At 35.4% G+C, this 144179-nt stretch overlaps 2 protein-coding genes across 2 annotated transcripts; both read left to right on the top strand.

Moving 5' to 3' along the window:
- The first annotated feature begins 80905 nt into the window (after positions 1-80905).
- On the top strand, positions 80906-134609 carry Snapin (SNAP associated protein). Its single transcript, XM_081745499.1, has 3 exons — positions 80906-81078; positions 126104-126269; positions 134300-134609. The coding sequence occupies exons 1-3, from the start codon at positions 80927-80929 to the stop codon at positions 134447-134449; spliced, it is 468 nt and encodes a 155-aa protein (XP_081601625.1). The 5' UTR covers positions 80906-80926; the 3' UTR covers positions 134450-134609.
- Positions 134610-134823: 214 nt separating this feature from the next.
- HemK2 (HemK methyltransferase 2) lies at positions 134824-136474 on the top strand. The gene has a single exon (XM_081745492.1). The coding sequence runs from the start codon at positions 134887-134889 to the stop codon at positions 135532-135534; it is 648 nt and encodes a 215-aa protein (XP_081601618.1). The 5' UTR covers positions 134824-134886; the 3' UTR covers positions 135535-136474.
- The last annotated feature ends 7705 nt before the right edge of the window (positions 136475-144179 follow it).

The following is a 144179-nucleotide window of genomic DNA, read 5'->3' as shown; positions in this document are numbered from 1 at the left end:
AGAAAGACATCATCTTCAGCTTTGTTACTCTACTAAAACAGGAACTGGTAAAAGATTTATTTGTATTTCCGTTTTCAATGTTGATCGCCATCGAGCAAAAACTCTTTGAGATATCGAAAAGCGTTTAATTTTTTCGCATCGATTCAGCGCCTCAAGAACAAGTTCCATGTCCTTTGTTAATCCTCAAATCAAATCGAAATTGGTAGTAATAAATTATAAATGAATTCAATATTGATCACAATAGAACTAAAATGATAAGAGATGTCGAAAAACGTTTTCTTGGAATCGATTCAGCGTCTTAAGAATACAATTGAGATAAACGAAGAAATTGACTACTAAGGAGAGGGTTTAAGAATTTGTTTTAATGAAACTCACGATAAATAATTGTACTCATGTACAGATGAACTTTGCAAACCGCAAACAAGATTCTGATTACACGTAGGCAAATTGACACATTATTTAAAATTTCGTTAATTAGTTTAATAATATTTTTATGTTTCCTGTAACTTATTTTCCACAACTAATACAGTTTAACGTGTAACCAGAGGTAATCTCAATTTTTTTCAATCATGTAAAGTTTCATAGTTTTCACCCTATTAACTTAGCATAAATCTCAACGAACACGACAAATGTTCATGATTTTATATTATTCTTGATTTTATGTTGATTACTGATATGAGATAATGTGAACCCTTTCGGAAAAATCGACCAGCAATTCATTTGAACGCGCTATCTACCTTAGCCCAAAACATAATTAACATTCTGAGATTTTCATCGAACATATCAAAGAAAATAGCAAACAACACAATCCAAATATTTCAGTTACAGTTTCCTCTCGAAACCTGTACATACGAGGGGGTATCCAAAAGTTCTAATTATCATAGTAAAAAATCAGGATACAGGAATTATTGTGATTCGAAGTTGTTAACCCCTCTCTAAGTAGTCATCACTCAGATTTACACATTTCTCCTAGCGTTCCTTCACTTTAATAATACCGTCATTGTAGGAGTCTGCACATTGTGCTTTAAACCACTCTTTCACCTCATAAATGACGTCATCTTGTTGTCAAAATTTCGACCACGTAACGGATTCTTCATTTGGGGAAACAAGAAAAATCACTGGGTGCGAGGTCGATACAATAAGGCGGATACTGTAATACCTGGAAGCCGTACGCCCTCACTTTGTCGCCAGCAACTTGAGATGAATGAGCTGGTGGTTCTAAAAAGATGTCAGTAAACTAGGAACCCAGTGTACAGATGCCTTAGACAGGTGAAGTTCGTCAAGGATAATTTTCCACACACTACCATAACTGAGACCAGTCTCATTCATAATCGTTTGGATTGTTACACACCTTTCTTTGAGGATTAAACACTCTACTTTCTTCACCATGCCAAGATTATCCTTGACTGAGGGTCTTCCCGCTCGTGGATCGCCTGTGAGGGGCATGTGACCACTTTGGAAGTTTCGCTTCCACCTCACAACCATGTCATATAATGGGCTTTCATCCTCATAGAGAGCTTTCATTTCGTCGTGAATTTGGCGCGCGTTGTTGCTCTTCAAATGGAGAAACTTATGACACTTCGGGCTTCAATCTTGTTCATCATGCAGGTTGGTATCTTCTACAGGCTGTGGAAAGAAAAATACTTTAGACATATACAACGATACTTGTATTTTAACATCTTTATTATATCTTTATTTGTATTTATGGGCAAAATGTACTTTTAAAATATACACAAGCTGTTCAAAAAAGGAAGAAGAAGAATATGAAAAGAGAAATAGCAGTAATTTCTTTTCTGTTGTTATGCGATGATATTTTGTTATGATAGTGATTGGACGATGTGAGTTTAGTTGTCATAACAACGAAAAATAAATAATGCATAACAAAGGATCCATCTTGTGAAATCTATATGTACAATTTTTAAAGAGTGTAGGCCTACTTGTTTAACTTGTTTCGTACTACAATAAAAGGTAATATCAGGTATGCAGTGTGTAAAATGGATTTTGATATATCAGTAACCTTAGTTATATAAATGTACAAACTGAGGACCTTGCGTTACGTTATAAATTGGTAATTTACCGCCTCAGGATTTTAGGAGATTCGTGTGAAGTTAAGTAAACATTCTTCTAGATAATTAACTCCAGGATTGCAGATTGATTTTAAGGCTACGTACTGATTTTGCTAAAAAAAAAAAAAAAAATCAAAACGGAGAAAAGCTTTCAGAAATATCAAAATGAGTCTTCCTGCTGTTTGAAAATACAACTGAATCAAATGGTAATAGGGAGATGAACTCACTTGACCTAGCTGACCTAATTAAACAGCAGATTGGACAACTGAGGCAAGATTTTGGTGACCGAATGAATCAACAAACGGAACAAATGAATCAGCAGATGAGACAATTAAAGCAAGATTTTGGTGACCGAATGATTCAACAAATAAAACAAATGAATCAGAAGATGAGAGAATTAAAGCAAGATTTTGGTGAGTGAATGAATCAACAAATGGAACAAATGAATCAGCAGATGGGACAATTAAAGTAAGATCTTGGTGAACAGATGAAACAACTCGACAGTAAAATCGACAGTAACAGGCAACACTTATCAGAACAGATTAGTCAGACAAATCAACGAATTGAACAAAGTGACCTTAAAATGGAACAGATTATACGTAGATTTACCGAAGTGCAAAATCCCGTTGAAGTAATGGAAACTATAGTTAATGATCACACCACCCAAATAAGTGAACATAATAACCAGATTAGAGACTTGCAAGAAGAAGTAAATTCTATCAGATAAAGTCTTGTTGCTGCTAATGAGAATCATGTCAATGCTCATGCGAACGGTGATAGAGTTCTCACTGACATTATGCACGCATCGCAGTATCATCATCGAAGGAACGTGAAAGAAAGTGATTCATCTGAATCTTCAATAAGGAGTGATAGTGAGGTTAGTGTGGGCCAGCGTCGGAGAACCAATAGAGAAATTCGAAGATGAGTGTGATCTAATGGGGTGGATGAATCTAAATTCTTAAAAATTCTGCTACACGTTTTATTACCTTCCTGTTCAACTTGGTTTAAGGCTATCAAAGTTAACCTGTATAATTACTCTGATTTTAAGAATGCGTTATTATCCAACTTTGAAAATGACTTTATGTTAGCTAATAGGAATGCATTAATTCGTAATAGGCATTATCTTCCTAAACTGGACCGGAGTATTACTGACTTTGTAATATCAGCTTATAATGAGTTGAAATCAATTAATCCTTTTCAACCTGAATCTAAAATAATAGCATCTATACGTGTCTTATTACCCTTTAAGCTACAACAAATGTTAATTTCGGCTCAGTGCGTCAACTTCAACCATCTAATTATGATGTTCAGAATTTTGAAAGCCAATCTATGATGCAAAATAACAATAGAGGACAACTTAACCCTAATCGTAGCCACGTTAATTAGGCCTCTGTCCGTAATATCAATGTTCAAGAAGAGGGTATTTCAAATGTGCGAAATAAAAATAGATTTCATTCTAATGAAAGAACAAATGAACTAAATTTTACAGGTACTCGAACCGAACTTAATTACAGGAATAGCAATAGAAATAGTAATCGTAACACCTTTTCACGGAACAGATTTCCTAATAGGTTCACAGGTGGCAGGAATTCAAAATATAGAAATCGGAATACTGATGGAGTACGTAATAGACAAGACTGTACACAAGATTGCGCTACGCAAGTAGTTTAACTCAATCCTATGGTAATATAACGAAAGCTAATGTTGTGGCATCCGAAACAATATACAGTATGGCGCTAAATTCGTTGTACAAAAACAGAGGGATGATTCCTGAAAGTAAAACAAACAAAAAAGTTCTAATAAACATAGGTCAAAAACTGCGTCATTTACGTGTTATAGGCTGCCGAAAGCGTGGGAAAACAAACTTTAGACTTAAATATTTCACTAACTACTAAGCGTATACGTGATGCGACAAGATATCGTCAAAGGATCCTAACCTGATCTATCCAAATTTGCAGTTTTCAGATTTGTGCAGTGGCGGCGCAAGGGATTCTCCAAAGGACGTTAGAGATTCCCGGACATTTTATAACGTAACTTGAGTGGACAAGAACATGTAAAAGACGCCTCATTGACTAGAAATAATACTACGTGGCAGATCAGTATTCATACACGCAGATTAAAAGATGGCGGATGAGGTAATAATCACTGTGCGTGTTGCTTACCTCCTCAAAAAGTACTAGTAAAAACGTTGTACAGGAATTCACTGGAAACGTCACGTTGCTACAATGTATAAATGCGTACAACACGAGCCGATAGGTAACAGAAGATAAAGAAACTCCGATTGCTGATGTGCTTATATTAATGACATCACATTGCTTTTAATGACGATCTGTTACTAATGCTAATGTCGTTTTGTTTATTTGTGTTTCGCAATGTACATACTCGTCTGTCATTCTCCCCAGTATCTTTTCCAACCCCTTCGTGGCTAAGCGACGTTAGCGTATGCGACGTTTGCATGAAAGATCCGGGTTCGATTCCCAGCGGGAGGTCATGTGATTCGGATTCCATGTTGATCAGTTTGTCCAGTAGCTACGCGAAGGGCATGCTAATACACCTCGCTTCATGTCTCGTGTTCTCTTCACAAATGAAGCTACGTTTCCCGTGATGGAGTGTTCAATACTCACAATCAACATTTGTGATCTGAGACAAACCCACACGGAACGTCAGCTCTTGCCCATCAGGAACGGTGTTCTGTGAATGTTTGGGCAGGAATCGTTGATAACTATCTCATCGGACAGTATCTACTACCAAAAGGCTTGACCAGGTGGTAGTATCGCATATTTTTGAAAGAGGTTCTGCCTGAACTATTACGGATTGTGCCACTGGATGTTCATCGAAACATGCTTTTTTATGCACGACTATGCAAATCACATTTCGCTGCGGAGATGCTAAATTTTCTCAACCCATTCTTTCCGAACAAATGGATCGGCGTAGAACGACCGATGTCTTGGCCACCTCGCTCACCAGATCTTAACCCCTTTGATTTCCTTTTCTGGGGCCATATGAAACAACTAGTCTGTACAACCCCTGTACAATCAGAGTAGGATTTGCCTTCTCGAATTTTTGGTGCTGCTTGGAGCATTAGGGAAACGCCAGGAGTGTATCAACGCGTGTACGATGGAGTGTATTAACTTGTTTCGTACTACAATAAAAGGTAATATCAGGTATGCAGTGTGTAAAATGGATTTTGATATATCAGTAACCTTAGTTATATAAATGTACAAACTGAGGACCTTGCGTTACGTTATACATATATTTGCTATTTGCACAAGTATGCATAGAAATGACATTGATTATGCACAAAAACTTTCATATAAATATCTGTATAACTTCTTTATGATAATTAAGAGTTTTGTATACTCCCTCGTATTACATGAAACAACAATGTACATTTCATTGCCTTAAATATTTACAAGTTTTCAAACAACAATTTCAATTTCTTACTTCATTCCAGATTTAACGACTCATTAATTTCTCTTAAATCAGTTCAGACAATATGAACCAATGACTCTTAAGCTACATTTAGCTGTATGCCAAGAAATTTACATTAGCATTGTAAATTTTCTTAAGAAGGAACCCAGACTTTCTTTTTATCGACTTCCTAACATAGCTGCTTTCTTTTAGTTTTCGAGAATACATTACCAAAGAAGGAACGGTTTTTATTATGCCTCTGCTTAGAAGATATCAGAAACAGAAAATCAATACTTAACAAGTTAACTTATATTACTGGCGTGGGCTGTTATGAAACTCCACATCGTCAAAAATATGTATCTCCCCAGAGTGATTAAATTTAAATAAACACATGATAGTAATATTGTCTCTTCATTTACATCATATCTAAACACGAGTAGAAAAAAATTCTCTCCTGTCAACAAGAGAGAAACATTAATACCAATATTATGAATATTAAAATTAAATATATAAAGTACTAGCTGAACCTGCTCTCTCTACACAGCGCATCAGTCACATATGAGCATGAATCTCCTTGTCATTCCTCACAACATCTGTACATGTCCCTTTACAGACACAAGTGAAAGACGTTTTGATAACAATCGGCAAGGGGTACCATGAAGGGGAGATTTTTCGATTATTTTTTTTTTTAATGTCTCGCACCGTTTGCAAGATTTGAGCCTACTTCCGGTTGGAGTTTCTAATTCATGTATGATCAGTGTTTTCTGTCTTCTTGCGTGTATTATGTAATAAGCAAAAACATTACACACACAATTAATTATAATGTCAGTTATTTTTGGTGTTCGTATTGGGCAAAATACTCCAAACAATAAAGATTCATCTTACGTTAGACTCGAGAAATGACTATTCTTTTAGTCCGGCAGGACTAGGTCAGGACCGAGATTTGTCATCTATAGAATTCCTTTTTACATTTTTGTGTTGATGAAGTAATAAGATAACAGAAAGTGCCGAGTGACATCATGTCGCTGTTGGGCATTTGTTTCAAAAGTAGGGGATCAAACTTGCAAAAAAGTCACTGGGAATCAAATTTACAATGTTAAAAATTGTAAAGAATACTTTGTAAATATAAAAGGTATAGTTTTATTCCTCTCCTTACATCATAGATAGTCATAAGAAACCATAGAGAGGTGTATACTATCATATCAATCTATAACTTATATATCAGAACAGTGTATCCAACTTACAAGCAAAAAAATCCTGTCATGCCAAATGCGTTAAGAACACGCATGTAATTGTTTCTATTCCTTATTCAAATAAAGATACGGTGTTAAATAATAGGGAAATATGCTGACGTTATATGATTGTATCGTATCTTAAAACAGCAAGGTATCTAACTTACAAAAGAAAGAATCAATAACAATGGCATTAGAAATATCGCATATGATAGCTATGGTTTCTTTCCAGTATCCATTTCAAACATAGTGATGATATACCAGAGAAAAAGTAGGTCAGGACAAAGATTTAACCGTTTATTGATTTTTTCTTCCCTTTTGCGTTAATGAAGTGATAGTTAATACAAAATTAAGTGGTGACACGAGCTCATCCTTGGTCCCTAAAATGATGCTAGGTAAAAAAAAATATTCACAAAATATTCGGGCCCTGCGTCTACTGGCTGAAGAATTGTTAAGAAAAACACTTTCGGAATACCAGTATATAACAAACAAAAATTGTCTAATGAATTTGTTAGAAGAATTGGCATCAAACAGCAAAGCAACCAGACTGTGGGTAGATATGCTGATCAAACCTGTGTTTACTATAATGAAGTTTGCAAGAGCTGAAAAAGAAGGAGAATGGACTCTGCACCTTGATGCTGTGAGAGAAATGATACCATACTTTTTTGCTGCTGGACATGTGAATTATGCTCGATATGCAATATATTATCTTCGAGCAATGGAAACTCTCCCTCAACACATTCTGAAATACTTCATGGAGGGACAACACGTAATGAGACATAATGCTGGTATCTGGAATGGCATGTGGAGTGACATGCATATTGAGACAACTTTTATGAGATATTGACATGGAAAGAAAAGAATAATTGGTGTTACTTTGAAGCCTCAGACATTAAAAACATGGGCACTTAGTCTTCACATTGTTCCCAGATAGAGAATGATTTATTTGAAACGAGTGACAGTAAACAAGAAGTAATTCAAACGACACACAAAGAAAAAGGAGAGAGCAGAGTAGTTTCTGATGGCAAGGACCGCCGGGGGATTGGTGAGAAGTTAGATATATGCGTTGATCCTCTATATCCGCAACAACACCCAGAGGGAATAGTAAACGTAGTAACTGGAAGAGTTGCCAGCCCAGATGTCAATGTTCATTCATAATGCTTTAACAATAGAAAAGAAACAAAAGGAGGATTTTGAAAGCAACTGACCAGAGAGTTTTCATAAGACAATTTCAAAGAAAGTAACAACCATGACCGCGGAAAAAAAGACGTGAACATCGATGGAAAAAGAACTTTAGGTCGAAGCATAATCTACTCAAGAATCATCGGAATTCAGGCAAGTTCACGAGGTATAGACATTATTGATACCTTGACTCATGAGCTGACTCCCCTTCCTGCATCTATGTATGATGAGAATGGAAAAATGTGAATATCAAAAACAAAATAAATCCTTAAAAGACTTCTGCAAGTCACTACACCTGCAAGATTAACCCCTCAATCCATTGTGACCATCATTGATGGTGTTGCTCTTCTGTGTACTCTCCATTGGCTTAATCATGGAACAATGAAGGATTTAATATTAAATCTAAAACAACGCATAAAAACGAATAGGTGGTGTGTACCTAATTTTTGACAGATACCATGATTACAGTCCAAAATCTGCAGCAAGAAGAAGTAGATCAACCAGAACCAGGGTATATCAACTGCAACAAAATACACTAATTCCAGCACAGAAGATTGTAATGATAGAGACAAAAAACAAACAACTTATTGAAATTATCTGTAAAGATTTGTCAAATGATGAGTTCTTCTTTGAGGATGTATTAGGTGGCAAGAAAATTGTCATTACAGGTCCAGGTAGTATGCCCCTCAAAATAGCTTTAGGCAGTGCAATGAAACTTAGACAGGACATGGAAACAAACCATGAAGAAGCTGATATAAGCCTTGTAGAGCAAAAAAAAACAACGGAATACTATCACTGTAGTATCCAATGACACTGACATTTTCATACTACTTTTGTACTACTACTATAAGGAAAATATAACGAACTGTGTATGTACTAATGGAGTCTCCAGTTGCAGGCAGATTAATAGTTGATATTGGTAAGACAGTACAGAAACACACTGAAATCGTCTCAGAACTTCTACCAGCACATGCACTATCTGGATGCGACGCTGTAGCCTGTCTTTATAGCAGGAATGAAAATAAGCAACAAAACTTTACTCGTCCAAGAAAAGAGCTACTAGCCCTCATCCCACAATAGAAATAATTTACTTAGCTTCGGCGTGATATTAAATATAAATACTATCCCGCAACGATGAACCACTCGCCCTGGGCGAGTGGTTATTTGCATCCCTGCTTTATGGTATAGGTAAAGGTAAAATGTTAAGGGCAGTTCGCTCAGGATTGTCACTTACACTCCTAGGGGACGTGAATGTGCCATTCGACCAAGTTCTACAGCAGGCGACAAAATTTGTTTCTACATGCTACGGCCAACAGAAGAATAATACAATTTGTGATGTTCGTGTGAAAGTTAGGGAGAGCAAAACTAGCAAAGGGTTTGCCATTCCTCCAAGTCTATGTTCTCTTCCACCAACCAACGAATCATTTACTGAAAATGTTAAAAGAGCACATTACCAGGTGTATCTATGGAAATCAGCAGGAATAAGCAATCCAAAAAATCTCAATCCTGTGGATTATGGGTGAGTTAAGGACGAATTGAACAAATCACTGGCACCCATCACAATCTCTCCTGGAGTTCCGTATACCTTTGAATCAATTTTGAAATTAATAAAATGCGGTTGTTCCAAAGGGAATATGTGCCGATACTCGTCATGTTACTGGTTTGCTAAAAGAATACCTTGCACTTTATTCTGTAGTTGCAGTGATCTAGATTTAGAATGTTTGAATTTTCATTAATGGAAATTCATTCACTGAAACCTAGGACATTTCATGATTAATTATCACCAAAATTATTTCTTTTTTTAATACTGGTTTCTGAACAAGAATTCATATATGTGACATATGCATAAACATTTGTTTTAAAGAACCGAAATTACGGAATTGTAAATATATGTAACTTGCTTTTAATTTATACTATAGAATATCAATTGCTTTATACATATAACGTGTTCTTAATGGCATCACATAAGGGTATTTATTTTTATCGCCAGTTTGATTCTCTGTGTTTTAGGAAATTTTAAATACTGAAAGATATTTTAAATAAATTTACGCTTATCTTTAAAGTAAAAATTGAACAATTAATTTAGCTTTCTGCATTTATATTATTCATTATCTTGTTGTAAGTTTGATTTACATAACATGTACTTGTAGATTTGATACTTTTTTCACAAATACTGTGCATTGACAACAATTTGCCTGTTAGTTTCTAATACTTAACATCTGAGTTAAAAGTCAAAGAGAAAATAAATTATATCAAACTTTCTCAATTGTCAGTTTGATTTTTGTCCACTTGTAAGTTTCATACCCTGTTATCACAGTGAACGATACGTTATCATCCACTTTTTTCCCTGGTTTAACATCAATGTGTTCGAAGTGACTAGTGGAAATAACCAATAGCTATTATAATGTAATATTTGTAATAGTATTTGTATTAAGTTATTTTTTCTCTAGTGAGTTAGATACGATAAAATCACATGACGTCACCGTACTTCTCTAATGTTTAATACCATACCTTTACTCAAATAAGGAATAGAAACTATTACATAACGTGTTCCTAACGGGACACAGAGACAGAGGATTTTTTTTTGCTTGTAAGCTGGATACATTGTTCTCATGTATAAGTTATAGACTGATATGTAGTATACACCTTTCTGTATGATATACTATGACTATCCATGATGTAAAAGGAGGATTACAACTATGGCTTTCATATTTACAAAGTATTCTTTACAATTTTTAACATTGTAAATGTGATTCACAGTGATTTTTTTGCAAGTTTGATACCCTGCTTTTTTAACAAATGCTCAACAGTGACATGATGTCACCCGACATTTTTTGTCACCTTTTGACTCTAACTTTAAAGTGAAATGATAAAATAAACTATAGACAAAAAAAAACACCTAAGGAGAAAATGACGTTTATCTGCCGGACTATTCGTCTTTTATTATCATTTGGCCATGAAACAAACGCCTGAAAGATATGTGACTTCTGTACACTACTATGCAGTGTTGAAATGTATAACTCGCAGGATATGATGCTTTACTTTTTAAAATATTTCAGCCTACCAGTGAACCCCTAAAAATGTAATAAAGAAATAAAAACCATGTCTTTTAAATATTTAATTAGAACTGGGCAATACACAAAATTTGAAATCTACCAGTGAAACCGGCACGTTTCTAGCACTGTGGTTTTTGAGATCTCATTGTCGAAAGGATTGGAGACAAACATATAAACTTTTTCTTTGCAGACAAACATATAAACGTAGCATTTTAATATATAGATAAAAATGTAAGAATAGTCTTCTCTATTATCACATATAATAATATGAAACACTGTATAAATACGAAAAGATATATTCCTCTCAAAATAAATTATATGTTTTATTAACCTAGAATACAATATCTAAGCAAAGATTATGATTAAGGGCTTGAAAGACGTATGATTAGTGGAAAATACTCCATAAAGGCGTCATCCACTAGTTAAAAGATATAAGAGAAGCATACACCCTTCTTAATTAAATATGAAGAGCAGTCACCTACGTGAAATGGCGTTTCCTCCCTCTTTCTGGAATCTGAAATCCGAACCTAGTCCAACTCACCTACTTCTAGTCTATCGATTTTAAAATAGAATTATCAGCCAAAACTCAGGATAATGGTCAGTTATGACCAGGATATCGATACATTAGTGTCACAGATTGCAATTTTTCCTTTTGTGGCTGGCTAGAAAATTGCAACAAAGAATACCGGTACACTTGAAAGCAATATGCTTAAGCCTGAGACAGCAATATGTTTCAGCAAACTTTTATGATTGGATCAAAAATTTAAACAACTTATTGGGGTATTTAAAAAAGACATTTTACATTTAATTATAAAATGCCGCTTAAAAATCGGTTGATTTTTTACTCAAAATTTCCGGGTTTTCCCAGACCTTTACAACACTGTGCAGGAAACTGTTTGTCGGTATCTAATATCTTTTCGTAGGATGGCAATAAATATTGAAAGTAGCGTTGGATAATTCGAAAAATTTCCGGTTTGAATAGAGGGTTAACGGAGGAGATGGAAATATTCTTTGGACACTACATCAATTGCAAAAAGCCGAATCTCGAAATCACTTAACCGTTTTTGCTCTATGGAAATCAGTTTTGATACCAGAAACAGCGGTAAGTTTCGGTAGCGTGTTTGGGATAGTTACGATAAGTTGCTTAGAGACGATGACTTGTTTCCAAGAAATCGCTTCTCGCTATCAGTTGCGATTCTTCTCCATAAATGTTGAAACCAGAAATGGCTAATTTGAAGAACCACTTCCAGTTTGAAAGGAAAGTTAACGGAAAAGATGGAACCTATCCTTGGGACGAAGAATCGATTGCAAAAACCACATCTCGATATATCTTACCGTTAGGGTATCGAGAGATGGATGAAACGGACAAGCCGTTCTGTAAGACTTCAGACACTTATGCATAGCATAGAAGTCTAAAGGAGAGGAAGAAGAACGTCCTTATTCCATTAGGCATTTATCAACTTCTTCTAGGTAAATCCTCATGATAAATTTCATACAGGCAAGACATTCTTAGAAAGCGCGGAAAAAGTGCACACATTTTGTTCCCCTACCGAAATCCTCCCTCGAAAATCGAAAAACGGCTTTGTACGCGACATATTTGGGAAAGATTCATCTGTGTACAAGACTTGGTGTTTCTAAGTGACTTCTTCCTATGCGTAAAGCTGATGACAGACATACAATTATATTATTATTATTATTATTATTATTATTATTATTATTATTATTATTATTATTATTATTATTTTATTATTATTATTATTATTATTATTATTATTATTATTATTATTATTATTATTATTATTATTATTATTATTATTATTATTATTATTATTATTATATTTCCAATTTTAGACTGTCGAGAGCAGATCTGAGAACTATAAGCTGTAGGGAATTACTTTCACATTGACCCATTGCTCATTGCACATTGATGAAATATGCATTTTTAAATTCCGCATTTAAGACTTTTTTACTCTTATATGGACTGCTACTTCTCGGTTTCTCGAATTCAAAATATCTCATGTTGAAATTTAGCTTTTCCACGATTTTGGACAGCCCTGAAACTATGCATTTGGCTTGAAACTATGCACCTTTTTCCCACAGATTCATATATACTTTATTTCAGTTTGTCGGTATAATTCATTAACATCCTGTATATACAGGGTGGACCATTTATCTTGATACGCATTTATAATTTTTAAACTAATTGGCAAAAACTTTGAAACTTTATATCCTAAAAATATCGGGAAGAGGACATTGTTTAACATACTCTGCTGTATCAAAAATTTAACGGCATTGCCAACTGAACCTAAAGTTATATATATATATATATATATATATATATATATATATATATATATACAGGGTGGGCCATTTTAATTAATCCACGGAAATATCTGAAAAATGATAAAATATAGAAGAAATGTTTCAAGTACACGTTATATATTGCTAAGGGGGAAAACCAATTCCGCCAAAAGTACCCCTCCCCGTCCCCCCTAAATGGGGGTAACGGGGGGTAACTTTGAAATGTCAAATGGGAACATGGGTCGAGTAATACCTCGTTCGAAAGGTCTTGGAAAACTAAGTAACGCTGTACCAAAAGATGTTTCATATTGTGCACCGGTTTCAAAATGGCCGCCATAATATGGTTCGGAAACTCCAGTACCAGTAGTGTGAAAACCATGGAAGGTAAATGAATGGAACAAAATTGAGATACGTAAATATCATAGGGCGTATCGAACGGTGTGGTCCCTGTGATCCCAGTGGCCTCCCTAAAGGGGTCTTGTGGGCTAACTTCAAAATTTCAAATAGTAACATGAGTCGAGTGGTACCTCGTTCAATAAATCTTGCAAAATCTAACATATTGCAGGAGAAAACGATTGATGTGAAATGGCAGTGTTCTCAAAAGGTCGCCGAAACATAGTGTCCGTGTCAGAGAAAATGTTTAGTACCCGTAGTATGAAAGCGATTGGAGATAAATCAACAAAAGAAAAACTGGAGTAGCTAACTGACGTAAGGCACATCGAGAGGTGTTGTCGGGGTGACTCCAAGGGCCAACTGAAAGGTATCCGAAGCCAACTTGAAAATTTCAAATAGCAGCTTGAAGCGAGTAACATCACGTTACATAGACAAATTAATATCAAACAGCTTCCGTAAGAAAATTTTCGACATGAGACACCAATTTTCAAAATGATCGCAAAGACATGGTGACTGTGTCTAAGAAAACGTCTAGTGCCCATAGTATGAATACGGTTAGACATAAATGAAAATAACGAAAATTAAATAGGAAAACCACGGAGGCGTTCCAAGGCTCGAGAATAATACAACAGAGATAAAAATATTAGAGTAAAATTGCCATAATGTATAGAGAGAAATCCAAGTCCTGCAAAATAATCTCTCCCTGCGCTGTGTATGTGAGTGGGGTGGAAAGTAAAGTGAAAGTTCAAACGAGAACTCTACTTTAATTCGTAAATTAAGGCTAACCTTACAAATAGGTATGGTGTGGTTGAAACATTTGTTTGTAAGGATGACGCTGTAGTGACTAAAAAAAAGAGAAACTTTTATGCAATGAGTGCTGGTTATTCAGAAAGCATTTCGGGGATATACGTACACACCGTTTCGTCCCTCAAGCTCACAATATGACATGCATGCTAATAGTTAATCAAAATGTAACTGTGGCCATCCGCGTTAACTTAGTGCACCAATTCTCTATGCATGAAGTCTGCCTTCTAAACAGCATTGGGTAGATCAAGCGTACGCCCGAACCGTTGTCCGGTCGGACATTGAAATTTTGAAGTTAGCCCACAAGACTGGGAGGCCACTGGGATCACAGGGATTACATCATTCGATATGCCCTATGATATTTACGTATTTCAATTTTGTTCCATTCATTTACCTTCCATGGTTTTCATACTACGGGTACTGGAGTTTCCGAACCATATCATGGCGGCCATTTTGAAACTGGTGCACAATATGAAACATCTTTTGGTACAGCGTTACTTAGTTTTCCAAGACCTTTCGAACGAGGTATTACTCGACCCATGTTCCCATTTGACATTTCAAAGTTACCCCGCGTTACCCCCATTTAGGGGGGCGGGGAGGGGTACTTTTGGCGGAATTGGTTTTCCCCCTTAGCAATATATAACGTGTACTTAAAAAAATTTGTTCTATGTTTTATCATTTTTCAGATATTTCCGTGGATTAATTAAAATGGCCCACCCTGTATATATATATATATATATATATATATATATATATATATATATATATATATATATATATATATATATATATATATATATATATATACTTGTATATTCAAGCGGCACTACGTCAGGTTATTACATATTTCAAATCTACGTGTCAAACGAAAACTAAATATCACAGTTGTTATTCAGCATTACAAACTAAGGACTAGACAAGTCACAAACATCTACATTTTGGTATCCTCTATAATTGCAGCAATAACGCTAGTGAAACGAACGTGGATACATTCGAAGTACTTTAGTTATTGAGTTGATTTTAGTTTACCGTCCCTTTCAGCAGCGAGGCTATATGAGACGTGGACCTACTGATTAACATGGAATCCGAACCACATGAGCTCCCGCCGGGAATCGAACCCGGGTCTCCCACGCCAAAGGCGCGTACGCTAACCACTTAGCCACGGAGGAGCTCCTCGAAGTACTTTAGTGTCAAATACTGTGGACATGATATGACGGATTTCGATAGGAACAAAGATACAACGGGTTAAAAATTTTACTTTCTTTTAAAAGCCTTTATTTCGAAAAACTATGTAAGGAAGTACCTTATCCAATTGTACAGATGGTTTTCGATGTGAAGATTATAATGCAGTTTATAGCAATTATGTTGTGAAAATCCTCGTGCAAAGCTTCCATAAAAAAATGAAAAGCTAAAAATTGCTACTGTATGATAAGCACGATAACTAGTAAGATGAAATTGATACGGAAGTATAGTCTCATCATCTGCGTTCACTATGGCACTACACAGTACATTGCACACAGTATGGTTAATGAAACATAACTCGAATTAACAATTAACTGGAAAACTTTAATTGTCGTTAGTTGTTGTTTATTAATAACTTTTATATTGGGAAAAGATTAAGCATATGAATCGATAGATGAGATCGAGCTGAATAAAATGACGCACTTCAAGATATATTCTCAATGCGTAGTTATCGAGAATATCAAGAAAAACAAATTTTATGACATCAAAAAGTGTGTCAGTCATAACAATTTAATAAATTTTATTCTGCCGAAATATGTTTTTTTTCTTACTTACAGTGTTTACTTACTGTGTATGTAAAACTAATTAATTATTTAGCACGAAATTGTATCTATTATTATCTTCTCCTAACAGTAAACATATACTCGTAAGGCAATATTACTACAGTGACACATATTGATTGATTGATTATAGTTAATAGAGATGTCAGATGTATTATTTCTAATAATGACAATATTAATTCATACACAAAAGTACTTCCTTGTTTTTCTTTCTTCAATTCGTCGGACAATGATAACTTTTTTTAAATCACATACTGGATAATTAAGTCTAATTGTTCTTCTCCATAGTCAGAGGCGGAGGTGAAAACTAAGGGAGGGGGCAGCCAGAATCCAGGCTATGTTGGATATATCATGAGATTACTAAAAATCCAAAACTATATAAGCAATACCTTAAATTATTTTTGTCATTAAAAACTGTGGTCCTAGGTCCCCTGACCCCGAGCTAGATCCGCCATTGTCCATAGTGTTCACGTGTTACATATATATAAAATATAAGGTAATCGTAACATATGCAGGTGAACTCTTACTACTGATATTTGATGACGGAACCAATCATACACAGTGATAAGGAACGAAGCAAGTATGAGTTAAAAAGTGATTCTAATGATAGTAGACGTTAAAACGCAGTTGCAGTACATTTATTTATTTATTTATTTTTCAGAAATAATACGCGCTTCAGTTGATTAGGCTTCTTGAATTATCTCTTTAACAGTCGTACCTCTTTGTTACAGGTTTCTCATTTAAAGAATCTACATTTGTTACGTTCAAGCACATATTCACTGGTGCAAAAATATAAAAAAAAAGTAATCTCTTAAAAAATATGAGAAAACTGATTTTATTTTAATTTCCAAAAGAATTAATATCTTCCTCTTACAGTTATAAAAGAAAGAGGGGAAAAAGTGACATGAGAGATTAGAGTGGAGACACAAGAGCTGAATGAAAAATAGGCTTTCAAATTTAATCGCTTCATGAATCCTGTAAACTTTTTCCTTTGTTAATCTCCCGGACACAATCGTTTGTATCCAGTCTTAAAAGACTTCTTTGTTATTCCCCGAAATAACTTTTCCATCGTGGCTGGTTTCTTATTTTGAATTGTTATTCAACGACAGCACAAAACAACAAATTCCCATTAGCTGACTGCCGGGAAAAAAGCCAGTATGCTTCGTGCTGAAAATGTAAATCCTTTTTTCCCATAGATACTTCTTTATTGTACCTAATGCTATTTATTCTGTTCTTCATATTTTTTCCCATGTTCATTTCTTATGACAAAAATATTTTCTTTTTTAAATTTGCGACAAAGGTCTTTGAATAAGTATAATTGTTATAATATTAGACATAGCTATGGGGTATATATGTCTTGAATTATTGATATGTTAAAGCAACGACGATTGACTAAAACATAAATCCTTAGTCTTGAAAGAATATAGTATATTGTTACATCGATTTGTCCCAATTTGTTTTCCTAAGCAAGTAAGTTAGTATAACTGCAACCAAGTACACAATTAAATCCTTAGACAAATATCACCACCACTATTGAAATGGTCCATTGATTAACAAGCAATTGATAATTTGCATCAGTTAGTGACGGAGTCCCGCAAGAAGGGGTGGTTTGGAGCGGGAGTGCCCATGGCTATAATTATATTAACATAACATTTGATATACATATATAATGTAATTTTCGAGATTTATTACGTAAATGCGAATTGACGTAAGTGGCGTAGTACTTAAGTTAAAAGGTTACGGCAATGAGAATTAAGTAATTAAATTTATACATGGATCACAACTTTTAATCAAGGGCATACTAATAGTTGGAGAGTGGGGAACTAGTATTGACTAACAGAAACATTGAATACGCTAAGGCAGGGCAAGTGGGCGAGCACCCATTCGTTGACGTCTTTTTTTCGACTGTTGCCCGTCCCCAGACATGTTGTATTATATTGTATGTTAAGTAATATAAAATTGTCGTTTTCGATATCCTAAAAAATAGCTTCTCCCTCTTCAAAAAAAATTCACTTCTCTTTCGCTTGCCCCTTCCCCAAGAACTTTAAGGTGGTGTCTTCATTGCATGTAACATGTTTTTACTTTTAAAGAAAATAACATTATGTAAATATATAAAATAAAATAATGGTAAAACTAATAAAATAATGTGGAATGATATTCACTTTCCTTAGGACTGTGGACTGTGTAAATGTATCACTGACTGGTGGTCGCTAACCTACTGGGCCCCGTGCAGGTATGCCATCAACAATCACCGATCCACTCACTAAGCCAGTTGTCCCTGGAAAATGAAACTCAAATTCAGCCCGAAGAAGATAATTCCAGAGTATCTTCCATCACAACTCGAAGTTCGGCATCCAGGCCAGCAGTCTGCTATCCGCAACCCGTCGTGAGAAAGGTTGCGAACCACAAACTACCGACACAGGATGTCAGCCTCCCAGTTGAGTTTGCAATGATGACTACTGAAACTGAGATTTTGTGTGTGTAATGGCCCTACCAGAAAAAACATATATCCACAATTTCCAAAACAGAATTTTAGCGCAACGAAAAAAAAAAATCTAAACTGAAAATTTTGATAGAACTCAAACTGAAACAAAACTTCACAGTATTCGGTCGTCAGTCGCACCAAGAAAACTTTTATACTTGAAACTTGTGAAATCTCACTGACATTATAATTAATTGTATATGTAATGTATTTGCTTATTACATACTGTATGCAAGAAGAAAGAAAACACTGGTCATACATGAATTAGAAACTCCAACCGGAAATAGGCTCAAATCTTGCAAACGGCGAGAGATATTGAGAAAAAATAATCGAAAAAGTCTCCCTTTATGATACCCCTTGCCGATTTTTTTTAATCAATACGTCTTTCACTTGTGTCTGTAAAGGGACATGTACATATGTTGTGAGGAATGAGAAGGAGATTTATGCTTATATGCGAATGATGCGCTATGTAGAGAGCGCAGGTTCAGCTAGTATATTTAACTAATTAATAATAGCGTTACAGTTTCGGCAAATTAACTTTGCCTTCATCACACACATTATCATCGTTTGCCTTCATCAGATAATGTGTCTGATGAAGGCAAAGTTAATTTGCCGAAACTGTAACGCTATTATTAATTAGTTAATATATACTTTGGTCAGAATTTGTCTTTTAATTTTTCTTATCTTGGAAGTTCTTCTGTAGCTGAAATGCAATAAGTATGCTGTCTTTGTATACATTATCCTCTGTTTTATCACCAGTATTTGGACTTCTCTTAAAGATCACGTCTTATTAATACGTACAACACCTATACAGAAGGTACTAAGCTGTAAACAAAGATATTTTTTTCTTTACCTATTTCTAGAACGTGTGATATTATCCTCAAATGACTTTAAGTTTTCAAGTTAACCGCAAGATATACTAAATTTAGTAAAGAAATTTTCCAGTATTAAAATATTTCTCTTGATTCTTTCTTTCACTTTTTGTACTAATGCCATGTCATTAGTGAAAACAATTCAGAATTCTTTGAATTGTGTAAAATTAGACATTCCTAACAGAACTTTTTCCGGAGCATTTTAAACCGGGAAAAATCGCGAAAATTTTCAGTTTAAATTCTTAATTTTTAAGCATGAGTAACGTGATAGAGAAAGTAGTCTACAAACAATTCTTCGTTTTGAAGATTTTAGGAAAATTACATTTTTCGAAAACTGACGAAAATGATTTAGTCCAACTATTTATTTATTTATTTATTTTGTAACATCAATTGCTGACAACAAATTGTTCATTTTGTACAATGACAAGAAAGGTCTCTTTTTTCCAAACAGCGGTCGATCATTTCATATCTATCACAGTCTTCAAAAAATAAACAGTTTATATATATATATATATATATATATATATATATATATATATATATATATATATATATATATATCGATGTTCTTATAATTTACTTTTCTGACTCATGACCTTTTCAAAACTACTGATTCAATTAATCTTAAGGGTTGAACGAGTTAGATAGAAGTAGAAGTTTAAATTACACTGTCATATAACAAGCATTTCCAATTAGTAACGGAATATTTTCCGGACAAACTGTAAATAGGTTTCAGCTTTACGTCGCTGTCAAAAATACACACGTAACTGTCTGTTGTTGGATGGGTTATACTTGTTCCCACACAGTAACAACTTTTAAAAATATATGCTTTGTAGAATATACAGTCATTATTATAATACGTAACCTTTCTCTTTATGTTACTATTAATTATCTAATATTAGGATAATTATACTGTAGTATTCTAAAGGTAATAATCTACATTATCTCATGGTATTTGTAACATTGAAATCACCATCATTGACGATGATTACATGTACCCTTTCGGTATGACATTCATATGAGCTAGAAATAACGTTCCTCGTAGAATTACATAACAAACAGATATTTAACAGTTAAATTCAAAACGGATAATTTTAATCGATCATTAGTTTTCGATTTCATGTAATTTTAATTTTATTTTTATTAATTATCAGTTTTGTGTGAAATATTAGCTTTTCATAATAATTGAAGAATTCCCAACACTTTAATTTTAGCTATTAAATTTATACACTAACGTCTACAAATCACAACAATTCCAATTGCATAGTAGTAAAATTCGTCATTTTTATTTTAATGTTAATGGTTAAATTTTTTCTTAGATTATTTTTTAATTTAATGAATTATTTTTCCATAACAGTAATTTTTAATTTTAACTAGCATCAATTACTCGCTTCACTGGGTTAAATTAAGAAAAAATAGTAATATGTTTCGTGCTAATTTTGATTTTATATATATATATATATATATATATATACCCTCCCGTAAGTTCTACCGTCATAGTGATATGAGGAAAACCACCCCAGGCACGAACTTCATCCATATTGAAAATCTGATTAAGATCGGTCCTGTGGTTAAAGCGTGATGAAGTCACAAAGACAGTCACTTTTATATTTACTTTTTTGACATATATCTCCTCCGTCCGCCTCTCCTTCGTTGCACTGTAAAAACGAAGTGAAGAAAACATCTCAGGACAGAACCTTATCTATGTTGAAAGTTTGATTGAAATCGGTCGGGTGGTTCAAGAGTTATTAAGTTTTTATTTATTTTCATATATTTTCCCTCCTCCTCCCCTAAGATCTACTGTCAAGATGAACTTATAAAAAAAAACTCCTCAGGTTTGAACTTCATATATGTTGAAAATTTGATTGAGATCGATCGGGTGGTTCAAAAGTTATTAATTCACGAACATAGTCACTTTTATTTTTATATTTATTGATTTTTGTATCTCCCCTCCACCCCTTCCCTTACGTTGCTCCGTCAAAGTGAAATGATAAAAGTCACGCCAGTCCAGAACCTCATCTCTCATCTACACTGAAAATTTGACCAAGATCGATCGTGTGGTTCAAGAGTTATTAGGTTTTATTTATTTTTCTATGTCCCCTTCCCTGCCCTAAGTTCTACCGTCAAAGTAAATAGCTAAAAGCACTCCCAGGTTAGGGTCGCATCTATGTTGAAAATTTGATCTAGATCTATCGGGTTGTTCAAGAGATTAAGAGTCACAAACATAGTCACTTTCAATTTTATAATATAGATTTGTTAATTTTTCATGGATTTTTCCTATTCTGGACATATCAAACTTTGAGTCTAACCAGTTTAGGGATCCGACTCGGGACCATGCACAGTAAAGTTGAGTGCCGTAGCTATTAGACTATGAAGAATTTAGCTGACCATAAAGTTTCAAAAATTCTGTGTTTTAAAGTGTCAATTATACTCGGAAAACTAAAACGGTAATTAAGCATTTTCTTTTACACTTTTGAAATATAACATTGTAGTTGTAATTCATTGTTCTAGCGGTAATATTCGTTAAGGTCATGAGCGTGATATTCTGTTAGTGGACAAAGCAGTCAAAGGAGAGTATAATATATAGCGAATGAAAATTTGTAAAGTTTATAGTACAATCCGATAAAACTTAGTTTCGGTGCTGTCCACTGTGTAGCTTGTAATATTGAATAACACCGATGATTATCTATGCCAGGAAAATTATCTATGTATAATGTTCAAGTTGATTGGTTACACTTTACTGTCCCTATTCACTAGCAAGACTAAATGAGAAATATCTATTGGTAAATAGAATCTGAATTAAGTTTTTAAGTTTTATCCAAGGCTTAGTAGACTGGAATAAACTTGATGAACAATACTTAATCGGGATTGAATCCGTGAGCACACGTAGAGAACTCACGATGGTAATCCACTCAACTGCGGAGGAGTAAGAGGTCTACAATAATTCTACAGTCAAGAATGAAGTGAAAACTAAAAGGAAATTAGAACTCTAAGGTGATCCTCTTTATACACTTTTAATTTCTCATAATTCATTTCCAGACTATCAAGACAAGAACGATAATATCGAGACTTAGCCCTCGAGATCAAGATCGAAACCAGCGTCTGTTGATTGAGACGAAACCGAGACTGTGACGATGATTTTTCATTCGAGACGAGACAGAGACTGAGACCGCTATTTGTTGATCAACCCTATGTTATGCATTCTCGTCTCGTCTTGTCTTGACTACATCCCTAATTCCAATTTCTATTTGCTTCCTACATCGAGAACTAGGTCGAAGATTAGCACGTTCATACTGTACAGTCTGTGGGGAAGAGGTCTCGACACAATGTACTGGTAGTGAGAGAGTTTTCACTTGAACCCAATTAAACATTTATAGAATGTTTTGGACCACTGGCTTTGCGCCAGCTGCAAATACTCAAACTGATACCTGCTCTCATACCAGTTTTCAGCGAAGATTTGGCCGTCATTTCCCAGGATTCTTTTGTTACTTGATTGAAAAGATATCTAAGAGAGCAAAGACTGATACAAAGACAAAAGGTAGGCCAATTCCGTATCAGACCCCACTACATGGATGATCCCATGAGCAAATTTGGACCGGAACTTCAGGTGGGTGACCGGATGCTTTTGAGCATAGAGTGTATATTAAAAGCCGTCACGTAGTTCTCCTCCAATAAAGTATTACTGGATTCTTCGTGGCTGTTTCCGTCGGCAACTGAAATATTTTGTCATCAAAAATCCCACTTAGGTTGTGTTTGTAAAGAGAACTTTTCAGAAGTCGCTCTTTCCTTGTGTGTGAACAATACGTCATCTGATGATAAAAATACGCGTTGCCTCAAACGAGTTGTGTGGATTAAAATATTAACTCAGATTGTTGAAATACTAGCAACAGATGAAGTAACGAGCAGTTTCCAGGGCAACGAATAAGTTTCTATACAAAATATTCAATGAAATATGTTGACATGAGGAAATAAATCATAAAATTTGTTGCATCTGAGATTGAAGAAATGTAAATTTTTCATGTACTAAAATTGATAAGTACAGTACTTGGAAATTTATTTTTTATGCTTATATGTATTACAAGGTAAAACACAAAATAAATAAATAAAATGTTTTAAAACTTTATTATCCAAAAATGATATTTACAAGAACTTTATGTTCTGCACTGTACGCTATTTACTGTCGAGTTTCTATAAGCGTGAAGAAGGTCTGGTTGTTACATAAAAATTCAAGTTTTTACTCATTTATACGTTTCATGATTCCAGCGTGCCTGAAAATATCAATATTTATCATTAGTGCAGAGGTTTAAATGCCACACCAAGAAACAAATACGAGTATAAATAAAAAAAATTTTATGGAATTTCCAAACTATTTTCTTATAATCAGAAATAATAGTAGTATACTTGCGTGATCGAATACGGAAAATTATAACTCTCTCGAAGATGACATTTATGACTTAATATTATTTCATAAATCTGTATGAGGGTTGATTGTTTTAAGTAAAAGAGGCTTTGTAGCTGACAACGCTTTGGCAGTTGGTTTGAACATATCATTTTCAACGAACTTAAAAAATTCGTTAATGAATTCAGTCTGCTGTCTGTGTTATTTGCGAACATTTCAAATTTGAGCCCTCCATTCGATAGATGATCAAAAACTATCCTATGTGAAAAAAATAATGGAATTTTTCGCGTCACTCTTATCATTCCCGTGATATTGGACAAAAAGTTCGGATTTCGGGAGATTTAAGGAGCCATATCTCGGGAACCGTAAGTCATACAGAGGTATTTTGCGATTTTTTCAATTTTGAGCATTCCATTTTGACGATGTGTCTTCGTAAAACAACATATTGTAGAGCGTTTTAACAGAACTCTTGAACGAAACATGTGGAACAAATTTAGTACTCAAGGAAATTACAAATGTATTCATAATTACAAGAACTGTTTAATGAATATAATAATAAAGAACATAGAACAATCGGTATAATAAAGCCTGTAGAAGTTAATAAGAAGATTTAATTCTTTCTAAGTTCGTTCTGACAATGCTCTTGGAGCGTTCTCAACTGGTTTATTTAATCTTAATAGACTCGATGGTTTATGATATAGAAATTCCCTATAATCCATCTCAATTTCTTAAAATATAACTTTTTTTTTTTTTAAGGAAAACAAACTTTTCTTTTATACTCTTAGATATTAGAAGTGCAGCAGGAGGAAGGATACATCGGAATGACTCCTCATTTGTAGAATATGTAGAGAATAGGATAGTGAGATAATTAGGAAAATGTTGTCTAGTTTAAAATTTTTAAATAATGGAAAATCGAACTGAAGCTGAGCAGCAGTTGGCTACAATTAGGAAATTAACATTGGTGTGAAATTAAGCTAAGGTTCACTTCATGGGCTGCGTAATTGCAATTCCCATTATTGTTGTGTTTCAAATCATTACGAATTCCAGGGGTGGATCCAGGGGGACGATCGGGGCAATGCCCCCCTCCCAGAAGAGGAAACTTTCTTATTTTATATGTAAATAAAACCCATCCCAGAGTTTGGACCTCTTAAAAGTAGCTGTAAGTAGCAGTATTACAAACCCCCACACACAGAAGTTCGTCCTGGATTCGCCCCTGACGGATTCAAAACTTAATAAAAATGAAAAAAACTAATCGCAAAATGCAATACATTCAAAATAAACAGCTACCAAATTAAAAAATTTGTAGAATGACAAAGTTAGAATTACTTTACAGTCATAATGCATTATTTTTCCCTTACTTTCCTTTTCATTATTATACCTGTATGTGATACACAAAATAATGTTTATTTCATGCAAAAGGATAAAATAAATAAATAGCCAAATAATAAGAATAATGTTTTCCTTCGCTGCTAAAAGTGCATTACAGAACTTATAAATTACGACGCAAATTTAAAATTGTTTCGCACTTTGATAAGTTAACACCAAAATCTTTATATATACGAGTATTATAAGAATGGACAGCTGTTCGCTCGGTTTCGCACAAAAATGACATAGAAACAACTAGTAACGCGTTTAAAGTTGAATCAGCAGTTTTGAAAAGGTCATGAGTCAGAAAATTACGATTTTTCTTGTTCATAAGTTGTTCATTTCGTACAATGACAAGAAAAGTCTACTTTCTCAAACAGAGATCAATCATTTCATGTCTATCAGGATATTCAAAAATTGAAGTTTTTTTTTTTTTTTATGTTCTTATAACTTTACTTTTCTGATTCATAACTTTACGTTTCAAAACTACTGATTCAATTATAAATATTGGCAGCAAATTGCTTTCTTTTAAAATTTACTATGTACACAATGTAATTTGCCATAAATTAATGACTTAAATTAAACATAATCCAGTTGATAGAATATATAAAAACTATCATTCTGTGCTAACATTAAACATTTTTATGGCTGATGAAATGAGGGAGAATCCATTTGACCAACCTAACAAAATTAAATCAAGTTACACTTCTTGTCAACTGACAGTGAGCAAAACTGTAAACAAACAGCAGTCTTTAGTTACTCGCGTGGGTAACTCTACTACACCAATAAATTATCACCATATGATTATTTTAAGTTTTAATGCTCCTATGAAATGTATAGTTGATACTACGAGGAGGTTCTGATAAGTATTAGCCCTAGTAGGAAGTAAATGGTAAATAACAATGAAATTTACAGATTATCCCTCATATTCTTCAAGCAGGTCAATACACTTTTTCTGACAAAAGTTTTCTAACTTCATTAATAGTTAATTAAAACTCTCAAGATTGGTTTTAAAAAAAGACCCTGTTCAGGGGCGATTATCACCTCTTCGTCACCTGAAAAGTTTTTTTTATCACCTCTTCGTCTCCTCTTTAGTTTTTTTTTTTTTTTTCTTTAAGACTTAGGCCTACCTCTCACTGGCAACATTTTGTCGGGCAACTATCTTGTTGCTCTGGCTAAATGCATTGAGTCTTATGGGAGTCCGCTCACTGAGGCGACAGCGACAGAAAAGTTGCCGAGGTGTCGCCAAGCAGGGCGACAGCAGGGCAACAGCTCGGCGACGGAACAGTTGCGCAACATCTAAAAATGCATTGAGTCTTATGGGAGTCCGCTCACTGAGGCGACGGCGACAGAAAAGTTGCCGAGGTATCCTCCAAATAGAAAGGTAAAAAATAAATGTTTTCTACAAGTTTTTTCACGTAACAGTTCGTTCCGTGTGTAGCGCGTGAAAAGAAGTGTTCGCGATGGAAACTAATACATTCTTTGATTAGTGACAAGCGTGTCTTTAGTGATAAAGACTATGAAAAATTAATTGAGGATATAGAGAAACGCTCTGCGTTAAAGAAGAAATATATATAAAGAAGAAATTATGGAAGGAAGTGTGTTTCGCTGTTATAAGAAACTAGAATGAGCTTTCCAGCCAAGAAAAAAGAACACATTTAGGTACATTTTTCGATAATGACATATCACTGTCATACTACACACTATTGCTTTCATTAATTCCCACAACTAGAAAAAAATACAGATAAAATTATCATTTTCAAGTTTCTTTCCATTTCAAATATAAAAAAGAAAAAAAACTGTACTGCATAACAATGGCCGATTTTAAAACGTAAAGAATACGCGGGAAGAACGAAGAAAGCCAATTTTTATTTTATGGCTATACGTAGAACATTGAGAGTACAGTTACTGTACAGTGTTGTCGGATTGCCGCTTTTGTTAGTTTCATTCTGTTAGTTATTTCCAGTCGTTTTATATTTTCGTTTTTCTTGTTATCTTTTGATTCGAATAATTGTTCCCGTTCATATTAGCTTACACAATGCTGTTATTTTTGTCACGCATTGACGTTCAGGGACGTCATTTAGGGGAGGCAGAAGGTGCAATTGCTCCCCAAGAGTTTGAGGAATATATATACTTTAATCAATTGTCTACTAATATACTAGTACAAAACATGAAAGTCTTATATCGGTGGTGCTCTTGCCTCCTCAAGTGAAATCTGAAATAACACCCCTGTTGACGCTACCTTCGAAAGTTTATTTAAATTTATTTATTTAACCATTGGAATGGGCGGTAGTTTTTTTTTTTTTTTTAAATGTCCGAAATCAGCGATTATGCGAACTGTTCCGGTTGCCGATTATGTAAATTGTGATATCAAATGCTCGGCAACTTTTCTGTTGCAGTCGCCAGTGAGCGAGGGTATGGCAACAAAACTGTTTTGTCTCCGTGAAGTTGCTGACTGCAGGCGACAGCGACGAGATAGTTGCGCAACTGTTTTGTTGCCAGTGAGCGGTAGGCCTTAGGAATAGTCCACAGCCACTAGTGGCTAAATCTAGTAAATAGAGTGTAAAGTCAATACATTTATATAAAGGTAACCAAGAAAGTTCAGTCGCTTTTTGAGGATGTTTGTGTTCAATTGGCCCTCACACCGTAAGTTGAAAGCGAATGGAGATAAGGCGAAGGTCAATTGTTGCTTTGGATATATCCAACATACTACCTGGTTGTGACAGTTCAGTTTCACACTGAACTTCCGTGAGGACAGAGTGAAAATCGGACCTCCACAGACCGTCATCACAGCGTGTATGCTGTACGAGTTCAAACTGGGGCCAAACGCCACTGCAGCAGGGCGGAAGATATGACAGGACTTTGGTGAGGCTGTCTGACTACGCCTACAGTTAAGCGGTGGTTTAACAAGTTTAAGGACGATCACGAAATACTCGAAGACGCACCACGTGCCGTAACACCAACACATGTCCAAAATAAAGATCTTCAGGCAGCAATTGAGACGAACAGTGGTCAGACATATGAGGAAAAAGGACTACAATTCAGTGTGAGTGGAGAAACCATTCGGTAGCACCTACATCAACTTCGGAAGCACGACAAGTTGGGTCGATGGCTCCCACATGATTTAACTTCAGGCCAGAAAACAACGCAAGCAGACATCTGTGTTTCTTTGCTGTCTCGCCTGAGGAAGGAGCCATTTCTGGACAAGTTGTTGACATGTGATGAGACGTGGCTTCTATAGGAAGCTCCACGGCACCATCATCATTGGTTAGCATCCAATTATCCGGGTCCGAAATAGTCGAAACCAACACTGCGCCAGAAGAAGGTTATCATGTGTGTTTGTAGATTGCTTGTGGCATCGTGCATCGGGAACTGCTACCAGCTGGTAAGAGTTTCAATGTAACTGTTTACTGTCAGCAGTTGAGCCGTATTCCAGAAAAACTCAAAACATTGGAGCCAGCATTTTTTACATCGTAAAGGGATCCTCCTGTTACAGGACAACGTTAAGTCCCACGTGGCTAGGATAACCCGGGATACCATTTTACGTCTTTTATGGGAAACATTATTGCATCCGCCATACTGCTCGGACATTGCACCGTACGATTATTACCTGTACCATTCCTTAGACAATCACCTTCGAGGACGCCAGTTCAAATCCCCAATAGAGGTTGAAAATGCACTTGATACCTTCTTCGCTTCAGGCCCACCAAGTTCTACCGCGATGGAATCAATTTCCTTCCAGAACGTTGGCAGAATATTGTCGATGCTGATGGGGACTATTTTCGATCTTCCAGGTACGTCTTAGGTGACATATCGATGTTCGAAGGTGGTGGGTGAAAAATCAACAGAACTTTGTTGGTTACCTGTATAATAATTTACGAAATTAACAGCAGGAAATTCCCATTTTTGCTTTTTATATGCTTAGGTGAACAGCAATTGATGAAATAGTTAAATAAGCAATTATATAACTTACGAAGTTAAAGAAATTAAAACTTCGGTTTCTTATTTTTTTTTCTTTGTAGTTCTCCCGACAAGTATACGTATGTATAAGAAGTTGAGACTCCTAGCTGCTATCCCAAGTATATGTATATACTCGTTTGAAACTCCTGGCTACATTTCTACGAATTACGTCTGGTACAAGTTCAGTTCTAAGAATTTTAACCATATATACGAAGGCTACATAAAATGTTCTGTTGGATGTATAATGTTGCTGTCGTTATAAGGTTCCATAGTCTCAAGGTAGGGCGTTTTAAAACGTTACTTTTCTGCGACTTATAACTTAGAAAAGAAGTGTTTTTCGACCCGTGTTTCTTAGAACTGATTTTCTTTTATTTGAATTAAGGAATCCCCGTCCGGAGTATGACGGTGTTGTTCTTCCGCAGCTTGTATCTAGTTTCAAAGAAGTACTTCTATGTAGGCAATTTGCATAATATCCAACCATCCAGTGACAATACTAGTGATATGTAGTGAAAAAGTTTGTGCAAAATGTGTGTTCAAGTCCACAGGCAACAAGCAAATATGTATCAATATTTTTTCAAGATACCGAAAGAATAATCTTATGTAGGTAACGCGCACCACGGTACCCCATTCTGAGATGAACTACTGCTGAAAACTATTGAAATATTCACTGCCAGAAATTGAGCCATGAAACTAAAGTCATCATTTTTCGAGATCTGATTCCCCAAGTACAATCCTATGTAGGCAACCTGCATAGCATCAGTCAACTCATTGATGACTTACCAGTGACTTCTAATTGAATACTTAAAGCCAAAGCTTGAGTATCGTCAATAGGCATCCAAATTAAATCGAACTGAAAGGGATGTGTCACGGAGCTTTTTATGTTCATTTTTCCTACATATTCATAGTGAAACAGTGTCGGGAGAATGGGTTTATACTCGGGGTGACAATACTTAAGCTATTGTAGCCAGTTACAAAAACCAGGAGCCCATCGCAAAACAATCACGCTCACTAGTTGCGGGAACAAATCACTAGTTAACAGGATAGGCTAGCTGACTTCATTATCTTTCAACAAACCTATTACAAGATTACCAACATGTCGCCCCTCTACATCAGTTGTTTCGTCAATTGACACCCAAATAGAACCATCATCGCTTTCCCCACGAATCGAGTTCATTGTGTCCACATATAAATCAGGCACGTAATGCTTTCTGATTGTAGATTCATCTGGAACTGTTTCGTGTTTGGAAATGTTCACATCAAACCCTAATTTATAAATCCTTAGATGCGGCAGCCATATTAGAAATGTCTGCCACATTGGATGTCGCAAACGTTGGATCAGCGGGGACTTTCGGGTTTTGGGGGATGTTGGTAAGGGTTTTGCCCACCGAGTTACGAAAATTCACTAATTTTGTGTAGGTTTCACTAAACTTTTACCTCTACAAACTGGTCTTTAACCCCTACAGCGTCACAATTAATTTAGTAAAAGATTACGGCTTGCTGCACATAAAATTGAATATCTCAGTTAATTTTAATAAAAAGTTCAGGGAACAGTTCTTTAAATTTCTCAACTCTACTGGGATCCTTCAAAAATACCTTCTTTGTATTTGAAATTAATGCATCCACTTGTGAAAATCTAGAACGAACAAATTTTGCAACACGATGAAATGCGTGGGCAAGACAAGTTAAATGTAACAGCTTCGGATACAATACTTGCAAAGCTTCTGCAGTTTTGCACATGTACGGTGCTGCATCAGTCACTAGAAGGAAGACATTGTTATGCTTGAAACCATCAGGCCACAAAAGTCCCATAGCATCATTAAAGAGTTTTGCAATGGCTTGATGGTTGCATCGCGGGAACAAATCACTAGTTAACAGGATAGGCTAGCTGACTTCATTATCTTTCAACAAACCTATTACAACATTACCAACATGTCGCCCCTCTACATCAGTTGTTTCGTCAATTGACACCCAAATAGAACCATCATCGCTTTCCCCACGAATCGAGTTCATTGTGTCCACATTGTAACCATACAGTTCAGCTCAGTCAATTTTTAAGAAGAAAATTTTAACCTTTTAAATGAACCTCGCATAAAAGTGTTTCCAAGAATTTTTCTCTCAGCCAACAAACGAATGTGCATATATGTATGTACGTCTCGACTCCAACGGAAATCACAGAGTTCCTCTCTCCTTCCCTTATAAGGACCCAAAATTCAGCACAATGGACAAACGTCGTCTCTAAAAATTCCAATGCATGGATTGTCATAGTTATTTTTGGCTCCTGACATCACCGAACTGCGAAGCAAACCGATTCTTTTGCCTAGCAACACGACGAGACGGAAAGAAAAGGTGCAGTAGTCTGACTTACACTTACGAAGAAGCAACCACGTTGAGTATGGTGCGCTCAACTAAAATGAAGAAACAATTTGAAATAACGTCAAATTTTTTGTTAGTGTAAAACATAACTTTGGAAACAATGTAGTGAGAACGAAGATGATCACAAATTTTAAAGTATTCGTTTACAAATAAATACAAAGCCATTACAGCGAGATGGAGTAAGCCAGCAGCCAAACCACTTGTTCATCTAAAAAAGATGTAAAGAAACCAACCCGCAACCTTCTGGATATATCCTCAGGAGCCGTCAATGACAATTCCTTTCCAATTGTCACAGTGAGTAAACAGTGCTAGTGAATAACAGAATCAACCAGGTGGTGAAATATAACGAATAATTCGTGTCTACCGCGACATCCGCGTCTTTCGTATTAAATGGGCTTATATTATTGGTTATTAAAAGTGAAGTGCCACTATTTATGTATTATATGTTCGTAAAGTTTTAGTGTTATGAATTAAAAGCAAAATCCAATAATTGAGTATCCTTTGAAAATAATAACAATGATTTAAATTTACATGTGTTAATTTTAAGGAATAACTTAATTCATTTTCTTTTTTTTTATAGCACGAGTGAATAGCGCTTATGCAACTTAGTAATACATACATTAATAAATTGCATCTGCGCTAAATGTACAATTAGAATTTATTTTATGTTGGTTTTCTAAAACGTTCCGGTTCGAATTCTTAAGTTGTGTGTCCAGTGGCTATATGGTAAGCTGAAATGAATGATGCAATTGTTATGACATATTCAAGGAGACATATTAGTAGCAAAGGATTGAATCCCGGACTATGGTAGATGTCCGACCCCACCTAGGGATCTGTAGGATCTATGTATTGTAATTAAAGTCTTTATTCTGGCAACGCACACATGAGGATCGAACCCAGTACTATAATAATAATAAAAGGCGTACCGAACAAGATACGAACCAATCGTATTACAAGAATGGCTTGTCCCGAACAGGGACCAACGAGAATCGAACCCTGCATGTTACAAGAATGGCGCCCGAACAGGGACCAACGAGAATCGAACCCTGCGTGTTACAAGAATGGCGCTCCGAAACAGAGACAGAACTCCTGAACCGTTAAATCGAAACTAGTAATTTATGTACTGGAACGTTTGATAAAACCACATAAAAGTGACGCTAATTGTATTTTTGATTAAGGTAAATTGTAGTGCCTTCTTAGTACTTTTTAATTTTGTTGTTTAAATTTCGTAAATCAGTCATCATGTATGTGAATGGAGAAATGGTACCTGTCATGAAGGAAATGCGAAAATTTCTAAAAGAAAGAGAGTATGTAATGGTAGAAATGCAATTTAGATATAGAATAGAACCATTTACATTGCGAGATGTTGAAAATGCTTTGAAGATAGATCAGGAAGTATCCAAAATTCGTAAAAGAGCTAAACAGGAAGCTGCAAAATTTCTTTTAGAAAGCAATAGAGAATATAGAGCAGGAGTTGAAGATAAAATTGTGTCTCAAATGCATGAAATACGTGAATCTGAGCTTTATAGAAGAGTTAAAGATGAATGTGTCTATAAATCAAAATCTGTTTCTTTGTCAGACATCAAACGTAAGTTAAACATTGACTTTGAAATTTCAGAGATAGTACGTATTGCGAAAGAAAGGGTAGCCGAAAGGATATATAAAAAGTACTTAAGACATCACAAGATTAGTTGTAATAAGGATTCCAGCGATGAAAAGAAGGTAAACTGTAAAACAACATCACAAAAATGGGTTAGATTTGCTGATTCTCCTGTAAATGTTAATAAGTCAGAAAATGTTCAAAATTATGAAAGTTGTCAAAGGAAAACTGTACCATTAGAAAGAAAATTTGCTAAAAATAGCTTAGAATTTGTTGAATATGAGTCCGTAGGTACTTTGTGGGACATTGCCCCCGTAGCTAAGAAAGCATACGCACGAACAGTGAAAAATGAATGTGTTAAAAGTTGTACTATTTTGCCATGTGTTAAGTCTCAGTCACCACCTATTATAGTAAATCAAGCTAATATTGAATTTGTTGACAATGAATTTGAACAGGTTGAAGAAATATCTGACAGTGAATTAAAGGTAGAAAAACAAATCATTCCTGTTGTTAATCACGTTAACATTGAGTTAGGCCAAGCCAAAGAATTTGTTTTGTCTCTGTCGAATAGCGTTTCAGAAAGAAAAGAAACAGGAAGAAAAAAGAATAACAACCCAGCTGTCTTGCAAACCCTACCAATCAAGTCGATCACGTCTAGCGTAGCTCCGTGTGTGAGCGAGCGATCAGCTGTCCCAGCTGTCATTTGTTTGTTTTGTAAGGGGACAAAAGGCATTCAGGAATGCGATGCGTGCTTCACTACAGAAAGGTTTACTAAAGTGGTAATAAATTGCGTTGAAAAGGGGAATGAAAGTAGCCCATATGCGCAACCTTGTAGTATGAGGTATTTCTTAGAGGAAAATTGTTTTTATGGCACCTTGCTAACCAGTAGATTGGAATGCGTTCCGTTTCACAAAACTTGTTTATTTTTTGTGTCTGTTAGGGTTGTAGAGATTTGTCAAGAGAACAGTAGTTCTTTAAGCTGTGATTTGAAAGTTAAAAGTATGCAGATAGGACAAATGAATTATGTCACCTTTTGCATAGTTACTTGCACTTTAATTGTGTATTCAGAATATAGTACAAACGGCTTTATGCCAGATAGGCCTAATGGTAATGAACATAACTCAATAACGTGGGAAAAGAAACTAAAAACCTGTCAAGAATATTTTAGTAAATTACGAAATGTTGTTTGTCAAAGGGCAAGAAAATATAGTTCACAGGTTCAAGGTGGCAAAAAGCACCGGCAATATAAAAAGAAAGTACGTAAAGTCAGACGAAAACTAAAAAGAGTTAAACGCATGCTATATTGTTTTTCAAAATTTTCCAAGTATGTTCGTAAATGTTTTTTGAGGAATAAATGTAACAGTCGCACCAATGCTCAGACAAGTGACCGAAGTTTAAAATTGAATCACATTAGTAACTTAGCGATTCATGGCGTAGTAAATAGGTCAGGTGCTGACCACTCATCACCTACAAATAAATATCACGAACCTTTTCAGGAAGAATGTGGTAACTGGGTGAATAAATCCTTTACGTTTAATCGATTTGAGAGTGAAAGTGACAGTAAAATTAAATGTCAATCACCAGCTACTGTCAGCGATGTGCTATCAGCTGATCGTGACGTCATAACAAAAGCTAAGCATACAGGTAAATGGAAAAACCTAGTGAAAAGAAAAAAGCAATCTAGTGTTCAACCTAAATATAGTAAAATTGGTGCACGTCGAAAATTATCACAAATGAAAAGTAATTGCAACTCAAGTAGTGATAAGTTAGTCAATTTCTTGTGCTATGCAGCAGTCATACATGCTGAGAAACCATTCATGCTAGTTGATTATTGGCAAATGAAACCTTTGAAAATTGTTTTTGTGTTGAAAAAGCCTCGAGTAGGTGTAGGATAAACGAAACTTCGTTAAGCCGGACTGCTTGTACTGTACGAAACCGACACTTGCAATGGTTTTAATATTTCAACAAAAAAAGAAAAATCTTGATATTTGAAATATATGTTCTACGAAATTACTTGTAATAGCATATTTTTTCGTTAATGCATTTACGATGAAATTTCATTTTTCGAATCATAGAAAATATAGTGTTTCTTTTCAAAGTGTAAGAGTGAATTTGCGCAGCGAAAATTTTCAAATATAATGAAAGGAAATAAATTTGAATTGTGAGGATGTAGAAAATTTATATTAAATATTTCATCACAGTGTTGCAATTTTACAAAATTAAAAATGTTTCGAACCACAAATTTAAATATTTTGGTGAGAAATCATTCGGTAATAAACCTGAATAAGCACATTTTAAATTAATTAGTGAAATTTCTCAATTTCTAAATAACAACTATGCGTCAATTAATAGTAATGTATACTTACGATGTGTTATATCAATTTATTTGTTTTAACCAATCAGTATGCCTCTGGGATTACTAATCAGCTGAGGATACTTGAATTTTGGTGTAGTAAGTTATTGTAGTAGTATGGTTTTACACATGTACCCACCTTTATGGCGCGTTGTTAAGTTGAAAAGAATATACAATGAGACATCTTATTATGAATAAGTATCAAGTAAGTGGTGTTCAGGCCAATTGTTAGCAACCATTGTTGCATTTACTTTGCATTAATCTTTTCGTTGAATACGAAAACATTTTAAGTCTTAACTCGAAGACATGGAAGCAAAGGTCCCTCCAACTATGGGTTATTCATATTATGTAATGCCCGGAGTAGGCAATTTTCTTATTAGTCCCTTCTATATTATTTTTAAATTTTACTTGAATATCCTATCTTTTCACTTTGCTTCGGGGATGGAAATAAATGACATTTTAATGTGGGTAAGTATCTTCGAAATTTCGGAGGGCAGACACTTTAAAAAGTGTAATGGTTTGACAAACCATCCACTGCTCAGTCCATTCTTGGTCAAGTTTTAACCAGAATGTAATAAATGTAAAATATTATGATAAATTAGTATTGTTGTAGAATTAAGTAAAAAAATTTTCATATCGTAACCAATATTTTGAAAATATTTACATGTGCTGATATTTGAATTCAATTTGTATGCTATATATTTGATTCATAGTAGCAATAAGAATTGAAATAAGACTACTACTAATAAAAATATACGAAATGAATATACAGTTATTGTGTTAGCTTCAAGAATATTAGAAGTTGTTTTCAATGAAAGTAAATATTGAAAATGAATGTTTTTTGATAGTAATAAGAAAATTAATTTATGTTATATATAGAAGTACAAGGCACTACATTAGTAAATATTTTAGGTTACAATGATTACTTAATATACTTGTAATATTTTTATGTTTAATGGTAAACAATGCCAGTGACTCATTACTTCAATTATTAAACATGTTATTTTAAAGGAAAATAACAATAACTTTGTTTATATTTTGATATGTTTGAAATTGTGGCACTTAAATATTTTGAAATAACAAATAATAAGATAATGAAAGACATTAATAGACTTTATTGAAATTATGGCCCAACCGTAATCCGAAATTCGTTTCGCATGGCCCACGTGTTCGTTACCGTATTTCCGAAAGGACTTTGAAAATTTTTCGTTATATCGTCACGAGAAGAGTTAAGTGACGTTAACCCTTTGAAGACCAATGGATGAAATTTGGTGACACTAGTGAAGTGATCAGTGTTGCAGGGTTCTGTTTGTTTATCCTCTTCGATCAAAAACAAACGTCCTGTCGAGCGCCTTTGTAACCATACAGTTCAGCTCAGTCAATTTTTAAGAAGAAAATTTTAACCTTTTAAATGAACCTCGCATAAAAGTGTTTCCAAGAATTTTTCTCTCAGCCAACAAACGAATGTGCATATATGTATGTACGTCTCGACTCCAACGGAAATCACAGAGTTCCTCTCTCCTTCCCTTATAAGGACCCAAAATTCAGCACAATGGACAAACGTCGTCTCTAAAAATTCCAATGCATGGATTGTCATAGTTATTTTTGGCTCCTGACATCACCGAACTGCGAAGCAAACCGATTCTTTTGCCTAGCAACACGACGAGACGGAAAGAAAAGGTGCAGTAGTCTGACTTACACTTACGAAGAAGCAACCACGTTGAGTATGGTGCGCTCAACTAAAATGAAGAAACAATTTGAAATAACGTCAAATTTTTGTTAGTGTAAAACATAACTTTGGAAACAATGTAGTGAGAACGAAGATGATCACAAATTTTAAAGTATTCGTTTACAAATAAATACAAAGTCATTACAGCGAGATGGAGTAAGCCAGCAGCCAAACCACTTGTTCATCTAAAAAAGATGTAAAGAAACCAACCCGCAACCTTCTGGATATATCCTCAGGAGCCGTCAATGACAATTCCTTTCCAATTGTCACAGTGAGTAAACAGTGCTAGTGAATAACAGAATCAACCAGGTGGTGAAATATAACGAATAATTCGTGTCTACCGCGACATCCGCGTCTTTCGTATTAAATGGGCTTATATTATTGGTTATTAAAAGTGAAGTGCCACTATTTATGTATTATATGTTCGTAAAGTTTTAGTGTTATGAATTAAAAGCAAAATCCAATAATTGAGTATCCTTTGAAAATAATAACAATGATTTAAATTTACATGTGTTAATTTTAAGGAATAACTTAATTCATTTTCTTTTTTTTTATAGCACGAGTGAATAGCGCTTATGCAACTTAGTAATACATACATTAATAAATTGCATCTGCGCTAAATGTACAATTAGAATTTATTTTATGTTGGTTTTCTAAAACGTTCCGGTTCGAATTCTTAAGTTGTGTGTCCAGTGGCTATATGGTAAGCTGAAATGAATGATGCAATTGTTATGACATATTCAAGGAGACATATTAGTAGCAAAGGATTGAATCCCGGACTATGATAGATGTCCGACCCCACCTAGGGATCTGTAGGATCTATGTATTGTAATTAAAGTCTTTATTCTGGCAACGCACACATGAGGATCGAACCCAGTACTATAATAATAATAAAAGGCGTACCGAACAAGATACGAACCAATCGTATTACAAGAATGGCTTGTCCCGAACAGGGACCAACGAGAATCGAACCCTGCATGTTACAACATATAAATCAGGCACGTAATGCTTTCTGATTGTAGATTCATCTGGAACTGTTTCGTGTATTATTGCAGAAATTCATGAAGTACTGTATTGTTTAGTTTCAAAATAGGGGTATCAGCACATACCTTAGCACTGCACAGATCACTTGAAAACTGAGACTTCCGTGGCCCTGGACTACTTTGAGCTTGAGATTCAGTTACTAGCAACTGCTTTTGTGGTTTAGGTTTTGAAACTCGGGTCTGATGGCGTGATGTGGATATGTGTTGCACAACTTGGGAATGTTGAGCGCATGAGACACCCTTCTCACAAACCTGGCAATAAAGCACTTTTCCATCTGTGGAAAAATGCTCAAACTCTTCCGTGAAATGCTTAAGTCTTATTGACAACGAGGTTTTGTCCTTTGGCATCTTGGAAACAGGATTTGATGACAGCACAGGAGATTAAATATTAATAAAATAGCTCACACTTTCCCTACGGCATGCGTTGTGGCGGCAGGCGCTTCACTTTTGTAAATTAAGAGTTCAGTGTTATCAATTGCGTGAATGCAAACTTCCCCATCTGATTTAATATTTTTCGCTGAAGGAAAATATTAGTGGGGCGAGTTTGCGACAAAAAACACGATAGGCAATCGTAAAGCCGCGTCGCGATAATAATTCGATTGAATTATTAATTTCACGTAAGGATGTGAGCGCTACTGCCGCGACCGAGAGTGTACGATTGCTAATCAAATCAGGTTGTGTCCAACTCTCTCTACCAATCCGCCAAACTACGCTTCAATACTATTTTAAAAGGGTGAAACGCAGTGAAACAATAAATAAATAAGTAAATAAATAAGAATTAAAAATTAAAAATAAAGCAAGCACTTTAAATTCAAAGAGAGGCGACTGTTTTCTTCTTTTCAAAGTCTATTGTTGAACAGTTTCTGTACGAAAAATCCCTATAAAACATAAAAATCCCCAGAAATATGTAAAATTATGTGCTCATGAGTAAAATATGTAATTATATGTACATAAATGTAAAATATGTAAATATATGTACTTTCAAATGGGTGTTTTTAGGCACTATGGGTCACAAATGACATTATTACCCTGATTTGGTATAAAAATATAACCCCTACAAAAATATGTAATTAAATAATTATCCGGGCCCTAGTAATAATATTAGAAATAGTGTGTAATAATATTAGAAATGTCACTCAAAATAATACTATGCAAGTACTAATGTTTATTTATTTATTTATTTATTTTTCTTATTTTCCATCCTCCCAGAGACGCTGTCGACACATGTTCACGGTTACCCAGTGACATGAACTGTGTTTGGAATACATACTCAGCAGTTTGCAATGGAAGCTTGATTCAAAACAAACAATACCTTATATATAAGGAACTCTTTATCGTCAACAGACTTTTTTTTTTTTTAATTTCTTCGATATTTTTTTTCTTTTATTGTACTACAGAAAATTGAAATTTTCGTGTATTTCCGATTTCGAGGAGGGTGTGTGAAGTATCTGTGTAATTACAGTGATGTGACAGTGAGGTGACTGTGAACTATTGATTTATTTTTTAAAATTCTATTTCATTATTTTTACGATTATCTTCGACAGAAGCATGAACTCTTTAAAGTTCAAAGAAATATATATATATATATATATATTTTTTTTAATTGTACATTTCCAGACAGCTTCTGTAATCATATATTTGTTAATAAGCACGACTAGTTTCCTTCTTACCTTTCCGCTTTCTTTCCGCCCAGTTTGACATATCCAAGTTCACTGAACGTCAGAATCATCATTTCGCAACCAAACAAAACCACGGAGGTATATCGACAGCGGGTATTCGCCACGAAGTTTAGGAAGGTGCAAGATCGTAGGAGGCAAGCAGATCCCACCATTGGAGGACGACCGACTTCATGTCCCGAGAATACCATTCTGCTGGTTCATCGCCGCAGAACATTTGAGTTTGACATCTGAGTAGTGGCATGAAGGTGTAGGAGAACATCGTCGTAAAAGAGAGAACTCGACGTCCCTGGCAGTCTCCAGTACATCTAGGCTCCTCCAGCGAAAACCATTCATCATCCAGATGACCAGGACGACACCAGTCTAATTGGATTTGTCAGGCTAGTGCTCATCCTTTATCTTTTAATCATAACCTATATCTCTCTCACCTATTTCCCCAGCTAGTCAATTTCAAAATTAAAACATTTGAGTTCATTTAAATTCAACCATAATCTTGCAGTTAAGTACCGTTTTGTGTATCAGTTTCATCCCCAATTGTTGCCTTCATTTGATGAGTAATTTAGAGATTATTCTGACATATAACTGATGGCACAGTACCGGCACACTATTAAGAAGTAATTTGCATAGAAATGCATAGAAGTATATCAGTAAATAATTGCAATATAATACATAACGAAATAATTTATTCTTATAAAAAATAAAATTGGTTGTAATAAATCAACCAACAATTAATCAAGTCCGCAACCAGAGCGGGGCTGGCGGGGCCTAGCCCCCCTAAACTTTTCGCGACCCCTCCAGACCTCAATACAAAATGCTTTTATTAATACAAAAAATAATTTGTAGGAGAGTTTTTAATGACTTGGCCTCCCTAACATATTCATGCCCCTCCCCCCAAACCCCTGAGGTTGGTTGTGGGCATGCAATTAAGTATTGTTGAATCGTATAACTTTTATGCAGTAAACGAATTTCTGAGTAGAAAGAACATTTTCAACAATATATTAGTGACTTGCAAGAACATTGTTATTATATACTTAAAGAACTTCAATTCTAGAGGTCGTATCGGACTTCGATTTTGATAGGCTAACTACACACTCATAGTGGACCAATAGTGGGTGGAAACGGGAGAACCCCGATAAAACCCAACCACAAAAGACCACTTGGCGTAAGCTGGAATCGAACCACGGATTACACGCACACTATATAAACGCTCTACCACTGTGCCACTGCCTCTCTGAAATTATCATCCCACGTTATCTAAAAATCAATACCAATCTTGCATGAGATTTCTTGCAAACGATAGAAGAACAAAAATCGACATTAGAGCAACTAATTAGCACACAAATAACCCATAATTCCGACATTTGAATTCTTTTGATCTGAGTATTATAACCCTAGGTTTATAGCTAGAAGTTAAGCCAAATCCCTCAATTTGATAAAGAATTCCTGCTAAACAGTAGCAGCCCAAAAATCGGAATTAGAGCACCAATAAGCAAATAAATAACCAATAATTCTGGCGTTTGAAATTTTTTTCGATCGGACCATTGTAACCGTATGGGGTCGCCAATTTTGATTCCGATTTCCCGCTAAGCGTTAGGATCCCAAAAATTGGGATTAGAGCAACTAATTAGCGCATAGAGAGCCCGTTATTTTGAGATATGTTCCGGTCGTTTTAGTGTTGGTGGTTAGTCTAGCCTGACACGGGTTCATTCTCCTTAGCATATCAGAATGGCTCGGTTCTGGCATCCGTGGCCGGCGCTGTATCCACACGTACTACAGGATGTCCAATATACAATGCAACCCGGAGTTTGGGATAGTATAACTTTTGAACCTGAAGTGATACACAAATAATGGCTATACCAAAATGAAGCCTTGTTCATGCAAATATTTTTAAACAAGCAAGCAACGATTGAAGTACACTATAAACAACACAGTGTTGTCAGATGTAATCGAAGGTTTTTTTTTTTTTTTTGCGCAAAACATGTAAATTCACTCATAACTTATACGTATGGTTGTTCTGTCGTTAATTTTCAGGTTGTTTAGTGGAGTAGCTTGAAAACTATGGAGCAGAATTTTTTTTTCTTCATTTCCACCGATAACTAATCGGATGAGGCCGATGAAAATGGAAATTTTGAAGATGCAATTGTTGATGTCATTAAACCCAAACGTCAAATCTTTGACCACAAAAGCGACAATGAAAATGGATTACCTGTATTTTAACTAATCCTGACACAAAAGCAATGTAGACTGGTTACAGCGTTGTTTTGTGCAGAAGGTAATGAAGAAAGCCTTGCCTTCTAATTGTCTGTGCTGAACTTAAAAGAAAACTGCAAAACTACAAAAGCAAAACAAAAAAAAAAAAAAAAACACTTGATGCTAACTAACTCTGAGGCCTATGGATCCCGGAAGTTCAACACCGTCTTCACAAAAGCTCTCCACTGGCATTCAGTTTCTACTTTGTATTCCTATTTCTGCGAGATCCATTTTAATATTGTCCTGTCATCTGCACCTAGGTCTGCCTAATGGTCGTTTTCCGATTGGATTTTCAGTTAAGACTTTGAAAACGCTCCTGCTTTCTTCCATTCTGGCTACGACCTGCCCATATGAGCCTCCTAGACTTGATGACCCTAACAATATTTGCTAAACGGTGCAAACTATGCAGTTTCTCGTTATGAAGCTTTCGCCATTTTCCATTCCCGTTCCTCTTGAATCCGAATAGTCATCTCAGGATTTTATTCTCAAATACTTTCAGCCTGCGTTCTTCTCTCAGAGTAAGCTATCATGTTTCGCATCCACACAACACAACAGATATAATTATAATTTTATATGTTTTAAGCTTTACATTCCTCGTCAGAATTCGCTGCGACAAAGTATTTTGAAGTTAATAATAACATGAATTCCTTGCTTTCAGTCAATGTTTAATTTCTTCGTGGATATGGTTTTAGGCTAGTTTTAGACGGAAGCATTTATCGTGGCATTTCTCGTAGCAAAAATCGTATCATCGACATCCTATCGTGTAAAGTAGCAAATGCTGTAGCATTTCCCATACCATGGCATATCCTATGGCATTTGTTGTCGATAGAACCTGCTCTATTTCATAGTATTTTCCCCGGCATTTCTGGTCCGATTGCAGCGCCGTGGTGTGTTAAAAAGAAGCGAAAGATTTTGTGCCAAATATCCATGCTCTTTGTTTTGTGTGGGAAATTGAATTGTAGTAAAGAAAACTGAGTTGGAGTAGGGATGCTCTTTGTCCACATACTTCTTTGTGATTTTCGTTTTTTAATATGACCGGCGAGAACTGTTGTTAAAATTACTATAGCTTTAGCTACCTCACGCTTAATTTCAGAGCCATAATTGCGCTCTTCAGTAATTTGTTTGCTACGTCACGACAGATGCTTATCAAAATGCTACCGTTTAAAAACACCATATACTTTTGATGCCATAGAATATTACATGAAATTTTTGGCAGCACATCTGCTACGATAAATGCTTCCGTCTAAAACTAGCCTTAGTCTGTTAATGTTGATCCTAGATATTTGAAGATATCCAGATTGTCGAAAGTATTACTTGTTATCTTGACTCATCCATTATTTCCAGTATTACGATCCCGGTGAATTTTCAAGTATTTAGTTTTCTCTGCATTCATTTCTAAATCAATGTCCCTGCAACCGTTTAATAAGACCACTGCATTTCTTTCTATTCTTCTATCATCCCCTATCAGATTTTTATCATCACTATACGCCATAATAAGTTGAATACCATTCAGCTCTGGGTATTCTGCTGCTCCCGTCTGGAATCTAACCCGTGGTTCTTACTGCAAAATTGCGCATGCTAACAGCTTAACCACGAGAAAGTTCACAATTCGTTACATAAATAGACCTAATTGGAAGAAATAAATACATTTATTCTTGAAAATGTCGAAGATGATGTGATAAACATAATGATTTCTGTAATAAATGAAGCAATGTTATTGCAATAAACTACAATGGAGTGCCAGGTATCGGAAGTTAGCAAAAATATTCTTCCTTACATGTTGAAACACAAATCTCTTGAAAAGATTTGTGATATTTCACCCTTCGATTCTCGACCGAATCTGAAATATGTTAAGAACTTCAAGCCTTGAAGAGCATCTTAAGTTTTACTTCCCATGGCTACAATATTGTCTTAAATCTTAGGTACTAAATTCACAGTTTCACTGTTGATAACATGGAAAATGTTGTTATGCATTGTTCACTACATTAAATAAAACGACTCATTTTTTATATCAAGAAATAACCTATGCATACTTGACAGCACCAATAGTAATAATATCTATCTATATTATACAAATGAAAAAACTTGGCTATCATAACGAGAAACGACTCAACCATTTGAAAGTAATTATTGAATTAAGTTAATATAGACCTCGAACTGGGTTGTATCAGGTCATTTTCATCAAACCGTGTATCTTAAGGGAGAAGAGGGAGTTCAAAATCTATGGCAAAAATAGAGTTCCTCACGTTATATAAAATTTTGTATATAAATTTCTTACTAAAAACGAGTGGGCATGTTTCCTAGCGTTTTCAGAAATTCCACTTTTAAAGAGAAAAAAGGAGTCTTTCTGTTTCTCAATATTTAAGAATGACACAGAGGTCGTATGTCTTGTCATCACGCAAAACAAATGAACCGTTTGAAATGGTGTTTTCTTAACATAACAGGGAAGAGGGGTTTAAAAGGTATGCTAAGGATAAGTATCTCACAAATTATGTTAGAGAGGAAAAACATGGTATACAAACACCTTATTTTAAAAACGTGAGTACACGCTCCATCGTCTTCAAAAATTCAGCTTTTAAAGTGAAACGAGAGCAACCTCAAATATTTGCTCAATATCTAAAGTGACAGCCATGTTGTCTGTTTAATCATCACAGAGAAACAAAGAAAGCGTTCAAAAGAAGCTCTGAACATGTTTAGAATTTACTAGCCGAATAGAATATAAAGTACAAAGATATAAATTACATATTGCCTTTCCAGTTTGTACCAACGCCAGATTATTGATCATATTCTGATTAACCCTCGCACTACCTAGGTATTTTTTGTAACGCGGACTACCAAGAAGGGGAGGGTGTTTTGTGCCCATCTGTTAAGATTAAATATATCTCGCAAAAGAAACTAATTAGAAACTCTCACAAAAATCTCCAAGGATTGAAGTGAACAGTACCCAGGATGACACTAACAGCTATTTATTATGCTGCCATCTAGGAGTGGCAATTCTAAATGTCATTTGCATCTCCTACCAACGGGGAGGGGTATTTTGCGCCCACCAACTTAAAAATAGTAAATTTATGAGCCACACTAACGTGAAACTCTCAAAATGAACAGTACACGGGATAAGACTAACCGCCAAATTCAGAAAAGGCGGGATACTGCTATTTTATTATACTACCATCTAGGAGACAGACTGCTTAATGTCAGTCACATGTCCTACCAACGGAGGCAGGGGGTACCTTCTGCCCACCAACTTAAAATAGCAAATTTTATGAGGCACACATACAATCAATTTGAACGGCTGTAAGATATAAGCTTAAGCTACACATGTTGAGCAATCACATATTTTCTTACAATTTTAAAGAAACGATTAGAAGAGTAATTACAAAAAATATTCTGAGGTAGGCACAAAGTATCCCCCTACCATTCGTTCGTAGTCCAAGGGTTAAGTAATGGACGATTTTCTTCAACATACTGAAAGTTGTAATACCGTCACACAAATAGAATATATCTAATATTTTTTTTTCTAATATAACTATTTATGATTTCGCACACAGGCCAGTATTCCATTGTCATAATGCAAATTAGGGTTTCGATTATCAAAAATTATCTTCACTTTGTAGTTAAAACAGATAAGATTCGCATTTCAAAGAACGCCTGAGGTAATATTGTTGTACTCTTTCTCGTAATGAGTTATGTTGATTTATAAACAAATCGGAAAAAAAGTGGTGGTTTGGTAAGTCACTTTCTGGATTTATCGCTATTTTAATTAGTTTATGAAGACAATATTATAGTCAGGGAACCTTAACTTAAGGGAGTTCCTAAAAGCTTAAAGTTCTTAACATATTTCAAATTTTGTCGAGAATCACATTCAAAACTATAAATCATTGCTTAATATATTACAGAATTGTTCATACTGTTTGTCACATCATCTTCGACATTTTCAAGTAAATGTATACATTTTTCCATTTATTTATGTAATGAAATTTTGTACTAGTATATTAAAGTATATGTATTCCTCAAGCTCTTGGGGAGGGAGCAATTGCCCTTCTTTCCTTCCTAAATGACGCCTCTGTTTGTCAGGTAATGCAGACCAGAGTAGTAGCTTAGGTTTTAAACTAAACAACAATTTGTTATTTTATACTTTATTTGCTTCATTACAATTAATTGATTGGCAAATTCTTAGTTTGTCCCTCTGTCTGTTTCATACAGCACTCAAAAGGAATATTAAGCACTAATCTCAGCAATCATTAGGTTCACGTTTGACACATCGTCCATTATGTTCCTTTTCTTTAGTATAAAAATTCAGAACCTTTAAGAACTTAATATGAAATGCATTCAGATTACTTGTGAAATTGAGGCAGAAGATTGAAATTCTGCTCCTAATGGGGAGAGGAGAAAGGACAACTTCTATGATTTTAAAATTTTCCTATATTTATTTCGAAATTGCCGAATGTGGGGATTTGCTTAAGTTAGTAATGAAAAACTCGGTTCATAAACTCTTATATGAAACTAAGCGAACACGTGTTTCAGCGTTTTCGAAAGTTCCTCTCCTAAGAGAAAAAACTGGGGTCGATTCTATAAGATCTAAATTTTCTTTTTCAAAAAGTGTCCAATTTGCTGGTTTGTTTAAGTTGAAGATGTGATATTCGGATTATATGGACGAATACAAGCTATTCACTGAAAATTCAAGCCATGTTAATACCTAGGTATAAGTAGAAACATGACACTTGAACAGAAATGTTCTTTTAATACGAAAGTAATGAATAAAAAAGGATTTTTTTAAATGTTTATGCTAACGGAATAAGGGTGAAATGATATGATAGTTTAAATGCTTTACCCAGAATAGAATACCACATAAAGCAATGCGGTTAGGGAGATAAAAGTCGGCATAAAATTACTCATTAAAATAAGCAGACGTGTGTCTCATGTTTATTCTAATTTCTTTTTCAGATGAAAGACATATTTTCTATTATTTTTCCATCCGTATTGAAATCAGTGTTGTCTATTATCTGTAATCACGTCACGAGAAAATGGCTGAAAAGTTTCAAATCAATTTTGGAACCTACTTAATATCTACCTAGAGCTAGCTTTCTAACACTACTTTCATAAAAGGACATACATATGTTAAAGGGTTATAAGGTTCAAAATTAATTATGTAAAAAGAGTAAATTATGAGCCCTCAAGTTAGGAAAATGAAATATGTATATAAACTCTTCATTACAATAAGCGCACACGTGAACCACATTTTCCAAAATTCCAGTTTTCATAGAGGTGGAAGTTTGCAATTTCTATATGTTTTGCTATATTGGTATAGATATTGTCTGTTGTTTGAGATCGCATCACGATAAACGGCTTATCCATTTGAAATGAGTCTTGGAATATAACTCCTGCATCAAGGCCTGTCTTATATCCCATTAATTAATGAACCTATTCCAATTGAGTAAGTAAGTTCGAAATATACGCCAAAAGTAGAGTATTTTATGGGCTTTTCTAATTACACTTTCATTAAAATATGTATTTTAATAGGAAAATGAGTTGAAATATTTTCCGTAAACCTGTTCTTTCCGTGTAGTTTCTTTATAAAGCTTTAAAGATACAAGTGCTTGTTAGATTTTTTTTTTATTTATCCTGTCGTTTATAAGACAAAATATACAAACTAGATAGATAGATAGATAGATATTAAGTTTGTTGGTTTCTGGTGTAGATGTTTTTATTTTTTGTTTATTTATTTATTTATTTTTATTTATTTATTTATTTATTTATTTATTTATTTATTTATTTATTTATTTATTTATTTATTTATTTATTTATTTTTGCATGAAGTAGGTGATTCTTGATGTAGATTAGATCATTATGAAATACTGTTTCTTTTGTGACATACTATCAACCGTTAATATCCTCTTCTTTGACCATACTTAGCCGCTTCCTCCGCAGGTTGGGAGGTCTCGAACCATCGATGTTTTTTTTTTTTTCACTTTTATCTCTTCCACGCAGCGTACAATTCGACTATTTTATCACTGAGTGTTTTCCTCTTCTCGCTAGTTCATGCACAAGAATCGGATTGAAGTGTGCACTTGGCATTTTTAAGTTATTTTCAAATATCTACTCCATAATTTCATGGCAGAAAAAGAATGTTAAAGAATTTATGAAATAATGTTAAAATGTTACATTCGGGTGATCCGTTCTGAAAGTTATATTTTGGATTCATACAGGATTATGAATTGGATTAAGTTGTGCAATAAAAAGAAAATATAATGTAGATACGTCAGTCTGAAACAATCAAACACATGTAGGTAGCTATTAAGTTAAACATGAAAGCAATTGTGGATTTTAATTTAATATTGGTCTATCTCAGAAAAGCAAAGGAACAATCAGCAAATGTGCAAAATTTCTTATTTGTTTCCACTTGTGCAAGTGGTATAGTAATTAAGTACAAAGTAACGTAAATATGCATAAATATAAGGTACTAAACTTCTAATAAGGAAATGCTTCTTTAAGAATCCTACTTTCTTTCAGGCATCTGATACTACAAATTTAAAATGTGTAACGATCATTTTAACATAACGATGCATTAGCAGTGTTCTTGTATTTTAAATATTCCAATTTCTCTTCCTTTTTTGGAGTCTAAATTTTAAAAAAATCATGAACATTTTTGTTTAGTTTAACGTCCCATGTTTATGCACCGAGGCTAAAGGAGACGATAATAATGAGATGAAAGATAATGATAGAAAGAGGAAAGTGGGAGGAAACGAGAGAACTCCGAGAATACCCACACTCACAGTGTTCTTCTACCACAAGCTCCAGGACCTCACGCATGAGAGATAGAAGTAACAAAGACAATTAATGTTTTGAAAAGATTCATACATTTATAGATTCTTCTCATCGTGTTTGTATGTTTATTTTGAATACTAATTATAGAGTTACTTGCTGAAGGATTTTACAGAAAATAAATTACAAAAGCCCTTATTTGTTTTCCTGACAAACATCGTTTCAAGAGCTCGGTTTGAAAAAATTAAAGTAATTCGTCTTATGCGTAGCAATATTTATTTAGGTTTTGGTTTATTTTCTGCTATGTTGTAATACTGACATTGCAAGTAAATGTGATTTAACTTTGTTTCCTGAATTATGAAAGGTAGAGTTGCTTTTCATCCTCCTATGAAAAAGACGAATCGGAAGAATCACATGTTATACCAGAAAACAGCAGAATGTATTCAATATCCTTATTTATCTTATTTTATTTTTATTTATTTATTTATTTATTTATTTATTTATTTTAGCTTTTTAAACTTCAATGGGTTTTTCATAAATTACTCCTTAGTTTTGGATCGAAGGAAGGTAACTGTACAAAGGATGTTTTCGAGACATTCGGATTGGCAGTGAATAATAATAAAATCACATGAAACAGATGGTTAATCATTTCGTAGTTACGCATATTTTCCCTACTTCCAGCATTTATTTAATCGTCCTAGATTAAAAGTATGAATAATGTACAACATTTGCGGCTTAAATTACCATAATTTTCTGTATGGTATGTAGCTATTTTATTTGACTACAACGAAATTATCATATGAATACTGCAATATTATCGTTCAATTTCCAACCCTGATTGTTGCAAAAATGCAGGGAAAAAGATCCACAATTCGTAAGGAATTCGTAGGGCCATTTCTTCGGAGTTAACCTCTGGAAGGCAGTTCCATTTGCTGTGACCAGAACTGTTCAAGTGTTATGAGAGGGCACATTTCAGGAGTTAAGGCTATTTTCAAAGAAGACTATCTTCATGCTGCCTATACATATTATTGTGCGCATCAGATTATTATATGCACGTTTATTAGAGAAACCGAACGTTTTTTTTTAACCTTTTACAAAATATCCATAATTATATTTCCTCAGTGATTCCAGAACAGATGACTTCAATACAGTGGCGTCTCGTAACAATTTTTCGGTAGTTCACAGTACAGTTGTTAGAAAATTCTATTGTAGAATCGTTTCAATATTCTAAATAAGGAAAACTATAAAAATCAATGAAAGTATCCATATATATATATATATATATATATATATATATATATATATATATATATATATATATATATATATATATATATATATATATATATATATTACCCATTCATAAACAAATGCTCCATTTCATTTGTATATGAAATCACTTCTCATGTTCTTCTGGGCAATCAACTTGTCAATAACTCTTCTAAAGTTTAGTTTTTTTTTTTTTTTAATTTTTTCTCTGGGGCCGCGGTGGCTCAGTGGTAGAGCGTTCACCTCTGGTGCTTGGGGTCCCGGGTTCGATCCCAGCCCCCGCCAAGTGAACTTTGTGGTGGACAAACACCGTGTGCGTAGGTTTTCTCGGGGTTCTCCCGTTTCCTCCCACTTTCTTCATTCCACCATTTCATTCATTACTCATTATCACCGTCTCCTTTAGCCTAACCGGCATAATCGTGGGACGTAAAACTCAAAGATTTCATTTCAATTTTTTCTCTGTTGATACTATATCTAATGCACTGAGACTATTTTGAGCTACGGTTCTCCTTTAAATGCTTTTCTATTCCATAACATGGTAAAAATAACTTTCAGTTTCTGAAGTCAACGTTGGATTATTTACTATCATTTTCACGAATTTTGTTTTATGTCATTCTCTTTCTACAGACTCACCATCACTTTCACAATATACTAACTATGAATGGAATCGTCATTAGACTGCAAACGTCTGCTATCTCGTATATTTGAATTGCCATGTATGCTGTTTTGTGAACTGTTAACAGTGTAACGAAACATGCAATGTATCAAGTTAATATGATAGTTGCAGAGGAACCTGCAGGGGTGTAGCCAGCAGGTTTGTGTAGGAGGGGCCCGTCGTTTTTGAGGGGGGGCCAGTACAATGTACAAAGCCAAAAAAAAATGTGTTGCTGCTAGTGTTTTTGTGGCCTGAAAGAAAGGAAAATTTTGGTTTCCTTCTGGAAAACTAAGACTATTTTAGCTTATTATTATTATTATTATTATTATTATTATTATTATTATTATTATTATTATTATTATTATTATTATTATTATTATTATTATTATTATTATTATCCATAAATTATATTGAAGATAGTTTTTATTATGCTTAATCAAGAACTACTGCCCGGGACCAAACGCTATACTTTTGTGCATAACTATAAAGGTAACCAAGAAAGTTCTGTCCCTTTTCGTGGAGGTCTGTGTTCAATTGGACCTCACACCGTGTTGAATGCGAGTGGACATAAGGCGAACGTCAGTTGTTGGTGTGGCTATATCCAACATACTCCCTGGTTGTGGCAATTCAGATACACCGTGAACTTGCGTAAAGACAGAGGGAACATGGGTCATCCACAGAGCGTCATAAGAGCATGTATGCTGAACGAGTTCAAATAGAGGTCAAACGCCGCTGTAGCGCAACAGAAGATATGCCAGGCCTTTGGTGAGGGTGTCGTGACGACGCGGACAGTGCAGCGATGGTTTAACAAGTTTAAGGACGATGACGAAACACCCGAAAACACCACGTGCCAAAAGACCAACACATGTACAAAGAGGAACTGGGACTACAATTCAGTGTGTGGAGAAACCATTCGGTAGCACATCCATCAACTTGGGAAGCACTACAAGTTGGGTCGATGGTTCTCACCTTTTTGACTCCAGGCCAGAAGGCAACGCGGCAGTCGCCTGTGTTTATTTCCTGTTTCGGAGCCATTTCTGGACAGGGCGTTGACATGTGATAAAAAGTGGGTTCTATACGAAGCTCCACGACGCCGTCATCATTGGTTAGCATCCCATGAACCGATTTCAAAACAGCCGAAACAAGCACTGTACCAGAAGAAGGTCCTTCTGTGTGTTTGGTGCATCGTGCATCGGGAACTGCTACCAGCTGGTCAGAGTATCAATGCAACTGTGTAGTGTCAGCACTTGAGCTGTGCTCAACAAAAACTCAAAACTCTAGAGCCATCACTTCTGAATTGCAAATGGATTCTCGTTTACAGGACAACACTAAGTCCCACGTGACTAGGATGACTCAGGACACCATATTCCGCCTTGGATGGGAAACAATATTGCAACCACTATATTCCCCGGGTATTGCACCGTCCGATTATCACCTGTTCTATTCTTTGGACAATCACCTTAGAGGACGCCAGTTCAAATCCCTAGTAAAAGTCCAAAATGCACCTGATACCTTCTTCGTTTCACGGCCCACCAAGTTCTACCGCGATGGATTCCATGGCCTTCCAGAACGTTTTCAGAAGGTCGTCGATGCTGATGGGAACTATTTTTGATCTTCCAGATTAGGTGACATATTGATGTTCGAAGGTGGTGGGTGGAAAAGCAACAAAACTTTTCTTGGTCACCTTTATATTTAAATTTAAGACCTTGTATACAGAACCTATCTACACAAGATTGGTTTTCTTTGAAATTTTACTTAATTTCTTTACGGTTTCCTGACAAAAATATTTATTTATTATTCGTGACTAAAAATAAAAAAAAAACAATTATTTTATTACACTGAGTAGAAATAAAAGAGAGAGCGAATGAAATCCAAATTGAATAAAAACATTGTTTCTCACCAAATTTTCCATCCTCTATGCCTTTTAAAACACTTGTTAAAGCATTTAAAAATATACTGTACTTACAAATCAGTTTAGTACCTTTGTTTTATGACTGTATTTGTAGTACCTTGTTAAAACGTTTGTCTTCAAACTGTCAAATATAAATCGCAGTAAATTGTGTAATCTGCTGTTACAAAAAAAAGTATCGGTATCCTATTCTTCGATCGGTATAAGGAAGATAGATCATACTATTTTTCGATCGGTATGGAAAAACAATATTTCTCCATACTATATTACCGTAAATTATTAATTGTCAATAAACTTTGTTACATTTAAATGAATGAAGCGAGATAATTTTACTATGATGTTTTAAAAGCTGGTCATTTAAGGGGGCCAGGAAACCATTTGGGGGGGCCGGGCCCCGATGGGCCCCCCATTGGCTACACCCCTGGGAACCTGTAATTACGAACGCTGTCCATGTACTTTGGCATTGTTGTCTCAAGTCACGTCATCACTTTTTATTTTGTATTTACGTTCTCTGTTAGAGGTTAGGCTATATAAGACGAGATTTACGGTTTAAAAAGGAGATTACTGTAATGTGTTTCATGCTCTCCCACCTGGAATTGAACTTGGGGCCAGTCTGCCAAAGACATACGCTAGCTAGTCACTATACAAATGAGGATGACACTATACTTCATAAAGTCAACCAAACCACGAAAAACACCAGAGCTACTAGAATCTTCAGACTCCTAATGGAGACATACAGCATATTCTAACACCCCAAAATCTGAGGCAATCAATCAAAAGTGAGCGAATGTGACTTCCTTTTCCAGAAAATTATTATCAGACTTAATAGAAATGATCATGCAAACGAATCGTGATAGAATATTTAACGTACTTGTCAGGCGCGCACTCAGAAAATTTTGTTGGATGACTCCAAAGTTTGAGGGGCTCAATTAGTGCTCTCAGCGGGTCGGGTCGGGTCGGGTTGAAGACCGACCCGACCCGACCCGTGACCCGAATTGACTGACCCGATCCGATGACCCGACCCGACACTACTGACCCGAACCGTGATCCGACCTCATTGACCTGACCCGACAACCCGACCCGAGCTGACCCGATTGACCCGACCCGACCCGAGTAGCCTGACCCGACAACCCCACCCGAGTTGACCCGACTGACCCGACCCGAGTTGACCCCTCCCGATCCGATCCGAGCTGACCCGATCCGAGTCGGTCGGGTCAACCCGATCCGTTTGAGAGCACTATGGTCTCGACACTGGGTGAACGCCAAAATGCACTCCCATTGGGAATTAAACCCGGACCACGTGTACCGAAGTCTTACACGTTAACCACTAGCCAGATCGAGCGGGGGATTTATATATGCATCTTAATGAATATTTCGCACTTTTGAGGTTTGGTTATTTCTTTTTATAACTGATACCAATGTCCGACGTGGGAGAAGTTTAGTTTTTTTTTCTTGCTTTAGTTCTATGTGACGAAATTTTTATTTAAGGTCAGTGTTCTCACCTGCTTGGACGCAGGGAATCTTCTCGGAAGGCAATAGCAAGAGTCTCTTGGCGGAGACAAAAGGAAATCGTTTAACTACAATGATAAGGGTTGAGGAAAAAGGAGAACACCTGTGATTTTTTCCAACCCTTCAACTTTCATTCCAAAATAGGTTCTTAGGATTCCTGGACCCGTGCCACTTTGATTTTTCTTTCTTGGTAATTAAAACGTATTTTATAGTATATATAGTTGCACGTAAGAAGATACATAATATGAATTTTGTAGTTTAAAATTTAAAAATACAGTATGATATTTAGTTACAAAGTACTAATTTTATTTCATCACTTTCAGCCCAACAAATGAAATTCAAACAATTCGCTCCCTGGGTCTTGGTCATCAATACTGCGTCTTATTCTTTGTCTTGCAGTCAAGTCTTGGTCCTGCATTTCGTAGTTTTGGTGGTCTTTCATGTTATACAAGAGTCAAGAATGCTCGCCTAATCGGTACAAATGAAGACCAAGTGTGATTTTGATTATGGTCATCCGCGCAAATCTATCTCCAACATTGGGGGGGACGGGTAAGACCGTTCCCATATTATATATATATATATATATATATATATATATATATATATATATATATATATATATATATATATATATATATATATATATATATATATATATATATATACAGGGTGACCGCGTAACTATGTTACAAAATTTAAGGGATGATTCCTGACACGGAAACAAGAAAAAAAGTTCAAATAAACTTTTGTCCAACGTACATAATTTCTGAGCTACAAGGTGCCGAAAGCGTGAGAAAATGACATTCAAAGCTCTATAGCTCGATTATGGTGAATGATAGAGCTAATGCGGCATGGTCACGTTAAAGACACATTCAAAAATACTTAGGTCGAGATCGTGCAGTTTGTGCAAAAGGGATCCCCCAAAGGAGCGTAGGGGTTCCCGGATAATCTGTCAAAAAAGATGGGTCGAAAAGGATACGGATGAATAGCTATCCCAACTGCTAGCAATAATGCATCTGTACTAAATCGATATCTCGCACAAGCACGAAATGGCGAACAGTTTTATACGTACCATGTGTGGTTGCATAACGCGCACTAAATAAGAGTGGGAAAATATGAAACGAAAATGTGAATAAATTGGTAGGGTAAATACATGATAGTACACTGTATTGTTCATTGTACGTATAGACGCGTTTAATAAAGGGAACAATCATGAATCGTACTAAAATGTTGTACAAACATCACACTAACATTGTTTTCTTCCATGTAGTTTTGTCATTGAAAGCAAGTAAAACAAAGGGGAAAAACCATAGGATATGGGTGTTTTCTTCCAGCCAGAAGTCTTATTGCATTTGATGATACGAGCCGAGGATACTTTTTACGAGAGGTGGATTTTTTGCCATCAAATGTTAATTTGACCACTGCCAGAGAACAACAGTAAAATATCCGTTTCTTATCATTAGCCGTAATGTGCGTTACCCGAACATTGAAAAAGAACAAGAAAAAACAACTTATCAGGACGTTTGTTTTAGTCGCTGCTTCCGATGTTTTGCAGGACTGAATCCGATATTTTGTCTAGAATGCTTAACATGTCGTCATATTGTTATCGTTTAAAAGATATTTTGTTTTCACAGACGGTGTTATCACCTGAAGTACGCCACTGTTTGCAGGTTCGATCACAAGCATTTGTTCTTCCTTCTGTCGTAGAAAACAATCGAAGGTAAGGAAAGTATAAGGCAACCCTACTAGAAGGCGTTGTGGAAGGTGGAACGTGCGTAGCGTACGAGTTCCATAGTGAAGTTTGTGCTTTGCTTGTTCGAATGTGAGATCAAATGGAGTATTCGATAGCAGAACTTGCGGACATGATATTTGTATACGGTCAAGCAAATGGCAACAGTCGAGAAGCTGATAGGTTATATCGACTGAAGTATCCACAAAGAAGACATCCAGCCCATACTATGTTTGCCAGACTTTTTCAACGCTTACGAGACACGGGGAATTTACAACCTCAATACTACGGCCAAGGAAGACGAAGAACCACAAGGACTCCGGACTTTGAAGAACAAGTGCTAGGTCGTTTCGCTCAAGATCCTACAGTAAGTACCCGGAAAGTAGCATGTGAAAGGGGAGTAGCACAAGATACTGTTTGGAAAGTAGTACACGAGCAACAGTTACACCCCTATCACCCGCAGAGGGTTTAGGCCTTTATTTCCAACTGACTTTCAACCTCGCGTTCGGCTTTGAGAGTGGTTTCTCCAACGCTCTGTAATTGATCCGCAGTTTGTTTCCTACGTGTTTTTCACCAACGAAGCTTGTTTTACGAAAGACGGGATATTCAATAGTCACAATAGTCATGTATGGGCAGACGAAAATCCTTATGCAATTGTGGAAAGGGGCTACCAAGACCGATTCGCCATACATATTTGGGCGGATATTATCAGTGATCAGATAATAGGTCCATATTTACTACCACCACGATTAACTGCACCAGTGTATACGAGATTCCTGCGAGACATACTTCCAGAGTTATTAGAGGATGTCCCTCTAGGTGTTCGTCAACGGATGCGGTTTCAACATGATGGTGCCCCAGTTCACTTTTCAGCTAGTGCTCGAGAGTATTTGAATCAAACGTTTCGTGACAGACGGATTGGAAGTGGCGGTCCTTGTAATTGTCCTGCACGTTCCCCAGACTTGCCTCCACTTGATTTTTTTCTTGTGGGGTCATGTCAAAACACTTGTCTATGAAACGCCTATAGGACAACGCAGAAGAACTATTAGCACGAATACTCGCTGCCTGTGATATTATAAGAACAGATCCTGGGTTGTTACAGCGGATGCGTCAGAACTTACTGCGACGCTGTAACGCCTGTGTTGAAGTAGAAGGACGCCATGTAGGATAATTTGGAGATTTGTCTCGTTTACAGGTAATTGATGATGTTCTTGGCTGCATTCAATCCTGCTGTAAAATGTTGATTAAAGACATTATTCCCATTCTTGTGACTTTTGTTTCTAGGAAAAAAACCTCTTTAGCATTACGGTTGTTTCGCTCAGTTTTGTTCATTTGTTTTCAATGACAACAATACATGGAAGAAAGACTTTAATAGTGTGATACTTTTACAACATTTCATGACTATCACCTTTTATTAAAAGCGTCTGTTCAATGATAGGACAGCGTAATATCATGTATTTACCGTTTGTACCAAATTATTCACATTTTCCTTTCATGTTTCCCACCCTTATTTAGTGCGCGTTATGCAACCACACATGACACGTATAAAACTGTTCGCCATTTTGTGCTTGTGCGAGATATCGACTTAGTACAGACGCATTATTCCTAGCAGTTGGGACAGCTATTCATCCGTATCTTTTTCGAACCATCTTTTTTGACAGATTATCCGGGAATCCCTACGCTCCTTTGGGGAATCCCTTGTGCACGAATTGCACGATCTCGACATAAGTATTTTTGAATACAGCAGCTTCGGTGTCTTTGACGTGACCATGCCGCATTAGCTCTATCATTCACCATAGTCGAGCTATAGAGCTTTGAATGTCATTTTCCCACGCTTTCGGCACCTTGTAGCTCCGAAATTATGTATGTTGGACAAAAGTTTATTTGAACTTTTTTTCTCGTTTCCGTGTCAGGAATCATCCCTTAAATTTTGTAACATAGTTACGCGGTCACCCTGTATATATATATATATATATATATATATATATATATATATATATATATATATATATATATATATAAAAGCGATGTTCAAAATATTTATGAAGTTGAAAAACAATGCTGTGAAGGATCAGGGGATCAGAATTGTCTTCAGTGGCGTATTTAGGGGACAATCGGACTGAAGCTCCCCCCGAAATAAATTTGTTAGTTTTTCGCATTCCACGTACAACAATGATCCTTCTTACCATTTCTAAGAATGTCATTGACTTTCCATTTTCTTATGCTCTTTGTTCAGAAATAATACTGTATTTGTCAAATTTCATTCAATGTAAGAACTGCATCCTTTTGTTCTTTCTTTCGTCCTTTCTACTTTTCTGTTTCTTTTTCTTGATGTTACTTTCTTTCATTTCGTCTATCATACTTTATCGACCGTTGTCAGTTGTGATTCAAGTCGGCCGTCATCAGTAACACCAAAACTAAGAAGAGTTGATAAGCGAAACTGGTGTTACACACTAACTTGAGCGGATATCAACATGACAGGACTTAAGTTATTATAACAAAAGAAAAATCATATCGTTTGGTTATTTTGAAAAGAAGGAAATGTTTGAATTAAAGAAAATCAAAACTGTGGAATAATTAGCCCGGGAAATTAGGAAGGCCAAGAGGATGCTTCCTTTATCTTGTATGAATAGAATAAAGGGTTAGATTCACTCCTAAATTTTTGTCGGTCTGCAATTCTTGCCATTATAACTTCAATTTATGCATAAACTAAAATATAATTAATTCTCAAACTCAGGTGGGCAATTGCCCACTTCCTTCCTTGTGTTGGGCATAGCTCCTCGAAACAAAATCCTAAATACGCCATTGGTTTGTCTTCAACATTGGGAGGTGGGCAGATTTGAGGCTTATTCTAGAGAAGGGAGAAGAAACTCATATTACGGTAGATGAATCTGATTTCTGAGGTGAACCTGTTGTAGAGTATATTATATATTAGGCGATGTAGAGTACATATCAGTATTACAAATCACTGCCGTGAACACACATGAATATTTATAATTGGTATGTTTCTAATTAGGCATCCACAAAGATCAACGTTAAAATTGTTTTATAATAATATAATAATATAAATAATGACTTCCCCAAAACTATGAAGAAGGAATATCAATTATGTATGACGCAACAACACTCTTATTTGAGCAAAATGATGATTATCTCAATAGTATTACAGGAATCGTTACAGAAATCTGACGCATGTCATATACTCTTTAGTTAACAGATGTAACCTTAAGATTATGGAAAAAATATTGCAGCAATGAATTCTTTTCTTTGCTTACGAAGCATCCTTCCTCAAAAGAAAAATTGGGACACGCGGAAAGTACGTAGGAACAAACCATGGTTCGAAATAGCAGAGAAGAGAAAACAGGCAAAATTACGTTGGCTACAAAATCCGAATGAAATAACTACACAAAATTTCGTTGATATCAGGCGGGAAACTTCCAAAATTTTTAGAACAAAGAAACGCGATTTTTTGAAAGCTAAACTTAAGGAACTTGAAGATAACAGTAAAAATAAAAACATTCGGGACATGTATAAAAGGATCAATGAATTTGAGGAAGGCTATCAACCTCGTGCTTATATTAACGAAAGCTCATGGAACAGTTCTCACTGATACAGATAGCATTTTAAATAGATGTAAAGATTTCTTTGACGATTTGCTTAACACACAGCCAAAAACTAATGTGCGTGGAGAAAAAGAGATACATACCGTAGAACCGTATATTCCAGAACCCAACCGAATAGAAGTAGAAATCGCTATAAAGAAATTAAAGAAACACAAATCTCCGGGTGTAAACGAAATTCCGGTTGAGTTAATTTCCTCAACACACAAACTCATCCTTTTTATCTACAACAAGGAAGAATTGCCACAAGAGTGGAAAGAATCATTGTACCAATCTACAAGAAAGGCGACAAAACTGAGTGTAATAATTATCGAGGCATTTCTCTTCTGTCAACATCCTATAAAATCCTTTCAAACATTCTATTTGCAAGATTGACCCCATACGCAGATGAAAATATTGGAGATTATCAGTGTGGATTTAGACGAAATCGATCAACTATCGACCAAATATTTACCATTCGCCAAATACTCGAAAAGAAGTGGGAATACAGTAGCTCGATACATCAATTATTTATTGATTTTAGAAAGGCTTACGACTCGGTTAGGAGAGAAACATTATACAACGTTCTTACAGAATTTGAAATACAGAAAAAGCTAATTAGATTAATTAATGCATGTTTAAATGAATCCCAAAGTAAAGTCCGGGTAGGAAAATTTTTTGCCAGGAGGTTTCACGTTCAGAATGGCCTGAAACAAGAAGATGCGTTGTCGCCATTATTATTCAACTTTGTCCTGGAATACGCTATAAGGAAAATCAAACATAGCAAACAGGGGCTAGATTTGAACGGTGTTCAACAGGTTATGCGTACGCTGATTATGTAAATTTAATAGGAGATGATAGGGGAACAATAGAATGAAATGCAGAGGTCTTATTAAACGCTTGCAGGGACATGGGTTTAGAAGTAAATGCAGAGAAAACTAAATACATGGAAATGCGTCGAGACCGTAATACGGCAAGTTATGAATGCGTTAAAATATTAAATAATACTTTTGATAAAGTGGATACTTTCAAGTATCTAGGATCAATATTAACAAAGGAAAATCTTATTAAAATTAAATGTCGACTAAAAACAGGGAATTCGTGTTATTATTCAGTTCAAAATCTCTTGTTGTCGCGAATTCTGTCGAGGAATTTGAAGCTTAAAATATATAAAACGATAATCATGCCTGTTGTTCTGTATGGTTTCGAAACAAGGTCGCTTACTCTCAGGGACGAACATAGATTGAAAGTATTTGAGAACAAGATCCTGAGACGAATATTCGGACCCAAGAGGAACAGGAATGGGGAATGGCGGAAACTTCATAACGAGGAACTACATAAATTATACGGCTTACCAAACATTGTTAGGGTCTTCAAGTCTAGGAGGCTTAGGTGGGCAGAACATATGGCCAGGATGAAAGAAAGTAGGAACGCTTTCAAAATGATAGCGGTAAGACCAATCGGAAAACGAACATTAGGAAGACCTAGGTGCAGATGGGAAAACAATATTAAGGTGGATCTCGCAAAAATAGGAATACAAAGTAGAAACTGGATCCAGTTGGCTAAGGATAGAAGTCAGTGGAGAGTTTTTGTGAACGAGGCATTGAATCTCCGGGTTCCATAGGCTATAAGTTGCTTACGAAGCATGAGTAGATGCCTAGGCTGATAGATACTACAAATAGATGAAATGCGCATTTACTGAAAAGATGGGTTCTACTGACATTGGATAGTCTATATACTTCTCGTGTGCTAGGGCCTAGGTGAGAGGAGGAGATAAGATTTCACATCCAGGTTACGTCACGCACAGTCGCACGCCTTCATTTTCATTAAAAATGGAAAAGCCAAGAGAAACCAATTTCATATCACTTTCCTTTGTGACAGTCGAACACAAATCATCACACTTATTTGCAAAAAGCACTTTTCAAATTGGATTATTGGGAGAGCCTCGCCTGAAATTGTGTTCTGAGGTGTTGCTGAACGGAACCATGCCTGTGAAAACAGTTTTAAAAACTAGCTTCCCAAGTGTTCTTCCGGCATGCGTTCGTCGATAACTGTCAACTGCTTTAGAGCAGTACAATTTTAACGATTTGAAGAAGCTCTTGTCGAGCGGTTGAAGTTCATGGGTGCAATGTGCAGGCAAGCACAGCATTTTAATATACATGGTCTCAGCGGCATTTAAAATGGTAATATCAAGATAACTGCGATGGCAATCTACAATAAGCAGTGCTCGGCCAGGGATCCGATGTTTGTTGAAATGTTCCAGAAATGTACGGAATTCTTCCTATGTAACATAGCCTTTAGATGTCATTGCATAGGTGTTACCTGGAGGAAGATCATCACCAAATTATTTTTTTCATACTTTCCTTTGTATAACACCATCGGAGGGATCTAATTTGAACCTGATACGTTAGTGCATGCAATAACACTTACAGTTTCACCTTTCTCGCCAAGTACTCGCTTGCTCCCTTTCTGTGCAAAAATTTTTAGGCTACTGTTGTACGTTAGTTATAGTCCTGCATTTAATCTGCGTTGTAAATAAGTTCATGATTGTCACAAAAGGTTCATAGCATCAAGTGTATTTCCCAATAGCGTATGCAATTCGTTCACATAGTTCTGTTGAAACACATGAGTTTCCCATAGCTCAAATTCTCCGCCTTTGTGCACACGATATTAGAGTGTCTTGCCATGAAAGCATAAAACTAGACTTTTCCGGCTCTACCACTACGACAAAGAAAAACAAACTTTTAACACTAATATTAGTTTCGATTAGCGATTATATGGAGTGGCGTTATTTCCCGACGCGGTAGTGGCGTTATTTCCAGAAACAATAGACTTTGATTCAGCCATTATTTCTATACCAAGAATAGTGGTCCTGCATATTTTATCTATATCATAATATTATGCAAGTACGGCCCTATCAACGCATACCTTTTGTAATAATAAAAATCTTACTTTTACCCAAATAATTCACCTACCTCGTTTGACACACTAAAAATTTGTGAGCTGTTTCCTCTGCTCCGCGGCTGTCACGTCAACATTTGTTCACTAGTTTATTTTTACTGACGCCTGGCTGACCACTAGTCTTTGTGTCTACAAAGACAATAGGCATCACTGTTTATCACACACTCATAATCGGTCACCTTACGAATCACGTGTTCATGCTAGCACTGTGGAAAGCTTTAAATGGCGTTAGTACCCGACTGGCGTTATTTGCCGAAGTTACGCTAATATATCACGAGTCTAAGAGAAAGTCTAAATTTGCAAGCAGTAAACTTAAGAATTTCACAATTATTATCATTATAAAGGAGCTCAGTGAGCGCTTTAGTCTTAAAGACAAAATTATTTTGCGAGGTCTGCAAGCTTACTATACTAAATCATCGATTTCCCTAAATAAAATATATTGGAAGCTTTTGTGGAAAAGTTTGGAACGGAGTTCAATGAGTCCGAAGGAAATATAGTGCAAAATTATTTTTAAAATGTGGAAATTTCGTCTACCATCGAACCCATTTCCGATGTTTATACTTTACTTCCCAATTCTATATATCTTTGAAGCAGAGATTTATTTCAAATAGCATTGACGCTACCAGTGTCATCGTATGCATGCGGAGGATCCCTTAGTGTTCTGAAAAAGACTAAAACCATGCCTGCGCAATAGGTCAAGACAAAAGAGAACATCTTTGGCTGTTTTGCAAATCGAACAAGAAATGGCTACTACTTTATCTGTAGATCAAATAATTGATACATTTGCAACTAAAATAAGACCACAAGATTTATGTTTATTGAGAAACAAACCATTTAAAGAAATTCTTTAAAAACAGTATCTGTTGAATGTTATAGCTGACGAAACACGTGGTGATACGGACAAGTATCACTAAACGATTTAGTGTGTATGTACTTATATGTAAAATAATGTAAAACTGCATTTTGTAAAACTGAAACCCCTACAGAAATTACGAATATTCCTGACTTGTCGAAAGTGGCTATAAATACCTTATTTGATTCAGGAGTATGTATCAAATATTGTATCTTTTAGGTTTGTGGTAGTGCAAATGTTATGAGAGAACACTTTTGTGAAGTGCACACTACTTTTGGACAGAATAAGCCTTCTGTTATATTTCAGAAAGAGTGATTATCGAGAATTTGATTAGTTGTACTATTTGCAGTCATTACTGTAATAGTTAAAGTCACTAGTAGGTTTGTCTTATTACTGTATAAATATGTACTTTGAGAACAATGACCACTAAATGCAAATGCACAAAATAACCCTACATGTGGCCATTTATATTTTTGTATTTGTATATCGGTGAATGAAAATAGATTGTACCTGTTCGGGTGGTTTCATAATATCACATATTTTTCTGTTGTTAGGCCTAGTTTATTTCTTTAGGATGGAAAGCAGTTTAATGGTTATGCTTATAAATTAACCGTAATTTTTTCAAAATTATGAGGAAAATATTATTCTGCTTTTAAGTCATTTCAGTAAGGGTTTCATTGTGTAATATGATTTATCTATTCTTATGTATACAAAATATTATAATCAGTAGTAATGGAGCTCCTCATTTAGTGCATGCTCTGCTAAAATAAATACAAAGCTCACCTGACCTGAAAATATAAGAAATATATCAAAATTTGGTAGAACCGTCTGCTCGAGTAATGCCAACAAATACTTATAACTTATTATTTTTTTTTTTTTTTTAATATTGCAGTGAATTACATTTTAAATTGTGCGATGATCTGTAAATTTTTGGTTGGGAACACTGCCTCAATGATTAGGTTGGCAATACTGGTGATAACAAAGGTTATGAAAATGGCGACGGTACAAGAGAAAGCACAGTGTGTGTGTTGGTATGCAGAACTGAAATCAAGTGTGTTGGTGCAGCGAAACTTCAGACGAGTGTATAAAAAAGTACCTCCTAATGTCAGAAGTATAAAGAGTTGACACAGCAAGTTTCTGGATACCAGTGGCGTAGCACACTTTTGCGGACCCCCCCGCAAAGCATAGAGAAGGGGCCCTAGTTGTAAAGCCGACAGAAGTAAGGTTGAAGTTCTACTTCTTTAAATCTTTATTCATCGCAAGACTTCGGGGCCCCCTATACCTCGGAGCCCCCCCGCACTGCGGGGGTTGCGGGGCAGCTGCTACGCCACTGCTGGATACCTATACAGGGAGTGTTTGTGATATGCAAAGAAGCGGTCGGTCGCTAGTGATCTCAAACACGGTGCGAAGGGTTGCCGACAGACTGGAGAGAAGTTCAAGAAAATCGATTCCTCAGTGGTCGTTGGAGTTGGGAATCCCTCAGTCAAGATAATGCGTAAACATTTGAAAACCAAACCGTACAAGATTAAATTTGTTCATGAACTGACAGAAGAAGATCAAGACACAAGACTGGACTTCTGTGAATGCTGAAATGACTGGATGATGACAGGGAACTTCTGCAGTTACTCATGTTCTCAGATGAGGCAACTTTCCATGTTTCAGAGAGGGTAAACATGAACTACTGTCTTGTTTCGGAAAGTGAAAACCCTTATGAATATAAAACGCAAGAAAGAGACAGCCCGAAAGTGAATGTGTGATGTGCCGTGTCAATGGACCATTTCATAGGCCCGTTTCTCTTCGACGAAAACACTGTGACAGGGAGCCATACTTTCAAATGCTTACAAATTTCCTGATCCCCGAATTGGTTACGTTGGAAATCAACGATCGCATCCACTACCAGCAAGACCGAGTCCCCCACATTTTGCACAAGTCGTCAGGGACTACCTTGACCGTGAGCTACCTAACAGGTGGATTGGGCGCAAAGGCCCCACCCTTTGCCCCCAGATCCCCTGATTTTTCACACTTTAATTTTTGGTTATGGGTCATATTAAGACACAGATGTATGCGGAAAAACCAAACTAATTGCAGAACCTGAAAGCTAAGATTAGTGAAGTGATCCATGACATTTCTCACGACGCCAGATGAAATATCATTCGCGGATTTCGGCAGAGGTTGAAGAAATGTATTAATGTCAATAGAACCCAGCTGGCGATGATTGCGGTGCTGTGATGATACAAAATGTAAGTCTCAATAAAGATCTGAACATTTATTTCACTCCAATATCATTATTTTAAAAAAAGGTAATAAGTATTTGTTTTATAGCAAAGACTTTATAACAGCCCTGTATGTTTGATATAATAATACAAATATGTCGTGCTAAAAATCGTATGGCGTGACACGTCTTAAACATGCCTTGGAAATCTCTCCGATGATTAAAATATTAGATTAAAATTTCTGTTCCTGCAATTAAAATTAGTTTAAGTCCTTCAATCTTTTATCCTAATTCATAAAATGAAGAAACAAAGGGAGAAGAAAAATGAGCGTAAATGATATTTTTCTCCTTTCTTTCCAGTCTTACGGGTGAATATAGTACTTGTCATTTAATTTTGGTTAGTTGATGGCCAGTTCGTAATGTGAACGTTTTAAATTCTTCTCTTTTTTATCAGATATTCGTTCTGTTACATTCACATTCAGGAATGGGTATTGGGGTTATCCCAAAAGGGATTATATATACAAAAGCTCAAGCTCATTAGCAAAATGGGTTCTATGCTAACCTCCTTTGTATGAACTTTTGAACATGTCAGCTTGCTGCCCATGAATATGAACCGACTGGTCTGAGATTATTAAACTCATTCTCAATGTCTCCGATATTGTGTTATCAAATATATATTTATGACTTCTATTTGTAATCTCGTCCAAGATGAATGTTGCATAATATGTAACACTGGCTGTCGATTGGATTTTTTTTTTAATTTTCTTTTGCTTTTATGTTTCATCCATTCATATGTATATATCTAATTTACCTCATATTTCCGTGTAGTCAGTAGCAGTGATAAATGATTTAATGTGTTGTGAATAAAGAGATGAGGATATGTGACTAATATAATCTGCAATATTGAATAAATGTGAGGGGTAACATGACCAATAATATTTGTAATATATTTTAAACGCCCTTTAAGAGACATGTATACGTTGATAGAAATGCATTGTCATGAGACCCTCACCGAGAATATTTTCAGATAGTCAGTTTAGTGAAGAAGAGAGGAGTAAGGTCTCTGCTAACTTCATAAAGCTTTAATAATAATGAATATACGGGAAAGACTCTAAAATATTTCTGTTTCCATTGATCGTGATTTTTGTGCGTTTGTGACTAGTCTGGTTGAATAATTAATTGTACCGCAAGTATGGTAGCTAATAGCTTTGTTCTCTTTTAGAAATTGATGTAGCGAAACATAATCTAAAATCAAAAGTGAACAACTAAAATTTTCTTTTCTTTATTAACAACTTTATCTCAAGTTCAATAGAAAGTCAGTAACAATAAGAAATATATATATATATATAAATATATATATATATATATATATATATATATATATATATATATATATATATATATATATAGGGTGTCTCAAAAGTAACTTGACATAGAGTAACTGTTATTATCAGAGTTACAACAAAATGTAAGAGTAGAAACCGTCTGCAAATGTGATGTTTTCAATCTAAATTCAAGGATTTTTTTTTTTTTAATCGGACGAGCCGTTCGGGCTGTACACTCTTTGTGCGCCCAATGTTAAATGAAAATGCAACGTTGCCGTTTACCTGGACCCACAACATAAGTGAATGGAGTTACTGTCTTTTACGCTAACCTGTCGATGGCCAGCTCCCGTTTCAAACAGTAGCTATATTTACTTATGTTGTGGGTCCAGGTAAATGGCAACATTTCATTTTCATTTAGCATTGGGCTCATACAGAGTGTACAACCCAAAGGCTCGTCCGATTAAAAAAAAAAAAAAAAAAAATCCTTCACGTTACATATTAAATATATATATATATATATATTAAATATATTTTTTTCTTTTCTTTCCTTCCTTCTGTACATTTTATTCAATGTCGTTTTTATTCTAACCAATGTATGATTGATTTCGTGTTGTGATCCGAGATCCAAAATTCGTTTTCTTCGGCATCTGAAATTAATAAAAAAAATTATTAAGAATTCGGATTATTAGTACAATAAAGTTGTTGGATAGTTAGTAAGTATGGTAAGCTACAAAATATTCATTAATAAAGAGATTGCATAAGAATTTCATAAATGGAGACATAACTTTTGCAAGGATCTGGGATCTCAGCATACATTTCGAGTCAAGGAGGTATTTAATTTGAATTTTAGTCTCGTATCAAAGTGGCCATTAGAGCCAAAGATAATTTTTGTTAAATAAAAAAGATTATTTCAAACCTAGCTACGTCATTGTACCAAATTTCACAGAAGTAAATCCCCACGTTAAGCGGGTTTCCATATCCAGGCTCCTAACTATAAAAACATTTACGATCATTCCAACCCCAATCATTTCACAGATTCAACCTGTTGTATATAAGTTATTAGGACATAAAATTGAATATAATTTATACGAAAAAGACTTTTATGCATTGCAAGAGTTGTAACGTCCAAATATTCACCACAAACTTATAGTCGTATCGCCATAAACAAACAAAAAAAAAAAAAAAGTGTGGAGCAGGAAACCGCTTTACATAAAAGTCAAAAGAGGCTCAGTGACGACATACAAACTGCTCGAGCGGTTTGGGTCAGTAGCCTATCAATCAGAAGTTTATGTGTTTAAACCCTGTAGGAACTATTCGTTTTTTTTTTTTTTTTTCTTTAAGTGAGTTCCTACTTTCATCAGAGGATTGAGAACATTTCTTTGAATAAATATTTGGCAACAACTTTTCTCTCAAATTCGATTAGAACCGAATATTATATGAATTGCAAATCTAAAATCCACAGCTGAGAACAAAATATTAAATATGTTCAATATTTCATTATTATCATTTGATTTGTAATGAAAAACTAATTATAAGCATTGACGACTTCAGAAGATTCTCCCCGGGGGATGGTCAATATATGAATGAGATAAAACTGATAAAACATTATTAGTCCACTTTGAGCATGATCGAAGATAACTTACGGCCACGAAGGGGGAAATTTTTGTCTCTAGGGTCTCAAATCCTCCGACAGGTCATGCCCTGAAATCATCACTGTTTGAGAGGTTTCCTTAACAAATAGAATATTACATTTATTTCTCGTTCTACGTTTTGAAATGGAAAAATCATAATTTTAAAGAGAATTATAATACGATAAGCATAAAGATTTATAGAACTAATAAAGTAAATATTCTTGTTTAAGTTATTGATTTGTAATCGGATTAAATCACGAATATTCGTTTGTATCGCAGTTTAAAGTAAATCATCTCTCTATATATTCTTACTGGAAAGCATGTTTAACTCCAATTACTTAATCAATATTTTTAATAATATATTTTTATTGTAATACTTTTACTATTCAATGTTGTATACACTTCATTTCCCAAAGCAAAACCTCGCAAATGTATAGTGGACTAGTAAATATTATCAAATAAATTATCAGTTTACGTAAATACTACATCGCCTGATTTGAAACTTCATACTTTAAATAATAATAATAATAATAATAATAATAATAATAATAATAATAATAATAATAATAATAATAATAATAATAATAATAATAATAATAATAAAATAATAATAATAATAATAATAATAATATCATCATAGCCATATCTTTATCAGAATGAATCAATAGTCTTAGTCAATAAATGAATTCAACGTAGTCTTTATTTGAAGTTCTATTTAATCGAATCCGATAGAAATACAAAGAGAAACTTCGAAAAAATGAAATGAAATCTTTGAATTTTACGTCCCACGGTTATGCCGGTTAGGCTAAAGGAGACGGTGATAATGAGTAATGAATGAAATGGTGGAATGAAGAAAGTGGGAGGAAACGGGAGAACCCCGAGAAAACCCACGCACACGGTGTTTGTCCACCACAAAGTTCACTTGGCGGGGGCTGGGATCGAACCCGGGACCCCAAGCACCAGAGGTGAACGCTCTACCACTGAGCCACCGCGGCCCCCGAGAAACTTCGAGAACAGGTAAAAGAAAAATGTTAGATTTGTGGGATTGGAAGTAACCTGTAAGAGTTCTTTACAATTTACAGACAAGTGACTTAAATACTTTTTCCTTTTCTTTAAGGTAACTGATTCACCGAACGTATCTGAAAAAACTTGTCTCTCGGTTATACACGTTTTACAATCATTTCCATTAACCTTGAACGACAAGAACATCTACCTAGGTAGGACAGTTAAAATTCCTAACTTCTCCCACCGGGAATCGAATCCGATACCCAGGCACCCAAGACACATGAGCTAGCCACTAGACCAGCGGGAAGATCGACTGAAATGTATTCTGTAGTGTCTGAAGTTTATACCTATTTCAGCCTGCTGTATATGTCTATTGATTTTTAATGTTTACCGTATTCGATACTTTGAGGAATGATATATGTTATTGATATATGTTGTGTTACATATTCATCCATAAATATTATATAAATTATCAGAATTATTCATAATCTTCCATGGAAATTCACTGGTGCATGCGCAGTAGAAACAGAAGAATGCAGTTTACTGATATTAGTCAGAATGCAAATTTATAATAGGCTGTCAGAATTTCTTAATGGAAAGCAGTGGTTTCCTACCTGGGGACGCGAAGCTTCCTCTTGAGTAAGCATGAAGAGGGAGTAAGAGGGCGAAAGCTACTGACAGAAATGAATTCTGAAAAAAATAAATAAAGCACCACTTACAATGACTTTTAAAATTTAGCTTGACAATTTTATAATGACCGTTTAAAACCATAATACTGCACTAGGAGGGAATGCGAAAGTCTTGCTGGAAATAAATATAAATTTCTGAGATTATTATTATTTTTATTATTATTATTATTATTATTATTATTATTATTATTATTATTATTATTATTATTATTATTATTATTATTATTATTATTATTATTATTATTGGTCTCCCACTTCTTGGCCGAGATGTGAAATATTCACCACCTTCTTCATACCGCTAAATCAATTTCTTCACTGTTTTCTCGTCACAGCCCATACTTCTAGCTATCTCAATGGCAGTTTGTCCCATTGTTGTTCGACCTATGATTTCCCCTCCCATAGTAACAGATAGTTTTCTACAGCCTTTAGAGCGAGGCATTTTGGCAGCCTGTAGAAATTTGCATTGTGATTGGTATTAGCAATGACAATAAAGTGGATCTTTCTGTTTCTACCGTGTATCATCAGCATCATTACATCAGTAGTATTCAGCCATTACCAGCGGGTTACTTACCGCAGCTGAGAAGCTGCCATGCTCCACGATCTTCTATTAACCTCTCCATCTTCACATACGATTTTTCGATATTTCCAATAGCCTAATTCTGTTTCTATATAGTCTAATCCGTCCTCTCCCTCTCTTTCCTGCCACCATACACCCTAGCACATCCCTCATAATACAGTTTCTTCTTAACCAATATCACAACCAGTTTCTCTTCCTCTTCTTAATAATATTTTTCTCCTTCCATTTCGAACACCCTCTCACTCGTTTTCCTCTCGACCCAGCTATTTCTCCCCATTCTTCTCCACGCACACATTTCACAAAGCCTTAATTGTTTCTCATCATTTTTGCGTAATGTCCATGTTTCTGTTCTATAAGTACAGTAAAATATAGTACACGAAGCATTTTATGAGTCTTTTTTCAACTCTATGCAAGGTCCCACAAAATAGTATTTTTTTCACCCTAAAGGCTTATTTCGCCATTTTTATCCTTCCTTTTATTTCACGTTCGCACATCATATCATCACTAATAATACTACTCAGATATCGAAAACTAGTCACCTGTTCTTTTTTCCCGCTCCTACTTCTATATTTGACACCGATCGCTTCGTTTCAATCACCATGGATTTTGTCTTTCTAACATTTATTTTCATCCCATATTCTTCACAAGCCTTTCTCAAATTTTCTACATCTTATTGATTTTCTTTTTAGATTCTGCATAAACAACCATATAAACCCCAAACCGTATACACATCATCATTCTATCTCCTAATGAAATTCCATCTTCATTATGTAGACTCCTTTTCACTCTCTCTTCTACATAGCTATTAAATAATGCGGCGTAATATATAATCTCTGTTGAACTCACCTTCCAATTACACTGTCTGTCTACTGTGCATGCACCACTGAATTTCCATGGAAGACCATGAATAATTCTGATAATTTATATAATATTTATGGATGAATACGTAATAGACCCCATATGAATAACATATATATCATTCCTCAAAGTAAGGAATACGGTAAAAATAAAAACATTAACAGACATATTATATCAGAGCGAAATAGGCATAAACTTCAGACACTACATAATACATTTCGCTCTTCGCGCTAATCTAGTGACTAGCACGTGTGCCTTTGGGTATATGGGGTCCCGCGTTCGATTCCCGGTGTGAAGTTTGAAATTTTAATTGTCCTAGATGTTTTTGTATTCGTGTTCCTGTCGTTCAAGATTAATGGAAATGATTGTAAAACGTGTATAACCGAGAGACAAGTTACTCAGATACGTTCGGTGATCAGTTAACTTAAAGAAAAGAAAAGATGTCTAAGTCATTTGTCTGTAAATTGTGAAGAACTCTTAAAAGTTAGTTCCTGTTCCACCAAAGCAACTTTTTTCTTTTACATTTTCTCCAAGTTTCTCTTCGTATTTCCATCGGATTCGATTAAATAGAACATCAAATAAAGAACCCGTTGAATTCATTTATTGACTAAGCCTGAAATTCTGATAAAGATATGGCTATGATTTTTATTATTATTATTATTATTATTATTATTATTATTATTATTATTATTATTATTATTATTATTATTATTATTATTATTATTATTATTAAAGTACGAAGTTTCAAATCGAGCGATGCAGTATTTACGTAAACTAAATGATAATTTATTTGATAATATTTACTAGCCCACAACACATTTCCGAGGTTTTGATTTGGGAAATGAAGTGAATACGACGTTGAATAGTAAAAGTATTACAATAAAATATATTATTAAAATATTGATTGAAATAATTGAAGTTCAACATGCTTCCCAGTAAGAAATATATATAGAGAGGATTTACTTCAAAGTGCGATGCAAACGAATATTTGAGTTTTAATCCGATTAGAAATCGATAACTTACACAAGAATATTTACTTTATTAGTTCTATAAATCTTTATTCTTATCGTATTATAATTCTCTTTAAAATTATGATTTTTCCATTTCAAAACGTAGAACGAGAAATAAATGTAATATTGTATTTGCTAAGAAAACTGTCAAACAGTGATGATTTCAGGGCATGACCTGTCGGAGAATTTGAGACCCTGTCGACATAAGTTATCTTCGATCATGCTCAAAGAGGACTAATAATGTTTTATTAGTTTTATCTCATTCATATATTGACCATCTTCCGGGAAAAATCTTCTGAAATCGTCAATTCTTATAATTAGTTTCTCATTACAACTCAAAGGATAATAATGAAATATTGAACATACTTAATATTTTGTTCTCAGCTGTGGATTTTAGATTTGCAATTCGTATAATGTTCGCTTCTAATCGAATTTGAGAAAAAATTAGTTGCCAAAGATTTATTCAAAGAAATGTTCTCAATCTTCTGATGAAAGTAGGAACTCACTTTTAAGAAGAAAAAAAACGAATACTTCCTACAGGGTTTGAACACATAAACTTCTAATTGATAGGCTAGTGACCCAAACCGCTCGACCAGTTCGTATGTCTGCACTGGGTCTCTTTTGACTTTTATGTAAAGTAGTTTCCTGCTCCACACTTTTTTTTTTTTTTTTTGTTTGTTTATGGCGATACGACTATAAGTTTGTGGTGAATATTTGGACGTTACAACTCTTGCAATGCATAAAAGTCTTTTTCGTATAAATTATATTCAATTTTATGTCCTAATAACTTATATACAACAGGTTGAATCTGTGAAATGATTGGGGTTGGAATGATCGTAAATGTTTTTATAGTTAGGAGCCTGGATATGGAAACCCGCTTAACGTGGGGATTTACTTCTGTGAAATTTGATACCTATGTATATACATTTACATTGAGTGTTTTAAAACTTGCACCCGTGCTCTACAGGGAGTGATATTAGAGGTATAAAGAAGACGTAAATATTACATGATATTTCAACTACGGGGCCTTGTTTCGGCGGTTGATTCTGGTAAAAATATGACTTTGTGGCAACATCGAACGGCAGATCGCATAACGGCAAGGGAATGTCATTACCTCTTGTGGAGCAGGATCAACTATGTCAGGCGATCCGCTTTCAAATGATATTTCTGGATTATTTATTTATTTATTTTGCCTTATACTAACAGTGTCTCTTAATGTAAGTATAATCTTACGTGAACGTGATGTAGATAATGTTTGACAGCTGCAGTCACTATTTTCTAATGTAATGCTCGGGACTCAAACCAGGCCTCTCGTGCACTGGAATGATGCTCATAGCTGCTTTTACGGAAGAAACGCGCACATCAAGCATATGTATATAATTTGTTCAAGTATGGAAGTGTACTCTTTCTGTTTATGCTCATTATTCCAACATCTTAAAAATTACTTTCCTTCACATTCACATTAAATAGCGTTTGCACGGTGGAAAAAGAAAACCAAAAATCGAATTTTTCTTTGAAAAACCCAAACTGTAAATTGATTTTGAAATCCGAAATCGAAAAGCGGCTTCCAAAACCAAAACCGAAAATCGATATTGAAAATCAAAAACCGAAAATCTTTTCTTTAAATTTTAACATTTTTGAAAATCGATTTTCGGTTTTTAATAAAATCAATTTAGATAACAGTAATCCATGCTAATATATAAAAATAACGTGTGTGTGTGTGTGTGTGTGTGTGTGTGTGTGTGTCTGTCTGTCTGTCTGTCTGTCTGCCTGTACGTAATCAGCTTTTTGCAATGAATGGAGTGGTCTAGTATCACCAAATTGTGCATACAAATACATCTTCACCAGATCTAATCCTTTACGAAGTTCTTTTTTCGGTTTTTGATTGGGGGTCAGGTTTGGGGACATAAAAAGTATTTGAAAACGTATGCATATTTGTTTCTTATAACCCCTCGCATTTATACAACACCACATTACCTCGAGGTTGTACGAGTTTAAAACAACAGTAGAGAATAAATGCCGGGGAATGGTGTAAAGATTTTTTTCCTCTCTTTTAATCCTAACCATATAGTTACAGCCAACATTTCAGGAGGTTGAATACAATATTCAATATTTTGCATTTTGTCTATGTAGCTGTGTTCGGTATTGCGGAAGTAATTAAAGAATTTTGAAGAATTTTGTTTCAAATGTGGAGCTGGAAAAAGCACAGAAATTTTCTACTTCCAGATTTCTTCTCTCTGCTAAAAAGTGCACCCATATTTGCTTGTCACACTTTCTTCTTCTTCGAGGTTCTTTGAGCCTTACTCCTACTTTTTTTTTTCTATAATTTAGTTAAAACTTAAAAAGACAATGAAGAATATCAAAAATATAGAAAGTGAGCCAGATAATGTCTACAAAACCATGTTAAATAAGCTAAAAAGCATTTCAAAAACCTATTCTTATAGACCAGAAATTTGACGTCATAATTGTTATACATTCAAATTTAGATACTATACAGAGGGCCTTGAAAAGCCATTATATGTTTCATATAATGTAGTATTGTAGATACTATCTGCCTGATTTTCTACATTTTTTATCTTTTCTTTATTGTTCTCAATTTCAGTGGCGGATCTAGCCCGAGGCCAATGGGTCTAGTCCCCCTCCCCCAAGTTTCTGAGTGACGAAAGTAATTTAAAATGTTATTTATATATATTTTTGAAAAGTTTATAGTAAACTTATGACATACCTATCATAGTCTGAGTTCTGGCTGCCCGCCCCAGTTTTTTACCTTCTAAATTCGCCAGTGTTTAATTTATTCACGCATTTCTAAAAAAATGTGACAGTTTAAGGAAGTGCTTTAATAAAGCGTGCAAAACTTTTTTTTTTTTTCTTTTTTTTAGTCTTTCCATTCTGGTCACGATCCAAAAAAGACTGATGTCAATCAACATGAGTCATCAAGTATTTTCTTTCTCGTTCTTTTCTCCTTTCTTTCATAGCGAAAGCACAAAGAGTATTATGGTAGCTTCTTTCTTGGGCGAGGAAAATTTTGTTGCTTATTTGCATCTCTGGTTTAACCCTTTTTAGGATTTTTGGAAACTTTTGTTACCATGGCATAGTATCGTCTTTGAATGCTTACTTAGGTTCTATAACAGGTATTTAATCCGGGTTTTCTATTGGTCAAGTCAAAGATGGACCAAAGAACACCCCAGATGTGTTTTTGGAACCGGACGATCTCAACTTGCGCGGAGGCAAGTAGGTGCGAAGAGGCGTCACTTTTCTATTTTTACTTAAGGGAAATTTCAAAAAATTTTTTCAGGCCTTTAGTTTTCACGATATAAAATCGGATCTTTGTATACATATTAGTATTTCTCAAATTTTTCTGAGATTCCTACGTGAAAACAGGGCCGGGCCCGAGGGGCTGATGTTTTCAGAAAAAGTTCGATACGGATACGGATATGTGGCGATACGGATATGCGACTATATATATATATATACAGAGAGAGAGAGAGAGAGAGAAAGAGAGAGAGAGAGGGAGGAGAGACTAAATTTAGACTTTCAACCATTTTTTCCGCCCTTTGTTTTCGAGATTGAAATTTTGCGCACATATTACATACTTAACAAGATATTTTTAGAAAAAAAAATCAGATCCCTACATCAACCCAGACCCAGTCCAGAGGGGCAAAGTGTTCTGGTGGGATTTAAAAAACAAATTCCGTATTTTCCCCTACTTTTTCGGTTCAGGTGTATGATATGGACATGTGAGTGGTACCGTTGGAAAGGCTCGTTATACTGAAGAAAATGCCCTTTGAACCATGACTGTAGGTCAAATAGGAATGAGGCAGTACATTTTTAAGTATATATATATATGAAGTATATATATATATATATTATATATATATATATATATAGTATAGTATATGATATATATATATATATATCATATAATATATATATACAGGCCTATATGAAAAATAGGTCACCTTCAGACCTTCGGAAATTCAGTCAAAGAAATTCAGATCCCGAGCCGGGAAAAAATTCTAGGCTCGGGCCAGAGGGGCACAAAAATTTCGAAATTTTTTTCTCGAAAAATCTCCCGGTTTATTATTATTATTATTATCCCGTTACTGGTCTATAATACGGATAAGTGAGTGGTGCACATTGGAAAGTATGATCTATCCTGAAAAAAAAACTAGGTATGAAAACATGATCCTACAATAAAAGTAAGGCAGCAGTAGCTGTTTGAGTGAAAGTCTTAAAATTTACCTCAAAAAGTGGAAATCCTAAAAGGGTTAAATGTTCTGGTTTATTTACTCGGAGAGGAAATGGTTTCCTCGTCAGTTCAACAGATGGCACTCATTGCATAATGTCTCTTTCTGACATCTTTCGGTCGTTCATTTAAATTTCTGTTGCAGTGAAGACTGACATTATTCGTCCCTGGGACAAAGGGTAAAGGATAAAAAAAATAAAGAGGTTTCAAAGAAGGAAAAGAGAAAGACACTCCACTGGTTAATATTTGGATACGGATTAATTTCCCATCTAAGGGGTAACTTTGGAGCAGTTGCAAAATTAACCGCTGATTAGAGTTTGTACCACCTTCTCCCATTTTTTCTAAATTTTTTTTTTACGACTTTAGATGTTTCACCACTGCAATTTCAACTATTGTTTCAAAGTCCCATTATACACAGTCAGTGGTGTATTTAAGGGAGGGGCTTCCGGGCTTAAGCCTCCCGAAATCTTACTTACTATAGGAAAGTAAATTAAATATCTTGCAGAATTTTCACATTTCCAGGCAAAGCTGCCCCCCCCCCCCCGAAAGTTAGCGAAGCCAACCCGAAACAAAATTGAAAATACGCCATTTGTACACAGAAGTATTCTACAAAACTCACTTAACCTTTGACGGAAATCTTGTAGGTGGTATTTTTTCAAATTTTGTCCGCCTTTACAGTGACTACTTTCCATACCTCTACAACAACAACAAACCCTCCGGGTAATTAGAACTGATGTTATCATCCAGCATTATGGAAAACATACAGTTATATGTTCTATCTTACGATGGTAGTTGAAATTTTCTCTTTACAGTTCATGGCTTTACCCACAGAGGACTGTGCAGCTCTTTTCATACTTTGTGCAAAGTTACCCCTGACGTTCAAAGTAACCCTTGCGTTACTTTCGATCATACATAGCTCAAAATCTACAATGAGCAGTTTTTGATTAAAAAAATCGTATAATGATACAATTAACAGTATAAAACGATTTTCTTTTTAATAAGTGCTTTATAATATTAAGGAATACTTGCTTTCTGATCAAAACTTTTAATTTAATGATTCTATCGTGTAAAAACTAGTCTTCAGTATAGCAGTTTCTTCTTTTCAACAAGTTCACCACGAAGTAGTATTCTGAGGATATGAACATATTTGCAATTTTTCTCTAGTCAGCTGTGACCTAGCTGAGCTGACAAGCAGGGGCGTCATTTAGGGGGGCGGGAGGGGCATTTGCCCCCTCCCCCTGAGTTTGAGATGTATATCGATTTTATAAATAGAATAATAGTAAATCAGTGAAAAACGCGAAATTTTACTTATATCAAGGGGTCTTGTCCCCCCCAAGCAAAATCTGAAATGACGCTCCTGCTGACAAGTAAGTATGAGTAGCATTTGGTGTATGGTGGTATATACTTGCAAAAATTATTTCGTGAAGGTATTGCGTTTTGTACGTTTTCTGACGGCCACACGCACACACACACACAAATGCTCAAAAAAGAAAAGAAAATGATATGCTTGAAGAGATTAACCCTTTCTTCAACTATCGTTCGTGGAGATTGGTTTTCCTTATATTTCTTCATTCACTGAAACAGAATATTGGGTATTAATCATGACATATCACAAACATACGTACTTATTTTGTGATCAGGGGACACTTTGGATGCATAAGTGGTGGAGCTCTCTCCTCTGGTGCGAGAGGTCCCTAGTTCCTATCCCAAGTCATGAGAGTTTATATGGTGGGTTTTTATCGCAGTTCTGACGTTTCATCCCACATAACCATTCCACTAATTATTTTATATTCATTCATTTTCATTAATAATCCGTCTCTTTAGACTACAGGGGATAATCGTGGGACGTGAAACTAGAAACTTCATTTCGTTTCCTTCAATAATCAGACAATTGGAAATAGTTTATCACTACTGTGCTCTCGCTTCTGTTTATTTATTAATTTAAATTTAAACTCAAGTGTTCAAAACACTTCAGTCGATTTCTAAATTTCACATGGACCACTACTTACCAAACTCTGTGAATTATATCAGCTATATACATTTTATGAACTAATACAAAGAATTTACGAATATGTTCCGTTGGCTAAACAAAACTAACGGTGAGATAATACTCTTAATGTGCAAATCAGTTCGATAACAGTACTGGAAAATTCTCAAAATGCGAATGACATTATTATCATCTTATGCTTGTGTGTCATAGTATTGAATTCAGTGGAAGATTTGGATTTTTTCTACTTGGGAAAATATTTTCCCTTGATAAAGTTCGTCGAACTCCTCCCTGAATGCATTCCTTGTTGAGTTTACCCGACGAACTTGCATAGCAGAAATTAGTACTCTTCTATGAACTCACCAAAAATTTCGCTTCGTAAGGTCGGTTGTTGACCCACCCAGTCATGAAGATATTAATGAGGTGTATTAACTCAGGCTTCAAACATAGCTATTTATGTAAAAATACTAAATAAAATACTACCATAACAGTTTTCGTGTACTTATGCATGTAGTTTACATTACAGCTTTTACAAGAACTCCAAAACTTGGATGAATACGTATGTGTATATGTATAATGGTGTTGTGCTGCTAAGAAAAGAAATACTAACCACGTATTTAAATGACTTAGTAAATACATGCATTGACTTTATTACTGAGTAGTACTTCAGTATAGGCTATATGTCAGATACGTGGTTGTAAATTAGTGCACTATGACATTGTCTTTTTATCTTCGACTATAATCAAATAATTGATTAAGAAATAATAAGTTCTCTTACTTCTTTATTCTACGATTTATTAGCAACTTCGTAGACACTTGAAAAACATGCATCGTATCTTTCTCCAAGCCGTTTCCCAACTGAGTGGTGTAGATTCACCTGACCAGACAGGTGACGTACAAACATGGAGGTCATTGTTTTAAGCGCACGAGTAACAGGTTGAAATTTAATCGAAAATTTAGAATCAATACATGAGCAAAAGTGTTTTCCGTAATCAACTAGCTCTGAAGTATATCTACTGCATTTTAGGGTTAGAGAGTTCCATAGATGCTAATCCGTTTTCAGCAAAATTTTGAAAATTTACCGAGAAGAAATGAATATGTTGCTTGTTTGTGTGCTTGATAATGTATAAGGAGAGCGAAAGTTGTTTATTTTCTTATATAAACGTTTCTAAACATGGAACTATTTGCCAACCTCAGGGAACAACTTGGCGCAAGGTCACTTCATGGTAGGATTATGTGAATATAATGAGTATTTGTTTTGTAAATATGGCTGACGATAATCAGGAAAATCTATTAAAAGTAAGTACAGGTCATGTCTTAATAAAATAGAAATAAATAGTCGAAAATGCGTAAGCAAATAACTGTAAAGAAACGTGGAGAAAGTCATTGTTTTCAATGTAACGGTAAGTAACATAACCAACATGGCGACAAGGTTCTAGAACACAGGTCCCCTTCTCATTTAGCTCTAATAAAGACAGAAAACAACGTGCCCTGCGGGGCTCTAATCCGCCTTCAGTCGCTAACGCTCACTCGGCAATACTGTGTGAATTAAATATTAAACTTTGGTACACAAAGGAACCAATTATTACACTTTTAGCCAAAAACTAGGTTGATGACCAACTTCGGAATAAATGCCGTATTTTATAACGTAATAAAAAAAAAAATTGAAAATGTCCATTTTATGAGAAGAAAATGGTTCCACTTTTCAGAGACACTTACAACCCAAATTGAGTTCTCGTTTAGTGATTTTTGTGTCAACGTCTTGGCAACACTATACTTTACTTAACAGCAATGGATGTTGACACCGAGAGTACGAATACGTCAATTGATGACAAAACAGAAGATTTTTGTGAAAATCCTACACGAGATACGTTAGCAGAAGGATTTATGTGCTTACTTAAACCTACAATTGATCAACTAGACGAACGTGTTCGAGCTACAAGGTATGAATATTATTGTTGTGCATAATAATAATATAAATAATGCATAATTACATCCACCTCATGAATAAATTAAATTGTCTGTTCCATAGTATCTATACACATAAACATTGAGTAAATGGTCTGGTAATAGTATACATGAGATCGCCCTTGTTTTCGGTGCTCCAGGATGGTCTTTTGGTAAGTGTTAATTTTTCGATACAGGCTCCAGCTGCGATAAGTACGGCTACTTGTAAAGGGCATAAATGGGAGGGGAGATCAAAGTAAGGTCGAATTTGGTTCGGACAAAAGTGAATTTTACAAAATCCTCTTCAGTTGGTATCCTTACGCAGACACGAGAAGTTACACTCGAATAATTTTAACAAAATGGTTTCAAACTTCCCAAACCCTAAGCTAACCCGACTCGATTCTACGTAACTGTGTGCGTGGGTTTTCTCGGGGTTCTCCCGTTTCCTCCCACGTTCTTCATTCCACCATTTCATTCATTAATCATCATCACCGTCTCCTTTAGCCTTGCCGGCATAACCGTGGGACGTAAAGCTCAAAAATTTCATTTCATTTCATTTCGACTCTACGTACCTCTAACTTACTATACACTTTTCAAGCGCTTATCCTTACCGATGCGCAGCTGTAGCATGGGCATTACTCGAGCAAACGGTTGTACCAAATTTTGACACATTTCTTACAGTTTCAGGTTAGGTTAGAGCATTCTATTTGTTTTAGCAGAGCATGCACTAAATATGGAGCTCCAGATTAACTTAAGGGGGGTTTAGTATAAATACAGTGTAAACGTATGGCATAAAAATTATAGTTCATAAAACACGAACCGACTCGTGCTAGGTGGTCACTAAGAAGCACGAATGCTATCTGAGTCAGTGGGGGAGCGCAGCAGGAAGGCCACAGCGGTAGCGATGGGGGTGGGGGGTATGAGCATAAACGAGGATAGTGGAAGAGCACATACGTACCGTACGATACCGGTACTTTTGCTATCACTCAAAATTCATTTTAATATGCTGTGCACTGACAGTAATTACTTATATTCGTACTCATTCCTTCACAAAAAAAGGTTTCACTTCTTATTTTACGTATAAATTTTCTATTTGGTTGAATCGTCTACTCGAGTGAACCCGTAGCGTGTATTGCAAAGTTTTCCGGCAAGTTTTTACTTAAGTCATTTCCTTCAATTCCTAAGGAACTGGTTCCTCGCGAAAGTTCCTCATATATAACCTGAAACCAGTTCCTCAGGTATCGAGTCGGTTAGGGATCATGGTGGTTTGAACTGTAATGTTTCTATATTATTTTAAACATTGTATGCTGATATTATTTTAAACAAATGCTTATAAATATAGAACCATGCTAACTACTTATCGTCCCACAGCTCTAAGTTTTACTTACCTGTGCGATGTGTATCTGCATAGAAGTAACATTGATGGATGTCTAACGTTTTAAGCACTAATTCGCCCATAAGATAGCCATTAGCCATAGTATGTAAAATGAACAGTGTGCTATATCATGACGCGCAACCATACAAGTGTACGAAAGTTAAGGGATCCACATATTTGTGAAATTTCCTTTACCAATATGTTATTCTTTTTTAACAAATGAGCAAGCAATGAAAACATAACTGATATTACCTATAACATCTTTGTAATACGAATTCATAATCCTACATATGTGTTTTTAGGCATTTATTCCGAAGTTGGGCGTCCGCTTTCGCCACGTTTTTTCGCTGTTATCTCCCTTGCACACTTTCTGCAATTTGATATTAGATTCATTAATCCTTGCTCTTCACAAACTTTTAAAAGATTTTGCTCGTTATCAACGTATTGCTTCACAAATGTTAAAACTGTTAGTTCATTGCCCTTGTACATTCGCCATGTTGATAACATAAATGCTCGTTTCTTTCCCACAATGCAACTGTTCAGTTACCTTGCGCCAAGTAGTTTCCTCCGCTCGCCGTATAGTCCCATGTTTATAGCTGCTTATATATAACAAATAAACAGATTTTTCGAGAATCTCAAAATTATCAAGCACACAAACAATCAAATTATCGATATCTTTCCTGTAAATTTTAAAAATTTTGCTGGAAAGGGACGCCCAACTTTGGAACTTAACCCTGTTTTTATGCTATAACAGTGATATGCACTATCTACACTTATAAGTATACTCACCGTCGCTGACGCGCCTCCTCGCTGTGGGGCCGCGGTGGCTCAGTAGTAGAGCGTTCACCTCTGGTGCATGGGGTACCGGGTTCAAACCCTGCTCCCGCCAAGTGATCTTTGTGGTGGACAAACACCGTGTGCGTGGGTTTTCTCGGGGTTCTCCCGTTTCCTCCCACTTTCTTCATTTCATTCATTTCTCATAATCACCGTCTCCTTTAGCCTAACCGGCATAACCGTGGGGCGTAAAACTCAAAGTTTTCATTTTTGCGCCTCCTCCCTACGGACGCACTACTTGCTATAGCTCGGAACTCCAGCTGTACACCTGCGCTGACTTAGTTAGATGGCATTTGTGCTTTTTAATGATCACCTAGCATAAATTGATTAGCTTTCTTTGCACAAAAGTTCTTATCGTGTACGCACACTGAAGCCCTCCTAAAGTGAATCTGCATAGAGGGATGCAAGTCCACATTCCAAAATTGATTAAGGTACGGAGAGTCTATTTACAGAAAAAGAAGTATATGTGTAATAAATTTATGTATGGACCCGTACGGGAAGGTTCTAGAACACAGGTCTCCCATAAAGGTTAGTACCTACGTTGGTTCCTTTTTGTAGCAAAGTTTAATATTTAATTCAAATAGTATTGCCGAGCAAGCGTGAGCGAGTGAAGGTGGGTTAGAGCCCCGCAGGGCACGTTGTTTTCGGTCTTTATTACAGCTAAATGGGAAGGGGGACCTTGTTCTAGAACCTTGCCGACCCGTACAATAAATCTCACCAAATCTTTAAATATGCAGTGTAGAAAACAATAACAGACAAAACCATAGCAGGAACCAGTACATTTCCCGACTGCTAAAAAGGACACACACTAAATGATAAGAAAACAAACAAATTATGAATGTACTCAAACCAATGTGAAAAAGACGGCACTGGTGTAGTTTTCGCTCACCACATTTTGGAAGATTTACAGGTAACTTTGCATGAAAAGGCATGTTTATAAGGAACATATTTCTGCAGGCGACAGAATTAAATACAAAGTAGTATACCTGTATTTTAGGGTTACTAGTTTAAAATCAATACTAGTGTTTTACGAGGGATAAAATTATTGAGTGTATATGAAAGACGGTTATTAGATGCTATTTTCTACCAGCGATATATTTCTACACAGTGTACGGGACTTTTTGTATTTTATGTAAAGTGTTAGTGTTACTAGTATGAAACCATAACAAGTGCTATTGAAACTCGTATCATTGCCAAAACTAACTTACTGTCACTACCCTCGCTGACGCGGTTGCTCCCATTGGACGCACTCCCGCGCTGGTGCGTGGGCCAAGCTGTTTCGCCGTGCCACGATTCGCTTGGATGGCATTCGTGCTTTGTAGTGACCTAGCACAGGTTGGTTTGTGTTTTTTGCACATTAGTTTTTAAGTCATGCATCCGGGAGTTTTATTTGTACGCAAATCGTAAAAGAATTGTAAATTTTCAAGTTACTTCTGGTGGCTTCCTTTACTTTTATCTATACGAACTGAGAGAATTTCATGTCGCCAGCGGAAACTTTTTAGAGGACAATAAGAGTTAAAGTAGTAAAAGAATAATTTTTCAGTAATTCTTTCTAGTGGTGCGCCGAAACTAAACTAGTACGCAAAAGATAATGAATATAAAATCGAAAGCACGTTAAATTATGCACATGAGGCGGGGAGACAAGTCCCCTCTAACCCCTTCGAATTATGAAACCAAGTACTGCAAAGTAAAATTAATGTGGTGCCTTCCATTCCAACTCAGGCAAAAAATAAAAAAAATAAAATTGTACCATAACCATCTCAAGCAACTAGACATGTTTTTAAGAGACCCATGTTTTTTTCGGGACAGGACGTTTCGGCGCTGCCGTTTGGGCGCCGGACGTTTGGGCGCAAAGCCGTTTAGGCGCCAGACGTTTGGGCGCGAGGTACATAGTAAAAATCACAATTTACGACATATAAATTAAGCTAGACATGGAAAACTAAGCGCGAATCAAGATATATACATTTCCTACACTTTATCTCACCTCGTTTATCTGTATATTTTCTATCTCTATCTTATTTATTCATCTAAATTAAATAGTTTAATGCGTGTGTGGCATTTGTTGCCTAACCTCGTCATGGATTGATTTTTCGCTTCACGATTCTTGTACTTCTGATCTAATGTTGATCTAATTTTTGTATTATATAAGAAAGCTAGGAAATGAAGGAATCAGACGAACTGTTAAAAATTTTCTTAATGTTAATTAAAATATATTGATTTAATTTTTGTATTTTTTTTTAAAAAAATTAATAATTACATACTTATGAATATTAAAATTTGTTTTCTTTCGTATTACGTTTGCCAAACTCTTCTCTTCCTTAAGGCCAATAAAGAACTACCAATAAAAGATTTCCGCGCACCCGAGTTGAGGGAAGTGGCCGCGCGTAGCGTAGTCGCTAACGCCCTCGCCTTCGGTGCGAGCGGTCCCGGGTTCGATTCCCGGTGGGGGCAGTCGGTCGGAAAAGATTAACACGCTCTTTCAGGCTAGCCACCCTGAATGAGGTTTTCCTGGGTTTTCCTCATTCACACCAGGCAAATGCCGGGGTGGTACCTAATTTATAGGTCCAGGCCGCTTCCTTGCTTCCCCAATCCTTTCTTCCTTCCTTTTCCCCGGATAGTGTGCTCCCTCAAACGCGACGGGCTAAATGGCCTTAGATGCCGAGAGCCCAGAAACCTAAAAATCCTAATCGAGTTGAGAGAAAAATATTTCGCATACAGGGTGTCTAAGACATTGAGTTTAGGAACTGCAGTATACCGTATTTCTGGTATCACTTTTTTTTTAATTAACATTCCAAACTTTTTTAAAACTTAACACACTTTTTTTCGTCCCATTGTAAACATTTAATCTGCATTAAAGAAAGTGGCGAAAGGAAAAAAAGAACGATTTCAAAGTGAAAAATAATAGTTAAGTGTACATATATTGGTCATTTAGCCACTAGAAATATGTTTGCCATTCACACTTATTGCATAACTACAGTAGAAGGCCTGCTTTAAGTTTTTGAATGGAATAGGCTCACTACATATGTAATGTAGTCAATCATATTTAGTCTTGTCTACTTACCTTTGGCTTGAAAAGTTATCAAATAAAAAGCACACTTAACTTTGGTTGAAACTTAAATTTACAAAAATTAATTGTTAATTTAGTTTTTAGAATTTCGAAATTCCAGTATTTCTAGTATGTAAAACAATATCCAGTATAGTTCAAGGACTTCCACTACAGTAGACACCTTGTAATATCTTGATTCGAACTTAGTACTCAGCGTCTAACATAATGACTTTTTAATTTAACTCGCGCCCAAACGTTTAGCTCCCAAATGGCTTCGCGCCCAAACGTCCAGTGCCCAAACGGCGGGGCCCAAACGTCCGCGCCCAAACGGCGGCGCCCAAACGTCACGTACCGTGTTTTTTTGTTTTGTCAAAAAAAAATTCTCGCCAAATTGAATTGAATTGATTTTGAGTTTAACGTCCCGTTCAGCAGCAAGGCTATATGAGACGTGGACCTACTGATGAACGTAGAATCCGAATCATATGAGCTCCCGCCGGATATCGAACCCGGGTCCCCCACGCCAAAGGCGTGTACACTAACCGCTTAGCCACAGACGAGCGCTATTTTCTCGCCAAGTAATGGGCCATCATAGACGGGGAGTACAATTTATGACTTCTGGAAAACATGGAAAATGGTCGACTTCGGAACCCCATCATTCACCTACGGAGACAAGTAGTTATAATTCTTGTTGTGATATATACACTCATGTCCAAAATGATTGTCGCATATCTATAACTGTCTTCTTGTAAGAATATAATTTGATAATGATTTTGCAGGGAACTTTAAATACTGAGACTATGTGTATAATCGGAAAATGTATATTTGTGGTAAATTTCATAGGAAAATTATAAATACGAAAATTAGAATGAGTAAAACAAAATGTTGATAAATGGACAAAAAAAAAGTTCTATTTACTGCTCTTTCGACATGAAATTTATCACGTACATGTCTTTGCCGATTATACACATAGTAACATTATAAGAAATACCGGGCGAATTCACTATCAAATTATATTCCTACAACAACATATTTATAGACATGCGACAATAATTTTGGACATGAGTGTACATAGGGATATAAATGAACTATATTTTATTATAGTTTGGTTTGCGCATGCATATCTTTTTGTATTTAAATTAACAAATGAACGTCAGTTTGTCTGACAAAGTCAAAGTTTGCGAATTTTTTCGAGCACTTCCGGTTTGGATATTAAAATTCCGTTTTCACGGTTGGTAAGACCTAGTTACCCGCTTTTCGGGGGGGGGGGGGGGACTATCGCTTCTGTGTGCAACTGTTTTGTCGCAAAAAATTCTAGAAATTGTCAAATTTTCAAAAATCGCCCTTTTTGGGCGCCATTTTCTCGAAAACATCATATTTTAAAATTCTAAAATTTTGCCAAGTGGTTCAACTTTACATGAGTAATAAATACACCAGATGCCATTATCAACCAATTGTTTATGAATTAACTACAGCCTTTTGAAGTTAGCGAAGTTCCGTTAATTTTGATGTTTTGTGGTTCACATTCATTAAATGAAGAATAAAAGTTTTTCTGATTGTTCTTTATTATTTTGACAGAAAATGCTCGCTGAAATATTAAAATGAGCTTCCCGCTACTCCTCGCGTTTTCTTAAACCAAAGTAGTCTCCGATAGAAATTACGATTATACGAAACATATAAATTTTAAATTCACTTACCGTACTTAAAATGGTCTTCGGAAACAATTTTTTTTTTTTTTTTTTTTTTTTTTTTTTAATTTTTTATGAACTAATTCTTAGCTCGGTTGGTGTCTTCTTCGTAACCGCGCAGATGCTCAAATAGATGTTTGTGTACTCACAACTCGTAGCACATTGTCGATAGTTACAAAACACTTATCTTCACTTCTCTTATGCTCTTCTGTAAACCTGTATCCTGCTGAAGGTCAATGTGGAAGCATAAACAGCACTTCAACTTCACGTAATTCATAATTTATTCATAATATTTTTGCTACCCACCACTGGTTATCATATATGCATGTAACAAAAGTTCCTTTTTGCAGCTTCCTAAATTGCAGAAGCACGATTTTGGGGGAAGCATGAAGTTAGTTCATGGTGACCCGTTACTGATAAAAACTTCGCCATTTTCCAAAAGCCAGTGGTGACTTCGTTGAATACCAGTTACCGGTCGCACATTTTCCCATTCTTTTTTTTCTTTTTTTTTTTCTTTCTTTCTTCTGGAAATTGGCGAATTCAGTTCCAGGCAACAAAACGACTGTAGTACCCGGAGTTTGTACTTGCACTATACTCATGAATTCTTCTGCAGTTTTAATAATGTGTATCTGTTTCTGCCTAAGGTTATGCCGCGTTACCACATTCTTTACCCTCCCCCTTCCCCCAATACCGTCACAGAGACTTGCATGGCCGGTTTCACTGAAAAACCACTGCTTCATCACACCTGTCTGCATCTCGAACTTCTGAAAGCGATTTTTAAAGTAGAATGCAGTACCATCAGAAATGACTGACACGGTTTATTGTTATTATTATTTATATAATAATGATTGCAGTGCTTCGCAAGTTGATGGAGGTGCTGCCGAATGGTTTTTCCACTCATGCTGGATTGTAGTCTCAGTTCCGCACATGTCTGGCCAACTGCTCGCCTCAACTGCTGCCTGAAGATCTTCATTTTGTACATGTGTTAGTCTTCCGGTACCTAATGCGTCTTCTAGTGTTTCGTTACCGTCCTTAAACTTGTTAAACCACCGGTTCACTATCCGCGTAGTCACGATACCCTCACCAAAGGCCTGGCATATCTTCCGCTCCGCTGCAGCAACGTTTGACCCTAGTTTGAACTCGTACAGCATACACGCTGTTATGACGCTCTGAGGAGATCCCATGTTCACTCTGTCCTTACGCAAGTTCACGGTGTAACTGAATTGCCACAACCAGGTAGTATGTTGGATATTCCCACACCAGCAACTGACCTTCACCTTATCTCCATTCGCATTCAACTCACGGTGTGAGGGCCAATTGAACACATGCCTCAACAAAAAGCGACAAAACTTTCTTGGTTACCTTTATAACTTCCAAGTTGCATTGTTACATATGAAGCTAACACAAAACTTCAAACCAAACCCATTCCTAAAATTAAATCGGGTAATACTGTAGTTATTACTGCAGGTTTTACTTACGATGTATGGACTAAATTATAATCGTTGTTTTCGAAAACTACGTCACTAGAAATCTCACCCCAAAGTATCTACTACTACTTTTCATGAGAAGTAATCTGTGTAACACCATGGGGAAGTAATGAAATACAGTGAAACTTCTCCTAAAAAGCGGAGATCTCTAAATAATGGCCACTTTTCAATTCCCGGCAGATTATCATTCGGTACAGTGAGAAAGTTACTTCTGAATAGCAAACATTCTCAGTAACTGACGCGGACACTGAAAACTGTTCCCTAGCACCTATGTAAAATTTCCAAATAACGGGCAGCCAAGAATAAAACTCTCTTATTTTCTGGAATTTCAAACAATAACGGACAGCATTTCTAACATTATTGCGCATTGTTGAGTAAGGTGAGGAAGGTGTTAACAGGTAGTCGAAGAAGTAAGATGACTAAAGCATTACTTTTTGAACAAAAAAGATGAAGCTGGACTCAGTTTAACAACTATACTTGAATCACATATTGAGAAGGACTTACAAAGAACTTCAAAGAAATATAAAAGATTATTTTAAACCATATCGGTCTGCTCAAAATTAAGTTAAATGAACTGCACTTTTTGTGTTTGTTCTTGTGCTAGGTAGTATGTGTATTCCAATTTCCTTTTACTGTTGTTAGAGAACTTCAATTAATGTACATTACATATGAAAAGAAACAACAAGATAATGTTGCCCAAATTGTGTGTACATTGAAGTTTTTCTTGTGTTGCATCCTAAGCTTTTTCCGAATAGTGGACACTTCCAAATAACGGGGGGCCGCGGTGGCTCAGTGGTAGAGCGTTCACCTCTGGTGCTTGGGGTCCCGGGTTCGATCCCAGCCCCCGCCAAGTGAACTTTGTGGTGGACAAACACCGTGTGCGTGGGTTTTCTCGGGGTTCTCCCGTTTCCTCCCACTTTCTTCATTCCACCTTTTTATTCATTACTCATCATCACGTCTCCTTTAGCCTCACCGGCATAACGGTGGGCATTTTCATTTTTTACTTCCGAATAACTGTTAGTTTTACGTTCCTATATAGATGTTTCACAGTATTTATTTACGAAGTGATTTGCTATAATTTTAAATTATATTTTGCAAATAAAATACCTGGGGGTTACGGTGGGTCAGTTTTAAAGCGTTTACCTCCGGCACGTGGGGTCACTGGCTCAATGCCCGTCCAAGTAAATTTGTGGGAAACAATATCGTGTCCGTGAGTTTTCTCGGGATGCTTGAACTTTCTCAACCTACCAATTAATCCACCATTATTCACTTGCTTTAATCATCCGTTTCCCTTATCCTAAAGGACATTATGGGACATCCTGGGACGTTAAACTGAAATAGGGCTGTTTCATCTCATTTTTTCAAATAAGATACTAGTCTACAATGGACTAACAGTTTAGCTACTTCTTTCAATAATACCAAATATTTGATAATTACTATTTTATCTTCGTAAATAACACTACTCTCTCTCGCTAATCCGATCTGTTTTGTCGTCATCGCTAAATAGCATTATGACTCCACACCGACAATATATGAAATTTTAAAAGAACCAATATGTTTCAAAATCTCTACAGAGGGGGAGAGAATTCAAAAATTTGTATACTGTACTCTTTACTATATTGTACAGATCAGTGGCATACGATACGAACTTGGATGCTTGAACTGCCTCTTTTATAAAGTTCTATCTACGCCAGTGCAGGTTCTTGTATTCTATTTGTGTCGTCGTTTATGACATCTTTGGCTAAATCTATGCTGTGTAAAATGTATGTAGTTGTAGTTAGAGTATCATGTGAAGAAAGACAAATAATAATTAATTTCAAGTACAAAAACAAAAAGCAAACCGAAACAAAATACTTACAGTAATCGGTGTTTTCGCTAATTCGTCATTCCTCGGTTCAAGAAATGACCCGATTAGCTACAAAACTCTTCCTTTCAGAAACAAACGCACAAGTTACATGGTACTGGATGGTGGTCAGTAGTGTCAGATTACTTAGAGGAACGGAAGTATCGAGAGATAAAATTTGTGCGAAGGTCGTAGATGAACGACATCCCATACCGTCTGCCCCTCCTTTGAGAGGAAAATAGAAGGAAAGATAAACTAACTAAAAAAAGTTTGTCCCTTCTCCCAACTTGGGTGCGACAGTATTGCCATCTATTTTCCGAAGTTTCATAAAAACTGAAAACTATGCCCCCTACTAATGAAAAACTGTACTTCTTTCTAAAGTGGCCATTTCATGGCTTTAGATTAACCTTAGAAACAGACAAAATTAATTTTCACAGTCTGTCAAATAAATACTCAGGTATTATTTTTAATTGACTTTACCCTTAAGAAAACGGCACAATACACATAACATAGCATACAATACGAATACATATACATACGAACAGACTAGCATAACACAGTTCATCACATAATACCAGAACTAACTTTCTTAATCTGTTATGATTTGAACCCCGGAAACATATTCCAAGTAGCATAACACAGATTAAATCCAAATCCACTCGTTAGTAATCACGTCAATACTTCATATATGTATATTTTACACTATCCCACTATTAAACCTCTAAACAAAAGTCACAATCTGAACGTTCATACTTAACACATCTTTTTCTTACAAGCGAATTCTACAGACTGTAACAATTAGCGTCGATTACAGTGAAAAGATGTTTATAATCTTACATCTAAAAAGATTCGAAACCTTGTATATTTTTGGTAATTCATGAATAATGAATTAATTTGCTAATTAGTCGCTGTACACTTTTGATTAAAAAAAAAAAAAAAACATTTTATCATTACCACAGTACAATACAACATAAGATGACACACTATCTCTCAAATTCTCGACAATATAGCCTGCAGCTTTGAGAAACTCGCCTACACCAGTCTCTTTACACCTATACCTGTTGCAAACTTCGACTAACTGCCGTTGATAAGGAAGTTCCTTCTTTGCAGCAGCATTCCTTGAACAGTTGTTTCGATAGCAAACTACGGATGCAGCCTTTGCGTCACATTGGGGAGCATCGATTAATTAATCTCCATATACTGGGCTGAGAATACCCAATCGTCTTCGCTTTTGTTGCTTGTCCTGCTTCCTCCCCCCGTTGATTGTAGGATCATACACATTCAATATACATGAAGGGGGCTTTGGAGGTATCCTCTGCAATTGGATAGTATTATCTTAGGGATGTGGCGGAATGATCCAGTTACGTGCGTTACATCAAAATATTGTAATAACTCTTGTCCCTCTTCTGGAGAAGTTTCGATTAAGTGTTGCATTCCAATCCCAACATCATCTTTAGGCAGAAACACAAGGACATCGATTTTCCCAACAACAACCTAAATCTCGGATCATTCTTACAAGGAGTCACCAATCCTAACACTTGCACTTTGCGCCAAGTAATTGTCATAAATGGAAAAGCACCCCTGAATCCTTACGTTTTCACCAAACACTTCAATAACAGCGTTTATTGCAGCAGTTTCAAAGAATTTGAAAATAAAAAAAAATAAAAAATACCTTAACTTGAGATAATTATAGCCTATTTGAAGTAAAATATGCAATTTTATATTTTTAGAAAATACTTTCGTGAATAGTGTGTTCGCCGATGACGAGGGACGTTATCCCACATACGTTTGACGGGTTTAAGACTATAGGTGCCGGTACTGACAGCAAATATGTAAATACATTAGTAAAACTATTAATATTGTTTCTTACCTTTAATGGTAAGACAAGTATTCTTCAGTAAAATTTGGTTTTCCAACAACAGTTTAGTTCAGTCATTTGTTCCTACTCTTCAAATAAGCATTCTGTAGAACACTGGTTCTTAACCTAATTCCTATCATCAGCCTCATCTTATCACATCCTATTGCCAGCGACCCCTTTATAGTTTCTGGTTTTTAATAAGCTTGTGTGCGATTTTTAATTACCTATTGCCCCTATAGCAGAACATGCTGCGATCTGCGATGTGATCGCAGAAAATTTGCTGCGCCTGTGCAGAAACATTGTCAGAGGAAAAAAATATAGCCAACAGAACAGTGTAAAAACATGCCTGCTATATGTAGTTGTCTTAAATGCACGGACCACTCACATGTAGTTTGAGCTGTTTTTTACATCGCGTAAAGCGTATTTTTAACAATCACAAGTGTTTTTTCTGCAGAAAATTTCTGACTTACAAAAGCTTATCGCAGAAAGACAAAGAAAGTTCTGCCGTCGGGCCTATCGCAGAGATCTCACAATATCCATATATTTCTATGATAATAGAATCCATTTCTTGTATAGTTATAGTGGATACAATAACTTTCTTAAAAGCGTATGGATTGAAACCGATAAATCGTTGCAACTGGTTTTCTGCAACGAAGACTTGGACAAGTTCTGGCTGAAAAGGAGAGAAGAATATCCTAGTCTGGTATCTTCTGCTTTAAAAGTAATAATTCCATTTGCTACATTGTACCTGTGCGAAAGTGGGTTTTCTTTCGTGGTAAGCATTAAAGCAAGAAATCGCTTGTAAGTTGATAATGACTTGATAATGTGCGTCACGAAGATTGAACCGGATATTGCCACACTAGTGAAATCGCACCCTGCTCAGGTATCTCTCTAGCTTTCGGTTTTAATTGCATTTCAATATGCAGGTTTTGTTGCATTTGTATTTTTCTGGTATTTCAATATGCAGTTTTCATTAGTTTCATATCGTACCTCTTTCATTTAAATTGATTTTAAAACAACTCTGCACATGTTGAAAATGTTTAGTAGACTTTTTTTTTTCTTTCTTTTGTCGTTCTTAACAGTATGTATAAAAAATATGCCTGTCAGAACAAAATTCAAAATATTGTTTTCTGGTATTAGATTCTAATTAACTATATTTATTTCTTCCACTTATCTTCGCGACCCCCGGGTTGAGAAACCGTCCTCTATACAACAAGGAAGCAGTAATGTGCATAACAAAGACCTGAGATCTTCGTGTATTTTTGTGTACTCGCATACTCCCCATCCTTAACGTGCCTGCTACAGATACATCTCCGCACGAGTCTTCCAACTATGCGATACCGTGGTCCGGACTGGATGCAAGACTGGTTTGTAATGACTGCCTCAAGTTGGTCTAGTGGTCACCGTACAATCATTTCAGGCGTTGAAATCAACACTGATAAAAATATTTCAGAATTTCATTTTATTTATTTGATTTTTACGAAGAGAGTAAGGAATTATCTTACTATCTATTATCTAATTTGTGCTCACGACATACCTTGTACCACTACCGTAATTCAGACGAAACCTATCGCTACTGGTGCAAAACATCGCACCTCCCCCACTCCCTGTCTCGTTTGCATCCAGAGGTCTGTTTAAACACAGACATCTAACGTTTCCAACCAAACAACGTTTTACTAAGTATAAGAGTGAAAAACTAGAAACCTCAGTTGTTGCCTCGTGTAGCTCTCAACCGGTATCCGCGCATCGTTCATAGCGGTGCTGTAAAATTAACACCACCTCATCATCATTCACCATATGTTGTAGGCATAAAGTTAAGTCAGCATGTACTACCATGAGCAAAATAAATGACGCGTCTCTTTATTTTGAAGTTTTTTGAAAATATCTCCGTTTTCTTTATATGTTCGAAATTTCGGAAGGTTTCCCCAGCAGGACAGGTTAATAACAAACCCGTTTTTAATATTTGTGTTAGATATTAGCTTAAAATAAAGAAATTAGAAGCAAAAAACATTAAATCGACAGAAATCTCGAGAATTACCAACTCTGCTAAAGTGGGAAATTTTCAAGAACGCGAGGGAATTCTGCAGTTCAACACGAAGCAGCGACATCTATGTCATTGAGAGAAGCGTGGATTAGATCTACAAACGAAAATTTTAACGAAATATTTCTAGTATGTCTTATTATATGCATTATCAGCGAACTCCAAATATATGAATCTATGCTAAGTATTAACGTATAGATAGTGCAAATAGTGGAAATTATCTATGGAAAAAGACGAATTGTTAGCCCAATCGTAATGAAAAATCGTCTTTACTGTAGAACAGGTTCAGCTTACGTAAGAGAGCACATAGCTCAGTTAGGTAAAGCAACGAGTTTGTATACCGAAGGTAGACTGTTCGAATCCCGTGGAAGTACTGTTGTCATTTTTATCACTAAGGTTATTTTATTTATTTTTTATTTGGGAAAGAATCAAATTGTAACATATGTGTAAAACTCATGACGATACAAAAAAAAAAAAAAAGAGAGAAAATATCGTCGCATTTGCATTAGTGTCTCTAATTTTTGTTTGCAAACAGATTCGTAATTATTTCCCCTGTGCTCACTGATGCATAACGAATGTTTTCCAGTAAATGTTAATTCTAATTTGGAGAATTTTAGTTTCACAATGTTTCTCACTACATAGTCTTCTATCTACGTGTTTGGATATTTTAATAACAGATTTCCCTATTAAATGTTTAATTTTCTCTATAAATATTTGTCTTAAATTGAAATTGTTTTGAATTTACTATATAAGCAAAGTTGCCCGAAGGAGGGGAGCTCAAGTAATAGATATTCTACGTAAAAGCAACCTATTGTAGAATGATGATGCTTCTTACCTTCAGCACATAATCTTAACGTTAGAGAGTCAGAGAGAGAAAAATCCTGGTTTTTCCTCCTCTATGACCACCCATCTTAAACCTCTACATATCATTGTTCGTCTCACATAATTTCGGCTCTCCAAAGACATTCATATTTATTATTATTATTATTATTATTAATGAATATGCCACCCTTACATAATGTTGTAACTTTACACATCTTAGTTTAAAGTGCTTTCTTTAGTAATAATTTGAGCAACCACGTCACAAAATTTAAAATGTATGAGGGGGCACGACGTTTTATTTCCCCTCCTCTCTTTTCAGCACCCTCCAACAGAAGGTATATAATTTCTGAGAAGCAGGGCGGACAAAATGAATAAGAAATATATTTAGAGCATCCTTTCCTCCTTCGTGAATGTAATATCACGTAGCATTTTTTATTCTACTGAAGACGACCCTAGGCCGTTATGGTTAGGTAACAAAAGAAATACCTAATATATTTATAGCGCCCCTTATCTGTAATATTACCTCTTCTTTATTTGTTCGAGGCTTCCCTACACAACCAAGGGTGACAAAAAGAATAGGAAAAGTGTCTAAAGATTACAAAAGACTTTATATTTTGTCAGAAACAAGGCAGTATATACACAACATTGCTTTCGTTAACAAGTGTTTCACCCTTGAGTCGCTTATAAAATTATGCAGAATAACTTTTGCCAATCATTGTTCTAGAGGGATTTGTCCAGGATGGTTTGGTGTCGAGCTAATAACGATAAGTACATTTATTTACATCACTGTTAAAGAAATAGCAAACTTTCTGAAAGGAACTTACTTAGGAAACAGATCTTCCTTCTACTTAGCCAGAGCCCACTCTGAAAAATTGCATCTGGCATTCTGAGTGAAAGTTCTATGGGATTATTAGAAAAATATATTCCCGTTTTTACGCTGATGGTAGAATTTCTTAAGCAGTTATTGAATTACGTTCGAAGGGTAGGCGTAAATAGCGCCCCCGCAACAATGTGGCGTGGGGACCGCACAAGCTGCAAGGCCAAAAAAATATACAGAAAGTACGCAGGGGCGGAGCAGGCCAAATTTTCACACGGGCAAAGTGACTTTTTGGCGCCCTTCCCCTAGTAGTAGCCTATATTTTACATTTTATCATAGTGTTTTTAATAGTTTAAACCAGGAGCGTCATTTCAGATTTTGCTTTGGGGGGGGGCAAGACCTCTTGATATAAGTAAAATTTCGCGTTTTTCACTGATTTACTACTATTCTAATGATAAAATCTATATACATCTCAAACTCACGGGGGGCAAATGCCCCTCCCTGCCCTCCCTAAATGACGCCCCTGTTTTAAACCCATTCACAAAAATAAATCCATTACCTAGGAAAAGTTCACAAAGAATATGGCCCGCTATAAACAATACCAACTCCACCCCCCCTGGTCTAGTGGTAGCACGCCTGCCTTCTGTGGTACCGGGTCCAATTCCCGGTGGATTACTGTTGAACGATAAAAGTGGTTCGGATTCCACTATAATTAGTATCCACATCTCCCTTGCCCATTAAGGCATAACCGTGGAATGCTAAACTCAAGCAAACAAACAAACAATACTTAATTCCCGGCACTCTTTATTCTACATGCCATCTCTCAATTTTTCGATACAGCCCCCTTAGTACTATGAAACTCTCTTCTTCCATAGTGAAATGGAAAAAGATCATATAATTGCCACTACTTTACAAGAATATAAACCAAAAACGTCAGTAGAAAGCACATTATAAAATTTACTTTTTGAGGCTCGTTTTGGTGCCCCTCTTTCTCTGGCGCCCCGGGCAGTCGCCCGGCCCTTAGTACGCCCTTGAAAGTACGGACGCATAACTAAGGACTGCGGAGGAGAGGTTAACCTTCATGTTATGCCACTGGTTTGACGTGTTTGAAATGTTCAGTAAGTGATCAGTTGGTGAAATAATTTCGACGGTTACTGATGTTTAAAGTTTAGCTAAGACAAAGCTACCTAATCAAATACATTTGATATCGCGATGTCACAATTTGATTTTTCCTCACATAAAAAAGATAAAAACAATAGTAATAAAAACCCTTACTCGTACTAGGCTCCTAACTAACTAACAACCTAATTCTTACAGACTAGTTGCTCTGACCAACTGAGTTTCGATTTCTTACGCGAAAGAAGTCTGTTATATTAAGAGGCATGCTTTTCATTATCAAAACTGTTCGAAGTAATACGAACATGGCTTAAGAACAGAGACGGAACTGAATTACCACTCGATTGACCTTGAGGGCAAATCACCAAAGCGTAGCAAGCAAGTTGTGTGCAGTATTCCTATCTGCCAGTCATGCTTGTTCGTAGGAGTAATATGTTACAAACCTAACCTTTCGATAGAGCACAATGACAGAGAATCAAAATTAATGAATTCTTGCCCTTGTGAACTTGGGATACCACCATGTGCAATAAAACTTTCGCGTCTTCTGAAGTGATATTTTATCGAAAATAACTCGTTTTCCTTTATATATCCGAAGTTTTTGAGGGTTTCAAAATGAGGAAACGTTACTGACAAACAAGGACGCATTTAGGGGTGGGTCCAGGTGGTCCGGACTCCCCTCTGAAATCCCAACTTCTCTGTAAATTTAGCCTAAATTTAAGGATTATCTTTTAAATTTTATTATAATTTATCCTAATATTGAAGTCGGACTTCTCCCGAAATAAATTACTGCATACGTGCCTGCTGACAATTTTCAATATATTCCTTAAATAAGTAAAATAACTAAATTAGGAGCAAAAAGCTTCAACACGGGCTAACTTTTGTCCACTGCCAATATTGTTAGAAGGGATATTAATAGCAAAAACTGCTAGGCAATGCTGAACCTTGGAACTTCACTCCGAACAGCAAGCTTATTATTGAGAACTACATATGAAACATTTTATCAAAACTTATCTAGCTTTTACCTGGCATGAAATTATTATATACACCAAAATTCACTCTCCTAAAATGTGTATCTAAACATTGCTCCACGTATCTACGAAGCAATGAAAATTATTTATCGAAATATGTGAGCAGGGAATTCTAACAGCCAGCCATTTTATTTAAATCGTAGTAAACCCTGTAACCGGGCGTTAACGTGAAGACAAAGCTTGGTCCATTGGTAAAGTGTTGGAAGAATATAAACTCAATGTTCGTAGGTTCGAATCTATCCACTCACCATAACATTTTGTTCTTATGTGTAACGATGAAATAAGAAAGAAAAATGTATAACCGTTAAGACAAAACTTCAACCAAGTCTGAAGAGAACAATACTAAAATAGTAGCCCTAATACAATGACGTCAACCAAAAATTATTTCATGTAGCGTTTGGACGAAATTACAGCTGTTAACAATTGCAGAAATAAAAACAGGCTGTAATGCAGTCTAGACTTCTGAATGCATTTACTTCCTGAAAACTTCCGTCTCGTCATTGGTATGCCGTTAATCATTGTAAAACCTTTCAATTGGAAGTGAAATGACACAAACTAAAACAGTTTTAAATCAATAAATGTCTATGTGTAAAAGTAGGTGTCTTTTATCTGTAGTTCTGAGTTCCTTTTACTTTGAAGTGACAAATGAGAGAAGAAAGTATGGTGTTCGAAAAAAAAATCAAATTTGAGATTTCAACGAATTTACACGTATTATAGCCCCTAACACCGAAAAAGTTATTTTTCGATACATGTCCATCAGTTCGTCCGTCCGTTCGCTACACTTTTCTGTGCACTCGCCTAGAAGCCATACCTCGCCTAGAAGCCATACTTGAACATACCGTAAATTAGTTGAAAAATTTACGGTATGTTCAACTTATCTGCACCAAATTTTAGTTTAAGATTTTCATAGTATTTCCTATAGTTTTTTTTTTTTATTTCCCTCCTACTCCCAAAACAAGGGTAGTTTCCTGTACGATGAAAATAAAAAAAAAGATATTTTCTCATAACTGGCTCTAACGATCTTGTTTTCTTTTTTTTTTATAAATCAATATTTAATTAGCAACCCTATTTTGTGGTATAAGGCATTTATCTGAGAAAAATCTACAAGGGGTAGTTTATACTAAGGGGGTGAGTTTTTTCTCAGTGATTTTCTCAAAATGGACTCAAATGTTTTCGTTCATATTTCATAAATAAAGATTTCATTAATAACTTATCAATATGGCATAACTCGTTTGTCCTAAAAATAAATGCGAGGGGTAGTTTTCTTGGTGGAGTGTTGTCTGGGCGATTTTCTCAAAAACGACTCAAAAGAGTTTATTCATATTTCAAAAATAAATATTTCGTTAATAACCGAACAATATGGCAAAACTCGTTTGTCCTGAAAAAATATGCGAGGGGTAGTTTACTCTTGGGGGTGTTTTTCCTCCACGGTTTTCTCAAAAATGAGTCAAGCAATTTTGTTCGTACTCAGAAATAAATATTTCATTAAAAACCTAGTAATATGGAATAACTCGCTTACCCTGAAAGAATCCTCAAGAGATAGTTTATTCGGGGAGTTATTTTTCCCTCACGATTTTCTCAAAAATTACTCGGACAATTTTATTGATAATTCATAAATAAGTATTTCATTAATAACCCTATATTTTAGTATAAGTCATTTCTATGAAAAACAATTACAACGGATAGTTTATTTTTGGGGTCAAGGTTTTTTCCCCGACAATTTTCTCGAACGACAGGCGATTTTGTTCAAATTTCGCAAATAAATATTTCATTAATAACCAAAAGTATATCTTAACTCATTGTTCGACACAATTCACAAGAGGTAGGTTACTCCTGACGTGTTCTTTCTGAACGACTTTCCCAAAGTGACTCATTTGATTTTTTTTCATATTTCATAAACAATGATTGCATTAATTGGTCTATTATATGTCTAATGAAAATGTGCTCAATGTGTGAGTTAGTTTTGTAGTATGGATTTTCTTCAATCGAAGTTTTTTATTCGATAATCTGACATTCGATGTATTTGAATAATACGATAATTTTATTCGTATTATCCAAATACACACTTCAGTAACAACTGCGGCCTAACACAGTTAAGAAATTGAATTGAAAAAGTTTAGTGCGGTGGCCCTGTAATTGAATATTTTTTGAGAAACTCCCTAGCTTTTTGTGGTAAACTCAGGCTTTTCTTTTTCGAGCGACAAAAGAGAGAAGAAAATATAGTGATTGTGAAAATAATATCAAATTCAGATTTCAACGGATTTACATGTTTCATGGCGTCTACATACCGAAAATGTGACTTCTCGACACCCGTCCTTCCGGTCCGTCCGTTCGGCACACTTTTATATGCACTCGCCTAGAGGCCATACCGTTCAACTTATCTACACCAAATTTTAAACTTAGGGTTTACTTAGTATTCTTACAGGAGCTTTTCCATTTTTTCCTACCACCTAAAATAAGTGTGGTTTACAAACAGCCGAAAATCGAAAATCGCTATTTTCTCAAAAATGGTTTTAGCAATTTTGTTTATTTTTCATTAATCAATATTTAATTAACAACCCTATATTGCAGTATCAGATATTTCTCTTAGAAAAATTTACGAGGGGTAGTTTATTCTTGGAGGTGACTTTTTCTCGACGATTTTCCCATAAAAGACCCTGGCGAATTTTGTACACACTTCATAAATAAATATTTGACCTTACAACATGGTATAAGTCAATTGACCTGAAAAATATATGAGTAGTAGTTTATTCTTAGACTTGAATTTGTTCCCAGTGAGTTTCTCAAACACGACCAGTTGGCAACCCTGTATCTCGACAACGAAGCTGAATTCGAAAACTGCAAGAGGACCATTTGTCTCCTTTTGATGTCACGAATCACCTCCCGAAGTTTGTGGACATCTTTCAGGTTCACCCTTAATGAAGCTTCTTTTCGAAAAGTTAACTATTAACTTTAGGCATTGTTTATCTTTTTTTAAATCACAAATGTCGTTATTAATTTTAAGGCAGAGAACTACTTCTGAGAGAATAGATCTTGAAAAATAATTTTAAAACTTAGACTTTTGTTTTCGAGACATTCCAGACAAGACGAGACATTTTACAAGCTATCTCGTGTCCAAAACATTTGCCTCGTATTATCTTGGATGTCACAAAGCGCGTCTTGTCTCTTTCTCGAGACATGTCTTATCTCGTGCGCATTCGTTAACACTTGGGAAGGATTATCTTTCTACTCAAAGCATTGTTTTTATAATGGTTGCATATTTATGATAATTGCTGTCCACATAAATTACAGCCCTTTCAGTTGAATTAATTTTTATTATTATTATTATTGAAATTGCAATATCTAGTTTAACGTTGGACGATTATGCACCTACGCTAAGGGAGAATGATGATGAATGAAATGGTGAAATGAAGAAAGTGGGAGGAAAATGGAAAATCTCGAGAAAACACATACCCATGCACACGGTATTTGTCCACCTCAAATTTCACTTGGCACGAAGTGGAATCGAGCCACGGACTCCCTGCACCAAAGGTCCCTGCAATGCTTTATTATTATTATTATTAATAATAATAATAATAATAATAATAATAATAATAATTGAAGCGAGCTTAACGAGTTTCAACCGTACGACTCAACCAACGTTTGGGTGCCTGTTCGTTCGTCTGCTCCTCTCATAAAAGACATTTCATTTTAATGAAGCTAGTAAGTGCCTTCTTTTAGCTCTGCGAAGTAACTATTGCTTGGAATATGAATCTGCAAAACATAAGAGGTAAAATTAACCAAATGGTGCAAGTTTCCACTTATATATACAAAACAATTTTGCAATATCAACTACGTGAATCTTGTCCCATAAAGAAGCCGAAACCCCTACACCGAAGAGCCCTCCGAGATTTGATCATTGTCCACACGGACTGAAATTGTCATTTGAAGCCAAGACTTTAATATGAAGCCAATAATTTCTTTAAAATAGACGGAAAATTCGGAAGTTATAAGCATTTTCATATTTTTGCCTTTTCCCATAAGGGAGCCGTAGCCCCCTATACTGAAGACCCCCCCCCCGGAGATTTGATCATTGTCCACTCGGACTGAGTTTGTCATTTGGAACCAACACTTTAATACGAAGCAAAATATTTCTTTAAAATAGACGAAAAATTCGAAAGTTATAAACATGTTAATAATTTTGCCTTTTCTCATAAGGGGGCCGTATTAGCCTACACTGAAGAGCCCCACGAGATTTGATCATTGACCACTTGGACTGAAATTCTCATTTGAAACCAAAACTTTAATATGAATCCAAAAATTAAACTTTTACATCAATTTAAACTGACTGGGTTCCAGTTCCCCCCACTATTGTTTAGTTTAGTTAAGTGGTAATTTGTGACAGCTTCACATCATCAAAAGAATGTTTCACTTCCCCTCCCCTCCCCCAGGAGTTCGTACTCGATCCACCACTGGAATCAATAGACACTCTTCCTATTCTTTTTGTCACCCTTGATTGTGTAGGGGCTCCCTCGTACAAATAAAGAAGCGGTAATATTACAAACAAGGGGCGCTATATATTAGGTATTTTTTTAGTTACCTACCCCTAACCGCACAGGGCCATCTTTCGTAGAATAAAAAATATTACGTGATATTCCAATCATGAAAGGGGAGAGGATGCTGTAAATATATTTCTTATTCATTTTGTCTGTCCTGCTTATCAAAAATTTCTTTCTGTTGGAAGGCTACTGAAATGAGAGGGGCAAAATAAAAAGTCGTACCCCCTCCTACCTGGCTGCTCAAATAAGTACTAAAGAAAGCATTTTAAACTAAGATATTTAAGATTTAAACTAGGAAACTAAGATATCCTACATTATGTAAGGATGGCATATTCAGGATTATTATTATTATTATTATTATTATTATTATTATTATTATTATTATTATTATTATTATTATTTGAATGTTTTTGGAGCACCGAAATTTTGTGAGACGAACAATGATATGTAGAGGTTTAAGATGGGTGGTCATAGAGGAGGAAAAACCAGGATTTTTCTCTGTCTGACTCTCTAACGTAAAGATTATGTGCTGAAGGTAAGAAGCATCATCATTCTACAATAGGTTGCTTTTACGTAGAATATCAATTACTTGAGTTCTCCTCCTTCGGTCTACTTACCTTATGTAGTAAATTCAAAACAATTTTAATTCAATACAAATACATTGTAAAACTTTTCCGTAATTAAACATCTAGGGAAAATTAAACATTTAATAGGGAAATCTGTTATCAAAATATCCAAACACGTAGATAGAAGACTATCTAGTGAGAAATATTGTGAAACTTTATAAAATTCTCCAAATTAGAATTAACATTTACTGGGAAACATTCGTTATGCGCCAGCGAGCATATGGTGAGCAGTGAGCACAGGGGAAATAATTACGAAACTGTTTGCAAACAAAATTAGGGACGCTAATGCAAATGCGACAACAGCATTTTTTCTTTTTTTGGTATCGTCATGAGTTTTACACATACGTTCCAATATGATTCTTTCCCAAATAAAAAAATAAAAAAATAACCGTAGTGTAGTGATAAAAATGATAACGGCACTTCCACGGGATCGAACCCGCTACCTTCAGCATACAGACTCGTTGCTTTAACTAACTGAGCTATTTGTTTTTTTTACGTGAACTGAGCCTGTTCCGGTAAAGACGATATTTCATTACGATCGTCCTACCAATTCGTCCTTTTCCATAGATAATTTCCACTATTTGCTCTATCTTTATGTTAATACTTAGCATATATTCATATATTTGGAGTTTGCAGATAATGCATATAATAAGACATACTAGAAATATTCGTTAAAAGTTTAGTTTGTAGATTTAATCCACATTTCTCTCAATGACATAGATGTCGCTGCTTCGTGTTGAAATGCAGAATTCCCTCGTGTTCTTGAAAATTTCCCACTTTAGCAGAGTTGGTAATTCTCGAGATTTCTGTCGATTTAATGTTTTTTGCTTCTAATTTCTTTATTTTAAGCTAATATCTAACACAAATATTAAAAACGGGTTTGTTATTAACATGTCCTGCTGGGGAAACCTTCCGAAATTTCGAACATATAAAGAAAACGGAGATATTTTCAAAAAACTTCAAAATAAAGAGACGCGTCATTTATTTTGCTCATGGTAGTACGTCGTTTATTAAACAACCTATCAGAGGAAACCAATATCTCCATTAGTTTGAAAGCCATCTTCGATTTCATAGAAATCTGATATGGTGGTACATGAAATGATGGATAGTGAGTGGACAATAGTTGGCGCAGGAGGCAGGTTTCGTCTCAAACGTCTATATTTCAAAAAATGGCGCCTCTTTAATGAAATCTTAACGGTTTCGGCAGTTTTCTTTAGGAATTGAAGCAATTAATCTCAGACTACTCACTGCCGCTTCTCTGGGTAAGAAGAAGCTCATTTTCATCGTACGTAGTTATCTGTTTTAACTTATTACATGATATACAGGTGTGATATTATAGTACTAGTACGTTCGTGCTTACGAGTCTTACCGCAGCCATCTCTTTGTTTGCTGCATTTTTGTGCTCTTTTACCAAGGTTCGACCTTTTCTTCTCTTTACATACCAAACAGCACACAAGTACCCAGGTATTCCGTCAATGGTTCGGAGTTTTACTAGATTAATACCCCGATTTTTATGAGATGTATACAGACGATGTTTATGTGCCTTCGTCACGGACGAGGTCAGTTCAAAATTTAGTATGTATCTCGTGTCTTCAGTAATTAAATATTTACTGCTGAACTAATAGCAGTTAATAATGACTGTTAGAACGTATGGAATACGTATTTCAAGATTAGAATAGCTCTCACCTAATCATTTCCTAGAAGCAGCAATAAACTTTCTGAAATTTCGGAAACATTAGCGAGTATCCTTGTTCGAGAATCAGAGATACGTAATATATGACGCAAAACGTACTTCACGTGTTTGTACTATCAGCATCAGTGGCTATTTCTAATTTCTGTAACGTACTTTTCGAAGTGACGTCTATTTTAATTAAGTCACTTTTATGTGGGGCTTAATAAAAGTATCTTAATTGCCTCTTAAAATTAAGCTACATGTAAATTCACTTACAAGACTGTTACGTATATTCAATAAATTATTATATTTCAGGTGTATGCAAGTATTCTCCTTGACACTATTCTTGATGTGTCTTCAGTCTCTTGCACAAACTGGTGTAATGCCCATATGATGATCGTTGTTCCCAAATCTTATTCCAAACTTGTAGCGATTTTTTTTTCCTCCATGAATGAACTAAACTTGTAAAAGGAAATTTCGGAGGTTTTATTTCCTAATGTGTTCTCATTGGTTTCTCAGAGAATGATAGGAGATTATTTGTAAGAAACCAGAGAGATCTTTCCTTTCATTTTTGACAACTTTTAATTGCATACAGGTCTCGACTTCCAATGATGAAACTTTCACTTTTTAAAAACTTGAAACTTTTAATTGGACACGTGCACCCTTCCACATACACCTCAACACACCTGTTATCGTTTCTTTCTTTTCTGCTTTTCTATCTAAAATCTTTCCCCACGAATTCATGAATATCCTATTCCAATTAATTGTTTCTCTTTCTATTTTATTATAATGGTTCTTCTTTCCCTTTTCAATCCTTCCACACCTTCCCAGTCTGTTTCGTGTTCTGTTTCTCTCATATTCTTATATACTGCGTTATTATCCCTCTTCAATCTGACGTCGTCTTTGTGTTGTTTAATTCTTTCTTGTAACTTTTTCCCTATTTCTCCTATATAACTCATTTTGCATTCTTTGCACCTAATTCTATATACAACCCCTTTCTCACTTTGTTGAATTTCCTTTTCTGTATGTTCTTATTCCTCCTTTCTTTAATAGCTTCTTCAAAACTCCCCTTTTTTTTTCTCTTATGCCTTCTATTCCAAACCATCTTTTATTCTTCTCCGGTCACTCTCTTTCTTTCTTGCTCTCCTTCATCAAATTTGCTCTATTGTATCCATTTTGCACTAATAACCTATGGAACTTCTGTAAGTCTTTCTTTCTTTTCTCTTCTTTCCTTCTATCAATTCTATACTTTTTTCCGTATCTTTAAGAAAATTCCTTTTAATACCTTCATCTATGTCGCTGCTTCTGTGACAATACACACCTGTTGAGCATTCTTTCCTATACCATGAAAGGCAGTGTGAATAGTTCTTGAGAAAAATCGATGCTAAAGGAAAAAGGATAAGTCGAGAGATGGAATTAGAAGAAGACGGTGATTAACTTTTTGGATATGACAACAAGGAAGTTAAAGAGAGATTCAAAACAGTGGGGTCCCCATATAAGTTTTCAAAGTTGTCCTCCATCCCACCCCAGGGGGCGAGAGGATGATAATTTTATCACAGGTGAATTTCCCTTCCAAACTAACGACTTTTTATTTCGAACATTGTATTCGTTCGACGCTTATTTCTGCAGATTTTTTGCTGTCTCAAGTTAAAAACCTTACCTTGTATATCATTTTCTTGTGTGAACATATGTGATGAAATTCTGGTTACAACTGCAATGAATACAATTTTTATAACAATGTAGATTTTTTTTTCTATAACGTTTTTAGTTTTAATCTTGTATAAGAAAACTTAATACTTCCAAGCATATAGCATGTGTTTTTACTCATTTATTTATTGTATTATTATAGTTGTACCGGACTACACTATAGGCAAGGTGGCGACAAACCTGTGAAACCGGGAAGAGTCAGGGAATTTCAATTTGCTAAGAATGATTTTAAAAACATTTGAAATGCAGATTTTAAGGCGAATTCAGATGTAGTTGTGTGTGCAAGCAAACTTTGGCTCTTAAATACTTATATCTGGTAGTGTAAAAGACTCTGATGCATTTATTTTCCATCAGAATTTTTGTTCGTTATATAAAAGACTGAAACTCAAGAAAGTTAAAAAGAATGATTTTTTGTTTTTATAAACTGTATGATCTTTCCTTTACAATCGTTGCGAATGTATGCCAAAGGGACGCCAGTTAAAAATAATAAGGAAGCAAAAAGCTTTCATATTGTGAAGTGCATGCTTGAATATCGATCGATATCCAACAACTAAAATTTGATGTTGTCATTACTGAGTAATTTAACTTAGAACAACTATCCTGTATAACATATAGAAACACAAGTCTGCATTTTAGTGATGTTTATGAATCTTGTGGCAATCTTAGAACAATCCGAGATACTCTTTTATTTCAACATCCAGACACAAACAACGCTGAGAACATTTTTCAGTTTTTCTTCAGACAGTACTGATTTGTACTCGAAAAGTAACAACTTACCATTACTCGCTATTCTATATGCAAAGTCTTGTATATTACAATAGTAATCAAGTATTCGTTTTATATTACGAAAAGCGCTACTAGAATGGATTAGAGTTTCAATATTAGTTTCAACAAACATTTACTTAATGCGACGTAATTAGTAAAGTCAGATATCAAGTAAGTCAAGTCAGTGCTTAATACTACTTTATAATCGTTGCATGATGCAGCTGATGTCGATAACAGGATACTACCACTATTTTCTGTATGAAGTTATCGTCCACTTTGGATCTATTTCTAGAAGATTATATTACCCTGCACTTTTCCCCATGTGTTTATATTGTTGTATTTTCGTGAAGTGTGACATAATTGAATACAAAACGACTTAATAACCAAGTGTTACTTAATCAGTGCATATATCGCATATATACTAGGAAATCATTTGTGTGTTTATCTATTTATTTTCGTAATATGGAACATAAGCAATAAATACGATGTATACATGTAATGTTTTGGTTTCTTTTATATGAATGTTGATGCTCAACGTTTCTTACGTACATGGATTATTCCATGAAGAGAATTTATATTTTCTCACTCCATATTTCAATACTTATTAAAAGATTGATTTGCATGTTTCATAAACCTGAAACATTTCGGTTCCGAACTACTCAAGGTATGTTTTGTTAATAGCGGAAGGAGCCGCGGTGGCTCAGTGGTAGAGCGTTCACCTCTGGTATTTGTGGTCCCTGGTTCGATTCCAGTTCTTGTCAAATGAACTTTGTGGTGGACAAACACCGTGTGCGTTTTGGTGTGTGTGAACTTTCTTGGAGTTCTCCCGTTTCTTCCTACTTTATTCATTCTACCATTGCATTCATTTCTCATCATCACCGTTTCCTTTAGCCTAGCCGGCATAACCGTGGAACGTAAAACTGAAAGATTCTATTTCATTTTGTTAATAGCGAAGCCCTGGAGCAGATAATACCGTAAAACATTTCTTTAATCGTCTATGTTTCTGGAAGGCTATTCAGTATTCACATAAATTATGTTTGCGGCCACATCATTTTAATTACACGTCAATATTAGTCCATTTAGTAACAGCTGGAAACACGGACTTCCTCCCTCTCAGACGGTTACAAGTGATTGTTTCTAATTGACAGATTCAAACTTAGAAACTTATCTGTGTTTTCCACTAACGATATGTAACAAACTTATGTTCTGTAGTTGTGCGCATTATCGTTTGCTTTGGCGTGTGCAGTGGAATGTCATATTGGGGAATCATCCACAAAACCAGCAGTTTCATGAACGATCTAATGGGAAATTCATTTTCGACTCACGCATAATTCTGTTTTTTTTTTTCGTTTTCACTAGTTTGTCTGAGTTTTCCTGTCCTGCATTAAGTGAGAGGAGTTTATCACCAAAATGAAAGGATTTTGGAATACGATTACTCGTATTTGAGCATCTGGTTTCATTGTAATGTAGTTTTTTTTCGCAAAGAAGTTTATTTCGGAAGTGCTTATGAGTATACGAAAACTGCTGGTAAAGTTGCACATCAGCATATGCATAGGGTCAATACTCAGTGAATAGCCGGATTTATTTCATGGGACACTTGATTTTTAAATATGGAATGCATCTATAGATACCAAAGTGTACTTTCTACTTTGTGTTTATTATGTAATATTTATTGCATACCACATATCAAATAATGTGGTTGTTAAGTTGCAGAAGCAGGATCAGAATTGAAGAAGTGTTGTAATTATGGTGTTCGGTGTTCGTTATATAAAGTGTTCCTGTATAGATAATAAGCATGTTTCCAAATACTCCAAGACTACGTTCAGTCCTTCCTGGTTGTTAGATAATTCTTTATAACGGATTCGGTAAGTACAGGTGACAAATATTTTGCTCGCTACAGGATTTGCCGGAGTGTTTTTTCGCTGAATAACATAGAACGACAAGTGGTAACAAGTAATTTGAAAAGTAAAAGTATATGCAGATGGCCAGTTCGTTTCATTATTAGGAATAGTTACGCCTTTGTGAATCAAGAAAACAAGCTAGTACCTTCTGACTTGGAGTGCCGTCTTATTTGTACCTCATTTATACAAAATTTAAAGGTTTCTCGTGATGTTGCATACTCAATTGTGGATTCTACGATGCAAGTGGATACGAGTTTGGGGACGTAACAAAATAATTTAGAGAGATTCTTAGTAAAAAATAACATTATAAAAGCAAAATTAGTATGAACTGCTCAAAATGTAATGACATACATCAGTGCACACTGTAGCTAAAGATGTAAAAGTGTCACTTATGTTTCCAGACGGTGAGATGCCGGAAAAATACAGCTTCAGCGTGGCAGAATAGCATACAGTTTAGTTCATGAGTTATCACCATACTTTAGAAGTGAACTAATTCAGTTGTTGGAGACGAATATGCGATTCTCGAGTATCATAAAAGGCAAGTGTGCACGCGTTATTTGATATTGTCGTTTCCAGGGAAGTCTACACCTTCTACCTTTTAATCGCTTTCAAAGAGATGCTTTCACCCTTGAACGTAATAAAGATGATTCAAAATTCATTCAATGGCTCTAATGTAAACTTAACATTTTTGCATATCTTCAGATTAGATGTCAAGACGTCGCCAGATGATCCCGTAATACTTGATATAGGAAGATGTGGGTTACTTACTTGGCTTGGATCATTTAAACCTGAAGTTTAGGTAACTAATTAGAGAATTATTGGATTTCTAAGACCTCCTTATAATCTCCTTAAAATTTTCCAGTGAAGTTTTGTTCTGTGTTGGTTTGAAAATAGTAGTATTGTCTAGTGATTCATTGGCATGTATCCATATATTCTATTGTACCTCATATATTCTACGTGTCAGGAAGTATAAAAATGTTACGAGCTATCAGATCATGTCAGATATTTTGGAAGAAGATAGAATGCTTATTCCTAAACGTACAATTTTAAAGCTTTTTTCAGAAGTAGAACTTCGCCTTATTGAATTTCAAACTGACTCTTCTCTCAATCCGTTTCTTTACAACCTTTATCGAACGTGATAAAAAATGTGTTGGAAACTAAGTTCGTAAAACCAGAAGTTTTTAGTTCTTCCAAGTTCATGTATGGTAATTGGCGTGAAAAATGAAGAAAATAATCTTCCTGTGAAAAACGTTGACATTGGTTTTGCTACCATACTGCCTTTAAGAAATATCAACCAATAACGGATTTGATGATTTTGGATTTTCGCCAAAACTGTAGAAAGTGTCTACAGAAATTTGCTCTTACACTCTTGGAGAACGCACATTTAAATTATTAATTGACTAGGGCTCTTTCGTGTTTGGATCTTAAGGTTTCTGCAGAATCTGATGGAGTAATTCGCATGAAGTCTCTTAGCTAAACTAGTTGAAGATGTAATAGGGCAGGTATAGTTGCGAGGGAGTTCACAGAGTTTTGTTTGAATTCGAATTGATTTGGTTGAATTCGAGATGGTTGGTCAGTGTTTAGATGATATTTGGCTGAAGAATTTGAATGTTTGAGAGTAAAATGATTTAAAGATATTAAAATGATCTTAATTTTCTCTCGCGAAAATTCAAATCTATAAAGATTTTCAATCAATGCTAAATATGTAGCGGATAATTTCAAAGAACAAACTTAAGTAGCTCTCTAAACGTGTGTACAATTCAGTATCTTCGTTAGTGGCCTGCAGAAAATATCCTAAGTAATTTCAGGGTACATTATGCACGAAATGCTCGTACTTATTTTCCAGAAACAAAAAATCAACACGAGAGAAAGAGGAAAAGAAACTATAAGAAGCTGAAGATAGGAAAATAAAGATCATTCTGAAGAGGCTTGAAGCTAAGGATACTAAAATAGTGAAAGATGTGCGCAATATTGATGAGGAAATAAAACATTTGGAGAAGAGAAATGAATTACATAATACTATTGATTTTTTTTTTCCTAAAATTATGTTGTTAATATGCCAGAGCCAGTTTTATGTACAGGTATAGTTGTGAGACAAGTCACAGAGTTTTGTTTTAAATCAAATTGTAAAACAATTAAGAGTCAGTATTTTAGAAAGTCAGTGTTTGGATGAGTATCCATCCATCCCTTTTCGGTGAGTGTTTCACTATGACTTTTTTCTTTCATGTGTAATGAAACTCATTATGTGACTAAAGTTAAAGTTACAGGGAGAATGTTTGATTTCTTGCTTTTTATTGTGCAAGAATTTGTATTATATAAATGTTTTGTAATTTCATAATAAAATACGTTGCATTTGTTTTTATATCATTCGTTTTAATAGCTGATTAGGGAAAAATATATTTCTTACATATCACCGTTGTTATTTTTTCGTGGCCTTGTTTTTCATACACGTAGGAAAGCCTATATGTCTAATTAGATATCAGAAAATTTCCAACAAATGTTGGAGAACCGGAAAAAGTCAGGGTATTCTTTCTTATAATGTTTGTCATCACCCTATATTACTGTAGGCAAATTAGAAAAAAATGTTTAAAAAAATCATAAAGCGATAAAAATTGGCAGACATGTGTGGAATAATGGTCCAATCAACACTAAAACTCCCCGAGTGAAGCTTCAGCTACCTTTGAAAATGGCCGCCGCCGATGCTGTGAAACTACTTTTTTCGTTATTCCACACAGTAGACGCCAGAAGATTGTCAGAGAGAGATAAAAGTCGGTACAGGTGTGTGAAAAAGTGGTTCAATCATCATACTAAAATTCTTGAGAAATCAGAGAGGAGTTTCAGCCACCATTTTGGATAATGGCCGCCGCTGATGTTGTGAAACGACGTTTTCGTTATTCCGCACACAAAACGCAAGAAAATCATCAGAGATAAAAGTCAGTAGTTTTCGTTATTCCACACACAAAACGCAAGAAAATCGTGAGAGATAAAAGTCAGTACAAGTTTGTGAAATAGTGATCCAATCAACATACTAAAAGTCCTGGGAAATCTGAGTGGAGTTTCGGCCACCATCTTGGAAATGGCCGCTGTCAATACCGTCAAACGACTCTTTTTTCGAAACGAGTATGGTAGATTTTCTTCCAGCTCAGGTAATAAAAACCTAGTCAATTAACCTTAACGACGTACAGTATGCGTTGTAACCTCAGTTATTACATGTACCCCATTATACTACAAAGTTGTGAACTAGCAGCAGTGTATGGAAAGGAACAACAATTTCTCAGTAATCACCAAGTTTCAAGACGAACTACTCTGAGTCGACATAACAGGCAAGGATATTGAAATTGAACCTCATCTGATGATGCGGTACGAGAGATTCATCCAGTTTCTAGATTCAGTATGTAACGGTAGTTTCGTTATATATTATTCTTCCAAGTCCAGTATTTTATAACACTAACCGTAATAACATAATTTGAGATTTAACTAATTTATTTATTTAATATTCCACATCTAAACACATGTAAATTAGATTAATAATTTAGTTATTACACTTGTTTTTACATATCATTAGATTTCAATAATTAAATTCTATATTTATACAGAATATATTTGTTCATCTTCTAACTATATAAATTACATGGCGCTTATATACGAACACTTGAAGCCAACGAGCACTTCTTATCGTTATATAGATGGCTCCCGAAAGAATAGGAATTGTATAAAATGTATTTCGAATATTCCGAAATACAATTTTTACAAAGAATCCTGGACCGTTGCTTGAAAAATTGACTAAACTTCGTGTATCAATATACAAACAAGTTTAAAATTACATATGAACCATGATAAAATAGTTTAAGAGATAACAAATCATATGGACATAAACAAAAGGACATTACTACTGTTGGCTATTAATGTAAATAATGGTTTAACTTAAATCCAAATCTACTTTAGTATGTCTTCCAGGATAAGCTTTTTAACAAGTTGTAGCCATTTAGTTTTGGTAGCCTTCGATGGCTTCCATTTCTTTAGTTCGTCGACATTACGTAGACCAAAACTTTACCTGTTTATGCATCATATAATTCGAATACTTTGGGATTAATCTCTTTCATGCATATATATATATAGACCTGCATATAAATCGCAAAATTTTGAAATTTTCCCCAAAGATCCAAAGATGCGACGCTTTGGGGATGTAAACAAGCAAGTACCAGATCGCTTACTTTATTATTATTATTATTATTATTTTATTTTATTGTATGTTATTCAAACTTTGTCTTCCGACGATACTGAAGCATACTAATTATTTTGCGTAGTCGACTTCATTTGCTTCATCCAGCTTAATTCCGAAGTGCTGTTCGACGGCGGTTAATGAATCTGCTGTTATGAAGATTTGCTTACATAAGTGTCGAAATAACATTCCCGAGCTACGATGTGGATTTTCCACGAGTGAACTACTCGGATGATATAGTGTCACGAAATGCACTTTAATATTAGCATTGTTCATGGCTCTAAGAAATACATTAGAACGAAATTGGCTTCCATTATCACAACTAATAAGCTCAACAGGGTCACAATGAGGGGTATAGATATTTAAAATTCTATACATTGTAGCAGACGAAGTTGCCTTTTTTAATGGATAAGCTACCAAATATCTTGGAAAGATATCCATAACAGTAAGTAAATACGTGTCACCAGCAGGGTTAGAAAAAAAACGGCTTTTTTGAAAAACCCCAACCCACCTGGGCCCATATGGGTTTTTCGGGTTTAATTGGATTTTTTTGGTTTTAACCGGGTTTTTTCGAAATATTTCAATGTCTTTGGAGTAAAAGTGTTAAAATGTGATATATATTTCAAGATTGTCATTGTCACAACTTGCAACAATTTTCTATTCACTGCTGTTTTGGAAAAGTGGCCGCCATTTTGAAATTTTACATTGGATCGCTGAGAAAATCTATACAGCAAATTTAGCATATCTCATGCTTCCACCGTCAAAATTTCAACTTAAAAGCCTAAAAATTGCGCTTTATAGCGTGGATACTTGCTATTTAAAAAAAAATTGCCGCCATTTTGAAACTTTCAGTCAAATTACATTATATTACATTCCAATCGCGAGGACAAATTCACACGATGTCAGATGTTGTACGATTTGTGCATATTTTTTTTACATTTTTTCTGTTCTACTAAATCTTCGACAGAAATCTGCGCTATTTTATCCTGTAATACTTTAAATACATGTATTAACAAAGTTCTATGTCCTTCATTCGGAAACAGTGCGTCTACTGGACCATTCAAACTTCCTTTTATGTACCTAACTTCGAAATCAAAAGCTTGAAATTCCAAAGACCATTGGAGTAAACGTGTATTATATCCTTGTACTTTTCTAATGTGTCTCAATGAATTATGGTCAGTCAGGACAACAAAGTGTCGGCCAATTAGATAAGGAGCGAACTTCTGAAGAGAAAAACGAACTTAATAGTTCAGTTTCCGTCGTTGTATATCCCTTTTCTGAAGTTCTACTTACACAATGGATTACCGCAGGTTCATTATCGGTAGGATTAGGTTGCCACAATACTCCAGATACTCCAGATAGAGATACGTCACGCTGAACATAAAATATACGATCAAAATTCGGATGATTTAAAAATATATTTTTCGCTATGCAGGTTTTCAACTTTTGGAAACTATGCTCCTAATCTTCACACCAACGCCACGGAGTTCCCTTTCTAGTAATACTGAATAAGGGTTCTGCAATTTCAGCGAAGTGTGGTATAGCTATACGAAACCAATTGAATAGTCCTAGAACCTGACGTATCCCTTTCAAATTAGTAGGTTGAGGCAAATCCTTTATAGCTTGAACTTTTGCTTCTGAAAAACATGTCCCCTTTGAATTAATAGTATACCCAGAAATTCAATAGAATCTTTTAAAAATACTGATTTCTCTAAATTAATGGTCAAGTCAGCCTTTTCTAGACGTTCTAGTACGACATCTAAACATTTCAAATACTCATTTGGTTTTGCCCATTATTAAAATGTCATTAGCATAAGTTATCAGATTGGATCGCATATCTCGTCCTAATACTTGATTTAAACATGTGACTAACGCAGCACTTCCATTATTTAGGCCAAATACTACTCGATTAAACTTATACAACTGACCTTCGAAAGAGAATGAGTATACTGTCTCTAATTTTCATCTAATAAAATCTGATTATATGCTGATACTAAGTCAAGATTTCCAAATACGGAGCTTCCCTGCAACAAGCTCAATATTTCGTTAGTATGAGGATATCTAACTTGTTGTAATTTGATATATCTGTTTAACTTTCTGAGATCTAGAAGTATCCGGATACGTTTTTCATCCTTCGTAGGTACGACATGAATTGGATTCAAATGTTTTCAGATGGACGTATTATTCTGTTATCTAACATCTCTTGAATTTGCCTTCGAACTTCTTCCCTATATTTGTAAGGTATAAGTTAGGGTCTGGTAACAATCGGATGTTCAGTCTCCAATTAAATAGAGTATGAGAAATCCTTAGAACATCCCGGTTGATTAGAAAATACCTTTTGATGCTTGATAAGGATACCTTTAAATTCATGAATAAAGTGAGGATATTTCATACGTGAAGATTTTGCAATTTTGTCAACAATTTCATAAAAGGATATATGGTTGTTTGTTAGGTTTATACTTGTATCATTATCTTATCATATTATTTTTTGTAAATCCAGAGTTATTGTTTTCCGGATTACCTTCTACGGAAATTTCCGTATCTATAATATTACCATCATCAATAAGCTGAACTGAACCTATAAGGCTCTCTGTTTCTTGAATTAAGTCCAGAATAACCTTTTCTGTTATTATATGAATTGAAAATGTCTTATTCTTGAAATTTAAAATTACCTTTAATTGTGTAAGAAAGTCTAAACCTAATAAGTTCTCCTTTAATTCAGAAATTACTAACATTGGGATATTAATATCCAAACTTTGCAACGTAATAATTACTTGTGTTTTTCCTTTTTTAATGTTTACCAGTATAGTCAACAAGAAACAAATTATCGACCTTTTGTAGGGTAGGATTAGAAATATCCTTCGTTAATTCTAGCGAAACTGAATATGACAACGATGAAACAGAAGCTCCAGTATCAATTAATGATTGTGTATATATACAATTTACAATAATTTGTGTTCGGGCAGTACTATACGATTTCAAAAATACCAAGTTGTTATTTATGATATCATCTTCAACATTATTAAAATTCCAAGAACAATTACGCACTGGTACATATTGATTTGAGTGAATATTTTCTAAAACTTTAGGAATAGTTTCATTATTGTAATTATCTATCATATTATTTCTTCCTTAATCATGGATACACATCAATAAATCTACATCATGTCTGATTTCTGCTGACGTGGAATTAACCCCGTTCCAGCCAGCTTTTCCTAGTTTAAAAACGTATTTTCAGAACAATCACTACATGTATATTGTGCTCTACATTCCCGTTTAGACCTTACATTTGTATTATGCCTGGCTTGATTATTAGATGTCTCAGTTAATCTTGGGACTTCAACATACGATTCTGATTGTAATACACACGTTAACTATGCATATTCGGTCTATTATTTTTAATATTACCACGATTCGGTATTGATCCAACATTACTTCCGCACCCAGAATTATTCGAAAAGTTATCCAAACGTACTGTAAAATTGAATTGCCCTTTCTCAGCATTATTCGCATGTGGATTCCTAGAGAAGTTACTATTGTACATCAACATGCTTCCATATGTCTGCGCTATTAATAAGAGGTGACTAAAACTCATACATTGATTAGTCAACAACAATTGCTGTAATCTAAATGGCAACAACACGCGGATAGATGCGATAATTCTTGAATCAGGTTGATCCCGATTAATTAACTTTAAATTATTATATACAGACACAAAAAAATCAGTGATACTTTTGTCAATCATCGGATCGTATTTACGATTTCTTATCTCAGCATCTTTATTTGCTAACACATAATCTTTTGCGAAATTACACAAAAATGCTAATTTGAAATCTTCGTATGAACATAGTATACTTTTTACGGAATCGAACCAAATGGAACTAGGTGGCGTAAGAATGTGTGGGATAACTTTAAGATATTTCTCCTTACTTAGTTCTATTACGTCACATTCAGCCTCAAATTTATCTATAAATGAGCTCGCTGGGATATCATCTACTCCTCCACTAAATTTAGTAAATGATTTAATATCACTTAATTTTAAGCGTAAATTACTATTCTTATTATTAAGAATAGTGTGCTGAACTTTGTGACTATACTTCCTGTGGTTAATTCTTCGCATCGACCCTCGGTCACTGTCGCTACTAGTTTAATCTTCGCTCTCAGTTTGCTGTATATCCTTCGCCGGGGCGTATCCGTTACTTTTACTCGCTCTTCCTGGATTTGAGACCTGAAGTCTAGATTCCTGGAGAGAACCAGACGCTTCTACTACTTCCCGTTGATTATTATTCCCACGAAAGGGCACATCACCTTCGCTCTGGTTATTTGTGGCTGACACATGAGATTTTTCTGTATGTTTGTGATTCCTGACAGTTTCTACTTCATTTCGCAAATCGTGAATATGGTTACGATTATATTCAGCGTGCTGTAGAATTTCGTTAATAGTTTTCCTCAAATTTCCCGAAAGGTCTGTTGTGTGGTTTGTAATTTACGGAATACTCGTTTTTCCAATTGATTGTTTGATTGGCTAATTCTCTCGTCTATGTACTCCTCTAATCTTCCAAATTTACTGTTAAGTTGTGAACTCAAGTTATCATTCATTTCGTTTATCAAACTACTCAGCTGAGAATTCAAGTTATCTTGTAAAGATTGGAAGAAGTCTTGAAAATAACTTTCCGTGTGATGTTGAGGCATTAGATCCTACTGATAATATTTATGATTCTTCATTTTCACGATCTGCGACATCAATATTAATATATATTCTTTTTTTTTTAATTTCTTAGTACATGGTAATCCGTGATTTAAGTTATTTGAAACTGTGTTATCCCTTTAAAAATATGAATGTATGTAATTCTACTACACTTCGAATCAATACTGTAAACAATCCCGGGTTACGGCACCATTTACATATAACAGTAGCTTCGTTATATATTATTCTCCCAAGTCCGCTATTTTATAACACTAACCGTGATAACACAATTTGAGATTTAACTAATTCATTTATTTAATATTCCACATCTAAATACATGTAAATTAGATTAATAATTTAGATATTACACTTGTTTTTACATATCATTCAATTTCAATAATTAAATTCTATATTTATACAGAATATATTTGTTCATCTAACTATATAAATTACATGGCGCATATATAGGGCACTTGTAGCCAACGGGCACTACTTATCGTTATAAGTACAGAAGGACAAGCGAACGGCGTAATAATTTCGTCAAGTTCAACTCTTGCGAGCATTCACGCATGCTAAAAGAAGTGGAAACTGGGCATTAGATCTTCAGTTTGTTAATGGCATGCTTTCCTACTTCCACGATGCAGGACGTTTAAATTATGCGAAGTCAGGAAATGTTTGCTCTCCAAAGCAAAATGTCCATAGATGATTACGGGAAATAGCTATTGTGATAGTGGGTATTTTACCATCAGAAGCAGGGATTTATTTGTAGCCAGGGAAGCCTGGGAATTTCCCCCCTTCTAAGTTTTGGTTTCCCTGTCTCTAGGTTTAATTCAATCTTCCCAGCCTGGGAAGATATTTTCCACCTTTCTTAGGTTATACAATCTGTTTTAAAGTACAATAATTCAACTCCATATTTTAGTAACAATTCTTTACTTTTTTAGTATGTTTATTGTCTCGAGCTATGCTGGTCTTGTTTATAGAATTCTTTCCCGAAGAAAAATCTTGCAGCTGATACCACTGATTATCGTACTTCATCTGAGTAGCACAGTAATAATAATAATAATAATAATAATAATAATAATATTTTCAGTTATCAGTGAGCAGTCATTGCAGTTGTGAATTGGTAGTTTCTTCATTGACAAGAATTGGTAGTTTCTTTTTAAGAACACAGGGAAATGGATAGACTATATTTTAATAAAAACAAAGCCCCTGACGATTAAAAGGCAAGTAATTCCGGTACACAAAGTAAGAGGCTTTCGTGTTAATTGTGAATGAAATGCGTGTTAAAAAGACAACTGTGATATTTAGAGCTGCCTATGTTATTGCCCAAAATCGTCTGTCGTTTACCGTGCATCTTATTAAATAGTAAGAAATAAATGGAATGAACCTCGAACAAGTTCTCTACTCTAATGTTACGTGTTCAAATATTATTGACTTTGTAGCTACAGAAATGAACGAAAAATGACCCAGTATCTTGCGAATTCCGATGAGCACTTCGCGCTAATGATGGACGAATCCTTCACTGTGTCTCATAAATCTGTTCTCATTGTGTATATCCGTACTGTAGTTAATCAGGTGTATAGCGATATATTTTTAGGTTTATTTTAGTTATAGGTAACAACAGCCAGAAAGGTTTGTGATTCCATAGTTAAAATATGTGAAAGTATGAATCTTTCCCAAATTATATTACGGGAAAGATTGATTGCGCAAATAACATGCAAGGCGAAATAAATGGTGCTGTTTCTTTACTCCAGCGAGAATTAGACACCAATTTATTCGTGTTTCACTGCATGAGTCATAAGCTGGAACTGGCTGTTCACAACGTTGTAAATACGATTTCAGATATGGTTCATTTTCAAAGCCTTATAGAGCGATTGCACGGTGTTTACTTAATGTCCCCAAAGAACAGGAGAGAAATCGAATTAATATCAGGAGAACTAAGTATTCGCTTCTATAATATTACTAAAGTTTTTGATGTACCGTGGTTAGGCTGTTCATATCGTTCAGTAGAAGCATTGTGGAAGTCCTACCCTGCGCTAGTGGAACACTTTCGAGAAGCTTCTACAAATTTGCATAGAAGCTTTCAGCAGCGTGCAATATTTTCAGATCTGTACGTAAAACTCACTAAGTGGAATTTTGTTTATGAAATGTCCATGATCCGAGATGCGCTCGAACCTCTCCATATCCTTAGCCTGTTTCTACAAGAAAGGTCTACATCCTTTTTACAGGTAATAAGCAAAATTGATAAACTGTAAATGTTCTGCCAGCGTTGAAAGAAAAAGGCTGCATGTCCATGAAACAAGCGTCAGTCAGTTTGAAGAAACTGGTCAGTTTTGTGGAGTCTCACTGGAAAAACCCTTAGACAATTCTCTTGAGAAATACCAGAAAATAAGATTGCAAGGGTCTAGCAGATAACATACGCTCGAAATGTTCAGTGGGGCCGAGGTTTTGCTACAATCCAATTGGCGAGACGAGTTGTCGGCAAGAATGTTAAACGGCGACAAAGAAGTAGTGCAAATTTCAAAAATAAAATAAAATAAAATAAAAAATAAAAGAATTAAAATTTTGCTCTGATGATTCAGCCAAAATTCTGCAGGAATTTCTAGAGCATAAGGTGAAACCTAATATTGGCCCAAATCTACAAATTCTTAACATGGAAGTCAGTGTTCTTCCAGTTTCTTCTGCAGTGTGAGAGAGGCTTTTCTAGCTTAAACTTCTAGCATACTGATACTAGAAACCATTTATCTGTAAAAACCCTCGAATTTATTCTTTTCATAAACGTCAATGGACCAGATATTACCTCATTCAATGCAGAAAAGTCTGCCATCAGCTGGATAAAAAATGGACATCATGACATCATGCTACTACCAATAAACCAACTGGGGAAAAGACGGTATCCGATGTAAAACAACCTCGTATTGCTACACTATTCTAAAATGAGGTACGGTGTGAAAGTATTGTTAACTTCTAAAGACAGTGTTAGATAACATGCCGTAAATCATGCTTCAGCTTAACCCTTTCTTTGTTTAATTCTGGATTCATTTTAATGCGGCATGTCCATGCGTATGTTTTGTTGGCCAAAAGTTCACTTTCAGCAGAACATTGATAGGCGCACATACCCCTGAATCTAATTTTATTAAGTACAAGCAGCAAAATGGTACTAAAACTAATTTATGATAATGAGCAATGACATTTAGTAGAGTCTTTTCCTCTTCTATTTAATAAAATTAGGCTCAAGTATATGTGCACCTATCACTGTTCTGCCCAAAGTAAACTCTTACCTTTTGTTGTTTTTATTGTTCGGTCGGGGAATTTGGTCTTTATGGACCAAATTAGAACAGACTAAAGAATTACTTGTCATAGCAAAACCGTTTTACTTAGGAGTGTGACACTTGTTATGACAAAGTGTGAAGATTGCAATGCAACTATAGGGCTTTTACTGGATGTTCTACACTTTTCCTCAGCAGTAGGACAAAAAGTAGTAAGGTAACTAACGCATGCAATCTAATCTATCTAACCAAATCTTATCTAACGTACCTATCCGTATTTACCATAAAATTGTTTTTAAAAAAGTTTAAAAAATGATGAACTTGGGGTGTTCTATCAAACTAGTACCATAATTTCAAAGTAGGTAGGTTTAAAAATAACGTTGTTCCAAACCCACTTTAAAGTTGTTCTGTTACATGGAACACAATCTTGCATAAATATTCCCCCTTTCTACAAAATCCACAAATAAATCACTGATCAGAAGAACTGATAAGTTCTGGAGTGGTTTGTGGACCGACTTGACTACAGAACAATGTCTCATGCGGTCAGTTAAGGATATTAGAGCTTTGTCTCACGGCCGCGAAGTATCAGTGTTGTGACTAAATGGATTTTGAATATCCCGGCCACAACTGGGATTAACGATAGCCTCAAAAACTTCTGTGATGTCAAATACAAATCGGGTGAGCAACACGTAGAACTTAAATATACAAGGAAAGCTCGTGACGGTGCCAATGCTAAGGAGTTGATGGACTGGCTTCGATGCTACAATCCTTTTCCTGAACAGAACGAATTTGTGTCGATGCTACCGACATCACAGGTGAAGATACAATCAATTGTGATGCTGCTTTTGAGATTGGGATGATGGCAGTACGAAGTAATATTTGAAGCAATTTCAAAGATGTAAAATTAAAGCGACGCGATAAGGTACATCCCTTAGCAGCAGTGACAAATGGTGTGCGGATACATGATGTGACCGTACCTTTAAACACTACAGTACTGTTCTTTGTGGTGGACAAACACCGTGCTCGTGGGTTTTCTCGGGGTTCTCCCGTTTCCTCCCACTTTCTTCATTCCACCATTTCACTCATCTCTCATAATCACCGTCTCCTTTAGCCTAACCGGCATAACCGTGGGACGTAAAACTCAAAGATTTCATTTTTTACTACAGTACTGTTTAATCAAATAGTTGGAGTCTTAAATATGACAAAGATTTGGAAGAGTGCTTATCCTACGAACTGGCACAAAGACCATTGTCTCCCATGATATTTTTTTAAGAAAAGCGAAGAAGTCTGTATTGTTCAAAGTTTTTGATTTCATCGATGAGGCAAATCCAGGAAGTGACAATCATCCCCAACAAGGTGTCACTGTCGTAGATGGTGGATATTTTTAGCATCGAGTTATATGGCCTCAGTAAGGAACGTTTGGTGATATTTTCGATTGTTACAGCACTTACTTCAATCGATATTATGGGCGGAAAACAACTGTTGTATTTGAGGATAGTAGCCAGCAAAGCACCAAAGAAATTGAACAAAAACGACGATCGTAATCCATTCGATCAGCAAATTCATATCCACAGTTTCAACACCAGTGGTAATACCTCGAGAAAAATTCCTTGCTAACAATTGCAACAAGAGTCGATTCATTGCCCAGTTTTCCCATCATAGGGTGATGAAGTGATATCGATAAGTGGTTGCGATACCACTTCATCACCTTATCGACAAGGACAGAATAAATCTTTCAAACTTTACAGAGCAGAAAAAATTTGCGGGAGTGTGTATGCGTGGTTGCAGCCCATAACAAATCTAAATCTTTGATTGCTGCATCTGGAGAAAAGTACCTGCTTGCTTTGTATGGGGGTGCCAAATTCTGTTTTGTTTCTGGATGCTCTGCGACATCATAACTTTATGAAAGCTATCGCAAAGACTTCAAATCCACGGAAGAATAAAGCTGAAATCTTTATCACCAACAAGTGCGGCTGCCCTCCAACATTCTTTGCGAGCGTATCACCAAGTGCAACAGCGACTGGGCAATGACCTGCCGGCAAAAAGTGGAGATGGCAGCTACTAAGAGAAAATCTATTTGCCAGTAATGACCGAAAAGCCACCAGCTCCTGATCGCCTGCTGAAGCTCATTTTCTGCAACTGCAAATCTGGTTGCGAGAGAGGCTGTAACTGCAGAAAAGTAGGCATCTCGTGTTTTGCCCTATGTGGATATTACTATAGACTAACAGTGGCACTGGCTGCATTAACAGTTCATGTAAAGATAAGGATACTGAGAAAATCGGGCATGTGGGCGAACCTCATGATTTCGAAGATGAATGTTTCGATACATGGATAGCAAAAAGACGGAAGTTGTAATTTGAATATATTAATGAGACAGTGCATTTATCTTTTTAGACAAATGAAATCACTACCCAATTTCAAATTTTTGTATTAACATTTTCAGAATCAATAAATAATTATATGTTATAAAATTGTTGTACCTTTCTATACATTGTTACTGGTTCACAACTTTGTAGTGTAAAGGTGTACATGTTGTAATAATGGAGGGTACAACGCATACTGTACGTCTGTTAAGGCTAATTGGCTAGGTCTTTATTACCTCAGCTGGAATAAAATCTACCACACTGGAATCTATCATACTCGTTTCGAAAACAGTCGTTCCACGGTACTGGCGGCGACCATTTTCCAAGATTGCAGCCAAAGCTCCATTGGGATTTTTCATGACTTTTAGTATGTTGATTGGACCACTTTTCCACACACCTGTACCGACTTTTATCTCTCTCTGAGGATTTTCTGCCGTTTTGTATGCGGAATAACGAAAACGTCGTTTTACGGCATCAGCGGCGGCCATTTTCCAAGATGGTGGCTGAAACTTCACTCGGATTTCCCGGGACTTTAGTGTGTTGATTGGACCACTATTCCACACATCTCTGCCAATTTTTATCTATTTATGAATATTTTCCGCCATCTTCATTATTTTTGTCTAATCTTCCCGAACCAACATGTGATTAAACGAAAATTATTGCTCAAATTTGAATGTGTTTACGGCCCGTGTTCTAATAATAAAGAGCAAAACGAAATGATGGAAATCGTAATTTCCGAAAGCACTTTTTAGATAAATACTTTGGTCTGCGATGAGTACTAAGCTTTTTTTTAACTTATATTTTTTCTAAATATAATCATCACTTGCAATTACACAATGATTGAACAGCAAAACTTTTGTGTTCTGTATTATCACTATGCCTTTTGAAATAATTAAATTGAAACAATAGAGTCTTAAGTTATAATTAAATAATCATAATATAAGCATTACTATAGAAATAAACAAGTATTACTCAAACCTAAATATGGCTACAGCTATTGTCCTGTTTTGAAGTAATTAAATTGAAACACTACGGTTTTTAGGTTGCAATTAAATTGTTGCAATAGTTTTAAATCGGCAAGTGTTCTGCACGCTACAAACATCTATTTACGTCAGGCAGCACAGATAACACCTATTAGGAAATCATGGGATACACAGACAGACGTTTTCCTGTTATAACAGGATTTTGTATATATATATATATATATATATATATATATATATATATATATATATATATATATATATATATTCATAAATCATTGTTGTGTCAGTTTGAAGTATTAACATATTCCCTTACTATTTTCCTTCTGTTGCCAGGATCAGTCAGGTTGAGTTGAAACAACAAATTGAAGGATTAGCAGAAGAACTAAGAAAAATATCGGACGCCCAGCATTGTCCTATTGACTTGGATGTTTACGTAAAGAAGCTGTTAAATGCTAAACGAAGGGTCACCGTTGTAAGCAATATTTTGCAGAATGCCCAGGTAATGTGTAAGACATTTTATTCTTATCTCTCCTTATTTCTTATGTAAAAGCACATATTTTAAATAAGAAATGATGAATTACAATAGAACAAGTACTGTACATTATACAACCTTGTGTACTATCCTTACTAGTGTTGTAAAAGCCTGGGAAAATATGGAAATTTAGGGGAAAAAGACACTTACCTCAAATAAAAAGTTGGATATATATATATATATATATATATATATATATATATATATATATATATATATATATATATCGGGTGTTGCAAAATAAGTGTTACAACTCTTGGGATGTGACTTCTGCCACTGAGACAAGAAAAAAGTTCTCTTGAAGTTTCGGCTATCGGACATAGTTTCGGATCTACAAGGTGCCAAAAGCGTGGGAAAATGATTTTCGGACGCCAATAGTTCGAAAACTATCCAACGTAAAGAGGGCGGGTAAAAATTCACTGAAGAAGGCATACCTGCTGTATTGAATTTTGCATGTTTCACAATCCTACCATGCACGCGCAAGGGATTCCCCAAAGGAACGTAGGGAGTCCCGAATAATCTGCCAAATGAAAATTGGTCTAAATGGATATGAATTAATAGGGTTTCTACCAGGTAACAATAATTCGTTTGTATTAAGTCGATATCTGGAACAAATACAAAATGGCGGACACCTTCATGCCCCTTGGGTGTGGTTCCATAATCGCCAGGTACGGATGCTGGCCAACAGTGACGTTCTGACCCTATTAAGTGTAGCGAATTTGAGCTGAAATGCTCTAGAAAGACTTCTGGAGTGTCGGTAGAGCACAGCAGATGAAGCAGGGTGATTAACATGTGTGGAAACACAACGAAAAATGCCCAGAGATGCATTCATACTCAGTAAACGTGAGTTCAAAGCGTCGGAAATGTAAGATTAGCGTCAAGAACATAAAAGCCATTGCCAATTCAGCAATAATATTCCCTCAAACCGATGTAATATGATGTGCACGGTTGTATACCAATAAGGAAGCAAAAACTGAGGTCAAGTTAAAATTGTGCAAGGGGACTCACTAAGAAACTGGGTAAAATAAATGAATGTCACTAGTGGGATCGCTTGATCGATATTGAAATGTGGCCAATGTGTGTTTTGATATCGACATGTAGCTAATGGACAAATGTCAACATGTCCCACTACTGCTGGGACACCGTCCCACGTGCGAAAAATAGGAAAATAACTACTCAGGTCTTGAATCTGAGACCGTGGGCTCCCAGTAGGATTGGAAACTGCGACCACGCGAGCGCTCTAGTCCTGAGGCTTCGAGGAAGCCTCACTTTCTCTGTATTCATTTCTTTGAGGAGTACCCACTTTGTTTGGTAAGCGGTCTTGTACACCCTCCCGACATGCTTGTGTGTTTCATTTTGTTACTTTTACTGCACAGTTGTAAACAATCAGAGCTTTAAGACGTTTCTTCCTATTTCTCATGTCGTTTTATTTTCCATATGTATGGTGTTCCAGCAGTAGTGTTACATGTGCCAAATTGGTTCATTTTCGTCTTTGTCTTAGTATGTGCCCTGTGTGTAAGATACGAATTTCTGGAGATATTTTCCTATATTTCGAGTACGTCATATGTCCCAGAAGACGTGGAACATGGTACAAGTTTGTTATTTTCACGGTCTATCAGAATTTAAATCATGGATTAAGAGATATCTTTTCATATGTGTCGACTGTGGGACAATGTCCTAAACAAAGAGGGACATAAATACAATCGTGTTCTAGTTACGTTCTACCAAAAAGTGCACCAGATGTAATACCAGAATGTACAACGTTATTTTCCTAGTTTTCGCACGTGGGACGGTGTCCCAACAGTGGTGGGACATGTTGACATTAGTCCATTAGCTACATGTTGATATCAGCACACACATTGGCCACATTTCAATATCGATCATGCGATCCCACTACTGACATTCCTTGAGTTTATCCAGTTTCTTAGTGAATCCCCTTGCACAATTTCAACTTGGCCTCAGTTGTTGCATCCTTAGTGGTATGCAACCGTGCAAATCATATTGTATCGGATTGATGAAATATTATTGCTGAATTGGCAATGGATTTCATGTTCTTGATGCTATTCCTTACATTTCCAATGCTTTGAACTCACGTTTACTAAGTATGAGTGCATTTCTGGGCATTTTTCGTTACGTGTTTCCACACATGTTAATCACCCTGCTTCATCTGTTCTGCTCTGCCGACACTCCAGATGTCTTTCTAGAGCATTTGAGTACAAATTCGCTACACCTAATACTCAGAACGTCACTGTTGGCCAACATCCGTACCTGGCGATTATGGAACCACACACAACGGGCATGAAGGTGTCCGCCATTTTGTATTTGTTCCAGATATCGACTTAATACAAACGAATTATTGTTACCTGGTAGAAACCCTATTAATTCATATCCATTTAGACCAATTTTCATTTGGCAGATTATTTGGGACTCCCTATGTTCCTTTGGGGAATCCCTTGCGCGTGCATGGTAGGATTGTGAAACATGCAAAATTCAATACAGCAGGTATGCCTTCTTCAGTGAATTTTTACCCGCCCTCTTTACGTTGGATAGTTTCCGAACTATTGGCGTCCGAAAGTCATTTTCCCATGCTTTTGGCACCTTGTAGATCCGAAACTATGTCCGATAGCCGAAACTTCAAGAGAACTTTTTTTCTTGTCTCAGTGGCAGGAGTCACCTCCCAAGAGTTGTAACACTTATTTTGCAACACCCGATATATATACAGGGTGTTGCACAACAACACCGATAACATTTGGGAGGTGATTCCTGACACCAAGATAAGACAAAAATTATAGACCAACCTGGATGCACAAATGCTTCCTGGCGGAGTTATAGGCTGCCGAAAACATGAAAAAATGAACTTTAATGGCCCATATCTCCAAAACTATGGGGCCTACGGTAGTCGGGTCAGAATTTCATATAGGAACTAACATGTTCACTATCCAAAAATACATGTGATAGAGAAAATAATCAACCCCACACAAATCACTTTGAAAGTTTTTTTTAATATATAAAAGTACTATATATTTTTATTTGAAACTATTATACGTAAACTTCAACAACTCTAGTATCCCAGAAAACTGAGAACTATTTTCTATTCTTGCAGATTATAGAATAATAAGTGTTTGAAATAAGGAACGGTTGCAAACTAAGAGGTAAAGCCTTAGCATTCCAGATATGGTCTCTTTAGCGTTTTTAATTTTTTTCTTGGGGGGGGGGGGGTTAGAATTAAAACTAAAAAGCAGAGAAAATATTAATTTTACCCAAGCGTGTTTGCAAATAAATGAGTTGTTTTATGTATTTCATTTGTTAATTAAAAAAAGGAAAGAAAAAAGAAACAGCAGTTACAACTAATAAACTTTATCTGAGATTCACGTACTATAAATATGCCTTTGCCTATGACATATTCTTTTTTGATATTGTTAGTGATGGTTACGTATATGTCGAAATATCCATTCGATAGTCTGTTTTTCTTGGAATAAGTATCTCCTAATTTAGAACAGACAACATAGAGAAGTAAGATCCATTTGATACGTTTTCATGGAACTTGGTCAAATATGCTCTGGACAGAAGAGGTGTGCGTGAATAGTATATTCGTAGAGTATATTGTACGTAGAAATACATTCTGTTTTTCCATGTTATGGAATCAAGAAGTTAAGATATTTTGAATCAAGGAAACAAATGCAAACTAAGATGCAAAAGATGTTCTTCTTTTTTAAATGTATTTAGAAATAATGTCTGAATTATATCCTTTTTTTTTTTTTTTTTTTTTTTTTTTTTTTTTTTTTTTTTTTTAAATCAACGTAAGTATCGCAGTTAGAAAGAAATTTAAAAACTGGGACAGACAGTGAATCGAATCACCGTCTGGACAGGGTTACCATATGTCAGTATTTATACGTACATCTCCACATTTTCTAAACTAAAGTGCATTGCCGATTGAATTTCAGACCTTTCATATGTAAAGATGTTTTTGGGTATTTGTATTCAAGGAAGAAATTGTTAAAAATGATCAAATCTATTAAAAAATATGAATACGTAAAGTCAACATGATGATGTGCAAGTACTCTTATTTATTTATTTATTTCATAATGTTGAAAAGTAAACTTGAAAGTGAAAGATCAAACGTCGAAAGTTAATGTTTATGTAACGAATCAGCCAGACGAGAGTATGTCCGCATTTTGACATTTCAGAATACCATCTCAGAAACAGGGTGTTTCAAAACAACACCGACAACGTTTGGAAGGTGATTTCTGACACCAAGATAAAACAAAAAGTACGGGCCAACCTGGGTGCACAAATGCTTCCTTTCAGAGTTGTAGGCTGCCGAAAACATGAAAAAATGAACATTAAAGGCCCATAGCTCGAAAACTATGCTACTGTAGTCGGGTCAAGACTTCACTTAGGAGCTAATATGTGCGCTATCCAAAAATACATGTTTCAGAATGTAAGGTACTCACGCAACAATTTTTATACAGGGAGTTTGGCTACGGTCATACAATTTGAAGTACTTACCAACTACCTCTATAAAAATTGTTGGGGAAGTACCGCAAGATTCTGAAACTTGGATATTTGCTTATGGGACGTACTAGTTCCTAAGTGAATCTTGACTCGACTATGGTAGGTCCCGTAGTTTTGGAGCTATGGACCTTTTAAAGTTCCTTTTTTAAATGTTTTCGTCAGCCTATAACTCCGAAAGGAAGCATTTGTGCACTCGGGTTGGTCTATACTTCTTGTCGCATCTTGGTGTCAAAAATCACCTCCCAAACGTTGTCGGTGTGTATATAGCTGCGCGAAACAAACTTACTACAATGTGTTGTAAGTCATATAGAATTATGAAAATATACAGTATACAAAATATTATAGCCGTGTTTTCTGGTAGAAATTATGTAAAGGACATTACTTTCTTTTCTAGAGCACTACAAGTAGCCGCTGACTCCGTGGCTATGGTATGGGTAAATTACATTTTTGTAATTAGTTTACATTTTGATTCATAAACTTAGGGTGGTCAAATTCCCCGACCTCTCTTCTCCGGAAATATGGGATGCAACTCTTTCTCACAAAAAAAAAAAAAAAAAAAGCAACATTTTGCGTAAGATTATATAATTTCTGCTAATTATCTTTACACCAAGTTGTCCCATAAGTTTCCCGCCATGTCACAAATAAACTTTGAGCACTGGAGATTTTAGTGGTAGCAGGAGCATAGCAGCCAATATAGCAATGTACAGAGGAATCTTTCCAATGTACAGTGGATATCCATTAATGGCCGTTTCAGGTGGTCTTCTGACCTGAAATCTGGAGCAGCAAAGGGTACTGATTCGTGAGTTTGTACTGTATGAGTTTCAGCTGATACACAGCCTTTGAAGCAGCACGAAAAGTGGGGCGAAAGGAAACGTGCAGTGAGTTATGTCACAGCAAGTATGTGGGTTAAAAAATTCAAAGAGAGTGACTATGACTTCTCAAAAAAGACAATGTAGGGAGATCCGCCACCATCGGAGGCTGTACGCTGAGCTGTGGAGGCGAATCCGAGCACCAGCACCCGTATGTTGGTTGCCGAGGTGGATGCCTCAATATCAACTATACAAGACATTGGCCACCGTTTGAAAGGTATACAGACGCTGTCGAATTGTTCCGCACGATCTTACTCGTGAGCAAGTATAACAAACGGTGGCAGTGTGCAAAGTACTGTCGAGCGATCTCATAGATCAATGTGTCATTAAACGAATTGTATCGTCAGAAGAAAAATGAATTTACTATCGGACTCCAGACATTAGTAATCAATGGTTGGACCCATACCAGTACTAAACATCTAGCGTGAAACATGGTATTTTTGAACACAAAATGATGTTTAGTATATGGTAAATTTTGAAGATTCCGTGCACTTGGGAACTTGTTCCTCATGGTCGTGCCGTAAACCTGAGCTATATTGTGAGCAACTAGAATGAAAATACCAAATTGTATCCCGAAAGTATCCAAATTTAATCAACCTCAAACATCTGTTGATGTAGCAGGACAATGTTCTATATCATAGGTCTTTTATCACTCAAGAAAAATTCTGCAATTTTAAAGGTGTTGAATTTACCACATCCATCGTAAATCCTGACTTTAGCACCTCCAGATCATCACTTGTTCCGTGCAATGGGGCACTTACTTCGTGATAAAATATTCGTCAGTGAGGGTCATGTGTGTCGTGGGGTGCAAATGATTTCCGACTCAAAGTCCAAGGTGTGGTATGCACAGCACAATATGGCGGAAAGATAAGTATCAACTATAGAGTACAATGGTTTGTATTTTGCAGAGTAAAGTCTCTTCTACACTGTTGACTTGCGTTATCATTTTCCACATGGTGCGTGGCGGGAAACTGAGATGCCTGGTGTGTGTGTGTGTGTGTATAAATACACTAAAGATTTTGTTTTTTAAATATAGTAGTCTCTTAAAATTACTTTCAAGTAGTTAAGTGTAGTAGTAACAAATCTGAATGAAGTTAACGAAGAAATAAAAAGTGATGAATGGTGGAATTGGAGTATTGTAGCTATTTATGATAAATATAGTAGATAAATATAGTACTTGTATTGGTATTCACAGCGTGGGTGTTTAAAGCTATAGTTTAGTACAACACTGATCTATCCGATTCTAAGTAGACCTATCCAGATTGTTGTTTTTCATCTGTAATTGAAGTATAACAATATGACTATAAAAGTTGGATGTTAAATCGCAGTGGTGAGCATAGGTTGAGGGTTTTAGAAATACAGGTCATGGAAATCCACAATACATATTTATTGTCTCATAGCAGATAGTTAATTTGGGATGTCTGAAATAGGTGGAACTCGTTGCTGACATTAAATTCGAATCCATGCGGAATGGTTAATAATAATCATGAGTGGATTGGTTTGAGAAGACGGACATTTGTTTTATGGCGAACAGACTTCTGAGTTTGAAAGACATAGGGTTAGTTAAATATTATTGGTTTTCTTATGAATGTATGAAGAACTATTGCTTTGTATTAGTAACAGAATTTTTAAATAAAATCCATCTCTCTAACATGTTTTAAATACGGGCAATTTACAGTTGGCGTAGGTGCTAAAAAGTAACATTGAATTCAAACCAAGCAAAACTTTCTTTGCTTCACGCCTCTTACTGACATAATTGAAAGCTTTTACATATCGTATACTTAATAAGTCTTTTTTGTTTGTTCGTTTCAATTGATTGTTACTATTTGAAAGATTATACTATTTCTGCCGTCAAATACTCATTTTAAACAAATAATTACATTAATATTACGTGCATGTATGTTGTACTTGGATTATTATACTGTACGTTATTGCTGTTCGTTAGATTGAGAAGATAAATGTGAAAGCCATTTCGTATATCCTTCAACAGTGAGGACATAAAATTGTATTAAAGCTATGCAATTGTATTCTTTAGTTATATTCAAGCTATAATAGAATAAAAGCTTAATATTCTTGAATACATTCTTTCACTGCTTAACATTATTTTGTTCAGTTCTCAGTGTTACAAGTTTATTCGAAGAGCGTTTGCTTCTGGTTCGCAGTCCCAAATTTGTTAAAAGTGTCATTCCTTGGAACGAAACCCAAGTAGTGGCAAGGATCTCATTTTAATACGTTTCGTCTTTCATAACAACGTTGTATTTAATTCTCGAATACTCAACGTTTATGTATGTAAAGTGATAAAACTGCTTGGGTGCATAAAGTATAAAGGCACCAACCATGAATCAAAGAGAAAGGATTAAAAATAAAGTATTTTCGTAATTCAAAATACTTTGTCACTGGATATATGTGATACATAAAAATATTAAATATCCATTTTTAAAAAGCAGCAACTTGTACTCATGTACGACAGGGAATAGGATAAAAATTTCCATATTTTCATTTTTGTAATGTTATTAACAAACATACCATTATAGGTAATCATGTATAGACGTGCTACATTTTCATTGCATATGAGATATTTGGCAATGAAAAGATACTTTCTTCTTTTCACAGGAACGCCTTAATAAAGTGCATCAGTTAGTTGCGAGAGAGTCATCTCGTCGTCGTGCTTTGATGGAACCGTCTCCTGTGACGTCACCAAGTAGTGCTCCCGGAAGTGAATCATCACGGCTCCCTCCACCTCCTCCTCCTCCCAACCAATAGGAGAAAAAAATAGTAAAGGAGAATTCCTTGCGAAGCACAAAGTCACTCATTCATACATTGTATGCACATGTTCCTTGTAAAGCTATCATTTGGTTGAGAGTTACGAAAGAGAGAGAATTATTGTGTGGATAATTTGGAATGGTGCTAAAGGGAACAGGTTTTTATTCTAGTCTTTAATGTACACATTCTGTAAAGTTTCATTAGAAGTTTTTTTTCTTTTTTTAATTTTATTTTTATAATGTTATTTGTTGCCACATTTAGATCAATTTCGTGTTTTGATTTTTATGTTTTCATGTACTGGGCATATTGCTAGTCAGAACGTCGAAAATGAACTCAAGTGTTAATAGTTGCTTGTTTTCTTGGTAGCAAAGCATTATAATGTTAAAAGAAACTTGATATTTTTATATAATGTTAATAGAAAGTTGTTTTTTGCCGATATGGAGACACCTTCGTTATCTCATATTTCAACGGATGAATACATGAACATATATGAGCCGGCGGAAGATTCATTTCTTTTGATTGACGCATTGGAGAGTGATATAGATTGCATACAACAGTTAAATCCTGTTATTTGTTTGGAAATTGGCAGTGGCTCAGGTGTTGTACTGACTGCGTTAGGGAAAGTCTTAGGCAAAAAGTGTTTCTATGTAGCTACTGATATCAACCCTAAAGCATGCATTATAACTCGTGAGACTGGATCTAAGAATCAAGTTCATATCGAAACTGTTTGCACAGATTTAGTTAATAATCTGAGTCAATTACAGGGGAAGGTGGATGTTCTCCTATTTAATCCGCCATATGTTGTTACTCCATCAGACGAAGTGGGAGTGCAAGGTTTAATGTCAGCGTGGGCAGGAGGACTCAAAGGTCGTGAAGTTATGGATAGACTTTTTCCACATGTACCTCATTTACTAAGTCCAAAAGGAATTTTTTATTTATTAATAATTAAGGAAAATTGTGCCTATGAAATAGAGAATATTTTTCATGGATATGGATTTACTATGACAGAAGTATTATTTCGGCGTGCTGGAAGGGAACATTTGTCAGTTTTAAAGTTTGAGAGAAAATTATTATCAGAGGTATAGTGTATGACTGTATTTCAAGAGTGTCATATTGTGTCATGTTTAATTTCTCTCTACTTCCAACTTAAGTCATACATTGATAAGTAATACTCAAGGATGGTTCTTGTTTGTTGCTTTTCTTTTCTTGCATTGCTTGAATTTCTCAACTTAAAACGAACTTTTTGCAAAATTTCCGCTGTATTACGTAGACATCAACAAGAACTAAATGAAATTTAAATTGTTGGCAGGCGCTTGAAGTACTCAATTTATAGATTTTTTAAATATGTTGTTACTAACATAAACTTCCGCATAATGCAGTAAATAATGGAGTTCAACTGACAAAACTGCCAGAACCATTATTTTAATATGGAAGACTAAGTTTTTTGATAAAATTTATGTATAGCATTAGAGACAAATACAGGTGCTCAGTATATCACACAACCCATGGGATCATGTTGAATTTTGGGAATGGTTGTCACCAGACCTTCACACATGCACGTGCGTCGAACCATGTTGCGAGACACGTGTCGGAATATTGTGTAAGGTATTTTTGCCAGGGAAAGTAGAGTTATCGAAGAGAGAATGACCTATTTATTGTTGTTGTGGGTTGATTGACTTATCGAACACGGTGTACATGTAATTAATATTAAAAACCCAGTAAAGGTGAAAACTCGTAAAAACAAGGTACAAATGATCATTCCATATAATTCCAAACTCGTTTTCTTTTAGTAACTAATAACTAAATTAATTCTATGAAAATAGTTCTGTTGTCTCTATTTTCATGTGAATACGATAGGTTAATTTCCATATGTATATCGTAACAACGTAAATTGGTGCACTTAAAAGAGCATTATGACACAGATTACATCATTATAAAAGAGTATGTTAAGAATAATATGATAAGATTGCTATTTGAATGTATTTGTATTTCTATGCACGAAATATAAAATGTTCATAAAAGTTAGTTTCCTTGTTTATATTTCTCCTTCTTAAAGTTCTCACCATATTCATGTTAAGTTTGAACAAGTATTTAGTGCAAGGCTAATCATGGGATTTTACTGATATTGTAAAAACAGAATTAGCTGAACCTGCGCTCTCTATACAGCGCATCATTCAGATATGAGCATGAATCTCCTTGTCGTTCCTCACAACATCTGTACATGTCTCTTTATAGACACAAGTGAAAGATGTCTTGATAAAAATCGGCAAAGGATAATACTATAAAGGGGATATTTTTTTCTATTATTTTTTTCAATATCTCACACCGTTTGTAAGATTTGAGCCTACTTCCGGTTGAAGTTTCTAATTCATCTATGATCAGTGTTTTCTTTCTTCTCGCTTGCAGTATATAATAAGCAAATACGTTACATGCACAATTAATTATGTCAGTTCATGGGGCAAAACCCTCCAAAAATAAAGATTCACCTTAGACTGGAGAAATGGTTATCCTTCCTTTTTCATTATTATTTGTCCATGAAACAAACGCCTGAGACATATACAACTATGTGTTGTTGGAATATATAATGCGTAGGATGTGGTGCTTTAGTTAGTTTTTTTTTTTTTCAACACTTCCAGTGTACCCGTAAAAATGTAATAAAGAAATAATGGTCATGTTTCTTTGAATATTCAATTAGAACTGGACAATCTATGCAAAATTTGCAATCGATCAGTGAAAACTTCATCTTTCTAGGTCCTGTAGTTTCCGAGATCTCATTGTCGAAAGGATTGGCTACGTACATATAAACGTCCAGAAATATATAGTGTAAAAGAACTCCAGAGATGACATCACAATTCATTTACATTGATTTTGGAGAAGGCCTATTAAAATACAAAGGCTTTGAACAATAATTTTAAAACATAAACTTTATTTAAAAAAAAAAAAAAAAGAGGTATTTAAATAGTTTATTTAAAGTACACATACTTTTAAAACTTGTGTTTATTAAAGTGAAATCACAAATAACCGTAAATCAAAACTTTGAAATCAAACTTAAGAACTTTGAAATCAAACTTGAGAACGTGGAGTTCAGGCGCTTTTATTGCTGTTGTAGCATTTTAATAGATAGATATAAGAGGAATAACAAACATCTGTTATCATAATACAGGAAATAGGCTTGAAGCATGTACTCTTTCACTAGTCTTTAAACAAACTTAATTGTTGTATCGTTAACAAAAATACAAAAAAAAAAAAAAAGTAGCATAGATTTTAGAAAATACTTAAAAGTTGGGATGACATGGAAAGAAGAAATGTGGGAGAAAAATTATCTGTACAGCTAAAAGATCCATCGAGATCAAGGAAAGTTTTTGTCTGATACCTGTGTACCATAACGATTCGTCCCATATGATGATAGTTGAAGTTTGGAGGTCGGTGCTTTAAGAAAACGCCACTGAGGATGGGACAGTACTCGATGAAAATTTCGGTAATTATTAGATGATAGACTTATTCCAAGTTAATATTTCTTTATACGAGGAACATGTAAGAAAAGAAGAAGAAGAAAGAAAAGAAAAATGTACGTGGTATGATTGGAAAGTTTTAACCCTTTCAGCAGATACCCTCACAATTGTGAATGCAGATGTTGTGATTTCCAATACACTCAACAAATGGCAATTCAGTACCTGACAACTTATCATTCAGACACTCTCATTAATGTGCTTGTAGCTAATTTGTGTACTAAAATCCTTTGATTGGCATTTTTTGACAACTGAAAGTAGCATTCACAATTGTGAGGGTATTTGCTGAAAGAGTTAAGACAGGTGGCGCCCAGTGCTCAAGAGGAGTAGATATAAATGCACATTAGTGTGGAAGCAGTGGCTTGGTGTGACCTTCGCACGTGCTGCAAGAATTACTACAATATCCTTGTTCAGTACAGCTAAGCAACCTGTTGAGTGCGAGCGTGCGTGTTTGTGTGTGTGTGTCGTGGCGAATTATTAATTACGCAAAATGGATGAAAACCTGGAACTACGCATTTGTATCAAATTTTGTTTTAAAACCGGGAAATCTGCTTCGGAGACCTATGAACTCTTAAAAAAACAACACTTATGAACTTACAGGTTTTGGAGATAAATGTGTGAGCTGGTCAAACGTGTTTATCTGGTTTAACGGATTCAAAGATAGCCGCGACTCAGTCGAAGATGACATCCCCCATCCGGCCGGCTTTCCACGTCAGAAACCAAGGAAAACATTGTGAAGGTTCGGATTTACTGCGCTCGGGCCTTAGATTTACAAGTAGAGAGATGGCCGACGACCAGAATTTAAGTTTCTATACGGTTCAGTCAATCTTAACTGACGATGTGAGCATGCATCGGGTATCTGCGAAATGAATTCCGAAATTGTTCCCCGATGAGTAGAAAAAACACCGACTTGAAGTGTTCCAATACCTGCTTAATCGGGCCAAAACGGACCCAGAATTGTTAAATAGGGCACTAACATGTATAAAACATGGGTTTATGGGTATGGCCCAGAAGCAAAGGCGCAATCTCAATGGAAGAACCCAGATTCACCACGACCGAAGAAAGCGCAACAAAGTCGGTCGAATGTGAAGAAAATGTTGGTATTTTTCCGATACTACGGGTATCGTGCATCATGAATTTGCCACTAGGAGGCAGACAATCAAGAATATTACAAATGTGTCTTTCGGCATTTGCTCGAAAATTTGAGGAGGAAAAGGCCTGCCCTCTGAAAAGATAAGAATTGGGTCCTCCACCACAACACCGTACCAGCGCATTGTGCGTTATCGATCCAGGAATTTGTGACCAAATTCAACATTCGTGTGCTTCCGCAAACCCCCTAGTCCCCTAATTTGACCCCTTCCGACTTCTGCCTGTTTCCTAAATTAAAATAATAATTGTCGCTGAAAGGGAAGAGATTTGACAATTGAAGACATCCAGGCAAATACGGAGAGAGTTCTTCATGCCCTTACGAAAGATAATTTTCAGGAATGCTTCCAAAAGTGGAAACCCTGGTGGAATCGGTGTGTTCAGGCAGCAGGGGACTACTTTGAAGGAGATCCATCGCAATTGCCTGTAAGTACTACCATTTTTAAATTACAAGCTTAGTCATAAAACTTTCCAATCACAACATATATATCTTGTATATTTTTCGACCTAGTCACCATGAACCTCCAGACATAGCACAAGCTTCCGTATACTCTCTGCGTAAAAATCTGCCACCTGAGTATGCGGCCAGCTCAGAACTGATGTCGAACACCTCATTTCGTTGAAACGCTTCGATGAAAGACACCTTTTCAAGTGAAGAAAAGAAAGAAATCGCTGGGAGCAAGGTTAGTGTTGTAAGGGAATGATTGAATAGTACTCATCGAAATCTGAATTGTCTCAACAGTACCATCAGCTGTGTTTGGGCGGGCGTTGTCATGAGTCAGAATAATTCCAGAGCGTACCGTCACTCTTCGTCGTTGTAGATGGCACATGTATTCAGTGTTTGGCAGTACACATGGGCTGGAATTGTTCATCCTGATTGCGAGAATTCCACAAGAATCACACTCTTTTGGTCTCTAAACACGGATGCCATGATTTTGTAAAGTGATGAACATTGTTTGAATTTCTTAACTTTAGAAGAACCAGAGTGCCGCCATTGCGTTGACTGCTGATTCGACTCCCCAGTGATGTACGATATCCAGCACAGACAACAGCAGGTCAAAAGATCACGTGCAGCTGTCATTCTTTGCTCTTTGTGAGCGTCTGTCAGCATTTTTGGCACTCACGTCGCACACAGTTTAAGATAACCCAGCTTGTCAGTCACAATTCGATGCACTGTTTTTTTTTTAGACATTTCTGGAAACTCTTTGGCGAGTTCAGTTATTATGAACTGGCGATTGGATCGCACTTTCTTGTTCACGCATTTCATCAAATCTTCTGTCTAAGTACTAGGCCTTGCCCGACGCTCATCATCATGAATATTTAAACGCTCTTCCGTAAAGTCCGAACCATTACCTGACCATTCCTTCATTCATTAGGCTGCGCCTCCATTGCATCCGAATGAGATTGCGAATGCAAATGCGAATTTCCCAGCACGTGTAAATAAATAGGAGTGCCTCAACTAGTTCCGACCTGCGAATTGCGAAAACCGACGAAAAGATGCGAATGCGAACGATTCCAACATGCTGGGATTATTCGTGCGAATGGAGAGTCGTCTGCAGAGAAATTGAGCGCTACGTGAGAGAAGAAAGTTTGTTTTGCGTGAAAGCAGACGACGTTGCGAGGTGCGGAGATAAGAATAAAAATAAAAATGGAAATAAATATTGATGCTTTAACAAATTGAGTATTTGATAAAGTTCCATTGTGGATCCAAGATAATCCAGATTACCACGTGATCAAATTATGGGCAGAGGTAAGTAAAGAACTTGGAGTGGAAGATATGTATAATTTTCTTTGTTTTCTCTTTAAAATATGAAGATTTAATTAATACATGAACCGCAACATTTTATTCAATTTATATTTCGTCTTTGTTCCTGAAATAATGATTTTACGAATACATGTAATTACTGACTAATGTTTGAAATAGCAAAAACGGGCTTTTTACTCATGGAGAAAATTTTCTTAGAAAGTTGGTTGATTTTGCAATCTCTAATTTTATTTAGTTAATTTATTTTAAAGTGAAAATAGCTGTTACCACAGAAGCATAATAATAATAATAACAGGAGCGACATTCACTCTATTTTGCACACAAAGGAAATTAATAGATATTATTATTATTATTATTATTATTATTATTATTATTATTATTATTGTTGTTGTTGTTGTTGTTGTTGTTGTTGTTCTGAAAACCTTAAGATATGAATTTTCAAGCAACAATATTTCACATTGAAGGTTTAAAAGAGATATTGCAACTCAGTGGCGGAGCCAAGGGGGGCCAGGCTCCCTTGCTCAAATTCTTGGCTCTCTAGTGCCCCCCCCCCCACACACACACACAGATGATGCTATTATAGGTCGACAAACGGTGAGTTGCCAGTGGCTACAAGTGAAACTACTTCCAAAACATCTCTCGACAACAAAGTTACGAACTGCAGAATACCGTTGCGTTCCGAATAAAATAGCTCCACTCGTTTTAGTTTGTAGTACGGGAAGATCTAATTCACGGAAATCTGTGGGATGCTTGCATTGACCTCGCCCTCTGAACATTCATTTTAACCTCTGTCCATTATCTAGTTATCTCCTTTGTTTTTGACAAACAACCAGAAAAATAGAAAATCAGTCGGCATTCTCATTCGCTTCAATGTTGAAAGTCATACTAAAATATGATATGTATACTTACAAATAACATGCACTGCAGTAAAACATTACACTTGTGTTGGACGAAAAAAGTCTTCGTACACTAAGTAATTGATTTCCATTGACTATGGCGACATAGAACAAATGCATAGCATCCATTAAATGATTTGTTATTATTATTATTATTATTATTATTATTATTATATTATTATTATTATTATTATGAGTTTATCTACCAAACAACTATTTATTGATTAATAAAAATGATTAATCAATTATATTTAGTTACATATGGTAGATTTACTTCAGATTATATTATTTACTGACCGACAGTATCCCACGCTGTCGTATCTGTGCATAAGAGGTAAGTTCTAATCTTTTCTTTGTAGAAGTTAAATAAAAGAACCTGTTTTACCTCGAAATGCTTAATTACAATTTTATTTACGCAAAGATAATTCTAACATACAAGATGATATTAACGATGCTATTTGCATATACGAGTTACTTGTCACAAAAACTAATTACGCTAGGAAACTAAAACTATGCTCAGACTGTCTTTCTTAGCTAACTTTTACAAGTGGTAGCAATTGAAACTCACATGAGTATATGGTAACCTCTCACCCGAAGTCCAAGGTTAATCTCTTTGCACATGGCTTTAAAAAAAAAAAAGAACGTCTCTGTTGCCTCCGTTTTCACTCTCCCCCTGTGCCAGCCTGAATCCCCATTATATTACCAAATGTTATCAATCTTTAATTTCAAATTAAGTGCTTTATGATTTTTTTTTTTTTCAATTATAAAGTCTCATTAGTTTCTATCACCGTTGTCCCTTAGGACAAGTTATTATAACAAAGGAAAAACATATTAATGGTTCCTCTTTATTACTTTTCAAGGCTTTTTCTTATAATTCACTTAAGCACTATCACTTTTTTTTTTTTTTTTACAAATTATCATATCCATTTATTCCTTTTTTTTTTCATAAAATCTGTTTTCAACACATATTATCATGCGGTATTAAAACAAATCTGGAACTTCTGATATTTATTTACCTCCATCATTCCATCCGGAAAATTAGTGTGATCTGTACACGAGGGAATGTTTTCGGGCTGCTAAAATTAAGATTACTGGTGTCATGCTATAACTTTGAGTTTCGCCTTATCTCAAGTAGATGCAGACATGTCAGAAGGTTTGATCCTTGTAGATACACTAGTTCAAACGCTGTCCAAGATGAGGTCTGGTAAATATGACTCTCAACGAACAATATTCGAACAAATTTATTAAGAATGTTTGGAGATGTGCAAAGAAAATGGTCTCGAATTCCAGAGCCGGAAACAAATAGAATATAGGGGTTCCTCATGGAAACGAACTAGACATCCACCATCGAAATATCACAAATTCATTTTGGATGAATATTTTTCTTCATTGGATGCAGAAAAGGAATTTTCTAAAGATAATATATCTATCAAGAGACATTTTTCTCCCTACTATTGATAGACAATCACTGATATGGAAAACCGCTTTGTATCATGTTGCAAAATCATCAGATCAATCACCACTCTACATCCAAAAAGTAAAAACTTTTTTAAATTACAACATTGTCGAGCCTATAACCCAGCATTATGGAGTGATCTGCAAACATTAAAGTGAGAACTCAAAATCCTCCCAAACACAATTAATAGAGCAACCCAAAAGCATAAAAAGCATATAAAAAATAAGAGCAATTTACACATATGGTTGGTACCTTGAATATGATTGTGATTGTCTAAGAGTCCAGAAGAAACTAGTTTTAAAAGCATAATTTTAGAAAATAAAGCATAAAGCATAATTTAAAATATATAGCACAATTCTTGGAAAATTATCTTTAACTGAAAGTTTAACATACTGTGTTAATATTTTTTAAAACCAATGTTTACAATGCAAAATCATTGAGAACATAACAATGCAACAATGAAAAGCTTATTTTCATTTCTGTAAACTTTTCGGTGTAATCCTTTAATGTGGAGAAAAGAAAAAAGTAAAAAGAAGAAATTTTTCCGCCAACAATGAATAGTATGCAAGAACTCCATACTATATTGTTATTTTTACTTTTTGAACTTTCTGTACTTTTTCGTGGCATCTTTTACTTTCCCTTTTTGTATATATGTACCTGTAAGGCGCACACAAATTATAGAAAAAAATTATTCGAGCAAAGCACATCTCTTTACAATGAATTAAGTAGAAAGTTCATTAAATATGAGAGAAACTGGTTGCAAAAAAAATCAATAAATAGATCAAGATATTTAGAATATTTAATGTATAATAAATATTATACATTATACACGATTAATGTAAAATAATCATTGAAATTAACAATAAAGCATAATTTGAAAAAAAAGCATAATTAAACAAGAAATAGAGCATAATGTGGGTTGCTCTAACAATTAAGTTGTATGAAGACGAGAAGAAAA

Source organism: Thermobia domestica, chromosome 2 (assembly GCF_964235325.1).
Source record: "Thermobia domestica chromosome 2, izTheDome1.hap1.1, whole genome shotgun sequence".
Lineage (NCBI taxonomy): Eukaryota > Metazoa > Arthropoda > Insecta > Zygentoma > Lepismatidae > Thermobia > Thermobia domestica.
Note: the sequence above shows the minus strand (reverse complement) of the source record. Positions and strands in the feature narration are given on the sequence as shown.

Bases quoted from the DNA above. Each gene is read 5' to 3' on its own strand.
- Snapin (XM_081745499.1), top strand. From the start codon at position 80,927: ATGGATGTTGACACCGAGAGTACGAATACGTCAATTGATGACAAAACA. The intron at 81,079-126,103 runs GTATGAATATTA...TTCTGTTGCCAG, and splicing joins GAACGTGTTCGAGCTACAAG to GATCAGTCAGGTTGAGTTGA. The intron at 126,270-134,299 runs GTAATGTGTAAG...TTCTTTTCACAG, and splicing joins ATATTTTGCAGAATGCCCAG to GAACGCCTTAATAAAGTGCA.
- HemK2 (XM_081745492.1), top strand. From the start codon at position 134,887: ATGGAGACACCTTCGTTATCTCATATTTCAACGGATGAATACATGAAC.